The sequence below is a fragment of the Callithrix jacchus genome, chromosome 9, assembly GCF_049354715.1.
Source record: "Callithrix jacchus isolate 240 chromosome 9, calJac240_pri, whole genome shotgun sequence".
Taxonomy (NCBI): domain Eukaryota; kingdom Metazoa; phylum Chordata; class Mammalia; order Primates; family Cebidae; genus Callithrix; species Callithrix jacchus.
In genome coordinates this window covers 46,360,029-46,504,207 of record NC_133510.1, presented here as the reverse complement: position 1 = coordinate 46,504,207, position 144,179 = coordinate 46,360,029, and the positions used below count along the sequence as shown (strand labels likewise).

General features: G+C 39.8%; 1 protein-coding gene, 2 long non-coding RNA genes and 1 pseudogene across 7 annotated transcripts; 1 reads left to right on the top strand and 3 right to left on the bottom strand.

Moving 5' to 3' along the window:
- Positions 1-30,732: 30,732 nt before the first annotated feature.
- Positions 30,733-142,284, bottom strand: BCAT1 (branched chain amino acid transaminase 1). Of its 4 annotated transcripts, none has more exons than XM_035256067.3 (11): positions 142,162-142,284; positions 98,886-98,957; positions 90,993-91,193; positions 83,198-83,308; positions 79,955-80,074; positions 68,271-68,434; positions 60,898-61,040; positions 55,717-55,802; positions 52,110-52,250; positions 48,947-49,021; positions 30,733-37,350 (listed from the first exon to the last, which is right to left on the bottom strand). In XM_035256067.3, the coding sequence occupies exons 1-11, from the start codon at positions 142,165-142,167 to the stop codon at positions 37,309-37,311; spliced, it is 1,161 nt and encodes a 386-aa protein (XP_035111958.3). In that variant the 5' UTR covers positions 142,168-142,284; the 3' UTR covers positions 30,733-37,308. The 4 variants fall into 4 exon arrangements, with proteins under 4 accessions (XP_035111958.3, XP_035111957.3, XP_035111959.3 ...); XM_035256066.3 differs by lacking the exon at positions 142,162-142,284 and adding an exon at positions 100,028-100,302; XM_035256068.3 differs by lacking the exon at positions 142,162-142,284 and adding an exon at positions 99,033-99,388.
- Positions 39,730-57,321, top strand: LOC118144184 (uncharacterized). Of its 2 annotated transcripts, none has more exons than XR_013522740.1 (4): positions 39,730-39,805; positions 41,536-41,883; positions 54,981-55,073; positions 55,683-57,321. It is a non-coding gene; the product is annotated as an uncharacterized LOC118144184 (long non-coding RNA). The 2 variants fall into 2 exon arrangements; XR_004728740.3 differs by lacking the exon at positions 54,981-55,073 and adding an exon at positions 45,089-45,274.
- LOC144577891 (uncharacterized) lies at positions 43,564-45,291 on the bottom strand. Its single transcript, XR_013522741.1, has 2 exons — positions 45,167-45,291; positions 43,564-45,118 (listed from the first exon to the last, which is right to left on the bottom strand). It is a non-coding gene; the product is annotated as an uncharacterized LOC144577891 (long non-coding RNA).
- Positions 108,250-113,116, bottom strand: LOC118144183 (dolichyl-diphosphooligosaccharide--protein glycosyltransferase subunit DAD1 pseudogene; annotated as a pseudogene).
- Positions 142,285-144,179: the final 1,895 nt, after the last annotated feature.

Sequence of the window (144,179 nt, the reverse complement as noted above, 5' to 3'; positions counted from 1 at the left end):
CAGAAGGCACCAACTTTTCCTCTTAGTACAATGGGTGTGTTTGAGTATCAAAATGCTACATGATACAACATGAGTAATCACACTGAAGATATTAATCACTCGTTTTCTTAAATTAGAGTAAGAGAATGTGGTAAAGAACAGCAGTGAAAAATAACATTACCGCTGGGCATGGTGGCTCACACCTGTAATCCCAGAGCTTTGGGAGGCTGAGGCAGGAGAATCTCTTGGGGCCAGGTGTTCAACACAGGCCTGGGCAACTTAGTGAAACCCTGTCTCTACAAAAAAAAAAAAAATTAAATTAAATTAGCCTGGTGTGGTGGTGCATACATCAGCTACTCAGGAGGGTGAGGCTGGAAAATGGCTGGACCCCAGGAATTTGGGGTTACAGTGATCTATGATCGATTGCACCACTGTACTCCAGCCTGGGTGACAGAGGTAGACCCTATCTCTAAATAATCATAACAATAATACCACAGCACAGATCTTGCTTTTAAGAGTTATAACAGCCAAATAGAAAAAATCTACATATACTTTATACTATAAACAGATATAACCCTGTACACTAGGAACTAAATGTAAATAATGTTGCATTTGTTGAAAGTCAATATTAAAGAAAACATATAGTGAATAATTTGCAATAAAGAAAGAATGTCATCTTTTGCTGCTTAAGTGTCGCACCACACCACAGATGAAAAACAAAAGCAGCATTACTTCTACTGCAGACATTTTCCCTGTAGTTTCTAATCTCCAATTCACTTTCATATTCTGTGCTGCTTCAGGGTATTCAGTGTTTTGAAAGAGTGTTGTGGTTTACATTTTAATATTTTTAAGAGAGGTAAGCAATTCAATATAGCAAACAGACAATAGGTTTTATTGTTCTTTGGGTTTTAAATAAGTAGTTACTGTTAAATTATAGCAACCAAATCTCCAACTTCTTGTCATTCATCACTGTTCTGAGGCAGTTTTTCAGAATCTGTAACAATGTGATTTATAGACTCATGAATAAACGTTTCAACTGTTGTCATATGGTCTTAATTATGTTAAATTAGAGGATCTGGCTGACAACACTAGAAACATGGATGCCTAGCACCATCTATTGTTCAAGAACAAAACAACTGTATAGTAAATAAAGGGGAAAGTCCTTCCCCAGGTAGGACTTTCAGAGAGGGTTTGCATTAGTTTTCTACTGCTGCTGTAACAAAGTATCACAAACTTAAACAATGCACATTTATTATCTTTGGGTTCTAATATTGCTTATAGGTTAGAAGTCAGCAATGGGTCTCACTGTGCTAAAATTAAGGTGTCAGGTGGGCACTTATGGGACAATCTGTTTCCTTGACACAGCATGTGGAGGGCCACCAATATTTCTTGGCTTATAGCCATCTTCCTTCATCTTCAAAGCCAGCCATATTGCATCTCTGGAACCATTCTTTCATAGTCACATTGCCCTCTGATTCCGATCTCAGCTGGGAAAGGTTCTCTGCTTTTAAGGACTCATGTGATTAGGTTGAGTTCATCCATACAACCTATCCAGGTTAATCTCCCCATCTCAGGTTAATCCCCTTAACCTTAATGATATCTGCAAAGTCCCTTTGTCCACATAATGTGACATATTCACAGGTTCCAGAGATTAAGACACAGACATGCTTTGGGGGGTCATTATTCTGCCTAACAAAGAATATGAGAGAGCACTAATTTAAAACCTTATCTAAATATTGAAAATTTAATCTCTTGACTTTTGGTGGAGTCAGTATGTTGGCTGTGATATATTATCATTTATGTTGGAGACAGAGAAGATTTGCCATTTTAGTACTCGTGAACTTAGGCTACAATTTGTTAATTTTCTCTTACTAATAAATATTAAGTGAGTATTCGTAAAATGACCATTTCTTCAGAATCTCCCTACTAAATTCAATATTCCTTAGGTGATGAATCAGTCCTTATTTCTTCCAACACTCAACCTCTGCCCCTCACCCTGCCCCCACCCTTCAACCTGGTCAGCAATGTGCATGTTCTCACACACACACACACACACCCCTCCCCCAACACACATCTATACATATTCATACATTCAATAAATGTTATTATTTTCTAATGTTTAATTTGTTTTACTGAGGGGTTCAGCTTTGAATGCCCTTTGGAACATATAGATAACTTTATCATCTTCCTTTCAACACTGAAATACTCTTTGTGATTACTCTTGTCTCTTTTTTACAGTAATGTCATTTGTATGTTAGTGATAGACAACTTTGATGATCAGTCCTGGTCTCAGTGTCCAGTTTTATTGCATTTGTAACAGTGGCACAGATACATGAGCTGCTGGACTTTCAGGATGCTATTGCCATTTCCTGACTAATCTAGAAGAAAAAAATGATAGTTGCTAAAGAGATGCCCAACAGACTTGCTCCATGTTAAATCTTTTGCTCTTCCCACCAGGAGATGCTTATGGTAACTAAAATTAGAGGCAGCTTTCGGTTGACAACATTGATCATAGTCTTCAAGGATCTGTAACATATGCCCATCACCTTAAATTTTCTGGAGGAGAAGAAATCCCCAGAGAATAGTTTGTCCTGTCCGCATTCACTTTGGCATGTGTTTGATGTTTCTCACTGAGGAACGAGAAGACAGAACATTTTGAAAAATAAAAGCCTCTTTTATAATTTTTTAAATTTGGCAACAAAATAATTTTTTAAATTTGGCAACAAAATAAAAAAAGAGTTTTTGAAAGGACTTAAAAATGAACATCAGCTCTTCCAGGTCTATTCAAATAATAACAACACAACAACAGTGTATCAGATATAATGTATAAGTCACGTTCACAGCCATGTAACTTGATAATAGCACCAACCCTGTGGGATAGACATCATTTTGCAGTTGAAGAAACTAGTATTCATATTTAATTGACTAGGATTCTGCAAGAACATGCTTGTTGATAAGGATATGTGGAACTAGTCACTATTACATAATGTTGGTGGCAGAAAATAATTAATCCAAGTTTTCAGAAGAGTATTATAGCAGCATAAAAATGCTAAAATATGTCTTAAAGTAAGTCTTGGATCCAAATTTTTCACTTTAAATAAGTTAAAGTTTAATAATGTGAACAAAGATGGTAATAAAGTGGTGTTCCACGGAATACTACACAGCCATAAAAAGAAATGAGTTCATGTCCTTTGCAGGGACTATGGATGAAGCTGGAAGCCATCATCCTCAGCAAACTAACCCAGGAACAGAAACACTGCATGTTTTCACTCATAAGTGGGAGTTGAACAATGAGAACATGTGGATACAGGAAGGAGAATAACACACACCAAAGCCTGTTGGGGGTTGGGGAGGAAGCAGAGGAATCTTAGAGGACAGGTCGATAGGTACAGCAAACCACCATGGCACACATATACCTATGTAACAAGACTGCATGTTCTGCATATGTATCCTGGAACGTAAATAAATAAATAAATAAAGTGATGTTCCTCTCAGCGTTGTTTATAATATCAAAAAATAACCTATGGCAGAAACTGCTGGTGTTCAGCAAAGTCTGTTTCCCCTGCCTCCTTGACACACTAATGGGCTACATTTCCCAGCCTCTTCTGTTAGAGATGATCGTGCAGCTGTATTCTGGGTGATGGGACGTGGGCACAAGTGATAGAACTTCAAGTACTAGTCCATAAATACCTCCTGAGTGATCCTCCATGCTCTCTTGACTTTAGTTTGCTGAAATTGAGAGAATACAGTAAAGAAACCAAAATCTCTAGATAATGACAAAACTAGATCAAAGGACCCTAGGGGTCCTTCCCTGGAATGACCACATGGAAGATAATCCTTGACCAGGAACATGCACATTATGCTTTATGTGAACAAGAGGTAAACTTTTACTGGTTTAAAACACTGAGATTTTAGTCTTTACCCAGTACAGCAAATAAAGAAAACCCAGTACAAAATTTAAATGTTCAATGATAGAGAAATTAGCCAAATAAACTTAAGTGAATTTCTTGCAACATAAACTTCCTTTGAATGAGTATGGATCACAATCTGGGCAACAGCCAAACTACCATAGAGATAAAAGCATGTATTTCCATTCAGTTTTATTACCATCAATTTTACTTCCAGGCTATTAAATGAATGCAGTACTACTTAGTCACTGCAACATTTGAGTGGTTGAGTTGGAAGTCATTCTGCTTCATATCTCTGTTTTTCACACTATAAGAGGTAGAAAAAACAAAGAGAAAAAAAATTTACCTGTAATTAAATCCTTTAAAGATAAAATGACCATTCTGATTGGTGATTTACTATGGGATAAAGAATCCGGAGAGTTAAGATGAATGAAGGATTGGTTAATTCAGCTAACCCAAATGGCTTGAAATCTAGCCACACCATTCAATTAAAGAGTCATCCATTCTTTCCTTGAGCACCTTCAATTATGTATACTTGATAAATAGAATGAAAAGCAGCTTAGGGTTTTATTGTTGTTGTTGTTGTTGTTTGTCTCTCTGTTTGTTTGTTTTGCTTGCAGAGCTAATAACAAAGATGAAAAGAGGAAAGCAGGCCAGCAGACAAGCTAACATTTACCAAATGCCAATTGACTAGGACCTATCTATAGCATGTCTATGCATATTATTTCATTTAACTTTTGCAACAATGCGATAGGGTTGATGTGCCTATTTTTCAGAAGGTCTGAAGCTTAGAGAGTTGAAATAGCTCACATGTCTGCCAAGTTGTCATATCTTCTAAAGTGATAGAGGCAGTGTTTACAAGAGGATGGCAGTTCCTAAACATTGAAAGAAGGCAATAGGAAAAGACAGAGAGGATTAAAAGCATTTCACTAATGATTGGTGAGCTGACATTTGCAGTTCATTTCACTGGAGAACTGGAGAAAATCGCATTATTGTAGGACTTGGCTTCTAAAATTAAACTGCTGAGGTTTATATCCCAATGCCCCTATTCCCTAACATATAGCCTTTGAAAGTTTCCTAACATTTCTAGACCTTGGCTTCCTTATCTGTCCATGGGATAATAAATGACAGCTATTTTATACAGTCATATAAAAGATGGTTTGAGATGATGTGCATGAAGTACTTTGCACAGGGTTTTGCGGGGAGAGGGTGAAAGCCGTAAGGTTTTGTGCAGAGAAGTGTGGCAATGGTTGCCCCTAGTTGAGAAGTTAAAACACTTCAGGTTACATGTAATTTTCTCAGATACATATTAACAGATATGAAAGTGATATAAAGATACAATAAAATATAGTTTTTAAATAGTATGTGTTTTATTTCGTGTTCATATCACTTTCAGCAGGCAAAAATTCTGAAACTTTGCTTTACATGTGAACCTAATGCTATGGATACACTCTGGATTATACCTCTAGGCATCATCAGAAATTTGTGCTCAATATTGTCCACTCACATTCCCTAAACAACACTCCATACTAAGTTCTCTAGACTAACAACATGAAGTTTAGGGGTAGAGTCTATAATCATTGCAACACAGGAAAAAATACCTGATATTCCATTAAGTGGAAGAAACCATTATTCTAGCATAGTGATTGCAGCTTCCAAATACACCTCACTCAGATTCTGAATATTAGGGTAAGCAAATTAAGTGCTCCTTTTTTCCAAACAGTGTTAATATATAAATGACATACACAAAAAGGGTCATATAACTATATAAAAGTCTGTTCAATGAAAAACTAAGTTTTTTTAAATACAAAAGTTAGCTGGGTGTGATGGTGGTGGGTGCCTGTAGTCTCAGCAACTCGAGAGGCTGAGGCAGGAGGATCACTTGAGCTCAGGAGGCAGAGCTTGTGGTGAACCCTGATTGTACCACTGCACTCCAGCTTGGGCGACAGAACCAGACCTTGTCCAAAAAAAAAAAAAAGAAGAAGAAAGAAGGAAAGAAAGAAAGAGAGAGAGAGAAAGAAAGAAAGAAAGACACTAAGTTTTTTTTCGCTGTTTCCATTTTGTAATTATATACATGCAATGACTTCAGTGCTGAGAAAAAAAATTAAAAGATGGTAGATATTAGGGGCATTTCTAGCTCAGTTCCAGTCGTCTCTGACAATCAAGAAAAGATGGGTTGCAAACATTATTTTCACAATGGAAAGAAGTATCCTGGGGGACTGGGAAATATCCTAGGGGACTGGGAAAGAAAAGCATTTGGAATTTTTGATGCTGCTGAGGTATTAGACGAGAACACACGTAGAGTTGATCTCTAAATATTTCTCTAATCTTTCAGATTAGAGAATGGCAGTGGTTAAAAAAGATCAATGGAACACTTTTATCAAATAGCATCTAGTGGAACCCCAATGTATAAATAAGCTGAAAGTGGAGATATTCTGCTTGAGGTAGGGAATGTAGGATCTCCTCTAATAACCCTCCCTTCTGCTAACATCTGAGCCTCTTCAGAACACAGTTTGGAGATCAGTGCCTACTTGAATACATAATAACCAACTGGAGATGTGTGATAAAAACGCAGACGCCTGGGTCCCAACCCCAAAGATTTCAGTTCAGTAGCTCTGATGTGGGACATGGAGATGTTTATGACCGAAATGCCCTCCAAGAGATTGGGATGTACAGTGAGGTTTGGGAAGTGCTCAGAAGGCAACCCAGTACAATCTGTTAAGCTAAGGCACTTGAATAAATCCTATGGATAATGTGCCTCTCCAGGTATTTAACAAGGCACAGCCATGTTATAGGTTAATGTGGCTAACAAAAAAACATGGATTTATTGCTCTAGCCTTAACAGAGTAATGGAGGCAGTGGAAAAGGTTAAAGTTATACAATTTAAAAATGACCAAAGCTTGGCCTGAGGATTTGGCAAAATAAATAAATAAATAATAGATAATAATGATAAAAGTGTACCCAAAGACAGCAGGCTAGCATTACCTCTCCACTGCATAGCTGTCACTATAGAAAATGCCAGAAAGAGCATGGGCTCCCAAGGTAGAGTCCTAGGCTTGAGTTCATGCTCTTCTATGCAGCTGTTTGACCTTGGCTAAGTTATTTAATCATTTGGTGTACTTTCCTCCTCTATAAAAGGAGGTAAATCATAGGACTTGCCTTGTTAGGTTGTTTTGAGTTAAATTGTTACTAGGTATGTAAATAGCTCTCAACAAACTCTCAACTGACTATTCCTACATGGTCAGAGTCAGAATGTCTGAATTCGAATCTCAGTAACTCTACTTATAGGCTGTAAAAGCTGTGAATAAGTTGACATGTTTCAGTATTTCAGTTTCTTCATCTGTAAAATAAGGATACATAATAAACTATAAAAGTACCCTCAAAAGTGCCTACACACAATCTGCCCTCAGTAAATGTCTGACATCTACTCTGCTTATTTTTGCAGAATAATAAATTGGGGGAAACTAAAGATGATTCTCAGCATCTTGCTTAACAATAGATGAGGAGTAGTATCATGACTCTAGAAGATGAGCTTTGTGTTTATTGTGTTAAACTTGAGTAGCTCTTGGTGTTTTCCATTAAAAAGAACACGGGTCATGATAAGATGACAGAGAATGTTCTAGTTGAAAATTTTGTCATTTCAGTTCCAAGTTGCTGCAGATGCTAAGTGAGCAAGGGCTCTCACCCCAAATCTTTAAGGTTCTGTAATAAACTAAAACAAAGTATGAGAATAAAGAAAGAAAAACTGCTGCATATTAAAGTCTTAAAATGCTTTTGAGAACCATGGCAGCTGTGAAGATGCACTGCTTCGATCTCCATTCAAGAATTTGCCATTCAGCTACAAAGAGCACATTTGGCTGACCGCCTTCAGCTGCAGCACCTTCAGGATTGCATTCAGCTTTTGAGTCCAAGCCATTCTCTTCTTGGACAACCCCCAAGAAAAGACTGAGCACAGCTGGGGTACTAGGGCTTGACCATTTCTGCCCAATGCTAAGCTCTTCTCATGGGAGATCTTAGTGCCAGAATACCCGGTTGGGCTGGCTGGGACTCTGTGAGACTTCATACTGCTCTGAAGCTCTGCTAGTCCAATTTCAATCCCTCCTCTTTTCATAGGCACTATACTCCGTAAACTACTCATATTCCTAAATCCATCACAGCATCTGTTTCCTGGAAGACCCATGTACATTATTTTGCAGTCTTCTTTATTGACAGACAGAAATTAGGACCGAAGCTACTGGTCAAATTGGGTACTTATAAGTGAAATGAACCAATTCAATGTGATCATTTACCTTCCTCAACATTTGAATGTAAGTGATTGCCTTACAGATCATTTCTTTCTTCTCAGATACTACAATTGGCACCTAAATCAGTGCTCTGAAATCTGTTATAAATTCAGGGTAGAAGATGCCCAGTTTGTGTCTGTAGATACAAAGTAAAATTTATGGCAGCAAGGTCCATCTCTCCATTTCAACCGTGGATTTGGTCATGAATATCAGCAGCTTCCTTGAACCTACACAAATAACCGCATGATGGTAGAAGTAATACATTATGTAGATACAAAAGCAGGTCTATCAATTGAGGTAAGTCAGGATTTAGTTAAGAAAATAGAAGCCCCTCCCTGTTGTTCCAGACAGAAAGGTATCTGATACAGTCCATTAGAGGCTTATAAAAACCCCTGGAAAGGGCCAGGAACAGTGGCTCACATCTGTAATTCCAGCACTTTGGGAGGCCAAGGCAAGTGGATCATCCGAGGTAGGGAGTTTGAGACCAAGCTGGCCAACATGGCGAAACCCCGTCTCTACTAAAAATACAAAAATTAGGCCGGGTGCAGTGGCTAACACCTGTAATCCCAACACTTTGGGAGGCCAAGGTGGGTGGATCATGAGATCAAGAGATCAAGACCACCCTGGCCAACGTGGTGAAACTCTGTCTCTACTAACAGTACAAAAATTAGCTGGGTGTAGAGGCTCACACCTGTAATCCCAGCCACTGGGAGGCTGAGGCAGGGGAGTTGCTTGAAGCTGGGAAGTGGAGGTTGTAGTGAGCTGAGATTGCACACTGTACTTCAGCCTAAGCAATAGAGCGAGACCCTGTCTCAAAAAAAAAAAAAAAAAACACCCTGGAAAGGCCAAGAAGTAAACATCAGGACTTCAGTTTTCAGGACACGAGGAAGGGCAAAGATTACTGGAAAGCATGCTCCAGTAATCATCAACTGCCTGTGGCACCACAGTGGGCAATTCCCAGGAGGACTCCACAAGCCAAAGGAATGGCCACTGGAGAGTAATGGCTCTTCCATTCTTCACCGGGCGTCACTCAAAGATCTGTCACTTGACAGGCTCTAACCCAGAAACATATTGGAAAGAGATTTTGAGAATTGTATTTCCAGAGTTTTCCCCCGCAAGAGGTAAATGTAGCAGGGGCAGCAGTGACACTGGGCTGCTAATAGGCAATACAGGGTACCAGTATCTGTTGCCCACATCTTCTGACTCTTCTCCCTCACTCGCCATATTCTCTCCTGCTGCTGGTTCTTGCCAGGCTATTCAGAATCCAACATTTTGCCACAGCCAAATGTTTACACTTTGCCTACCACAAATATGAATACCACAAAAGTCTGGCAAGAATACAACTGGAAAGCAGGAAATATCATATCAAGTTTCATAAAGGCTTACTATCTGATTTGTGTGATAGTACCCTGATTTCTCTCAGGGCTCATAGGGAAATAGTAATTTCCTGAGCTAATGTACACTACATTATTTTACTCTTCTCAGGTAAAGAGAAGTCCATTTGAGAAAATGTTGTAGCAACATTGCCTTGGGCCTCTCAGAATATGAGTTGATGGTTCCTTGACCATGTGTAATTCCTACTAACGTAACTCATTCTATTCCCTACCCATCCTTCCCATCATTGCACAAATATGCACCAACACAGTCATTTTTGGAAATGAGAGGGATATTATTATTCCATGGGTGTTTGTTTGTTTGTTTGTTTGTTTTAGGGACAGGGTCTTGCTATGTTGCCCAGACTGAATGAAGTGCGGTGGCTATTCATAGCAGCTGTTGTACCACACTACAGCCTGGAACTCTTGGCCTTAAGCGATCCTCCTATCTCAGCCTCCAGAGTAGCTGGGACTATAAACAGGTGCCACCACGTCCAGCTACTTCAAGGTGTTTAAAGCGAGTCTAGATCCTTATCCGTCCTTGGCTTCATTTTCTAAAACAAAATGAGTTAAGATCAAATTGATACACCATGTCCTTCTGGAAGAAAACTTCTGTACTCACTGATACATAGTACTATGTTCATTTTGGATATATATCCAGGACCTCACATAGTATGGGCCTTAGAAGATGCCAAGATAAATTGCTATTTAGGTGGGCACTTGGCCAAAAAATCCTCTTTGGAAATGCCAGATTTCCTGCAGATATTTTACAGTGTAGACATAAATAATGAAACCATAAAAGAGAGTAAACCATTTCCATGTTAAAGTAAACCATTTTAGCATTTAAAACAATTTCAAATATACTTATGAACCTAAATGCACAGAGTCTATATAAGAAAATTTCCAAGATGTATTACTTTCTAAACTTTTTCCCCTAAATACTTCAAAAATAGGAGGCACTTCTAGAAACATGTACACATGAAGCATGGACACTAAAACCACCACCAAAAACTGCACTGTTCTATGAGATGGTTCCAATTACATCTAATTTAAAAGATTTAATAACTTTTTGTTTCTTTGAGATGAAGTTTCGCTCATGTTGTCCAGGCTGGATTGCAATGGCGCAATCTCAGATCACTGCAACCTCTGCCTCACAGGTTCAAGCGATTCTCCTGCCTCAGTCTCCTGAGTAGCTGGAATTACAGGCATCTGCCACCATGCCCAGCTAATTTTTGTATTTTTTAGTAGAGACGGGGTTTCACCAATGTTGGTCAGGCTGGTCTTGAACTTATGACCTGAGGTGATCCGCCTGCCTCGGCCTCCCGAAGTGCTGGGATGACAGGCGTGAGCCACTGCACCTGCCGAATAACAAATTTAAAATGTCTTACATGCTGCATGACTAAACAATAGAAGAGAATATACCTATCTGGTAAACCAGCTACAGTGAGGGGCAAAGAATGTAATTCTTATCTATTGAGTAAAAGAGAGTGTCTGTTCATTTTTTAATATTTAGCTTTTTTTTTTTTTTTTTTTGAGACGGAGTTTTGCTCGTTACCCAGGCTGAAGTGCAATGGCGCGATCTCGGCTCACCGCAACCTCCGCCTCCTGGGTTCAGGCAATTCTCCTGCCTCAGCCTCCTGAGTAGCTGGGATTACAGGCACGGGCCATCATGCCCAGCTAATTTTTTGTATTTTTAGTAGAGACGAGGTTTCACCATGTTGACCAGGATGGTCTCGATCTCTTGACCTCATGATCCACCCGCTTTGGCCTCCCAAAGTGCTGGGATTACAGGCTTGAGCCACCATGCCTGGCCATATTTAGCTTCTTACAGTAAGAAGCATTGCAGCATCATTCCACCAAACATAAAAAATGCTGCTTCTCTTCATTTCATCACTGTTTGCTTCACAGGAGATTGGCAATAACATTTTCTTTGGTCGAGTTGTCCTTGTTTCCATCCTAAAAGGTTAAGCACCATTCAGTCAGTTGAGAGGTGTCGTCAGACACTTATAATTTGCTTTCTTCCCCCTTCTTTTTCTACAAGTGAAGTGATGTCTTAGAAGTTGGTATCTGTATCATTCAGTTCAAAACTAATTAAATCATTAAAATAATACACATTTTGAAAAAATTTTCAAAAATTATTGAAAATTCAGTTCAAAAACAATCAAATATTGACTCATAAGTAAAATCACTTCCATGACACAGCAGTTCAATTCTAAGCAAATCGCCATTTGTTTACATTAATTGGAGCAATAGCTATTATATGACAATAAAAAAAAGAGCACGTCCAGCTGTAACCAGAGAAGAATCCCTGATTTTTCCTTAACAAAAATCAAATGGGTCTTATTTAACTGTCTCTAGGAATTAATCAATGCTGCTGGGTTTTAGATGAAATATTTGTAAAACTCTTTCATGATCTAATGACTCATTCTTAAAAATTAAGCAAAAATAAGTTTGTTGAAGGACAGAGATCAAGTATTTCTGAGCCATGATCTTGTTCAATACGTGGTATGCAAGGGCTACTTCAATGTGAATTAATAGTATGGGCCTTAGAAGATGCAGAGAGAGAAGAATGCAAAAAAGAGAATACTTTAATTTCTCTAAGTAGACTCCCATATCTCAAACACTCTCTTAGAGCTAGAGAAAATACTTTCTTTTTGAAGTATTTCTACAAAACTTGGTAAAACTTTTGGCCACAGGCATTAGCTAAACATTCCGTGCAAGGACTTACTCTCTCGTTTTGCACAGAAGTAAATAGTAATTAGGTTAACACCTAAACATAGCTGGAACTAAGAAGAAATAAAAGTCTCTTCTCTTCAAAATCCATCAACCCCTCTTTTGGACTGTTCCTTCACATCCTTGACCCACCTCTTCATTGCCCAGGCTTTCATTTCTCCTCTGCCCACACCAGCACCCATTTCCTTCACATCATCTATGTGGGTTGCCTGTGGCAGCTTCCTGTGCTCCTTGGTTTACTGTTGAGAATGATGTTCCATTCCTTTCTGTCTTACTCGACTCTCATTCAGATATCCAGAATGAATGGAATTAATTTCAACTAACATGAACTTTCATAATCACATGAATGAAACTAGAGGACCTTCTGAATGAAACTAGAGGAACTTCTGAATGAAACTAGAGGAACTTCTCGGCATTTCCCAAATGCATCACATCCACCACCACCTCAATCTTATTAGGGTTGTAAAGTGAGTATTGATAAATATAGAAAATATACTCTACAAGTCTTCTAGTGTTACTGAGGAAGACAGAAATCTCTGGGAAGTTACTCCTAAACTACGGCTGTAAATCCATAGAATTTAGGGAGCGTTTCCAAATTAATCCTATTTATAACAACGACAGCAATATTTGACTTTTTCCTACCCTTCTTTCCTGCACAAAATTATAACTTCCTTGAGGAAAGAACACCATTTTCTGTTTAGTAGACTGGAAGGATTCTTAGGGACTTGCTGTTAAGTGCTAGAACTGTAAAGACAGAAAAAGGACATTGAGGGAGGTCACCCACCAGAGGCATGAAAACACAGCAGGAACAACACTCCTTTATACTGAGTGGAAAGGAGTCAGATGCAAAGCTAATTTAAGATAGGAAGAAAAGGCCTCATGGCTTTTTGAAGGTAAAAAGTAATTGTGTCTGCCTCAAAAAACAAAACTCAAGCAAAGTCTGATGCAAAAAATAGCCTGGATTGATTCTGGCAGCCAAAACCAACAAGGACGTCTCTAATTACTGAAGACAAGACAAGTTTTAGATGTTTAGTATAAATGAGTAAGGGTTGGAAGACGCATGTTATCTGGGAATGAATATCCCACTACTCAACTCAAGCAATGAAAATTCGATTATTTTAGAAAAGCTAAAATAAGGACAAGAGCAAAGTGAAAATAACAGGAGTTGCTTGGAAAGGCTGCAGCATAAAACATGAATTTAAACTCTTCTGGAGGAAGGTACAAAGATTATACTCCAGAAAAGTGTTCATCAGATATTAAGGAGGCAGTTCTCCGCTAAAGATGGATTTTGTCTGAGGACACATTTTGCTATTTGAAGAGAACAAAATAACCCTTTCACCTTTAAAAGCTCTAAAATGCTGAGTTGTGAGATAAACTACAGTTGTACTAAAATGGACTTAGCTTTTAGGTGCTTACATCCAAAATCAAACTTAACTAATCTAGCACGGGTGACACTTAGTGGGTGACAGGGGGACTTACCTAATAACCCTCATGTATGACTGTCATATGGCTATAACAGTCTAGCTAAATGAGACCAAGCAGTTCAATTAAAGCCACAAAGGCGTCAGTATTAAACACAGAGAGACAAACTGTTCCACATGTTAAAAACTACAAACGGCACTCTACTAGGTTCCATCTATCTATCTAGAAATACATTTTAATCCAGGTATTTAGTTTCAAGTTAATACTCAGGAAGGTGCCTGTGTGTGTGTGTGTGTGTAGAGGAGGCACTCAAATTGAATACCCTAAATAACAGAAAGTTATAGAGTTATCCTCCTTACTTTCAACTTTCATCGATAGGAGATCTACTTTAAAGAGCTATATTTTTCTTGGCATAACTAATGCTGGTGCAATTGTTTGAAAATTTACCAAAAAGACTTGACTTAATGTACTTATATGCCCTCCTTTTTCATCTCTCGGAGTAACACTTCATGTCTGTTTACTCATAGATAAAATGATAATTTTATTTATCTGAAAATAACTGCCTTCAGGTTTCGGGGGGGTTTCAAGCAAGCTAATATTTATCAAAACAGCTTTAATTTTGTGCCAGGGAAAATTTAAATCTGGGGAAAGCTAAACCAAATGGGACATTTCAAGTTGAGAAGAGTTGTTGGAGAGATAGAAATTATCATATAAAAACAGGTGTTAGATGTTTAGATGCATTAGTCCCGTGGGTGTTCTTCTGAACTGACAATGGGTTGATCCACAGAATATGGAATCTGAAGGAGACTCAGAGATTACTTGTTAATAAAACCTCCTTACCTTTGCCTTTTTCTTTCACAGTTGGGGAAATTGTGATGGTTAAATTATCAGCTAAACAAACATCTCCCCATTCTCAGGCAAAACAAACAAACAAAACCCTTTGATTTATAAGACAGCATTTTCATTGAGAACGAATGAGAAGTAACCCAGAATATATGAATAAAGTTATTGGAAGAAAAACCGCTAAGCAAGAAAAAAAACACTAAACTCAACAGCCTTGACTACTTGTGTGTGACTTTAACTATTGAAAATACTCCACAGAAGTTCAGCGCCACTACTGTGGGGAGCTGTGGATAATATGTCATGAATATCTGATCTGTGAAGTACACATTTTTAGACAAATTTTATCATTTTAAGAATAGGACTAAAATAACATATATTTATACTCAGTGAAAATTCCCCGCAGGAGCTTATTCTCATAATATTTGAATTCAAAATACCTTTAAAAATGTGGTTTAACAGAACAGTTCCAGGAATACCACAAGCATGTTCATGCTGGTAAGATTTCTGTCAGAAATGATCAAGGAGAGAGAAGCTGGGTTGACAAAAGCTCTTGAGAGAAAAGAAAAAAAAATGCATATGTTATAACAATTCTTTGAAGCTGAGATAAAGCAGTTCTTACATAAAACTTCTAAGCAATCTGAATATCTTCATAGGTGAAAAGGCATTACCTGCAAACGTTCCCACTAAGAAGTGCACTCATCATTTGTAAGAACTAGAAAGTGGACAATAAGGAAATTCCCAAGATACAGCTGTTTATGTGAACAAAGTGTGTAATGAACCGGGACACTGAACGCCTCTGTCAAAGGAAATGGAAAAGAAGCATCTTACAGGCCGTCGCTGGGCTGAGTGGTAATCACTCTTTCCTTTTTCTTGCTGAAATTACATCTGCAGCATTCAAATTCAAGGAAACCAAATCCTCAGTAGAGCCTGTTGCTCCATTTGACATCTGTGTAGTTCATTCTGGGAGAAACACTGCACATTATGTATGATTAATTAATTCCTTGTTGACGATGTGTCCCATGGTGCTGGTGACCTCTTATAGAGAGATATTTTTGTTTGTTTGTTTGCTGTGTCTAAAGGCTTAGGTCTTGGGCAAAATAATGGCCTGCTTTGGGTTATTGAGCCTCTCTTCTAGAAATTTTGAGTGGATGTTGAGAGTCTGGGGGTGGTTGTAAATCTAAAGTGATGAGTTGTGTAAGGAGAGTTTCTAATAATCAGCTTGTCATGGGGTTGCTGGGAGAGTTGAGGAGGTAAATTCATTTTCCCCTTTTATGACCATAACACCTGATTCACTCCCAATAAAAATGGGGAAGAAAGTTCCCCTGAGAACTTTCCTATCAATCCCAATTCTATATTCAGTTTTCTACAACTTTTCCCAAAGGCTGTCACAGCTCACTCTGATTCCTAGCCAGGACTGATGGATGATCCCACATGACTGTTGCTCGTCACTAACATTCTTGTAAATCTTAAGCAATTCCTCCAACACCTTACCCACATGACCACTTTAATGGTTTTTAATTGAAATGTTTATTGAGATAATATAGATTCACATGCAATTGGAAGAAATAATACAGAGAAGCCTGGACAACATAGTTAGACCTTATCTCTATGAAAAGAAAAGTTTAAAAGTGAGGAGGGTGTGGTGGCACATGCCTGTAGTCCCAGCTACTTGGGAGGCTGAGGCAGGAGGATCACTTAAACCCAGTTCAAGGCAGCAGTGAGCTACAATTGCACTATTGCTCTCCAGCCTAAGCAACAGAGTGAGACCCTGTCTCTGAAAAAAAAAAGAAAGAAAGAATACAGAGATCCTACATGTACTTAGTTTCTCCCAGTGTTAACATTTTTGCATACTATCAGAACTAGGACACTGATCATTGCTACAACCAACCCATCATATACAGATTTTTCTAGTTTCACTTTCACTTGTGTATGCATGTGTGTGTGTGTACGCATGTGTGTGTATGCATGTGTGTATGTATGCATGTGTGTGTATGCATGTGTGTGTATGCATGTGTGTGTATGCATGTGTGTGTGTATGCATGTGTGTGTGTGTTTAGTTCTATATCTATAAATTCATTTTGAATAATAACAATTACAGCTAAAATGTATTGAGTACCTGCTCTCTGCCTGGCATTGTTCGAAGTCCTTTATATGTAGTATCTTATTTAATATCTCATGTATTAAGTAATATACCAATGATTATTTTACAGATGAGAGAAGCTAAATGACTGGGGGTTAGCAGAGCATTCTTGCTGCAGAGCCAATTGCTGGAACTGCCACCACCATGCCACACATTTCTCATTATTTCAGAGCACCTGATGGTACATGAAACAGTCTTGTGGAGCTAGACTGTGTCCTCAGGGGAATGAGACTAATAACACATTTCTAAAATAGCTACAAAATTCAATGTCTTTTACAGGGTATTTTCAGTGTGGTGAAATTACTCTGCATGATACTGTAATGAAGGATTTAGGACGTTATGCATGTCTCAAAACCCATACAATCATACAGCACAAAAAGTGAACCCTCATGTAAACTAACTCACTAGTGGATTTTCATTAATAATGATGTACCAATATTACTTATCAGTGGTAACAAATTACTATGCCATTATGATACATTAATAATAAAGAACTCTGGTAAGAAGATTGGGGTGAGAGGAGAATAGATGGGGACTCTATGTACCTTCTGCTCAATTTTTTTATAAATGTAAAAGAGCTCTAAAAAAGAAAGTCTACTAATTAAAAAAAAATTTAAGTCAATAGCTCTTTCAGATAGACCCAACTAACAAAGATGAAATTAGCAAGGTGAAAATATCTTTATCTTGGAAATCTCCAAACTTTGGTCACTGAGCATTTGTATTTTGCCAGCTGCCTTGCGTTATTTGAAGTGGCAGAAAAATAGTGACAAAAAACTCAGGCACTTAGAGGGTGCCCTGGGGATGTGTGTGGCTTTTTCTCCTTCCACATCTTTCCCTGCAGTGACCTCAGCAGCAGAGCAGAACCAGGACAGACAGAGTAAAGTGTCTGTAATTCTCATCCATTCCGGGCCCTGTGGAATTTGAACTTATGCTTGCTGCATTGTCACTTGAACATTAAATCTTAAATGTCAAAGTATTCTTCAAAGCAGAGAAAGAATTTCAACATGGTATCCCCAAATCTCTTTTCCATACTCTTCTTGGAAGCTCCATAAAAATAAAAAAATTGCTACTGCCTGGAAAAAATTATTTTCATGTTCCCATGGAAATTCACAAAGAGAATATTGTATTTACTTTCTACCAAGAGCAGAAATAATTGTTTCTGATGGAAATAATATTAGACATGAATATCGTGAAAAATATTGTCTAAACTTCTATTTTGGGTAAAAAAAATTCATCCTGCACCTCAAGAGTATCATACATCCAGAGCAATCAGGAAAATTGCCAACGACTACCCACTGTGGAACTTGCTGCTTCGACAAACATGCTATGCTTCCAGGCAAACTGGAGCACCAACATCCTCATAAAACCAGGGAGACAAATTAATCTTAGTAACTATTTGGAGAAAGATATCTGAATATGCCTCGCCCTGGTCTGCCCCAAATCACAATCCAATATTAACTCATAATCTTTTTCATTGGCTTTGGTAATTGTACCCTTTGAAGACAATCTATGAATATGCATATGGCCTTTAGGCACTTTAATTGCCATTTCATTCAATTAACAGATAATTAAAAATGCTGCCTACGAGTACCTTTTCTCTCTTCTTTTTATCACCAAAGATAGAACAGTGCTTTATGGATGAAGCGCAAGATACAAACCACATCAATGGCAGGTCTCAGGAGTATCAAAAACAAACACAGCCAACCTCCTTCCATTTCACTGAGTCTCAATCACTTTGTAATTTGACCCTCTAGGTTGGGTTTTAATAATCTGCCATTCTCCTTTAACTAGTTAAAGAGTTGTTACTGGGCTAGTCATGTGTCCAAAGTTTCAATGTGTTACTAGAGTCATTTGCACATGGATTGTCATGAGTGAATTACTTTTAAGCACAAAGAGTAAATCCTACTTATGACTAAATTGGCAGAGAGATCCATTTATAGATACTGGGACTTTTCCATATTCAGTAAGGGGAAGAAATGGACATACCTAGTCTCAAGAATTAGAAACTGATTTGATAGAACAGTCAAATAAATATATTTTAAGGGATTTCTTTTTGATACCAATAAAGATAAGCCATTTTAACGTCTGTAATAACAAACAACCCTCAAACTTTGATGATTCCAGCCAGGTTTTTTTTTTCTCTCATTTATGCGACGTGTCTAACATAGATCAGCAGGGATCTCTGCCTAATTTAGTCACTCACAGACCCAAGATGACAGATGTTTCATGAAGCTCGTGATTCTGTGACCACTGAAGTAGGGAACAGGAAATTTGCAGTTGAGCACCAGCAATCAAATGCTTCCACTTAGAAAGGGCACATGTCACCTCTCCTTATATTTTATTGGTCAGAACAAGTCACTGGCCAAGCCTAACTTCAAGGGGCCAGGAAATCACAATCTTAACATGGACCCAGAAGAAGGAGAATGAGAATATTTGTAAATGACTCAATAATTGCCTATTTCCTGTGATAGTAGTTTAATAATATAATGCCATTCAGTGACGTTTGAGAACTTAGCGGTGAGTGTTTCATAGGGCCCGGAAGAGCTGTAATAAGGTCAATGTCGTGTTGGAGGTAGAGACGTAGCATTGTGGGTCTCTACTTGTCACATTCACTGCAACTCAAGGAAAGTATTTTTGTTAAAAACATACTTAGTTGTCTTTATAAAAATGTTTTATTGTTTTAGGAAGTAAGAAAGTCTTTGTCTCCCTGAAGAGTTGGCATTTTTCCACATCTAAATTAATCATAATCCATTGACTTTGCAGAGAACCAAGTTATAAACTTTGAATTAGCCCCAAGTGTTAACATATTTTTTTACCTTTTCATCTGGATTCCTCCTTTGTAATTAATTTTAAAATTAATTATATTAATTTTATGCATTATATTTGTCCTTTTTATAAATGACTTCAAACTGTTTAGTGAAAGAGGTGGAGAGCGATAAAAAATTGGAATTGAAAAAAAAACCTGTCCCTTTATTAAAGGCATTGGTTTTCCTGGTTGTGACATGCTATAGTAATGCAAGACAGTACCACTGGGGGAAACTGAGGGAAGGATACATAGAATCCTTATGAATTATTTCTTACAATGCATGTGAATCTAATTCACTCAAGATAAAAAGATATGTATGTGTGTTTTAATCTACAATAACCCTCCAAAGAAGGTTGACTGCTACTATAGGAGCTAGCAGTCTCTTCAAAAGACTTGAAAAATTCCAAGATTTGCTTCAAGCCAATTACCTAATGAAGAAAATTTTAATTTACCAGGCAACAGAAATCATTGGAGAAAAAGTGTTTGGAAACATAGTCAATAGATATATTTATGGATTAGATTTTTTAAAAGGCAAAAGATTAATCCATAAAGAAAGCTAGGTCGGCGGGGTGGTGGCTCATGCCTATAATCTCAGCATTTTGGGAGGCCAAGGCTGGTGGATCACTTCAGCTCAGGAGCTCAAGACTAGCGTGGGCAACATGGCCAAACCCCATCTCTAAATAAATTTAAATTTTAAAAAAGTTCCAGGCGCGGTAGCTCACGCTTGCAACCTCAGCACTTTGGAAGGCCGAGGTAGGCGGATCACGAAGTCAGAAGTTTGAGACCAGCCTGACCAACGTGGTGTAACCTCGTCTCTACTAAAAATACAAAAATTAGCTGGGTGTGGTGGTGCATATCTGTAATCCAGGTACTGGGAAGCTGAGGCAGGAGAATTGCTTGAACCCGGGAGGCGGCAGTTGCAGTTAGCTGAGGTTGCGCCACTGCACTACAGCCTGGACGACAGATGAAGCGAGACTCCATCTCAAAAAAAAAAAAAAAAAAGAAAGAGGCCAGGCTCAGTGGTTCATGCCTGTAATCCCAGCACTTTGGGAGGCCAAGGAGGGTGGATCACAAGGTCAAGAGATCAATCCTGGCCAACATGGTGAAACCCGTTTTTACTAAAAACACAAAAATTAGCGGGACATGGTGGCGCACGCCGGTGGTCCCAGCTACCCGGGAGGCTGAGGAAGAAGAATCACTTGAACCTGGGAGGTGGAGGTTGCAGTGAGCCAAGATTATGCCACTGCACCACAGCCTGGTGGCAGAGCCAGACTCCATCTCAAAAAAAAAAAAAGTAGGTAACTATCCTGGAGAGAGGTTATCTCCTAAGAATAGAGGCGGGGGTTGCAATAGATGAGAGGATACCCAGAGAATTAAACTTTAATAGTAACATTTATTCAAATTGTTAGTTGGGTCTGTGTGGATGATGAAGGTATTGATCTTTATAGTGTTTTAGATTTTGTATATATTTATAATAGTTTCTTTTTAAAAAGTAGATTACTCACTTCAGATTCTTTCTAGGAGCAACTGTTAAGCAAGTCACCTCTTAGAACCGGGAAATCATGGGGGAAGGGAGGGATGGAGAAGACCATCTGAGTCCATTAATGACAGATTCCTAGATATGAGAAGGCTTAGAATTGGAAGGGACTTCAAACGTCACTACTTGAAATCTTTCTTTTTACAGCAGTCAATCTGTTTAAAACCATGCAGCCAGTGAGTAGAGTTGGCAGGAACAGAGAGGGGGACAGTCTCAAATCCTGACTCCAGTCTGTTGCTCAGCATTATAAGACAACTTCCTTCAGTTTCCTTTTCATTTAGTCACTGGTAAGACCGAATTATACTTTTGTGACTAAGGGAGCACCTGGGAGTTTGAAGTAGACCACAAGTAGCCTGGATAATACAGTGAGACCCTGTCTCTACAAAAATCTTTTAGAAAATTAGCTGGGATTGGTGGCACACTCCTGTAGTCCCAGATACTTAGGAGGCTGAAGAGGGAGGTTCATTGAGCTTGTGAGGTTAAAGCTGCAGTGAGCCATGGTACACCATTGCTCTCTAGCCTGGACAATAGAACAACATCCTATTTTTTAAAAAAAGTTAAAAAAAACAAGAAGTGGACTTCAAAATGATATTTATTGGCAAATTGGAGAAAGTATCTTAAGCTAATGAGAGGCCCTAGAGACAACCATCACGGCTGAAAAGAAAAGGACACTGAAGAAATCACTGAAATGGACTATCCAGGAGGAGTAAAGCAAGTGAGCGGAATGAGCATCATACCCGGAAGTACCACATCAGTACCAGTTGAAAGGACTGTGGACCCTCTACCGACCAGGATGCTACCAAAGTGCATTGTCCAGGTCCACAGACTGAAGGATGAGAGAAGCTCAGAGCCTGAGAGGCTTCAGATAGGTACAAAGGTTGACAAGAAAAAACGTGGCACAGAGGAAACCTTGCAATTTCACCTAGAGAAGCAAAATTATGGACCACAAAATAACAATATTTTAATGTCCAGAAATTAGATTTTTCTTCAATCTATAGGTGGAGGTCTAAAGAGAGAATATAATTTTTTTTTTGGAAACAGGATCTTGCTCTATCACCCAGGCTGGAGTGCAATGGTGCAATCATAGTTCACTGTAGCCTTGAAATCCTATGCTCAAATGAACCTCCCACCTCAGCCTCCCAAATAGCTGGGATTGCAAGCATGTGCCACCAAGCATATTAATTTTTTGTAGAGACGGTGTCTCATCCTGTTACCCAGTCTAGTCTCAAACTGCTGGCCTCAAGCCTTTCAAAGTACTGGTATTATAGGCATGAGCCTCAGTATCTGGTCTGAAAATATTTTTCCTTAATAGCAAAAAGGATTTAGACTTGAGAGAAAAGATCTCCTGAAAGGGCTAGTTACATTTCCTCCTCCAGGGATAGTTAAAACTATAAATTCCTCATATCTGTGCTGGTTTAGATACAGTCCAGCCTGATGTATAAATTACTTATGGTCTACAATAGAACAAGGAACTATGATTCTGGTAGGCACTAAAACCAGCTGACTTCACTCTCAACACCCTAATTTCGGGTTCTGGGAAACCTACTGATAACAGCAGGAGACAAATTCCTAAGCAGACAGGGACGGGTTCCTCATGAAACCCAACCTTCAAACTAAAGACAGTTTATAGCCTGAAAACTGAGCTGCTGGTTCCAGATAGAATCTATAACCAGAGTGAGAACTTCTATGATGCCTTTTAACCAATCAAATGGTGCTTTTTCCAGGACTACCTATGGACAAATCAGCACACACTCCCCCATTCTGAACCCGTAAAAATCCCAGACTCAGACAGCTATCCACTTTTGGGCCCCCTCTCACACAGAGGGCTACCCACTTCGGGTTCCCCTCTTGTTGTCAAGAGCTTTTCTGTGGCTCAATAAAATTTTCCTCTCCCTTGCTCACTCTCTGGTGTCTGTATCACTCGTTCTTCTTTGATGTAGAACAAGAACCAGGAACTGAGAACCCTCCAAACAGTGAAAGCAAAAAGGCCTGTAACATGCTTTGCTAAGCTACAAGCATGGAGACTGAATGAGTTGTGACATGCCCCCCCATTCACTGGGCTGCAAATGACAGGAACAAGAGAGAGCCGTAGTGCCTCTTGGGGGCCGAAACCTTGGGACTCCCTAAGCAGAAGCTGTGATGCCCTATTGGGGCTCCACAGTTGCTAGCATCTATTAGTTTTTGGTCTCCACTGCATCCCCCTTTTCAGAATGCTGGCACCCGTCTGTGGGAGCTGCTTTCAGCACACCTGGTCTCTCCTTGGGCTGAGGATGCAGCAGTGGTGGTCATGGGATCTGGCCTAGGGAGCGAGCCAAGTGCATCCTGCCAGGCCAATAGACCCAAGCAAAGCCTGGGCAGAGGTACTGTTCGCCGCAGAGGTTTCTGGCTGGCGAAGCAGCACCAAAAGAATCCTGTGTCACTATTACACTCGCAACTGGGGAAGGATAACTCATTGGGATCACTTGGGCCGAGGACTGCACCTGTGATACTTCATTAATGGGCTCACATCCTCAGATTATCAGCCAAACAACTGTCATTGGCAAAGAACATAGGTTAACATAAAAGGAAGCACTGATCTAGGTTAGTGTTCCAAGAAACTTAAGAACAGCTACAACTTGGCTGAGACTCTCATCTTTTTAATTATGCATATATGCCCGGGGGCTCTACAGTAGCTCTAAATATGTAAAGAATAAATAGTGTGCAAGAATTCAGTAATTAACTGTCTCCTGTTATTTCCTGTGTGGTAATTTTCATAGACCACCATGATAATTTACTTACACGAAATTCAGACAGAAAGGAAGTTCCAGGAGAAAGCTCAAGAAGGCATTTGCAGGTTAGGAACATTTTGTAATCAAACCTGCAAATGTTGGGTTCTGAGCAAACAAGGCTACATTGAGTATGGTGATGTAACATCACTTCAACTTGAGAACAAATTCTTTTATTTATAAAATTAATTCTGCTTTCCAAATGAATCTTATTTCTTTTTTTTTTTTTTTTGAGATGGAGTCTTGCTCTGTCACCCAGGCTGGACTGCAGAGGTGTAATCTTGGCTCACTGCAACCTCCACCTCCCAGGTTCAAGTGATTCTCCTGATTCAGCCTCCTGAGTAGCTGGAATTACAGGCGCACACCACCACACCTGGCTAATTTTTGTTTTAGTAGAAACAGGGTTTCACCGTGTTGATCAGGCTGGTTTCGAACTCCTGACCTCATGATCCACAAATCTCGGTCTCCCAAAGTTCTGGGATTATAGGCTTGAGTCACCACACCTGGCCAAATGAATCTTATTTCTGACTTTACAATAGTTTCTTCTTAGCCCCTCTTTTTGATGTTATGCTGGGAGATTTTTAGATAGGTACTTTCAAATTTGAATGTGCTTACCTATAGTCACAGCTACTCGGGAGGCTGAGGCAGGAGGATCACTTATTGCCAGGAGCTTCAGGGTGTTGTATGCTGTTTTAGTCCATTTTTATACTGCTTTGAGGAAATACCTGAGACTTGGTAATTTATAAAGAAAAAGAGGTTTAATGGACTCACAGTTCCACATGACTAGGGAGGCCTCACGATCATGGCAGAGGGTGAAGGAGGAACAAAGCCATGTCTTAAGAGAGTGTGTGTACAGAAACTGCCCTTTATAAAGCGATCACATCTCATGAGACTTATTCATGAGAACAGCAGAAGAAAAACTTGCCCCTGTGATTCAATTACCTCCCACTAGGTCCCTCCCATGACATGTGGGGATTATGGGAGCTAAGATTCAAGATGAGATTTGGGTGAGGACACAGCCAAACCATATCACATGCTATGATGACACCTGTTAATAGCCACTGCACTCCATCCTGGGCAACGTAGTAAGACTCAAAAGAAAAGTGAATGTGCAGATGAATCATCTTGTTAAAATGCAGATTCTGATTCAGTAGTTTGGGGGAGGACCTGAGAGTCTGCATTTCTAAAAAGCACCCAGCCCAGCAGTTGCTGATGCTGCTGGTCTAGTAACAATGCTTTGAGTGCAGAGCATTCAAAATTCATCCAGTAGCTGCAATGTTTCATTTTAAAAGACATTACTCTCTAAAGAAAAAAAAAACTTAATTAAATGAGAGAAAACCCAGACAACAGGAAGCTAAGGTGAATTTTCAAGCTAAATAGTTGTCTCTTTGGACCAAGAGGAGTTCTTGTAAGTTGAGACCTACAGAGCAAGCTGGCAGACAAAGCTGTACCAACTAGAGCCAGGCAAGCTGGAGGAGGTAGGGATTAGTTCAAATTACCATATCCAAGGGGTTATGGCAAACTCAGGTCTAATGGAAGCCATTCTTGGTATTTGAGTCAGAGACTGGTTGATGGAGTTTAGCAATAACCATAAATGAGCAAGGGGTCATGCTTATGTTTCAAAGATATCCATCTAGATGGAAACTGGACCCTTCTATATCTGGATGAGAAGAGACAAAATCCAGGCCTGAGAAGGTGGTTGGGCCCTGGTCAAGCAGGCTGATTCTGAGCACGCTGCCTATTACAGAGAACTATACCAGGGCAGAAATCCAGTCAGTCAGACTAGATAGACATGCATCTTGTGGGTTAGGGAGAAAGCTCTAGCTTGGTGAAACCCACAGATTCATCCAAGGGACACCAGATGCCGGGATTAGGGCAGCAAAGCTAAGCTTATGCCCCTGAACCTCAGCTGTTAATACACTGTCATTAACTCATGTATTAGGTGAGACTGAGCCTGTAAACCAGAAGCCTTCAATCCTTGGAGCTAAATGGTGCTCAGAGAAAAAAAGTATAGGTCTGCCAAATATTTTGTGATTACAAGATGTCAGACACTAGGCTGGATGCTCAATGCATACTACTCACATATGATTAAAGAACTTTGTTCTGAGGATAAAAGAAAATGTGTTAGATGTAATCTCTTAAAGAATTAGTAGTCTGGTCGGGGTGGCAGACATTGACATAAATAATTACAAGATCTAATAGTCACCTAGCTGGCTATGGTGAAATTGAATGAATATGAATACAAGGGAAATAGAAAAACAAAATTATCTACTGGACTTTATACACTGTGAAATCTAGCCATTCAAATCGATGATTAGCAAGGAGAATAGTTTTTGAATAGTATCAGAGGAGGAGAATTACTGTTAAGGAAGGTTTGCATTGAACTGGGGGGGAAATGCTCTTGCAGAAAATGCAAACATTAACCTCAAGACTATGCACCAAGCAAGTCCAAAAAAAATTATCTTCCTTTCCCTCACGCAAAATATGAGATCATCTCCTTCTGTGAGAACCAAACTGGTGAGGAGCTGCTGTGGATGGTCCCTGCCTCCATCACTTAACCCCGTTCGGCTTCTTACTGCCTTTTAAATTGCCTTGTTAAATCTCGCTGCAGATGCAGATCAATTCATTCTCTTTATTCAGGAGTTTACAGAAACTGACTTGCCAAAGGTAACTTTAATACATGTGGAACATAGAGATATAAAACTCAAAATGACTACAAAGATGTTTCCTAACTTGAACCTGGTAGTGGGAGCACCAGTGAGTATGGGGTTGAAGCTGGTTGTCGTTGTCATACTATGTAGACAGAAGGTCTGGGTGAAACACATGTGGCCAGTATAGGCACACATTTTAATAAAAGTATGAAGCTGTCTTTTATCATTAGGATGGCTCTTACATGACAAACTCATCCACTCCCTCAATTATACCAAAAAAGCTTTTTCTATCTACTTCTGGCCATGTTGCATTCTCAGAGCATAGATTCAGGCCCCAAACACAATAAGAATAACAATAATTTCAGGCATTTCCGGGCCCAACACTCATAACTATTTCTCTCATTGATGCCTGAAAATACGCTTTTGATGTTTGCCCTCATTTAGTTAGTTTGGGTTGTGCGACGTTGCCAGTCCTGGAACTCTTATTTTTTCTTGGATATTATGTTTGTGATTAGAGTCCACTATCATTAGTGCCTTATGTGATGAACAGTTTCCTGAACGAATAGGCTTACCTGAGTCAAAAGAGAACAATACAGTACATAATTTTTTTACTTAGAAGAGGAAACTGCAAGTAAAATGCTGTTTGTTGTATTCGTCAGGATTCTAAAAAGAACAAATAGGAACTATACCTCTGTATCTATCTATCTGCATATATACTTGAAGGGAGAGAGATTAATTTTTTTCCTAAGGAATTCGATTGTCTTATAACATTGTGGAGGCTGACGAGTCCACATTCTGTACAGCAAGCCAACTGGTTGGAAATTCAGGTAAGAGTTGACGATGTAGTCGTAAGTCTGAAATCTGCAGGGCAGGCAAGCAGGCTGGAAATTCAGACAGTTTGCATGTTGTAGCTTTAAGGCCAAATTCCCTCTTCTTTGGAAAACCTGTGTTTGCTCTTAAGGCCTTCAATGGATTGGATGAGGCCCACTCACATTATGGAGGGTGATCTGCTTTTCTCAGTCTTCTTCTCGGGCGATCTGATTTAAATGTTAATCACATCTAAAAGACAACTTCACAGCAAGTCTAGGCTAGTGTTTTACCAGTCAAGCAGGCACCGCAGCCTAGTTCAGTCGATGCATGAAATTAACCATCACTGTTGTATTCATGGGGAATATGGAACTCCTATTTCTAAAAACTAAAAACGTCTATTTTTAAATAATTGACCATCATTGCTTAATCCAGCCCTGGTTTTTACCCCCAAACTTGAGTAAATCACCTATGTTTAACTCACTCTAAGCAGTCTGGGAATGCTAGATTATGCCCGAGTCCCAGGTAGCTGTGCTCTGAACCTAGGAACATTTACCACCTCTACCAAGTGGAGAGGAAGGGGCTGATCACCAGTTTTTTCACATAGAACTTTCATGAGCTATTAGCCCCTGTCTGTCTTTGGGTTCATTCACTTATTTTTGATAAAATTCCACCAATTTACATTTTATACATAAACTGTTGTATTTTATTCTCACTAATCCTTATAATTAATGAGATTGGTACTATTATGATCTGCATTTTCTCCCCCCCAATTTAAGAAACTTATTCAAGATCACAGGATCAGCCAATGGCCCTTAAACATCCTGTTAATTTCAGGCTACTTGTATGTTAAGAAAGCTGTTTTGTGGCATCCTACAATGGCTTGGAAGAAGCCAGAGATTATGGTGTGCCCCTGTAATCCCAGCTACTCGGAAGGTTGAGGCAGGAGAATCACTTGAACCTGGGAGGCAGAGGTTGCAGTGAGCCAAAATTGCGCCACTGCACTCCTGCCTGGGCAGCAGTGTGAGACTCTGTCTCAAAAAAAAAGTTGCATATATATATATATATGCAACACCTTTGCTTATCATTACCATGAATAAATTTTTGTGGGAAATGTTTACTAGATTATGTAACTATCTTTTTCATATTTTTAATTTCCATAGGCACATAGTAAGTGTATATATTTGTGGGATACATAAGATGTTTTGACACAGGCATGAAATGGGTAATAAGCACATTGTGAAGAATAGTGTGTCCATCCCCTCATGAGTTTATTCTTTGAGTTACAAACAATCCAATTATCTTTTAAGTTATTTTAAAATGTACAATTAAGTTATTATTGACTATAATAACCCTGTTGTGATATCAAATAGGAGCTTTTATTCATTCTTTCTATTTTTTCATAATCATTAGCCATCCCACCTCCTCTGTCCTCCCTACCACCACTACCCTTCCCAGCCTCTGGTAACCATCCTTCTACTCTCTATCTCCATGAGTTCAGTTGTTTTTAGATCTGACAAATAAGTGAGAACATGCAAAGCTTGTCTTTCTGTTCCTGGCTTATGTCACTTAACATAACGATCTCCACTTCCATTCAGTTGTTGCAAATGACAGGACCCCATTCTCTTTTTTCTGACTGAATAGTACTCCATTGTGTATGTGTACCACATTTTCTTCATCCATTCATCGATTGATGGACGCTCAGGTTGCTTCCAAATTATAGCTATTGTAAACAGTGCTGTAACAAAAATAGAATTGCAGATAACTCTTTGATGTACTGAATTCCTTTACTTTGCATATATACCTAGCTGGGATTGCCAGATCATATCCTAGCTCAATGTTTAGTTTTTTGAGGAACCTCCAAACTGTTCTCCATAGTGGTTGTAAGAATTTACATTCCCACCAACAGTGTAAGAGGGTCCTCTTTTCTCTGCACCCTAACCAGCATTTGTTATTACCTGTCTCCTGAATATAAGCCATTTTAACTGGGGTGAAATGACATCTCATTGTAGGTTTGATTGCACATATGTCATGATCAATGATGTTGATGACCTTTTGATCATGTAACTATCTTTAAAACAAATGCAGTTTAATCTCTTTTTAATATAATCAGTTCAGCTTCAAAAACTGGTATATTGCATTTGGGATACAATCAACATGAATCTTCCAACTCAATTAATTTTTTTCAACTCATGAACTTTTCAAAATCCCTAGTGGCTTAGTGACAAAGACCTTTGGAGAGAATAATCATGGGTTTCGATCAACGCTGTCCCTGTTGCATGCAAACATAGCTAGAGAACAAGGCCACTGATTATTCTACAGACATAAGAAGCATCTACATCTTGGCTGTGGGCTGTCTGGTTACAGAAACATGGCCCTGCATGTTGTCACCACTGTACACAGTCAGGCTATAATAGCGTATTTCACTTAAAAATAAGTTATCACAATGTAAGGCACATATGACCCGTCATGTATGTGGAATTAGATTCATGATTTGAAAAAAATGCTTAAATCACACTAAATCAGCTAAGGAGAAAAATAATTATAAAATTTGAGATTTTTCCCTTTTTTCTTTTGGCTTTGTAAATCGATGTAGAAGACACTTTCTACCCTGAAGGAGACTGCTGTCTTATCTGATAAATTATATAAGCTCCAGTAGATGTATGTCATCACTCTCAGGAATGACAGGTCTCTCCTTCTCACGCTTGTGGGAGTTGAGTGTTGACACTGTAAGAGAACTTGACTAATAACCTTTGCATAGACTTTCCAAACTCTGCACGTAACTTCTTGAGAGAGCTGAATAAAGGCCAGTATTTTCACACGTTGACGATCTGGAGAAGAGGGTCACTGAGCACTCTGACATTTTTAAGTTCAGTTTACAGGAACTCTTTGCAAAACTTTAGGTTTTGCTGTACTTCAAATCATTTGACCAAATTATAAAAAATGAATACAAAATATGTGACCCTCGGATAATTCTGCACTTGGCTTTATTCTCCTTTGGTGCTTTTGAGGACAATTTCTACCAGGCCTGGTTTAGCTAAAAGGGACACATCAATGAAGATCTCTAGCCCTTTCACTTTATGTTATTTTATTCTGAGGCTAGTTAACCACATATAGATGTGTGGTGTTTATCAGTGAGGTAGATCCATTATGACAATGAATGGGAAGAGGTCATCTATTCCGCCCATTCTGTGCAAATCTCAAACGGCAATGCTAAATTTTACTAAAGATAAATCCATAACCAGGGGAAAGAACAATGTTTAAATGTCCATTGTATTTCTTGTCCAAATGTTTGAAAAAGAAGTATATTTAAACTCTATCCAGTGGTGTTCTTTCTGGTGTGCTCAATTCTCTCTATGTTATTTTGGTGTAAAAACACTATCCTACATTTCCCCTGACCAGAAACCTTGGGACATCATAAAAATGTTAATTAAGCATTGTTACTGCATGCATTCAACAATGCTGATTTCATGAAACCACACAAATAGGATTCTTTTGTTTTATTGATAACAGAAACTGTACATAATTACAGATTTGATGAGGAACCTGCAAATAATAAAGAATGTGTCTATTGCCAGCAAAATACAATTATTCCATGCCCTTTCAACTTACAAATATAGAGTTTTTCACACCAGATGGCTCTGGTGTAACAAAGCCATTTTAGAATGTTTAATTGTGCTTCTACAAAACCTTCAGAGAATGAGGTAGTTCCCTTTACCTACAATATTTTCCACATTTCCATTATTACATTTTAAGCGGCTAAAGTCCTTTTAACATAGCTTGTAAATGATCTTTCGTAAAAGCCAAGCCTCATTTAGAAAGTGTTTATTTCTTTCTACTGGATTGTTCTTAAAAAGAATTTCAAGAATCACTACACAGCTAAGATATTTGAGACTTGCAATGGCTGGATTCTGTCATTACAATAGTAATTGCAATCAGATTCAGATACAAGAGAACAGGTTCTAACAATTTCATAATTAAGTTGATATTCTATCTACAAGCTCTAATTTAAAAACTCAAGCTACTTATTTTTCCTCAGCCACAAGTAAGCGCAGATTCTTAAAAACAGTGGGTTGAGCTCCAGCTCCATGTATTAGGTAGCTAGGTATATTGCGGAATCATTCATTGTTATTAAGTCACCCCGGGAAACATCTGCAGAACTTAGCAATGCACCCAGATTTGTGAGCTTATTTTTAACACATGACTCAAATCTGTACTCTTCAAAAACTTATCAGTGAAGTGCAAATTGAGAAAGATATTTACATTCCTTTCTCAACCCTGAGAATGAGTTTAATGATCACAGGAAATGAGTTGGAGGAAACTGCAATGTATTGTTTCACATTTGAGTTAAAAACCAATATTCAACCAATTTCCAATTCAGTAAACCTTCCACCTATCAGGATAGGGGGATAGTGGTAAACAGTATCTCTAAGGAAAAAAAGTCACAGTCTGCTCCTTGTCACTTATTCTTTTATTTGGCCTCAAGAAGCTTCATGGATCTCAGAATAAAATGGTTAAAGAAATGGCACAATAGATATTACTGACTGCAGTTATAAAACAAAGTCTAGTCCAAATTGATAGTAATCTAAAGTGGTTTCTATGTAGCACAACCGTCAGACTATAACCTCAACAGTGTGGCCTAATTCTAATATCTGATGAAGTGTTCGCTGTATTTGGTCACTACCTAGCAGCAGCATTACTTGTATTTAGCAAGTACATTGAAAGTTGAAGATTTCAGTGCTTGAAAGAATAAGGAAAAACTCCTGTGGATAACACAGAAATAGGTTTTTTTTTTCCCCCTCTATGATTCCTTTCTTCTCTACCTCCACTTGTTCTTCCTCTGATATAATCTTTTGCTAAATTTTTCTCCATAATCCGAGTGAGCAACAGCAAACCTAGCCATTCTGATGGTGGATATGTAGAGAAAAGCCAGTGAAACTATATTTTAATTCATTCCTATACCACAGGCTACATCAATTCTTACCATCCCAACAGTAGATTACATAAACTGAACATTATGCAGCTAAAGTTATAGGCCTTGTTAAATGAGTCTACTGTAGAATGAAAAGTACACTTTCAGACAGAATAAGATAACTTAAAACTTCAAAATTTGTATCCAGCAGATTTTAAAGAGCACTTCAACTTTTTTTCTTCTTTTTCTCCCCCATCACTCCCATTTCAACTTTTAAGACTGATTTCAGGCATTTATCATTTACTAAAGCAAATATGTTTATATATGTCTGACGTCAGGGAATTCTTTACACACAACACTACTATAACTACTATACTCTGTGATATGTTTCGTTATCAACCTCTCCAAATTAAACATCTGAGAAGTCTTTTTATCATGGTATGTATGCTGAAGAGGAAAATATCACTTTCTTCCACCTTTGAATCTTTAAAAGGGTTCTTTGGTAATAATAAAAATTTATCTCTTTCAATACATTTAAAACCTCATACTGTGCAAAAGCATGGTTACATTAAAGTTATTTTCTGAATAGCTGGATCCATCACCTTAAAGCTAATACTTTAAACAGCATGGTTCATAATAGATATTTTCTAGAAAAATTCGCTCTAGGATCATTTTCTTTGTTTATTTCCATATAATCTGGCTTTGAGCTTAAGAAAATCAGCAAGAATGCTGTAATGGGTGGTGTTAATTTATGAAATGGACAAACATAACTCAACATTGTTTCAAAAAAATGCAGTCAACACACGTACTAGGTTGGTAGTAAACAGCAAAGAAAGAGGAGGTGATTCACACATCAGGAGTGGTGTAAGCACTAACCTAAACACCATCCTTATTAAGTAGTTTTGTACTACAGGAAAGGAAGGAATTAAAGAAGGATAAAGTTGCCTTAAAAATAAAATGAGATAAACTATTCATTGATTTCTTGGTAAGAGATGTGCCCTGGCCTTCCTCTCTTACTATCTAACTATTCAGCTATCTAACTATTGCTTTTATAGCTACAATCAGTTCAAGTAGTAGAATATAAACTCCATGAGGGTAATGTCTATATGCCATTTATTTCCTAAAACTAACTTCCTAATCTCTATTTTTGGTTGAGCCAATATGAATCAAATTAACTATTAATAGAGTCTATATGATCTTTGTCAAGCAATAGATAATGCTTATTGAAATGCTGGTAGCCTTTGCCTACTTTCGTGAGTATCTGGAAAATAGATAGCTGAACAGACTCTACATGTGGCAAAACGAAGTGACAGTTGTTATAAAACATCCACTAAAATTACCTGCTAGCATTACTACTTATAACTGAAGTTTTTGCATAGCCACATAAGAAGAAATCCACATTACAAGAAAAAGTACCTTGATCATTTCAGAATCAAAATATGAAATAAGGGGTTTCTCTAACCCATAAGTCTTCCGCCTCACTTGGTACCTCTGATGAATATTTATCGCTCTAAATGTTTTAGAAACTATCACTCTTTGAAAGTGAACAAATGCTGTTTTCTGCTGAAAATTCATCTTTCCCAATCATAAGGGGAAACCAAACATGCAACTTGAAAAAAGAGGAAACAGAATATAGTGACTGAGCACTGAGTGGGACTAGAGAAAATAAATGAGCTTATTTAGGCAGCTGCTTTCACAGCACAATTCCCCAAAAGCAGAACTGAAACTGCAGCTTTAATAAAATCTCCTACAATTCTTTTGACTATGATATACTCATTAATTGCCTTTAAATGTTCAAGAGTGCCTGGATTTGAGGCAAGTAAGAACACTTGCTTAGGTACAATTTTATGAAGCAGGAAAACTAATATGGTGAAGAATTTTAACCCAGGGCATATAACATAGGTTTCCCATGTCTTCAAGAGAGCTGACATTGCATGCCACCATCTAGCTGATGTTATGCTCTGCTTCTTGCTGCTGCCTGCTTCTGCCTCTGGTCTTTTTTTTTCTTATAGCAATCTTTTGAGAAAAGAATAAAGGATGTTTACTAGGTAGGAAAAAAACATGATTCCCTAACAAGACTTCTCAGTCACTTATTTCTCTTTCCCTTTTCCTTTGCGCTTTTGAAAATGAAGGCTAAAGCAGGTGTTATAAATGTATTCGTTCCTGTACTAGAGAGCATGGAACATGTCTCTGAAGTCGACTCTTTTTTTGGTGTATCATGAGTTGAATCCTTAATAAATGACTGCCACAAAGAAAATTTCTAACAGCAAATCTTTTTAGGAACTGCTCAGGTTTTGCCTTTGTCTTGATACTTCATTTTAAAATCCTGGTTTCTACTGATGTGTTTTCAAAAAAGCTGACAAGCTCGGTCTGAAAATAAAAAAACTGAAAAAAGTGAAAGGAAGAGAACATGCAAAATAAGTTAATCATTATCATTTTAAGTGCCACCAGTTCTGTTTATATTAATGCACATGTGAATTGCTGAATCTCATTTGATCAACCCAATTAAACATTAAATAATTGCAGCCAATTATGCAAATAGCAACAATATTAATTTGTTGATCTTTTTGAGCAGATTAGCTTCACATGTTCCTAATGCTAGACTATCTTATGCCTTAAATGATCAATTAGTGTGACAATAACTAAGTCTTGAAGAATGGATAATTGCCTAGTTATAATGTGGCACTCTTGCTGTATTAATCCACTGCAATTAAACAAATAGTGCACAAGGAAAAAAGATGTGCAGATGTTCCTGTTAAATCTATTTAACAAGAAAGCGTCAAGGTCAATTTCCTGTCTTATTACTTGAATAACAATGGTGGATTGTATTCTCTGTATCAGGAGACCTCCAGTTTTTAAAAACATCTATCCTTAGTTTTCACTGGGTCTGACGGAAATGGCTTAAAAATGCTCTTAAGGTTTTATGAAAGAAATGACACAAACATAATGTTCTCTAGCTTCACAATGGGCATGTCCTACCATAGAAAAATCTGGAGATGAAAGTATAAAATGTATTCATGGCAAACAATTCTCATTTCTCATAGGAATAGAAATCTAGTTACTATGTACCACTTGACAGCTGAAATTACCTGCAAGTCTTTCCTAGACTACTATATTAAGAATGAGGTCAAAGGAGTTCGCCAAGGCAAAAGCACACCCTTAGAATGCTGCTTGGGATACACAGTGTGTAGGAGACAGTCAAGAGCACCTCAGGCCTGAAAAGAACAGGCTCTCCCAAGACTTCAGATCACCAATTAAAAGCCCCCTAAAAGAGATTTTTACCATTCCTTTTCATCTTATATTTCTCAATTTTCATTTTACTATTCCTGTCTGTAAAAGACCCTATGGCTAAAAGTTTTGGAAAAGAATCAAAGCCCATTTGCTGTGCGTTGCTAAATGCCTCAAGGACATTTTTCCAATGCATCAAACTTTTAGAATGTTTCTTTTTCCTTTTCTGAAAAGAGAATAAAATATGTTCAGCAAGAAGAAAGTTATGAGGACTGAGGAAAACCAAAATGCAATGTCTGGGAGTTGACTTTCCAAGGAAAAATGGTTTCTGTCGAGATTTGGCTCTCCCCTAGACAAACAAGAAAGAATGTAACCCTAACTCACAGCTCCTAGACGAGGAAAACGTCACCCATAATAGCTCTCCCCATATCCTAACCACTTGCTCATCAAATCTCCATTTAAAGAAAAGAGCACCTGCAAAAGCAGAGTATAAAAATCAGAGTATGCCTCTCTGTTTTCTATCCCCCCCAACAAAAAAAAAGATTTATTTCTGCAATTAACATTTAACATAAACATTTGCCATTCCCATTTGGTTGGGATGATATCATGACCTCTCTCTAGAGCAGTAGTCCCCAACCTTTTTGGCACCAGGGACCAGTTTTGTCGAAGATAATTTTTCCACAGACTACAGGGTGGAAGAGGTTTCAGGATGAAAGTCTTCCCCCTCAGATCGTCAGGCATTAGATTCTCATAAGGAGCACATAGCCTAGATCCCTTGCATGCATAGTTCACAATAGGTTATGCTCCTAAGAGAATCTAATGCTGCCATTGACCTGACAAGTGGTGGAGCTCAGGTGGTAATGCCAGTGATGGGAAGTAGCTGTTAATACAGATGAAGCTTCTCGCTGGCCCACCACTCACCTCCTCCTGCTGTGTGGCCTGTGGCCTGGGGGTTGGGGGTCCCTGCTCTAGAAATATATCTTCAATTTCAAGACAATTCCAAAACAGTCAGTATGAAATGATTCCCCAGACTATGCTTTGGAGTATCTCTAATGACTTAGTAGCTCATGAAAAATAAAGACCATATAAGGTAAATCTATACAATGTCAGAATCAATCACAAATTCTAACAAAGAGGTTTCATAATATAGAAATACACTTCTATAGAAGCAAAATGTCCATTCACTCATTATATAAACCGTTTACTCAGTACCTACTATGTGTCAGCCATTGGGGATACAAAGATCTATAAGGCACAAGACCCTTAGTCTTGCAGTCGTCTGACAGACAGACAGCTACAATATCACGTGAAAAGGACAATGGCAGGAAATGCACTCAGGTCTTCCTAATGCACAGGGTATGCTCAGAGTGTGACATCAGAAAGGAGAGAGATATTTACCTTAAGATGGACTTGGAGGGTGTGCAGAAAACTGTGATAGGAGGAAATGCAGTTTTAAAAGCCTTGATTTTAAAAAAAGGAAAACACTTTGTGAAGATAAAGATAGGCAGCAGGAAATGTAACCTATGAAATTTACTCAGATTAGCTTTCAAACACAAAAAACTGCATTTGGTTGAGGAGCAGAATATAACTTATATTAAAGAAAAAACAACTATTTTAGTATCTGAGTGAAGTACAAAGGGAGGCACTAAAATCATTGAGGAAAAATCCCATGTTATATGGCTTACGTTAATATTTTTCTAGGTAAGGTTAAGGTAAGGTAAGCTACTACCACTAACTTACAAAACACCATTTGATGATTGCAATTCATGTTCTCTGGCATGAAGAAACAATCACTCTTGTAACACACTGATACTACAAACTACGTGGTGACAACTACTAACAGGTAGCCAAAGAAATCTACCACATTTCAAATGCAACAGTCTGTCCCAATAGCACACAGTTGGTATCCTCCATTTTCCGTTCAGGATAGTACAATTGTCCAGTCGCTCTCTTCTCTTCCATACTGCAACAAAAGCAAGAAAACGTGTTCAGTACAAAAACTATCAGGGCAGAAATAGCTTACAAACAAACAATACCACCAACGTTATACAGAAAGTTCACTTCTGCTTTGAACAACAAAAGAAAACATTTTCATATTAAAAACTGCGAGGTCAAGAGATCGAGACCATCCTGGTCAACATGGTGAAACCCCATCTCTACTAAAAATACAAAAAATTAGCTGGGCATGGTGGCCTGTGCCTGTAATCCCAGCTACTCGGGAGGCTGAGGCAGGGGAATTGCCTGAACCCAGGAGGTGAAGGTTGCGGTGAGCCGAGATCGTGCCTTGCACTCCAGCCTGGGTAACAAGTGCAAAACTCTGTCTCAAAAAAAAAAAAAAACTGGATTAGAGAGAAAGAGAGGAAAAGAGGACATCATGTAAACAAAATAAGATAAAGCATACATAGTGAGATTTTTAAACAACCAAATACTGGAAAAGAATCACAAATTTCACAATTATTGCTGAACACAAATTCATAGCTCTATAGGTCCTTTATCTATTAGATGCATGCCTTCTCTTTATCATTTCTCATTAAGTTAAATTGTTTTACAACTGTGACTTTTACTGTGGAAAAAGTGATGCTCAAAGTGTATTCCCAGACCACTAGCATCAGCATCACCTGGCAACAAGTTAAAAACGCAAATTCTCCGACCTCATCTCAGACTGAATCAGAAACTCTGGGGATGGGTCCCAGCAACCTGCGATTCAGGAAGCATCAAGTGATTCTGATGTACACGAGAGTGTTTTTTTTTTTTTTGAGACGGAGTTTCGCTCTTGTTACCCAGGCTGGAGTGCAATGGCGCGATCTCGGCTCACCGCAACTTCCGCCTCCTGGGTTCAGGCAATTCTCCTGCCTCAGCCTTCTCGGCTCACCGCAACTTCCGCCTCCTGGGTTCAGGCAATTCTCCTGCCTCAGCCTCCTGAGTAGCTGGGATTACAGGCACGCGCCACCATGCCCAGCTAATTTTTTTGTATTTCTAGTAGAGGCGGGGTTTCACCATGTTGACCATGATGGTCTTGATCTCTTGACCTCGTGATCCACCCGCCTCGGCCTCCCAAAGTGCTGGGATTACAGGCGTGACACGAGAGTGTTTTATGTTCATAAACAAAAATATGAAATTGACAAGTCCCGTGGATCTTAACAAAGACTCTGTTCTCTAAATCAGTTGTTCATGCTATTAGCATCTTTCTTATTCCTTCAGTAGTTATGTCACTGTATCATAGTCAGAATTTGATTCTTTGCATCAGAAAATACTTTGCTTTAAAAGTAAGCCTGAATTTTAATATTTAAAATGAAATTAAATGAAACAGAGATATTTCATACATCATAAATAGGAAGCTAGTTCTATATTAATTCATTCAGTCGGTCAGTCATTCAACAAAAACGGCTGTGTTTATAATAAGCTCTCACTCTCTGACCAATTATTGTATGCCAGTGTCATCATGCCAAGAGTTTTACAGGCTTATTACCTCATTTAATACTCATAGAAACTGTACACAGAAGGTACCATTATCAGTCCATTTTATGGATGAGAAAACTGAATATTAAGGAGATTGAATAACGTGCTCAAGTTTGCAGTTCACAAATGGAAGCGCCCAGACCCTAACTAAAGTCTCTCTCACGGCAGATCCCACGTTCTTGACCACCACCAAGACTGCTCTCCACGTGTTCAGACAACCATGTATACTTGGAACAGATCTTTCCAACTCAGTGTATCAGGCCACTAAATCTGTCACTGTGAGTTTGCCTAAATCACTCAGACTATGTCTAGTTTCACATGAAATGGCTCTTCGAGTCCTAACATAACTTTAGTTTAAATTAATATAAAACATCAGAATTCTGAACTAGAAACAACATTAATGACCATCTAAAACCTAGGAGATGACTCAAATAAGTGGGGCTCTGGATTTTACTTCTTTACTTCAGAACATTCCTACTTCTTATCCATTTTGTATATTGGAATTCCAGAATAATCTCTTTTGAAGAAAGTTCTGCTGCATAAAAATCAAGTGTAAAGAGCAATGAATTTTAATCCTAGCTTCTCGGCATATAAGGACACTAAGGCTCTAGGTCACCCTTAATTTTGACAAGCCCAGTTCTCTGCTTCTGTCTGATGTTATTTATCCTGTATCCCACTGTACATATGCTGTGTTTCTCTTAAAGACCTCAGAGAGCAGAATCTATCCAAGTGGTAAAAATACTGGCAGCCAAGAATAGGTCTACCTACCACCTTGTAGTTTACATAAAAAGGAGAAGAAAGGAAGCCAAATGACTGTAAGTTTCTTGCATAATCCACACCAGAAAGCATTGCCTACAGACTGTCACCACCCACTATTGACTCTGTTGCTTCATGATGAATGCTGGACGAAACATCTTCAAATTCCACCTGATTTATGTACGGTGTCAACATGACTTAAGGTAAGGGCAAAATATGTGTTTTATTTCCCTTCTTTGGATTCCCATTAATATATTGAACACTTTTGCCATTAATAACAATTGAGTGTCAGTGTTTTGACATTTTAGCAGATCTACAGAACTGTGATTCATGACGACTGTCACTTCATCTTGCATTTCATCAGTTAAAGTAAATTTGCTTTCAATTAGTTGTTTTAGTTTTATAAATGATCAAAAATCAATTTTGATTACAATGACAGTTGTAGGCAACATATCACTCTAGGAAGCCACATAATATGCACTGTTTTACTCCTCTCATTTTGTAATTTATGCTTTTATGTAAAATCATAACATTCTGAGAAGTGCCCAAGAAATGTGATATTATAGGTAATTCATAATGTGTAGAACTAGACATTTAGTAATCAAATTTTTCATTTGGCTGATGGATAATGCAATTTAATTTTTCAAGGGAAAATAATTTTAAGTAGAGATGGCAGATTTAAGCAGAAATAGAAATTATATTATTTCCTTAAGAGTAAGTGTACAGAGAGGGAGGGAAAAGAGAAAGCATGTCTTCACGGACTAGGATGTCATTATACTTTTGTCACTGTCATTACAAAACAACAGGGCAGGCTCACACCTTCAATGTCTGGTAGGCCGGCTGTGAGTCGGTTACTTAGTTTTGTTCACTGGAATCAGAGACGGTGTCAAAGCAACATGGCAAGGCAGGTCGAGCCTGTGGGATGGTATTTGGAGTCCATGTGGAAGACTGGATGAAATGTGCGGAATTTTAATCTTTTGTAAGTTCCAGCTAGAACACTAAACTAAAACATGACTAATGGCAAGTTCATTACCTCACATTCGGGGTACATAAGGCAGATAATTTCATATGGCCTTTGCTAAATGCCTTTTACATTCAACAGAAAGTTCCTGGCAAAACAAAGCACACCCTGCATGTCATGCAGTCACTCTATGCAACACCGACAAAAATATAGTCAGTGCTGCCTACTGGGTAGCAATTTGTCATTCTTGTTCTAAACCCTATTGAAAGGCTGTGCAAAGCTTTGTAATCCTGTAACACATGGAAGAGGGTGTGCTAGAAACAAAAGGGGCTGGGAAGGTGGTCCAGGAACTAAGTCACACCAGGGCAATCTAGAGACGAAGTTTGTATGCACAGAGGACAGCTTAGGACATCAGCAGGGAAAGGGGTGGGGCTTTTAACTTCTTATGTAACTAAGTCATGGAGCTGCTCCATTGAAAACAAGACAAATACAATAACCACCAATAGTCATTTGTGCCTACAAAACTGTAGCCACTAGTGAGAACAAAGATTTTTTAATTCTATCTGGTGACCTGCAATCAATACAGATCCTGCTCCTGTCCCATTAAAGCTGCCCCTTTGCTATGCTCCAGATGTCCATCTCTGGATCTTTGCAATCACTGCTTCCCACTTTATGGAGCCTCTGCAACAGCAATGCTCGTTATTCACACGTGCTTCCCCCGATACTTTAAACCCAGATTCTACCTTTTATTTGATTAGAACAGCAGTGTCAACATGTATCTCATTTTGAAAAAAAATCTAAATCAGGTTCTGTAAGAAATAATTTGGCATTATTCAAGAGCTTCCTCTATCTCTTCTCAGAGCGTGTTAATACACAAGAGCAATACATTTTTTACTGTTTAGCATTTGTTTGGGGGTTCACTTGCCCTTTCATTCCTTCAAGAAACATTACTGCATATGCATTATACCCCAGGCCCTGTGCTGAGCACCGGAGGTATAAAAAGAGAGTGAACAATCCAAACAACCCTAGAGCAGAGACAAGTGTGTGACTCATTACAATGTAGTCTAAAGACCTTATGGGATCACCCACGGCGCTGTGAAACTGGAGGAAGAAGCAGCATTCAAGTGAATGAACGTGTATTTGGACTGAGGGAAGGAAATACTCTTCAAGAGAGATTTAAAAGGTTCCTACAGGGATGGTCATAAAGGATAGCCAAGGCCTTATCCAGGTGAGAAATTTCTAGAGGCACAGCAAAACCTGGAGGCATCAGAGAGCAGAGCACAGGTGCAGAACACAGGACCCCACGTGGCTGAAGCAAAGGTGAGTATGATGGTGAGTAACTGGAACAGTCAGGAGTTTAACGGTAGAGAAAAGAAACATGCCTACAACGTGGAACGTGTTCTCCAAGTTCAAGTTTGGTTAAATATAAACACAGACATGTTTTTCTTTGTTGCTTTAAAAAAAAAAAGAAAAAAGAAACTTTTATTTGAAAAATTCATCTTTTAGGAGGTATTTATAGAGCAATCTAAGACCCAGGGAGTTATGTGGACAAGTAGCTAAACGGGATGAATACTTAACCTCAGAGATTATTACTCATATACGGAAGAACAGAAGTTGAAAAGTCAAATCTGTGGTTATGAGGGAATTTTCCCCTGGGCCAAACTGGCAAGAATCTTGAAGGCTTTTTTCGTGGCTGTTGTTGGCCTCTTCTTCAATTTATCAGAGCACTTTGTAGAAAACATCCATGCAATGCCAAAAGAAATCAGATGTAGAAAATGAGGCAATTCTATGCTTTTTCCTTAATAATTACTGAAATTTATTTTTCTTAGAGAAACAGACAAGCTAGTAGCTTGGCTGACAGTCTCCATTTGCCATCTTGTAAGAGAGTAATTTTGAGACCTTAGGTTCCATGGACACAGGCATGAAATAGCTGAGACGTGTTCTTCGATTTTGAAGGGATGGTCCTTTGTTACTTAACAATTTGTACCACATTTGGTTTGTTTTTAGTTCAGAACCACCGTTTCCACCTGTCCTGTGATTGCATGCCTTTGTTTCTTTGTTCAGTATGAGGTTCTGAACATATAATTTAGCTTTTTGTGTTAACTACCATTATACTTTACTTCCAAGGGTGAAAAAAAAATTATTCATTTCTTATTGGCCATAAGCACTAATTTATAGAGTATATAAAGTTAGAAAGAAAAGTTTTTTTCCCTCTCCCATATTCTGTGGAAAATATATCGTTTACTTTTAAACTGTTTTACATAGTCTCATATTTACACTGAGTATTTCTTCTGTCCTTTTATATCAATGTGCTTCACCCATTTTTTTCAGATGGGGTCTCACTCTGTTGCCCAGGCTGGACTGCAGTGGGGCCATCATGGCTGACTGCAGCCTCAGCCTCCCTAGGCTCAAGGTGTCCTCCCACCTCAGCCTGTAGCTGGGACTACAAATGAGTGATACTATGCCCGACTAACTTTTTTGGGTTTTTTTGCATTTTTTTGTAGAGACGGGGATTCACCATATTGCCAGGGTGATCTTGAACTCCTAGGCTTAAGCAATTTTCACATCTCAGCCTCCCAAAGTGTTGGGGTTACAGGCGTAAGCCACCAATGCCTGGCCACCGTCTTCATTTTTTTGCCCCTTTTCCTTGACTAAACCACCAGCACCTAGAACAGATTCTGCATATGGCTTGCACTCAATACATACATTAAAGAGTTAATCAAAAACATTTTCTTTAGTCACTAACATTCTGATATGGTTTAAATTTGTGTCTATACCCAAATCTCATGTGGAATTATAATCCCCCATATCGGAGGAAGGGTCCTGGTGGCAGGTAACTGGATCATGGGAGTAACCCTTCCCCTTGCTGTTCTCATGATAGCGAGTGAGTTCTCAGGAGATCTGCTTATTCTAAAAAGTGAGTGGCACCTCCCACCCTCACTGTCTTCCTCCTCTTTCCCTCCCTCTCTTCTTTCCTTCCTCCCTCCCTCCCTTCCTTCCTTCCTTCCTTCCTGGAGTGGAGGGCTGTGGCACAATCGTAGCTCACTGCAGCCTCACACTTCTGGCCTAGAGTGATCCTCCTGCCTCAGCCTCCAGAGTAGCTGGAACTATGTGTATGTGCCACCATGCTTAATAATTTTTTTCATTGTTTTGTGAAGACTGGGTCTTACTGCGTTGCCCAGACTGGTCTTGAAGTATGAGCCTCAAGTGATGCTCCTGCATCAGCCCCCCAGAGTTCTGCTATTACAGGAATAAGCCATCATGCCCACCTAAATTCTTTATTTTATACAATCTCCAAGAGATAACCTTGAAATCTCACTTGGTATATTAACTGCTATAGAATGTACAATTTGTTTAAGAAAATACTATAAAATTTGTTCAAGAAAATTTTCCAAAATAGTCTTTCTTTCTTATCACTATGGGCACACTTCTCTGAAACATTTCTAAACTCCTAATTTTTAAAAATTTTAATTAAGATAAAATACACACATATAATTTACTATCTTTACCATTTTTAAGTGTTCAGTTTAATGGTAGTAAATACATTTATATTCTCATTCTTTTCCTTCATCCTCTCCTTCTCACTCCCCTTCTCAGCCTCTGGTAACCTCTAATCTACTCTCTGTCTTCATGGGATCCACTTTTTTAGCACCTGCATGAGAATATATGATATTTACCTTTCAGTCCCTGGCTTATTTCACTTAACAAAATGGTCTCCAGTTCCATATATGTTGCTGCAAATGACAGGATTTCATTCTTTTTATGGTCGAATAGTACTCCATTGTGTGTGTGTGTGTGTGTGTGTGTGTGTGTGTGTGTGTGTGTGTATGCCACATTCTCTTTACCCATTCATCTGTTAATTCCCTATCTTGGCTATTGTAATACTATTTGCAATAAACATGGGAGTGCAGATGTTCTTTATATTGATGTTTTCGCTTTTGGATCTATACCCAGTGGTGGAATTGCTGGGTCACATTGAAGATCTAGTTCTACTTTTAGTTTTTTGAGTAACCTCCATACTGTTCTTCATTAGTGGCTGTACCATATATATGTCAACGAACAATATATGATGGTTCTTTTTCTCCACATCTTCCCAGCATTTGTTATTGCCTGTTTTTTTAATACAAGGCATTTTAACTAGGGTGGGTGGATTTTACATTGTGATTTTGCTTTGCATTTCTCTTATGATTAGTGATGTTAGCATTTTTTCACGTACCTGCTGGCCACTTGTATGTCTTCTTTGGAGAAATGTCCATTCAGCTATTTTATCAATTTTTACTCAGATTTTTTCCTACTGAATTGTTTATTCAGGTCTCATGCCCATTTTAAAACCATATTATTCAAGTTTTACTATAGAGTTGTTTGAGTTCCTTATATATTCTGTTTATTAATCCCTTGTCAGATAGAGAATTAGCAAATATTTTCACCCATTCTTTGGGTAGTCTATCCCCTTTGTTGATTGTTTCCTTTGCTGTGCAGCTTTTCAGCTTGACATAATCCTAACTGCCTATTTTTGCTTTGATAGCCTGTGTTTTTCAGGTCTTACATAAGAAACCTTTGCTGGCCAGAGACGATGGCTCATGCTAGTAATCTCATAAGAAACCTTTGCTGGCCAGAGACGATGGCTCATGCTAGTAATCTCAGCACTTTGGGAGGCTAAGACAGGAGGATCACTTGAGTTCAGGAGCTCGAGACCAGCCTGGGCAAGATGGTGAGACTCCATCTCTACAAGAAATTTTAAAATTAGTGGGGTGTGGTGGCAAGCACCTGTGGTTCTAGCTACAAGAGAAGCCAAGGTGGGAGAATTTTGCACTTCAGCCTGAGTGACAGAATGAGATCTTTGCTCAGATCAATGTCCTGAAACATTTCCTCAGTGTTTTCTTCTTGTAATTTCATAGTTTCAGGTCTAAGATTCAAGTCGTTAATATACATTCATTTGATTTCTGTGTATGGTGAGAGAAAGGAATCTAGTTTCATTCTTCTGCATATAATTATTCCATTTTTCCCAAAACCATTTATTGAAAAGACTGTCTTCCCTGTTATAATTTTGGTAACTTTTTCAAAGATGAGTTGGTTGTAAACACATGGACTTAGGTATCTGGATGCTCTGTTTTGTCCCATTGGTCTACTATGTCTGTTTTTATGTCACTACTATGCTGTTTTGGTTATTATAGTTTTAAAATAAATTTTGAAGTAAGGTAGTGTGATGATTCTAACTTTGTTCTTTTTGCTCAGGACTGCTTTGGCTATTTGGGGTCTTTTGTAGTTCTATATATGTTTTAGGATTTTTTTTCTACTTCTGTAAAGAAAGTCATCAGTATTTTAATAGAGATTGCACTGAATCTGTCAATTGCTTTGGGTAGTATTGTCATTTTAACAATATTAATTCTTCCAATCCATAAACATGGAATATCTTTCCATTTTTGTGTGTTTTCTTCTATTTTTTTAAGTCAGAGTCTCATAGTTTTCCTTGTATAGAGCTCTCATATCTTTGGTTAGATTGATTCCTAGGTATTTTAGACTTTTTGTAGCTATTATAAATGGGATTGCTTTCTTGATTTCTTTTTCAGATTGCTCACTGTTAGCATACATAATTCTATTGATTTTTGTACGTTGATTTTATATCCTGCAAGTTTACTGAATTCATTTTATCAGTTCTACAAGTTTTTTGGGGAGTTTTCAGGTTTTCTAGGTGTAAGATAAAGTCACCTGCTAAGAAAGCTAATTTAACTTCTTCTTTTCCAATTTGGATGCCCTTTATTTCTTTTTCTTGCCTATTTGCCCTGGCCTCTAAACTCCTATTCTGGAAAACGGCTTTCATGTAATCTAGCCAATTACATATTTTTTTTTCTACTTATGTTCTTAATTTGAGCAAAACTGTAATAATTTATTATTTTCAGATTTACTCAATCCTAAAAATATTAAAATGCCTAAGCCATCCATGCAGAAATTTTAATCAACTACTCTTCAAATTACTTTTAATTGTTGCTATGTACAAAGGTAGAAAACAGCTCTGACTAAATTTTATTTCTTCGAATATTAAGATATTCTTTACTTAGTTCAGAGAAAATTGTCATAGAAAACCTTTACTAGAGAGAAGTATGGCAGCTCATTGATTCCAAAACCACAATCAAGGCCAGGTGCAGTAGCTTATACCTGTAATCTCAGCACTTTGGGAGGCCAAGGTGCGCAAATCACTGGAGGCCAGGAGTTTGAGACCAGCCTAGCCATCACGGCAGAACCTCGACTCTATTAAAAATACAAAAATTAGCCAGGCATGGTGGTACACACCTGTAATCCCAGTTACACGGGAGGCTGAGGCACGAGAATCACTTGAACCCAGGAGGCAAGGGTTGCAGCGAGTTGAGATTGTGCCGCCGCAGCCTGCCTGGGTAACAAAGTAAAATTTTGTCCAAAAAAAACAAACAGAAACAAAAACAAACAATCATTCTTTCTTTTTAATACTATAAATTTGGCAGAAAACTTGCTGAGTAAGTCTCTTTTAAAACTGTCTTTTATACTCTCTTTTAAATTTTTATTTTTAATTTATTTACATTTTTTTAGAAGCAGGTTCTCACTGTGTTGCCTAGGCTGGTCTTGAACACCTGGCCTCAAGCGATCCTCCTGCCTCAGCCTCCCAAAGTGTTGGGATGACAGGTGTGAGCCCCTGCACCCAGCCAGGAATGCCATTTTTATCCCTATGCAAGTACTTCCATTGCTCTTTTGAAGCTTGTTGCATTCTCAACCAACTTTAAATTTTGCTTAGTTTCATGACTCAGTACTGTCTGACATCACTCAAATGATCGAATTTTATTTTACTTTTCAATATGTCTCAGACCCTCTTAGATAGTTTTACTAACTGACAAGCATGGTAACTGGGTTCCACAAAATCCTCCAACTTGTGAAATGCTTGCAAATTACAGAACAATCTCTTTTCCAAGTAGCCCAGCGTTGTCTGGTATTTGGTATGCCTACTTAAACTGCCTGATGAGACGTTACTGTAGGTTGTTGCTCAGAAAAAAAATAGGCAAAACCAAGTTAGCAGCATAAAAAAATAGATGTGTGTACCATTTGATCCCAGAGATTTATCCTTAGGAAATAATCAAGGATGTACTGTTCATAATAGTGAAAAATAATTGCCAACAACATAAATGTTCAATAATACAATTTCTTTAAAAAATTATGGTACATCAATATAATGGAATTCAATTAAACTTTATAAATGCCATTCGAGAAAACTATTGCTATAAAACAGCAAAGCGTTTATTAAGTGAAAAAACATGTAACAAAATTAAATACAATATAATACCATTTGTTAGAAAAAAATAACTAAAAGTATACTGGCTGGGCATGGTGGCTCACAGCTGTAATCCCAGAACTTTGGGAAGCCAAGATGGGTGGATCACCACTGAGGTCAGGAGTTCGAGACCAGCCTGGCCAATATGGCAAAACCCCATATATATTAAAAATACAAAAATTAGCTGAGAATGGTGGCAAGAGACCTGTAATCCCAGTTACTCGGGAGGCTGAGACAGGAGAATTGCTTGAACCCGGGAGTCAGAGGTTGCAGTGAGCTGAGATCACACCACTGCACACCAGCCTGGGTGACAGAGTAAGACTCTGTCTCAAAAATAAATGAATAAACAAATAAAATGCTTACAAAATAATGAAGTTTAAGACATCAAAAATTGGCCAGGTGTGGTGGCTTGTGCGTGTAATACCAGCACTTTGCGAGGCTGAGGTGGGTGGATCACCTGAGGTCAGGAGTTCGAGACCATCCTGGCCAACATGGTGAAACCATGTCTCTACTAAAAATACAAAAATTAGTGGGATGTTGTGGCCCATGCCTATAATCCCAGCTACTAGTGAGGCTGAGGCAGGAGAATTGCTTGAACCTGAGAGGCAGATGTTGCAGTGAGCCAATATCGTGCCATTGCACTCCAGCCTGGGCAACAAGAGTGAAACGCCATCTCAAAAAAAAAAAATCAAAAATTAAGAGTGATTATATCTCAGTGTTTGAATCATATGCACTGTAATTTTCTTCCTTTAGTTTCTTCTACTTTCAAGTTTTTTCTTCCTTTATTTTTAAAAACAGATATATGTTATACTTCTTGAGATTTTTAGATGTTATCAAAATTTACTTATATTTTTTAATGTTAAGTAATGTAGTCCTGAACAATATTTTCTTTCTTTTTTAAAAACATATATCCTCTTTCCCATTTCTGTTTTGCTCATGCCCACATACAGTGTTGGGAATATCTTCCTTAAATTTAACTTATTGATCTCAACTTATAATATTTACTCTTTTTCATTGCAACACAATTTAGTTGTAAGCTCTGACAGAAATAAGGTGAAAGAAAAGAATAGAAAAGAAAACCTTTACCTGGATATCAGTTAATTTGCTCAAGATACGGCTTGCCAGCTTAGGACCGTTCTCCATAGTTGGAATGTGTATTGTCTACAGAATAAAGGGAAACAAGATAACTTGAGGGTATTCATGTATACAGTAATAACAGGTAAGACACTCAGTGATTCTTCTGCGCTAAGGCAATTCCACTGAAGTTAAGGAATAGCACTAAAACCTACTGACTGCATGCTAGCTCCTCATGCCAAAGGCTTTTGTATTCTAAATTTGAACAAAAACTAGCCTATGATAGGTTGTACATTGCCTATCAATTAATTTTAGGGCATAAATGGTTTGTATACCAATCTTCAGGATCATTTGAAGAACCAAGGGGAAGCTACAGGTACTGAAAATAGCAGCTACACTTAAAGAACCCTACCTCTTCCAAGATTCTGAGAATCTATAAGGATGAATGACTGTCTTCTACATGTTAACCCTTTGGCAGGAATGGGAAATCAAAGATATTTTGCCACAATCTAATGCAAGTGATTCTGGGAGCATAAATTAAAGCAAGTCTAGGCCTTCATACCTGCCTCTGGCCCAAGCTAAACTTCCAGGGGCCACTACCTCCATAATACTGGACAGCATGATTAAATGCATGGCTGAAAGAGATTTCATGCTTCTAACTTGTATCTGAGTCATGTCTACTCATGCCTTGCTGGCTTGCAGGTTTTGATAGTTTGATTTTAGGAGACAGTCTGTGCTCTCGAATACTTTTCATATTATGCCCTTTAGTATAATAGGATAATTAGATATATTTTTGGCTGTAAACACTCCCTAAACCAGGACCATTAAAATTATGCTAAACTTTATAAATTTCTTATTTCTAGAAGTGAAATAATAATTAAACTTAAAAAAGAACTGGCCTAATGACACCTTCATTAATGGATTGATCACATTACCTCAATGCTACCATAGTAAGATACTAAACGGTAGCATTATTATCAATGTAAGTACTCATATAAAACAGAATAATTCTTCTACCATGAAACCGTCAATATGTAGATGGAATTATGTCAGGAGCAATCCCCTAAAAGCAAGTTCTTCAACAAATGAGGCAGCCACCAAGTTATAAAGCCACCTTTAGGTCAGAGGAGTTGAGGAAAACTCCGATTAGCTGAGGGAAAATAACTATAAAGTAAAATTTGAAAACCAGTAGAATTTGTGTTTACGGTTGACATTTGAACAACATGGGTCTGAACTACACAAGTTCACTTAGACATGGACTTTCTTCTGCCTCTACCATTCCTAAGACAGCAAGACCAATCCCTCCTCCTCCTCCTCAGCCTACCCAATAAGATGGACAAAGATGGTGAAGACCTTTATGATAATCCACTTCCTCTTAATAAATAGTAAATATATTTTTTTCTTCCCCACGATTTTCTTAACTTACTTTATTGTAAGAATACATATATAACATATACAACATACAAAATATGTGCCAATCGACTGTTTTTGTTATTGATAAGGCTTCTGATCAACAGTAGGCTACTAGCAGTTAAGTTTTTGGAGAGTCAAAAGTTATATGCCGGCCAGGTGTGGTGGCTCATGCCTGTAATCCCAGCACTTTGGGAGGCCAAGGCAGGTGGATCACTGGAACTTAACACCTTGAAACCCTATCTCTACAAAGAGTACTACAATTAGCAGGTCATGGTGGTGCACACCAGCTACTTTGTTGGCTGAGGTGGAAGGATTGCTTGAGCTTGGGAGGCGGAGATTGCAGTGAGCCAAGATTGTGCCCCTGCACTCCAGCATGGTTGACAAAGACCCTGTCTAAAAAAAAAAAAAAATTAATATGTGGATTTTTCAACTGCATAGGGGTTGACACCCCTAACCCCTGTGTTATTCAAGGATCCACTGTAACATGAGTAACTTAAGCCAGTTCACATTATAAAGGCAATGCTTGCATGCCTTTAAGTTACAAAGTTAGATGCCAATGTTAATCCTAAGTATTGGAGCTTTTTTATAAAGAGGAAAGCACAACAATTGACAAGAAAACAAAAGTATGACACATATCAAATCAGACTAATTTACTAAGAGGAAAACATTTCTTCCTACCAAATCCTTGAATTCCTTTTGTAAGATTTTAGTAAATGCACCAGGTTTGCCAATGAATAATTCTTGTACAGTGGTCTATTCATTATTAACAATAACAGCATTAATAGTAATAAATCGAGGAATTGACCATTCAAATGCATTTTCCATAATTATTTGCCATTCCTAATCCAATAGTTTGGAAGTACTTTCGGTAACCAGAAACTGAAATGTAACTAGCTATCGAGCCTCCCTTAGTGTGCTGGTAGGAGGAAGAGAGAAGAAAAGAAGACTAGCGGCATAACTCCAATCCCTACATTTAGGTAAGACAGATCTTACACCTGTCCAAGGACAAAACTCACTTCCTGCCATGTTTGAGCTTACATGAAATCACTGGAAACATAGTAGAAATATGCTAATTCAGTCTCATCGGGATACAGTGTCCCAGTTATTTTTTTTAATGCCAAGTTTAGAAAAAAAAAATCTAGCAGGGTGCAATGGTGCACTCCTATAGTCCCAGCAACTCAGGAGGCTGAAGCACAAGGATTGCTTGACCCCAGGAGTTTGAGGCTGCAGTGAGCTATGATCACACCTGTCGATAGCCACTGCACTCCATTCTGGGCAACATAGCAAGACCCCATCTCTAGCTGGAAACCACCATGCTCAGCAAACTGACACAAGAACAGAAAACCAAGCACCACATGTTCTCACTCATAAGTGGTTATTCAACAATGAGAACACATGGACAGGACACAGGAAGGGGAACTTCATCCAATGGGGCCTGCTGGGCTGTAGCGGGGTAGGGGACTAGGAGAGTGATAGTGGAGGAATAGCATTAGGAGAAATACCTAATGTAGATGACGGGGTGATTAATACAGCAAACCACCATGGCACATGTATACCTATGTAACAAACCTGCACATTCTGCACATGTATAACAGAATTTAAAGTATATTAATACTAATAATAAAAAGAAAAAAAATAAAATAAAGAAAAACAAGAATGACAAAACTTTTGCATCTTAGGTCTGGGTCCAAATACAATTTTATCCACACACTTAAATTAATGTAATTGGAAATGATAGGTAGGGAGGAAATACTTGTCGTACCTCGCCTTTGTACAGTATGTCAGAAACTGGGCAAACAACACAGGCTGTACCAGAGCCAAACATCTCCCTCACTCTGTTCCCCTCCAGGGCGGTTGTCAAATCATCCATGGTGAGATATCTCTCTGACACTTTAAAGTCACCCTGCATGGAATATAAAAAATAACACGCATATTTTAAAGGACAAGGCATGCCAAACAATTGCAATACTTATTGTTCTGCTTAACATTCTGATTGCAGTTAGCTAAGGTCATAATCATCCTTCACTGGAAAGCTGGAAGGGGTACACCATCTTACTGGTGAACACACAGAGGTGTTAGGCACCTGCTTCAAGGTCACAGATTTACATATGAGATTATCATAATATAAAATAGAAGACTGTCACCATAAGACACATGGTATACTTTAACATACGCCTTCTTTTTTGCCTTCTTATTTGTTAACTTGTTAAGTCTCACAAAACTGATACATCTCGAGTGTTGCCTGATGCGTGCTCCATGTTAACAGTGTCTTAGGCTGGGCATGGTGGCTCATGCCTGTAATCCCAGTGTTTTGGGAGGCTGGGGCAGGTGGATTACTTGAGGTCAGGAGTTTGAGATCTGCGTGGCCAATGTGGTGAAACCCGGTCTCTACTAAAAATACAAAAATTAGCCAGGCATGGTGGCCGGTGCCTGTAATCCCAGACACTCCGGAGGCTGAGGCAGGAGAATCATTTGAACCTAGGAGGCAGAGTTTGCAGTGAACCGAGATTATGCCACTGAACTCCAGCCTGGGTGACAGAGTAAGACTTCATCTCAAAAAAACAAAACCCCAAAACACAGTGTCTTAAACCCGACTTTACCATAAAGGAGAACAATATATTATATAATATTAATAATTACAGCTACCATTTATCAAGTACCCATTATTATGCCAAGTTCTGTAATTCTAAGGGTAAGTACTATCGTCCCCATTTTACAGATGAGGAAACTAAGGTTCAAGAAGGTTGATGGGCATCTCCAAAGCCACAAACGAAATAAATGACAGAAACTCAATTTGAACCCAGGTCTGATCTGATTGGCTCCAAATTTGGTACTCTTTCTACCTTTGTCTTTTTTGGGGAGGACAAGGTCTTGCCCTGTCACCCAGGCTGGAATGCAGTGGCATAATCTTGGCTCACTGAAGCCTCGACCTCCCAAGTCCAAGTGATCCTCCTGTCTCAGCCTCATGAGCAGCTGGGACCACAGGTGTGTGCCACCATGCCCAACTAGGTTTTATTTTTTATTTTTTATTTGGTAGAGGTGGGGGTCTCCCTGTGTTGCCCAGTTTGGGCTCATGGAATCTTCCCACCTCAGCATCCTGAAGTGCTGAGATTACAGTTGTGAGTGACCATGCATGGCTTACCTATGTCTTTTATGGAATAAAGAACAGACTGAGTTCAAATACCTGAAATACTCACTATTTTTAAACATTGAATGTATATTTGGACTTGGTTTGAGCAATTGTATTGTATGCAGTGTTTTTCCTAATATTACTACAGTTGACTTTACAGTGACGATTCTCTTCCCTCTCTTTCAGTATCACATTCAGTTGATTTTCATCGTGTTATTAGTGGTATAACCTCATTGACTTCTGCCAAAGTGCTTGAATGTTTCTTTGCTCAAAAATAGGAAATGGGGGAAAAATCCTGATCTTTTTAAGCTATCTGTTTAATAGTCATTCTTTAATCTGTTTAATTCTCATTCTTTTATCTCAGTGGTTCAAGTTCAAAGTTTGTCAACATGTTATTTGAATAAAGGGCAACAAAAAAGATGGGTTTTAAAAATTAAGATGAGTATTTTTTAAAATCTATAAACCCACAAGAGATAAAAATGGAAATCAAATATCTTGGCAATTTTCAAAGTATTTTGAAAATATTCAAAATATTTGAATATTTAAAAGAAGAACTCATCATGCTGTAAGTAGATTTGGAAGGGCAGGAAAATATGTCTGCAATAGAGATACAGCTCTTTGAAAGTTTCGATTTCCCTCAGACTGCAATTGCAATGCTGTTCAAAGGTAAATAAACTGCAGAAAATCAGCCAACTTAATTGAAAACAAGCTGAGTTCTGTGTCCTGAAAAAGAAAAGAAAACTCTTTTGTAAATAAGCAGAATTGTTTTTACTCTGCTCACTCTTACTTATCTTTGGACAACTTCCCTCTTTCTGGCAAGTAGTGGTGACCCCCCGCATGCCTCTTGGCATTTCATGTCTCATGTTTTAAAATAGCTTCTAAAACAAATTACAGCTATGAAGTCAAGAAAAAATTTCCTCCATAATAAGCTATTTTTCATGCTAGCAAATCATTAGTGTGGGAAAGTATTTCCACTTGCAACTTGTCATCAAATCTTCTGTACTTGGTTGATATTTTTCTTTAATAAAACAAAAATTACTGAGCTTCGAAAATATCTTTCCAATTGCAAACATATTTAGGACAGGGCAAGCTGTTTGAAATTATACCAACAGTTTGCAAATGTCATGCCCAATGTGTCAGCCAGCATGTAGCAGTTGGGTCTTGTCTACTTCAGGGTTTTGTAGAATTATTTATAGCACATTTCATCTATTTTCAAAGTCTTTTCCAGAGAAACCATGCTAGTATGCGCCTAGATAACGCGTATGTTTCTAAACATTTGTCTTCTTAGCACTAGTACTCTTTGACCACAGTAAGCTCAAAGCCTTGTCGTGTTCTTTGGAGACCATTTTAACACTTGAGTCAACAGTTCCATCAAGAACCTCTACCAGACACCCAATTCATTCAATAATTTGTCTTGAATACATTATGTCATTTCTAAATGACATATGGACATTATGTCATGTCCAGCTAATTTTTTTGATTTTTTTTTGTTTTTTTTTTTAGAATCAAGGTCTCATTATGTTGCCCAGGCTGGTCTCGAATTCCTGGGCTCAAGTGATCCTCCTGCCTTGGCCTCCCAAACTGCTGGAATTACAGGTGTGAACCACTGCACCACATCCACTCCACCAAGTAGTTTCATATACTTGCCTGTGTCACAATTTGAAAGTCTACTTAAAACAACCTTACATTTGCTTGCATGTTCTGATTTTAAAATAGTCATGTATATGAATTTTGGAGGGATGGGGGTAGGACAGAGAGAAAAAGAAGGCAGCCAAACCAATAATATAATGTTAGTAAACATTTATATCTCAGTGAAATTATTTCATTTCTCTGACAAGCACGGTTACACTAGTATAAATAAAGAAAAGGAAGAAGTATCATTGCCATTTGGAAGCAACACGAACTTGAGAAGTGAAGGACTGGCTGGATGGAAGCACAACAAGTATGAACCAGACAAAAGTTGGTAGGAGATACCTGGTAGATTGAGACCTCTACTAGAATACTTCTCCATTACCACATCTTGCTAAACTGGTTTCCCTCTGCCCTCCCTATCAACAATACTTATTTAAATAGTCTTGCCAAGAAAGCCCTTCTAGAATACTTTTCATTCACATTACAATTGAAAGATTAGATAACATTGGTTGGAACCACAGGATATGATTTCAACACTGGGCTGGGCTTATTTTAGTTGTTTTTTTGTTTCAGGCTTATAAAAGTTGTTCATATCAAAGGCACCCACCCACTGATGTGCCAGGTCCAGAATGCACTGCCGTGTCACTCCTGGAAGAATGATGCCATCTAGCGGAGGAGTTGCCAGTTCTTCTTCTGTCAATCAGAAATTGGGATATTTTCAAACTTTCACTATATTAGGCATGCTTTATTATCAACAGCCATTCTTTGAAAACCATTATAATTTTGCTAGTAACAAACATAAAGAAAATGTTACTGTTCTGCATGGTCAAAGTTCCCAAATCTCCCAAATCACATTTCAGGTAGACTCATCAAAAAAAGAAAGAAAGAAAGAAAGAAAGCCACTTAGCTAATCATCTTCAGTTTACCCTTAACCAGTAAAATAATGAGACGGTTTCCCACCAACAAACAGTAAGAGTTATTGCATGGTCTTAAGAGGACCAATCTGAAGTGAAATTTTACCTTAGCAGATGAAAGGTGGTTAGTAATTAGAATAATGTAGATAGGATCTTATTCAAAAAAACTGGTCATTACCAAACCTTCTAAGAATGCTATGGAGGAGGCTGTTGCCATGAAGTGTACATGCCTACTCAGTCTGGTCACTGCTTCCATGCTCCCCTTTGAGAGTCCACTTTTTTTTTTTTTTTAAGATGGAGTTTCATTCTTGTTGTCCAGGCTGGGGCGCAGTGGCCCGATCTCAGCTCACAGCAACCTCTGCCTCCCAGGTTCAAGCAATTCTCCTGCCTCAGACTCCCAAGTAACTGGGATTACAGGCATGCACCACCACGCCCAGCTAATTTTTGTATTTTTAGTAGAGACAGGGTTTCACTATGTTGGCCAGGCTGTTCTCAAACTCCGGACCTCAGATGATCCACCCACCTCAGCCTCCCAAAGTGCTGGGATTACAGGCATGAGCCACTGTGCCCAGCCTGAGAGTCTGCCTTCGGTGGTTTTCAAAGCATCAGCATCAAGTATATGGAGATGCTGCCTTCCCACTCTGAGATTCAAATGTAATGGGCTCAGAGTGAGCTCAAGCATGCATACAGCTAAGAAAGAAGACATTTAAAACCAAAACTCCAAGGCTGAGCTACTGGTCTACTGTGAGATGACTGCAGGCATCCCTAACTACTGCGAGGTCTAGTGGGACAACTGTTCACAGGCATCATGTGTGGTCTATCAGCTGCACAACTCTCTTTACAGTACCCTGTGGCACTCAGCATCTCCCTCTCCTCTCCACCTCTGACACCCAGGAGTCTGAATCTAGTGAATCTTGACACTGAAGCCACCACCCTCTTTCTCAATACACAGTGGCTCTAGGCTCACCTGCTCCACTGGGGTTACATCTGACATGCCCAACGATCAAGCTCTATCTGAAATACCAAACTCATCTTCATCCTTCTATCCCCAGAACTGGGCATTGTGCCTGGCCCAGAGTATATATAATAAATGCTTTTGAATAAAAAATAAATGAATAAGTTATCTTTGTTAAGATACAGCAGTATGGCTTTTTTGAATTTTGTTTCTGAAAATCATCTGCTGAAAATTGCTTTCTGGAAAGGAGAAAATTTGTTCTTGGCAATGTTCTTAGGGCTACTCTTTGTCGTGTTTAGAAGTGTTGATGATCTCAAAATAAACATGTGTTTTGCAATAGCTAGCTAACTAGACACATAAATGTACGGATCTATTTGTGTGCGCACACACACACATTTCCAGTGCCCCCAAACTGGACCTTTCCTAAAGCTTGCTGAGTTCTGAGATGACATCACGTTAAATGAAAACAGCAGCCCCGCATGGGCAAGTGCTGTTTTGTGAAATATATTTAACACCCATATCTGTAACCACTAGCCTGAGGTCAAGGAACAGAACATCTGCTTCTCTGGTTGCCAGACAGAGATGATGACATGACAACATTTGGGTGAGAAATATTCATTTTCCTCTGCAACCACAAACATACTTACAAGAGCCAGAACTCACTCCAGATTGCCCAACATGAGGAAAACACAACCTACAAATGCAGCTTGTTTTTGACAAAGAAATCATTTTTAGGAGATGGGGAATTTAGAAGCAATAACAGCAGGATTCATCTGTGACTTCCCAAAGTCAAACACTAATGGAAACCAGGAAAGCAGGTCTGTGTAAGTGCCCTAAATACCATCAGCACAATTAGCCATTTATTCTACAAATACATATTGAGTGCTGTTTACTGTTTTAAGCTCTATGAATAGAGCAGTGAACAAAAATGACATAACTCCCTGCTTACTTTCTAATAGGCACACGTAAACATTTATTGTGTTGACAGTATGTTAGACTATGGAAGGAGAAAAAAAAAAAGGAAGGAAAAGCAATGGAGAGTGCTGGGGAGTAACAGGAAAGGGAGTTTATGATTTTGATTAACGGCTCAAGGAAAGCCAGATGGATAATGGGATTTGTAAGCAAGGATATGGAGTATATGAAAAAGCAAGCGGTGTAGACATCTGAGGAAGAATGCTCCAAGTCGAGTCAGTATAAACACCTGACGTGTCTGAGAAGACTCAAGATGTGACCTGAGCAAAACCGATACTCACTGCCGTGGTCGTTATCCCAAAGTGACTGTGAACTCAACTGCAAGGACTGGGTCTTATTTTTCAGGGTATCTCCAGGGTCCAGGATATGATACAATGCTTTGTTCAAACAGTGAATAGCAAGTGTATGGGTTAAATTACTCATCAACAGAGTGATAGTGTATGATCTTACCACCATGGGTGCTGTTACTGAAATCAAAACTCCCTTGAGTTACAAGCTGAGTGCCACACACAGTGACTGTGCACAGCACTATGCTTTGAACGCACACTATCCACCACCCCGTCCACCTTCCTACACCAGCCATCTCAACCAACAGGGGCAGTGTGTGTGTGGGCACTCATGACAAGACGGCAGGCTATTACTGAAAGAACTCTGCTTATACCTCCCATCAGTAAAGTTTGTGAAAATCAATATTTTGCTGATTTATTCATTGTTCATTGTATTTTCCTAAAGCCAAAACCAAAACTACTACAGAATTGCTTCAATGTCTTTTTTTAGCCCAAAGCTTTTTCTTAGCATTCTATTTACTTCAAATATTTATTCTATTTCCTTTCTTTCTCCTTATTCTGAATATTATTTGTTCTGTTAGATGAACATCCCCAAAGTGAAGGAACATGTTAGAACTAAAGTTATCTCAGGAAACCATAATCTGCATAGTAACACTCTTAAGGTCTTGTATATTTTGCAAGAGGCAGAAGACAAATTCACTTATTTCTATTCTGACCTTTAAAAGCCACGGTGGAAATGTTTCATGATTGTTGTTTGGATAAAGGACAATTTTCCACCAGGATGGTTTCTGGTTAAATCATGTATCTCTGATTCAGACTGTACTTAAATTCTGACATCTCCCATCCATAAAAATAATGATGGTACCACCTCTGAATGATGTAACTGTTTTTGTTTCAAATTGTGTGGGTTTTTTGGTGGAGTCTGGAGTAGGGGTAAGAGTGGGAAGATAGGAAGAAGAGTTTAATCGGCCTATTATCTTCTAAGTGCAGAGGTCAACACTCACTGGCTACAATCTTCCAAGCATAGCTTTTGTTATAGGTCATGTATAGTAACTCAAATTTATAAATCATAAAAATTCCAATATAAATTTTATTTTCAAATACTGCCAAGTATAAACAGCAGGAATGGAAGAATGAGAATGATCCGTATCTGGTTTTTCATACTCCAAGGATTACCAATGGCCAAGCCCAGGACAAAATGTACTCACCACACCTTCTGTTTATTCTACCTCTGACTGCAATATAAGACTCATCTTGTTAGTCTCTGCAACTAATACTAAAATTAGTACCTAGCTCTGAATTCAGCCACATCTAAATTGCTATTTTCCTCTTTTTGTAGCCAGATAATTTTAGAGCAAGAGAGGCTACTGTAGCTACTTTCAAATATAAATTGCATTTTAAAAAATTTAATTGAAACTAATACTGAGACTTCATAAGTATTTTGGAAACATCATTTATATATCTAGTCTCTATAATTACTACTGTGAAATGAACAACCTAAGAATGCAAACAAGTCTAAAAATATGTTTCTAAATTTGGTATGATTATCAAAATTCTAACAGAAATAAAATGCCTATCTGCTTTTCCCCCACCATTGGTCATTTAATTTAATATCATACACATTGCCAACACTTCATTGAACCCCTATACTCTCTGCCAACTAATAAAAAGAACAGCAAAGAAAAGTAATAATTAGTCAGAATATAAAAGATAATAGAGAAATATAGATTTCTATAGTGGATATGTAAAATTATCTTCAATGAAACAGAATCTAGATACAATTCCAAGATACATTGATTTGTCTTTTAAAATGGTGTTTTTAAATCAAATTGAGTTCTAGAGCAAATTTGGAGAGATTGTGATACATTTTCAAAATTTGTAGAAAGGGCAACAATTGTTAAAAGAATTACAGCCAGAGTACACAAAATCCTTCCAGTAGAATCAGTACACTGCATTTATCACCATAGTATTTTATACACAGTATATGGTGAATGACCATTGACCTGATCTGAAACCTATCTCCCAATGCAAGGTGTTCACATAGGAAAATCGTAGGGGAACTGCAGAAGGGATAAGGAAGCAAATCTTCCAATCATGGTAACTTAAATCCCTTAATGTGACATCTCAATATCTCAATAATCAGTACATCTAGAGCCAAAAATCAAAAAATGAAAGAAAAAAAACCTGTAGAATGTCTTTAAATCAAAACTCGGCCAGGTGCAGTGGACCACACCTGTAATCCCAGCACTTTGGGAGGCCAAGGAGGGTGGATCACCTGAGGTCAGGAGTTCAGACCCGCTTGGGCAGCATGGTGAAACCCTGTCTCTACCAAACAAAAAAAATGAGCTGGGTGTGGTGGTGGGAGCCTGTAATCCCAGCTACTCAGGAGGCTGAGGCGGGAGAAACCCCGGAGGCAGTGGTCGCAGTGAGTCGAGGTGGTGCCACTGCACTCCAGCCTGGGCAACTCCATCTCCAAAAAAAAAAAAAAAAAAAATTGAAAGTCATGTCTACTTGGGCAGCAAAAGCACAGTAGTTCCTTCTTAGTCTTTGGAACTAGTCTTAGTGCTATTTACTCCCTTGTACTAAGTTTCTAGCTCTTGTTTTTCTGGTCCTGTTGAAAATGACTGAGAAGTGTGCAGGGTGAAATCTGAGTGGATTACCTCCATTTTCATTTATCCAGTAAAGAAAAAGATTCATAGTTCCCACTTCAGTGATCTGATTGTCCTCTCCATAGAGCCACAGGACCTGCTGACACCCATTATCCACTGCTTCACACTGAGCAAAAAGAGATGAGCCGTAATTCCTTGAAGAAAGAGAAAACACACAAGTTATAAACATACTTCATCCCCATTCCCTCACCTTCTACACTCAGCCTCAAGTCCTTAATTCACATGTGGAGGTAGTGAAGGTATTATGTTCTTAATATATATTACACTCTCTAGCCAACTGCATAACATTAAAGAAAAACCCATTAGAGAATCTAAGTGATTTAGCTGCATTCATTGGAGAGAAAACAAGGTGGAACCTTGAAATCTTAACTTGAAATATAACGATAGAAGAACACAGGTAAATAGCCAAGTTAACGAGAACAGTTAAAAGTTACTGAGTATGCTTCCATACACCAAGCAATTTTACATAAATTATTTCTTTAAATTCGTCACGCCAATACTATGAGGTAGACATTATCATTAGTTCCATTGTTTAGATAAGAAACCAAGGTTTAGAGAAGTAACTGCTGTCAAGTTTCAGTAGAAGAACAGCGAGTGTGCATACTCTTTTTTTTTTTTTTTGAGACGGAGTTTCGCTGTTGTTACCCAGGCTGGAGTGCAATGGCACGATCCCGGCTCACCGCAACCTCCGCCTCCTGGCTTCAAGCAATTCTCCTGCCTCAGCTTCCCAAGTAGCTGGGATTACAGGCGCGCGCCACCATGCCCAGCTAATTTTGGTATTTTTAGTAGAGACGGAGTTTCACCTTGTTGACCAGGATGGTCTCCATCTCTTGACCTCGTGATCCACCCGCCTCCGCCTCCCAAAGTGCTGGGATTATAGGCGTGAGCCACCGCACCCAGCTGCATACTCTTATTTAAGACCTTTTAATGTATCCAAGGAACACATAATGCCCAATGTCTAAATTTCCCTAAAAGATAGGACAAATGTTCAAAGTCTAGAAGCTGACCAAAACGTATTTCAAAGCTTGTTTTCTCAGCCTGCACCATTCATCCCAGATTATTTAAAATGAAAGGAACACGGCATATTCCCCTAGAATGACGATTTAGTTTTATAATACTTTTAATGCATCATCTTTTATTTAAACTTACATGGGAAAATTATGGAGTATATTATAAAATGCAGATGAATATTTTAGACAAAACATCAGAGTCCTCAAATAAATGTCACGGCTACTTGCCTCCCTACACCCCTGGCTGTGTAACTCACGACGTCTGAGAAGTACTGCCATAAGATAGTCAAGGGCTGGGAATAAACCCTAGACCCCCGTCATACTGTGAAATCCCCAGAAACACACAGAAACAAACAATGAAAAACAACTAAAACGACTACAAATGTACGAATGCAAAACTCCTACATTACATTACATTACATTAACATAATCTACCACAAAATACCTATTTAGGTCTCTTGGACTATCTCTTTTACATCCGGGTAAGATTACAATTTGTACCGTTGTCTATATAAAAGTGGAGCAGGAGGCCAGGAGTGGTGGCTCATGTCTGTAATCCCAGCACTTTGGGGGCCCAAGGTGGGTAGATCACTTGAAGTCGGGTGTTTGAGACCAGCCCCACTGACATGGTAAAATCCTGTCTCTATTGAAAATACAAGGATTAGCTGGGCGTCGTGGCAGATGCCTGTAATCCCAGCTACTAGGGAGGCTGAGGCAGGAGAATCATTTGAACCCGTGAGGTAAAAGTTACAGTGAGCCGAGATTGTGGCACTGCAATCCAGCCTGGGTTACAGAGTGAGACTCTGTCTCAAAGAAAAAAAAAAAATTTAAACATTAGAGCCACATGTTAGTGTATATCTACTGTTATCATCTGTACAGCCTCCCTTTCCACTATATTCCATACTTTTATAAAAACAGGGTTTTTACATGGAGTTAGGTCATTCTGCTTAGATTGACAATATAGCATCTTGCCCTACCACAGCTGAATTAAAGGGTGGGCATATAACCTAAGAAAGTCACGTGATTTCTTCTTTGGGTGCATTCATTCATTTTAATGTATATAACTTCAAATACAGGCATTTTCTCCCTTCTTGGGTTGTTTACTTGGTATGATGTAAACCAGGCATCTGCTGTGTCCATGATTACCACATAGACAAAAGTACCTGAAGTGGGGGAGCCCTAGGTCAACATGGAGCCAAAGATAGAGAAAGAAAGGAAGAAAAACGGGGATGTGCAAAGGACACAAGAAACTTGGAAATAATTGCTTGAGCCCCTAGCGAGTCCACTGCTAGCATCCTAGTTTCATAAGCCAATCGATCCCTGTCTGCTTAAGATCATTTTGAGTCGGTTTTCTGACTTGCAACTGAAAGAACATTGACTAATACCTGAAATACTCCAGTAAGCTGTGGAAAATAGATAACATACTATGGTGATTGCAGTTGGAGCATGATGAGGTCGATGTGTACCAAGGTAATGTTAAGAGCCATTGAAAGGGTTGGGTGCGATGCTATAATCCCAGCACTTTGGGAGGCCGAGGTGGGAGGATCATTTGAGGTCAGGAGTTCAAGACCAACCTGGCCAACATGGTGAAACCCCATTTCTACCAAAAATATAAAAAATTAGCCAGGTATGGTGGAGCATGCCTGTAATCCCACCTACTCGGGAGGCTGAGGCAGGAGAACCACTTGAACCAGGGAGGCAGAGGTTGCAGTGAGCTGGGATCATGCCACTGCACTCCAGTCTGGGAGACAGAGCAAGACTCCATCCCCTGCACCCACCCCACCCAAAAAAAGTCATTAAAAGGCCCTTAAAACATACACTTCTAAATACAGATGACAAAATGTAAATTCTTAGTCATTGTGGAGATGAAACAAGTCTGATATACAAATAGGAAAACATTGTTTAAAGACCCCAAAATGTCAAATAATCTTTATTCATAATTGATAGTAAATAGATGATAACTGAGTTAAATTATAAATGCTTTTTAATAATGAGTATAAACCAGATTGCAGGGAACATCCAGTAGAAAGACCATGGGCTTGGGGTTAATAGTCCTGGGTACAGCTCTTGCACTTCTACTATTTGGTATATGTGAACTTAAACAAGTTAGTCCTTATTTTTGCCTCATTTAATTCATCTGGCAAATAAAAATATCTGCTTTGGGTTGTTTTGAAAAAATAAATAATAAAAATAAAAACAAAAAAATTGAGTTACATGAGACTGTTATATCCTAATGAAATTAAGTTTTTAAAAAATAACCATTTGGTAGTGTGTGATGGCTCATGCCTGTAATCCCAGTGATGGGAGACCGAGGCAGGAGGATCACTTGAGGCCAGAAGTTCCAGACCAGCCTGGGCAACACAGCAAGACTGCATCTCAAAAAAAAAAAAGCTATTTTACTCAAAATTTTTCTCATTCATAGACACAACTGTGAAGTTCTACCATACCTGAAAATAAATCATTTTTCATATACAAAATGCCTTTAGACCGTATTAAAAAACACATAGAGAATTCTTACAGGATGAATACTTAGCCTTTCAAAGAAGCTTCTAAATACAAATGCATACACACTTTTGAAAGTGTAGCTGAATTAAAACCATGGCTCCTCAGCTTCATAAAGCACTGGGCAGGGAAAGAGAATTAAAGACAGTGACTTTCAATGCACTGAAGGGGAAAGGGCTTTTTATGTTTAGTGTTTAGCTGCTTGATTGATGTATTACTATATTATATAGATGGTCTTTATTCACCCCCAAAATTATAATTGTCTGAAAGTTCTCTCACAGGTATAAGCTATATTATTAATGTCCACAGGATAACTGATACCATGGTAATATAGTTGGGTTCCCACCCATGTACTGCCAATATTCATAAGAGAAACATGTTCTTGGAGGAAACAGAAAAATGGAAAAGGGAAAAAGCTGTTGACATAGAAACATTTCAATATAGTTTTAAATAGAATAGATATCTGGGAGAAGTGACATATTAAAAACATCCCCCAAAAAGAGTAAATTCTATTACCTAAAATTTAACTGATTGCTTCTAAGATAAAGAGAGTCCAGGAGATGAAATGAGGAAGTGAGAACACCTCACAGTATCAGTGACTGTGAGAGGCTACTACAGGTTGAGGATTCCTAATTCAAAACTTTGAAACACTCCAAAATCTGAAACTTGTTAAGGGCCGACATGATGCTCAATGTGGATTTTGAATTTTCAGATTAGGGAAGCCTAAAGAGAAGTATGCCAAAATTCAAAATCCAAAACACATCTGGTCCCAAGCATTTCAGATAAGAGATATGCAACCCAGACCTGCCAGACAGGGTACTAAGTACTTAACCACATTATTTCATTGAGTCATCTAAAAGCAACCCTAAACTTTATTGTTCTTTTGAAGACTTGGAGAAAGAGAAGATTCAGTTGCAGAAGATCTCACAGATAGTTAAGTGCGTAACTCCCAGATACCTGACTCTTAAAACCAAGCTTTTAACCATTAGGTTATCATACTGCATTTGCTGAGAGCTTTCTATATGTCGAGTACTGTCCTAGGCACTTTCTATTATTTCAATCTGCGTGAAGAATTTTATAAATGAGGAAACTGATACATAGAGCAAGGCAATTCGGTTGGTTTGTTTTTAAAGACTTCAGGTTTTTTCAGAGCAGTTTTAGGTTCCCAGCAAAACTGAGAAGAAAGTACAAAGATTTCCCATATCCCCTTCTCCCCATCCAAAGGAATAGTCTCCACCAATGCCTCACGAGAGTGCTACATTTGTTGCAATCGAGGAACCACATTGACAGACCATTATCACCTGAAGTCCAGAGTTTTCATCAATGTTCATTCCTGGTGTACTTTCTGTGGGTTTGGACAAATCTATAATGACATTTACGCACCATTATGATAGTTAGGTTTTTAAGCCAGGTCTTCAAAGCTTGTACTCTTAAATGCAGAATCAGAATGCAAAGAAAAAAGAAAATATTAAGAGAGAGAGGTAGTGTGTGTGTGTGTGTGTGTGTGTGTGTGTGTGCAAGGCGGGCGGGGAGAGAAGGTCTTATTCATTCCAAATTAACTAAGGAGTCACCTGGGACTAAATATGTTTCTACAGTGCAAGACCTTTCTCTAGGTCAGTGCTTCTCAAGCTTGGCTGCATGCTAAAGAATCCTGATGCACAGTCTCTGCCCCAGACCAAATAAACAAGACTCTCTGAAGGAAGGAACCAGGCATCAGTATTTGGTAACACTCCCAGGTGATCTAAATTTGTAACCAAGGTGAGACCCATTATACTGGGACTCTCCTTTAGTGTGCAACTGTATGACTTTCCTCACTTGTGTATATTTAGAAATAGAAGGATCATGCTACCTCTAAACTTTCAAAATAGTAGCATAATCTCAGAATTTTTAAAAAAAAATGCTTCTCTCTTTTCCTCAGATGCACTTACATAGAAGCAGAAAGTTCTTGAGCTTATGAGACTCGATAGGTATTTAATAATACCAATTAATTACGGAGGGGGGTCATAAAAAATGCTCAAGGGTAATTGTTGACTTAATTAGGTTTATAGATGTAAAAATACACAAAACTAAAGTTGACTCCAAATGTCTTTGCCAACTCAACAGGATAATACTAAATGCAGAATCTTGTGTTCCTCTTGTACTTCTCCAGGTCAGAAGCATAGGATGAGACAGCCCTAGAACTTCTTGGAAGTGATAGGCATTTAGGTTAAATGCCCATCCTTTTGGTTACCACCTTTCTTCTTGCCATTTTCAATCTATGAGTTTCAATACTTTCTTCTCTGGTCTCTTCCTTTCCTAAAATATTTCAAGTCAATTTCCATTTATCGTGATCCACCTGAGCCTAATCAATCAGAGTGTTTTTAGAATAGACTTTATTTTTTAGAGCACTTTAAAATTCACAGAGAAATTGAGCAAAAAGTAACAGAATTTCCCTATTATACCCCTCCTGACTTCCCTCTCAGTTTCTCCCATTATTATCATCTTGCACTAGTGTGGACTGCAAGTCCATAGTTTACATTAGGGTTCACTCTGTGATGTACTGAAAGCATTAATTTTTAACTTGCCTACAGTGATCATGTATTCTATGACAGTGCATTAAATCATCGTTTACAAAATAAATTACAACCTGCCCAAATACCGGTTAATGAAGATTACCTTGCAATTTCTGTGCCCCTATGTTATCTTTTTCCTTGACAGGCAGGGGGAGCTAGAAAGCAATATTTTAAAAAGTGAAACTTTTTCCTTATTACTTCTCATCAAGATTGTTTATTTACTCTAATGTGGACCCTAAGAGAAGTTTTAACAAAGTAGTATATATATGGTATGCAGTGGTACGTACGCACATGCTCTGCAAAGTCTGAACCAGTAAAAAAAGAAATCAAGAGTCAATAAAAGGAGTTTTTAACCTGGCTAGCCTAGGACACAGGAAGGCATGCTCTCAGCCAGAAAAAGGATAGAATTCCCAGTTTTAATGCACTGCATTTGGATTTCTCTACCCATTGACGGAATGTAGTTGCTGAATTTGCCAATGGGGATGACTTTTATAACTATCCATTTTTTATTTGAGAGAAAAGAAAAAGGAAATACAGCAAGACTACAGAAGGGTCAAAGCCAGTGGTCATTGCCTCTAATACCCCAGCACACGTCATGTCCTACTAGGGCCCACAAGACTGCCATGGAGTCACCTCCTAGGACAGCTGCTGCCCTGGGTATGGAAACACCACCACTTGATATATGCAAACAAGAGCCCAGGCTGCTTACTCCGGCTATTTTCGTTCAGCCATGGGGCATTCCCAGCTCACGGCCAAGTCCATCCCCAAATCGTCCAACACTTTTCAAATGCTCTTTTATTACCTGCCAGCTACATATGGCCTATGAGACTGGCCTGACAGAGCCAAAGCAGGGCTGTCCCTCAGCCAGTTGGCAGCAGGTGTGGCCACAATCTGTGGCAATGAAGACAGCACTTCAGTGAAGCGGGCACCTTCTGCAGACAGCACTCCCTGGAGTCAAATGAGAGCGTGGGTCCCAGGACCAGATGCTCTTTAATGCCAGCCGGCAACCTGCGGCCAGAGACCAGCGCCCAGGGGCAGTTCGTCCAAAGCACTGATGTGATGGTTGTTTTAGTTTCTTACTTTAGTTCTTGCCTAAGTATCATATCCAATGATTCCCCCTTATGAAGGTCCAAGGGCTATCCTTTAAACTAGGACATTTTAAACCCAGAAAATTAGCTATGAAACACAATGAGTATTAACATTTGAAAATTACTGTATGTGTTCAGAGTGAAGTGAAGTGGCAATAACTAAACGGTCATGAAGGGCTCTTTCCGTTAGACAGAGACACAAATTTACTTACCCTCCCATCTTGCAGTCCCCAGTTCCACCTTCCCAGGCTCTTACATACTTGGGATTGGCCCACAGGGACACTGGATTAAAGGTTCCACTTGAAAAATAAGGTCCCACTGGGCTCAAGATTACAAAGAGCAGGGCTTTGGTAGGTTTTTTGACTCCAAGAGAAGGCTGCAACAAAGCAGAAGTACACACAACTGTAACTTACAATGCAGACACCAGTCTTAAAGTCTAAAATAGATTTATGTCTGTCTCCCAGAAGAAGCATCGAATGACAGGAACTATTGTCATACTTCTAAAGTTGAGTTACACAAAGCCTAATGCTTTTTTTTTTTCCAGATGGAGTCTTGCTCTGTAGCCCAGGCTGGAGTGCAGTGGCACGATCTCGACTGACTGCAACCTCCGCCTCCCAGGTTCGAATAATTCTCCTGCCTCAGCCTCCTGAGTAGCTGGGATTACAGGCACATGCCACTATGCCCAGCTAATTTTTGTATTTTTAGTAGAGATGGGATTTCACCATGTTGGCCAGGCTGGTCTTGAACTCCTGACCTTGTGATCTGCCTGCCTCGGCCTCCCAAAGTGCTGGGATTACAGGCATGAGCCCAACTGCCTAATGCTTCTTAAGAAGGAAATCCTGAGAATGGAGTATGTAAATTTCATTTTGCTTTGCTTTCTGAGTTAGGATTTTAGCAGAACAGCTAGATATATCCATTTTTGAACATTAGTAGGGTTTTGGAGGAGAGACACATTTCTAACAGCTATCTCTATCACACCTTTCAAGGTTGCATTGATTGGGAATTGAGAAAGGGGAGAACCCAGACATGGTTTTAGTCTTTGGGAGGTAAAATGTAATATTTACTTCTCTAACTCATCTTACTGTTTCACAGCCTAAGTGACTGCTTCAGGACATGGCAGGGGCTTCAGCAGGTGGTAGGTGCAGGGGAATGTGCCATTAGCACACCTGCCCACATCGAGTAGCAGGTAGCAAGAGTATAGCTTCAACACAGGGATAAGTACTGTTAAATCAAGTTTAGCCTACAGCTGCCTCATTACATATTTTAAGCTTGGCCTAAACGTTTCTCTTAACATCATGAACTATAACCTAAATGGACATTATAAACAGACTGTAACCTAATCTTGTGCCAATCACTGAGTTTTGGCCAATCGAATGTGGCCAAACGATTCAAACTGTGTTCAGATAAGGCAAATGCTGAGCTAAAACCAGTCCAGCTGTTTCTGTGCCTCATTTCTGTTTTCTGTATGTCACTTTCCTTTCTCTGTCCATAAATCCTCTTCTACCAGCAGGCTGCGCTGAAGTCTCAGAGCCTACTCTGGCTGGGAAGGCTGCCTGAATTGCGAATGGTTCTTTCCTCAATTAAACCCTTTTAAATTTAATTCGGCTAAAGTTTTCCTTTTAACAGTATCATTAAAATATCAGGGAATGGATGCCTTGTAAATAACAATGAGAGAAGGCCATCTTTCCCACAAACACTGAAAAGTCAGAACCATGATGCAAAATCATGCCAATTCCTCCAGCACTAGAGCAGTTTATGTCATTAGGATTCACCGTTTATTAAGGAAGAAAACAGAGACCCAGCGTTTTGAAGGCTACATATTATAAAGGTAGAAACGATCACTGGGCTATCCTCAGCAATTCAAGAACACGTGAAGTGAAAAAACAAGGCAGGACTATCAGGTTAATAGTTTTGGGATATAAACCACTCATGTCGGATCTTCACTAGAGCCTGGTCTACCTGGATAGGAATGGGGATCTGTCAGGGAAAGAAAAAAGAATCTTTAGAATAGAAGAGACTCAATTTCAGCTGATTTCGTGGCTTTGTAATGTTTCTTGAAACTGGCTAAAAGTGAACTTTGGGATATTTTTATCTGAACTTCAATTAAATCAAACTTCCTCTTACTACCCATTGCCCTACAGTCCCTCACCCACTACTGAACACTCGGATCACCAAAATCAGGCAGGTAAAATATTCATGAGCATAAAAAAATATGTTTGTGCAAGTGCAAACCAATGCCATCTGAAAGGTATGCCACCTTCGGAAACAGGAAACTAATTTCAGTAGCATTCCATCAGAACATGACGACCAAAGGGCCTGGGTGGCCACAGAACAAACCGATGATGGATGATGAGAGACTAGGTTAGAGAAATCCGTCTGCAAGCTACAACAGATTCTGATTGTTAGCTTGTGTTTGTTGTTTAATGGAGGCTGAAGATTGAAGGAGGACCACCCTACCAATAAAGGATAAAGAGCCTCAAAGCTCCATTTGCCTTTTTTGGTTTCACTGTTGGGAAAGAAAAACCTAAGCACAATATACACACCTGCTTTTCTTCCCAGCTATGATAAAACTTAACCATCTTATCTCTGCATTTTTATTTAACCTGTCAGTTAGAAATGGTACATTCATTTCATGGGTGCCTTGAGGCATAATATGTTTGATTTTTTAATGAATTCTATGCTATGGTTTGGATTTGTGTTCCAGCCCAAATCTCACGACAAATTGGAGGAGGGGCCAGTGTGAGGTGACAGGATCCTGGAGGTAGATTTCCTCCTTGCTATTCTCTGATAGTGAATGAGTTCTCATGAGATCTGATGGCTTAAACGTGTGTGGCACTTCCCCTTTGCAGGCGACCTCGCCCTCTCGCGCCCTCTCGCGCCCTCTCGCGCGTCTCGCTCTCCCCTGTCGCCCTCCGTCCCTTGCCCCCTGGTCCCCTCGTCCTCTCGCCCCACCGTGTGAAGAAGGTCCTTGCGTCCCCTTCACCTTCTACTAGGAACATAGGCCTCCCTGTCATGCTTCCTGGTAAGCCTGCAGAACTGTGAGTCAATTAAACCTCTTTTCTTCCTAAATTACCTAGTGTCAGGTAGTTCTTTATAGCAGTGTAAAAATGGACTAATCTGCCCTAGTGATAAGGAATAAAGAGAAGCTTCTCAACATAATTTAGAGATATAATATGCTGGCATAGTCTCAATAATTTGCCTGGTTTCTAAGTTTCTGAATAGAACAGCTTATTTGTGGACAAGCTAATAGCATTTTAATAGCACAAAAATGGCTGGGACTTTTCTCACTCTGAACTCATGTATTTTATGCAAACTACATTATAATAAAAGAATTATATGAAAATTTTTTCCTGAAATAAATTTCACCTAGTTCATTTCCTTCTCCTGATTTTGACAGGTAAACTTGCATTTTATTCCACTAGGTGGTAGTATACAGAGCACAGATAGAAAATGGAATAATTCTGTACATTAAATTCGTGTGTCTAGAAAAGGTCTTGATAAACCTCTAAGTAATATTTTTATTCTTAGCGAGCAGGTAAATTATAGACTAGAATTTTTCAATGCTGAGAGAAAATGTGTTTATGTATACTAATGCTTTATTCTGTGAAATTTAACCAAGGTCAATTCGTGTTTTACAAGTACTCCAAGTACTGGTGTTGATCACAGCCTAGTCACCTTCATCCTTAAATGATTACTTACACCAATTCATTGTCTTTTCATGAAAAGAACTCTGTGATTTCACTGCAAATGATCACAGTGCTTTAAGACAGAATGAATAAGATCTAACTCTAGGCAGAAAGAAAGGAAGAGAGCTTTGTGATTGGGTCTGTTACTATGCTTACGAGTCACTATTTGTCTCTATTCATAATTATCCCTTCTAGCCTGAAAAGCAATTTAAATTCTGTGCTGTTGTTAAGAGTATTTTATTATGAATTGTTGTACAAGAAAGATATCTGCACTTATGTTTATCACATCCCTGTCCACAATAGCAAAGACATGGAATCAACCCAGGTGCCCATCAATGGTGGATTGAATAAAGAAAATGTGATACATATATGCCATGAAATACTATGCAGCCGTAAAAAAGAATAAACTCATGTCATCTGTAGCAATATAGCTGCAGCTGGAGTCTATTATCCTAAATGAATTAACACAGAAACAGAAAACCAAATATCACATGTCCTCACTTATAAGTGGGAGCTAAACACTGGGTACATATGGACACAAAGATGGGAACAATAAACCCTGGGGATTCCAGTTTAGAAAAACTACCTATAGTGTACTATGTTCACTGCCTGGGCAATGAGATCCTTAGAAGCTACAACCTCCATATCACAATATATACACATTTAACAAACTTGCACATGGAACTCCTGAATCTAACATAAATTTATGAAAAATTTAAAAATAGAAAGTCAATTAATTTATTTGTTTCACACAAAAGAGTATTTTATTATATAATATTAAACAACTATAAGCAAAATTCCAAATGATAAGTTCAGGCATCTGATTAAATAAAGCAAAAGCCACATAAATAATGAGAACATGTGACAATAGCTGAGGAATGGTGTAAGTCAGTTTCAATAAGTCATATTTCCTTATGAACACTTTAGCACTCTGGCTTTTCACTCTACTAGCTTCCTGGAATATTCAAATATATAAGGAATTGAAAGGGGCTTTAAAAAAACATGAAAAATGAGAAATATAACATTTCAAATGCAGTGTGTTTAACTTTTCAAGAGACGACACCGACTGAAGCTGAAATGCTGATGTGTTAAAAAATAAAAAGACTTTTTTTTACTTCATAGGTTATACCTCACGAATAAATGGCAAATACATATGTAAGGGTATCAAATACATGTATATTTTGCACGGAAGGACAAGACACTTGGGTATGATGGAAAATAAAAAGACATGTCACAGGGAAAATTATCACTTCCCTCTGGGTCAACCAGAAATTACTTTATTGAAAGGCAGGATTTCAGAGGTGATTTGGATGATGGCAGGAAAGAGTTCAGTGAGCTGAGAAAAGTACTACTAGCCTATGTTTTGACCTAGAAGGCAGAGAAGCACAGTAACATGTGCAGACTAGAGAATAATTCTGCCTAGGCAAGGCAAAGGAGAGACAGAAGAAATAAGGTAATTGGAAAAGACAGAAGAACATCTTTCCTAAAGCAACATAATATTTTATTTTATGACAGAGTCTCGCTCTGTGGCCAGGCTGGAGTGCAGTGGCGTGATCTTAGCTCACTGCAACTTCCGCCTCCCGGATTCAAGCGATTCTCCTGCCCCAGCCTCCTGAGTAGCTGGGACTACAGGCTCATGCCACCACGCCCAGCTGATTTTTGTATTTTCAGTAGAGACAGGATTTTACCTTGTTAGCCAGAATGGTCTCGATCTATGCACCTCGTGATTTGCTCGCTTTGGCCTGCCAAAGTGCTGGGATTACAAGCATGAGCCACCGTGTCCGGCCCACAATTTTTTTTTTATTCAAAGAGTAGCCTGTTTTCTTTTTTAAAGAAAATACTGGCCGGGCACGGTGGCTCAAGCCTGTAATCCCAGCACTTTGGGAGGCCGAGGCAGGTGGATCACGAGGTCAAGAGATCAAGACCATTCTGGTCAACATGGTGAAACCCCATTTCTACTAAAAATACAAAAAATTAGCTGGGCATGGTGGCGCGTGCCTGTAATCCCAGCTACTCGGGAGGCTGAGGCAGGAGAATTGCCTGAACCCAGGAGGCGGAGGTTGCGGTGAGCCGAGATTGCACCATTGCACTCCAGCCTGGGTAACAAGAGCGAAACCCCATCTCAAAATAAATAAATAAATAAAGGAGTGAACCATTTGAGACTGATAAATTTCATCTCTAGCCTTTCTTCTGCCCGCTCACAAAATGGCAGCAGGATTTTAAAATGGGAGTTCTAATAAACATTTCATAATGAAAGATTTCCCAGGAAGTTGTAAATGGGGAAACTGCTTATGTGAGATGATTAAAATGTTGTTCTATAGTGTTAAAATTGTATTGTGTGCATCCAAGGCTGGCATTAACTAAAGGCAGACAGCTTCTCTCTAATTGAGCTCAACTCCAGAAATGTACCTATGGGCAATCTTAGTGTAGGAATATAATTTTACTGAATATGAGGAATTAACTTCTGCATTAGCCAAAGTCAGCTTGTCTTTGAGTACACTTGAAGAAGTCAAATCTGTGAGTAGTTTGCAAATCTGTGGTGGACAGCCTGGGATCTGGTCACAGGTGCTGGGTGGGCTACCTCCTGACAGGGCTATCTCTAGTATCAGATTCGACCCTTTTCAAAGACATTTACTCTCAGCTCTGATATAATTTAGTATTGTCTCCCTCTACCACTTCCCAAATGGGGAGAGTGGGATTAACTGGGACTGAGATATGCCTAAAAAGTGGAAGGCTAAGAGCAACGATCAAATGGAATTTCAGAACTTGTGGTTGGGAATATTTCTGCTATTGACTATGGTCAAGGCACCTCTGCACTTACCAGAATCCAAAGGAAATAAAGGTCTGGGTCTGTGTGTCCACATGTGCTCATATCACTGTACCTGCATGGAGTTACTAAATAGGGTGAGGTTAAAATCAGCAAAATTTGGCTTCTTTGGATGTAGTGTTGTTAGGTATCCAATATTGAACATGACAGTCAAATAATTTTAATTTCTTGTCTAGTAAAGTAAAAATTTAGAAATCGTTCATGTAAATGTTCTTTATTTAAATATTATGATCTAGATTTTCTCTTAATTACCAATTGATACATAATCAGCAGTAGTTTAGAGCACTCCAGCTTGTAGTTTCTCTTAGGTTTTTAACAACCCATAAATAAATACTTTAGGAGACACTGATTACAATACTACTATAATCCTTTTATAAAATATGAGAAATCTTTTGGTAATGTTAATGATTTTATTCTCTAAACTTTTTTTTACAATAAATTTATATAAAACAACATCCAATAAAGTACATGGATTTAAATATTTGTGTACCACATTGATGTTATACATTCATGTCAATTACCATCCTGTATTATATATTTATGTACTACAGAATATCCCTTATCCAAAAAGCTTGAACTATCCCTTATCCAAAAAGCTTCTAACCAAAATTGTTTTTGATTTAGAATTATTTTTTGGAATTTTGGATTAATCTGCATTACACTTGCCAATTCAACATCCCTAATCTGAAAATAGGAAATCTGAAATGCTCCAATGAACATTTTTGTTGAGCATCATGTCAGCGCTCAAAAAGTTTCAGATTTTGAAGTATTTTGAATTTCGGGTTGTTTTTTCCTTCAAATTTCCATGCACTGGTAGCCTAGTATTTTTAATTGGCAATCCCTACTCACTGGTTATATATGAACAGTTAATTAAATGTGTTCCAATAATATACATGTCTGTTTATCATCATTGTAAATCTATAAGGATTTTCATCATAGACTTAATTATTTATCATGAAGAACTGCACAAAAACATTGGTATAACTAGTATGTATCTATGAAGATTATTAAAAATGAAGGATCAGTTAATTATTAAACATGTAAAGAGGCAGAGCTTGGCAAACATAATGAAATTCTTTAAGTCAGTAGCAGAGCTGCTCCCCAATTACATGGCAGCTACTGAATCTTATTTAGTGTGAAAGGCAATAATTAATATCAGACTGTCATACCATGGCCTAGGAAGTGAACTCAACGCTGCCATTAGGATGAAGTTTAGCTTTCAGTGATATAAATATTTCCACTTTGGTGCCATTGAAAGTTCAGCTTTCAATGATTTAAAGCACTAAAATTACTGGCAGACATATATTTGATTCCTTAACAAGGTTTGGGATGGTGATTCTTTTAAAAGTGGTTATGAAATCTCTGAAAAGTTCGTTAAATGCAGAGTCTCTGATCCTGGCTCTACAAATTTAGATTTGGGTCTGGGCTGGGGCCCAATACAAATGTGTCCATTGTAGAATCCTCAGTGTTCTATACACACAGTGACTACCACACCAGGGAATAGAGATAAGCTACAAGTGATCAAGTAGGTGTTTATAAAACTTAATATATTACCCTAACATAGATTTATTCATTGAAAGAAATCAAAATATCTTTTGGACACAAGACCCAGTTAATCTAACCATGAAAGGAAAACATAAAAGTCAGCCAAAAGCAAGACAGGACCAAAAAAACTTTTTAAAAAATCACATAACTGACAGAGTTGAGCTTGGAGTTATTCTATGAAGACAATGACAGGACAGACCCATCATAAAAACAAGTAACATAAAAAGACAAGCAAAAGCTAACCATTTCTGATGGAAGAATCCCAGTGAACCTGAAGCTACTGACACCCATCTTCCAGCCAGTACTTCACATATCAAATGTCACCGCCATGAAAATCTAACGCATGATTATTACCAGCATGAATTGTGTAATATCTGTGGGGGGCAGAAATATTTAAATGCATGTACTTTATTGGATGTTATTTGTATCATGATCCTTTCTGAATCACTAGTGATGGCTTCTTCTGCCTACCCTGTTAATTAGAAAATGATAGCTGATCTAAATATACCAACCTAATATAAATAATGTTGACTCCCCAAATGGTATTCATTATTTTCTTCAATTCTTACCTTACAACTTAGGAAGCAGATTTTAAAAAATTATTAATTTTGAGGTCTAAAGTATGATCAAGTATATAAGTTAATAGAGTGTATAGTGAAAGAGAAACTTGGCAGGGCTTTTGCGCTAAGGTTCTTGAATGTGGGCAGGCATCAGAATCACTCTCCAGATCTACTCAGAATCTCTGGGGATTGGATTCCACATGCATATTTTAAATAACACCTCAGAAATTCCAAGACAAAAAGTTAAGAACTCTCTAATAGTGAGAATGATCATGACTACAAGATAGACCTGATTTAAGATCTTGCCTAACTCTAGATTATAGGATTTTGGTAATCTAAAGAATTTACTAAATCATGGAGTTAGATACATAGATGCTCCTCGACTTATGATGGGGTTCCACCTCAATAAACTCACCATAAGTTGAAAATATCCTTAAGGTAAAAATGCATTTAATACACCTAACCTACCAAACGTCCATCATAGTTCTGCCTATCCTATCTTAAATGTGCTCAGAACAGTTACATTAACGTATCGTTGGGCAGAATCATGTAAAACTGTATTATTTTATAATAAAGTATTGAATATCTCATCTAATTTATTGAAGACTTGGAGTAAATCAAAACAGGATAGTATGTGTACTCAAAGGACAGTTTCTACTGAATTCATATTGCTTTCATACCATCACACAGTCAAAAAATCCTAGTAGGACCATCGTAAGTTGGGGCCCAGCTGTATTAGAAAACTAGATCAAGAGGAAGAGGAGAGAGATGTTAAAAAAAAGAAACCACTTTGGGAGCCTGAGGCGGGTGGATCACGAGGTCAAGAGATCGAGACTATCCTGGTGAACATGGTGAAACCCCGTCTCTACTAAAAAAATACAAAAAATTAGCTGGTCATGGCGGCGTGTGCCTGTAATCCCAGCTACTTGGGAGGCTGAGGCAGGAGAATTGCCTGAGCCCAGGAGGTAGAGGTTGTGGTGAGCCGAGATCGCGCCATTGCACTCCAGCCTGGGTAACAAGAGGGAAACTCCGTCTCAAAAAAAAAAAAAAGAAAAGAAAGAAAGAAAAAAGAAAACTAGATCAATCTTTCATGAACATTGACACAAAAATTCTTAAAATATTAGCAAACTGAATTCAGCAAGATAAAAAATGAATTATTCACAATGATCAAGTAGGATTTAGCTTAGGAAAGTAAGGTTGATTTAATATCCAAAAATAAATTGATATAATTCATTCATTAATAATGTAATAAAGTACAAAGCCACATAATGTGTCAAGAGATTCAAAAAAGTTGACAAAATCCAACATCCATTCATGACAAAAACTCTCAACAAACTAGGAATAGGAGTATCAGATCTTAGCCTGAAAAAGTATCTCAGAATAACTGGAAGACAGTGCTTTGAGATCAGTAACAATGTTTCAACCAACTTTTAAAAAGTACTTCTTCCTATGATAAAGTTAAAAAAAATTAAAGGAAAATCAAACAGTGCATGTTCTCACTTATAAGTGGGAGCTAAACAATAAGAACACATGGACACATGCGGGGGAGCAGCACACACTAGGGCCTGTTGGGAGGGGTGGGAGGAGGGTGAGCATCAGGAAGAATAGCTAATGGATGCTGGGCTTAAATACCTAGGTGATGGGTTGCTCTGTGCAGCAAACCACCCTGGCACACATTTACCTATGTAACAAACCTGCACATGTACCCTGGAACTTAAAAGTTGGAAAAAAAAAATTCAATTATCTTAAAATGTCAAAAAACTTACGGAAGTAGATGACTTTTTAAAATTGTACCAATTCTTTAAAACTTGTCAGAAAGACTGAAATTCATTATCTACATCCTTAAAAGATTTTCTGTAGGCATCAAGTATACCAAAGAAAACACCTCGGTATTTATTCCAGAGCCCTATGTATCTCCCTACTTTTCTCATTCATACAGCCTAGTAGAAAACCTGGTAACCTCACAACACTTAGTAGAGAACAGAATGGCTAGACTATAGCAAAAGCACTCTCACTCTCTTATTCCAAATATCTTCGTATGTTCCCACTCTCTTTACCTGCCAGCTACATTCCATCTCCTTCTGTCAATTATCCTTCAATATCACCCACTCTCAAAGGTCACAGCTGCCTACCAGATACCGGAGACAAGTGACAGGGTCTTCATATAAAATACTTGTCCACTCAAAAGGGCTTGGCCCCTCCAGGCATGCCTAATACATGCTTTTGTTCACAAGGGAACCCAACAAAGATACTGTGACCCACCAGGAAATCATAAGGTCATGTTATTTAAACCTACCATCCCAGCTCTTCAATTTCCTTCCCTAACTCCCACTGTGAACTTTATTTTCATGATTTTTCTATGTGGGAAGAGGACCCTCCATTTCCACTTCATACCAAGTAATCCCAAGACTTCAGGAAAATGAAAAGTAGCAACTCTCCCTCCCCCAAATTTTAAAACCATTTCTACCCAAGAGAAATGCTACCAAAATGGGAGACACTGCACTTGTAAACTGAGAAAATAATTACTAATCCTAAGCAGGCAAGGCAAGCAGCACTGCGGTTACTCATTTATGTGCTGTTTATGGCTGCTTTAGTACTAAAATGGCAGAATTTAAGAATCCTTTCCAGTCAGGTGACATGGCTCACCCCTGTAATTCCAGCACTTTTGGAGGCTGTACTAGGAAGATTGCTAGAGGCCAGGAGTTTGAGACGAGTCTGGACAATACCATGAGACCTCATCTCTACAAAAAAATTTAAAAATTAGCTAAGCATGGTAGCACATGCCTGTAGTCCTAGCTACGCGGGAAGCTGAGGCAGGAGGATCACCTGAGTCCAGGAGGTCAACGCTGCAGTCAGCTGTGATCACATCACTGCACCCCAGCCTAAACAACAGAGCGAGACCTTGTCTCAAAAAAAAAAAAAAAAAAAAAAAAAGTCATTTCCTACCTAAGGCCACAGAGATATTTTGTATTTCTTAATAAATGTTGTAGTATTTTGTCACATTTAAGTATATAATCCAATTATAATTGACTTTGGGGTATGGTAAGAGGTAGGTATCTAATTTCTTAATAGAGACTATATGGCCACAAAGCCGAAAAATATTTACTGTCTGTCTCTTTACAGAAAATGTTTGCTATACCTAATCTTGACAATGAGAAGGAAAAAGTGATTAATGATACAACCAGAGGGCTACTGCAAACTATACGCTGTAAGTTTCAAACAACAATAAACAATAACTTGCCCACCACACTACCCCAAAATAAGGAATCAGTTTGCACCTCAGTTCCAATGAATGTAGGACGAATATACAGACTAGCAGATGTTGAATAAGGGACCCATTCCTGATCCAGTTTCACAAGTTGTTGAATACACTCTAAGAGCTCTTCTTTGTCAAATACCTGAAAGAAGGAAAAACATAATAAATGACAGAATTTTCTCCCAATGTGGCAATAATAAATGATCCTCACTGAAGCATTTAGACTTCAACTTTTTTTGTTAAAAAAGTAGTAATAATCCCAACACCAGGAAATAAGAAATGTTTGAGGTGATGGATATCCTAATTATCCTAATTTTTATGTATTTCTTTCTTATTTATCCTAATCATTACACATTCTATGCATGCATTAAAACATCACATGTACTTCATAAATATGGACAATTTTTTGTTACCAATTAAAAAATCTTTTAAGTAATAATAAAACCAAACAATTTTTTTCTGTGATTTTCCCTCCAAAAACTGTGACAGAATGAAGAACTATCCATATGAGATAAGAAATTAGATCCCTACCTCATACCATACCCCCAAATCAATTCTAATTGGATGATATACTTAAATGTGACAAAATATTAAGACTTCTATTAAAAAGTACAAAATATCTCTGTGACCTTAAGGTAGAAAAGCATTCTTAAGTAGGAGATGTAAAAGACAAATCATAAAGGAAAAAAATGAATAAAATATGACTCTTTGAAACTTAAAGACTTCTATTCTTCAAAAGATATGAAAGCAACAAGCTGAGTGAAGTTATTGGGAGCATGATCAACAAAGGATTTTAACTCGTGTATATATTTGGATATCCCCAAAGTCAGTGAAGAGATAGATAACCTAATAGGAAAATGGGCAAAAGCAAAGAGCACTTTATTTCTGAAGGGGAAAAAAAATTGCATCTACTAGATGGGTGATACTTTGTAAAATAATTTAAATAGTCTCTCCTCACTTGCGAGGCAAAGAAACATACTTTCAGAGATGTGATGGATTACCTAAGGTAGAAATTAGTAATAAGCATCTGAGTAAAGCTCATGATGTTGGAATTTGTCTATTTAAATATTAACCTGTAGGGTGTGGTGGCTCACGCCTGTAATCACTTTAAGAGGCTAAGGGAGGCAGATCATGAGGTCAGGAGATCGAGACCATCCTGGCTAACATGGTGAAACCCCATCTCTACTAAAAAATACAAAAAATTAGTCAGGTGTGGTAGCAGGCTATAGCCTGTAGTGGCAGAATAGCTTGTAGTGTCAGCTATTCTGGAGGCTGAAGCAGGAGAATCGCTAGAACCTGGGAGATGGAGGTTGCAGTGAGCCAAGATTGTGTCATTGCTCTTAAGCCTGGGTGACAGCAAGATTCCATCTCGAAATTAAAAAAAAAAAAAATTTACCTGTAGCAAATCATAGTGTAGTCTTGTAGAAATTTAGACTACCAATCATATAGGTGAACCTTGTATCACCTGCCTTAGCCCCTGGTATTGCTGTCTAGAGACAGAATTCAGTGAGAATTCCTTGACCAGGAATTTAAAAAACCCTGGCTCTAATTTCTTGCCCTGTTCTTTTGCTCTGCGTAACTTCAGACAAGTCATTTAATTTCTCTGGACTCAAGTTTTCGTCTCTGTACAAAGCCACTAATAAACTGTACAACCGATAACCTTCTTAGCAATGCCTTACTGCCGTAACTACACAGGTAAGGAATGTGAAACCACATAACACGGCAGCAAGATTGATGTCTAACAAATATTACTCCCCTTTTCTTCTGGCCTCAGTGTAAAGATTTTTCCCAGTGATCTGGCAGTAATGAGTAGAAGAGAGAACTATGACCTAGTCCAAAGAATTTAACTTAATTTCCCCTCTGCTTCTATATTATGGCCTCCAAAGGAGGTGGGTGAAATGTAGGTTACAAAAATAGGCAAAGGAATGAAGAGCACCTGAATTTAGCTGTCCTCCAGCTTCCTGAATGCACAGCTTGGGCTAAATCCCCTGAAGCTGGGCGTGGTAGCTCACATTTGTAATCTCAGCACTTTGGGAGGCTGTGGCAGGCAGAACACTTGAGTCTAGGATTGGAGACCAACCTGGCCAACATGGTAAAATCGTGTCTCTACCAAATATTAAAAAAAAAAAAAAAAAATTAGCTGGGTGTGGTGGTGTGCACCTGTAATCCCAGCTACTTAGGAAGCTGAGGCACAAGAATCACTTGAACCCGGGAGGCTGTAGTGAGCTGAGATTGCACCACTGCACTACAGCCTGGGTGACAGAGAAAGACTCTGTCTCAAAAAAAAAAAAAACAAAAAAACAACTAACTCATCTTACAATGATTTCTGCTCCATAACAAATGTTGTGACAGCCATGATTCAATAGCCAGGAGAACCCATTTTGAAATCTTTTTATCTCAAAACATTACTTAAGATAAAATATCAAAATAATTAAGTTACTGTATCTTACTAGCATCTAAAGCAATTACGAAAAATATCCCCAAAACACCTGTGCTGCACACCATGCTTTCCATTTTCTTTATTAATTTCATGTGGTCTTTAACTTTCAGTTTGAGATACATTTTTCTTCCTTATTTTTCATCTCATGATATGAATCCCCTACAGATACTGATTAAAAAAAACTGTGGAATTGTCAAATGATATTATTTTCTTGGGTTTTGGGTTTCTGTTTTTGTTTTTTTAAGACGGGGTTTCACCATGTTGGTCAGGCTGGTCTTGAACTCCCGACCTCAGGTAATCTGCCCGCCTGGGCCTCCAAAGTGCTTGGATTACAGGCGTGAGCCATTGCGCCTGGCCTTTCTTTTTTTTTTTTTTGGCAGAGTCTTGCTTTGTCGCCCAGGCTACAGTCCAGTGATGTGATGATCTCGGCTTACTGCAGCCTGCGCCTCCCAGGTTCAAGCAATTCTCATGCCTTAGCCACCCATGTAGCTGAAGCCACACATGTGTACCATCAAACCCAGCTAATTTTTGTATTTTTTGCAGAGGTGGGGTTTTACCATGTTGGCCAGGCTGGTCTCAAATTCCCGGCTTCAAGTGATCTGCCACCTCAGCCTCCCAAAGTGCTGGTATTACAGAGTGAACCATTGCACCCTGCCATTTTCTTTTTCTTTTTTTACCTAGCTGAAGTAGATCAGAAATAACGTTAATGTGCATATGGTTTGTACTGAATATTTATCTCACTATTCAAAAATGATCTGTTTGGTGGTCAACACTGTGACCCATTACATTAAAAGAAACACAAAACAGACTCCTACATGTACATACCGGCAGGGTTGCCCTCACAGCAGATCGACACATTCTATCCATGTTGAGGTTTGGCCGAAACAGTCGAATTTTATTATCTACTCCTCGAAATGCCTTCAATCCTTCAAATAACTGGAGATAAAAGAGAAAAAATCTTAGAGGATAACTAAAAGAAAATAACCCCTGTGTTCAAGAGACTGACTTTCCTATGGCCGCTCATCTTATTCATCTCGTGAAGTTGTCGATATTGACCTTAACTTGAGATCGGTTAAATCCAGGAAAGCTAACAGCTGACAGGACTAGTAAAAACAACGTGGGGGTGGCGGGGGGAGTTATTTTATCATCAGAATTTGGTAGGAATTCCAAATTCTTCATGGCTTAGCAGGAGTCACACGGCTGAATGACACATTTAGGTGTTATTTAAGGGAACAGGAAGAAAACACCTAAAATCACACAACACAGGTTAATTCCCTAGGCAGTGGAGATTGAAACCAAAGGCCTTGTGGCACCCTGGCCCCCAAAAAGTACCCCCATATTCTTTCATTTAATCTGGTTCATTTGAACACTGGATATGAGATAATCCAGATGTGACCAGAGCTGGTGCAGTCCCTATATCACAGAAATCAGGCAGCTCAAGACCATTCTGTTAGGCCATGTCACCTTCCTCAAACACAGTGCTGTCCTGAACAAACCACTGAGCAGGGATTTGAATAGACTTCAGTAGATACGTACTGATAAATACAAGGAAAAGAGAAAAATCAATAATTTTAGTGGGAAAATTTAACACAGGTTTTCTATGTAATTTATAGAACAAACAGGCTATAGCTTAGTAATCTGTATCTTCATAGGTAAGACACGAACAGGAACAACACACCTCCCTAACTGACACAGAGAACTCCCACACAGTCGAGCTGTAGAGTTCATGTTTTCCAACTGCAAGATAAGCCAGAAATCAATACCAAAAATATGACTGGACACTATCCACATTTTGGAAACTCAGTCTACCACTAAATAAACCATAGGTCACAGAAGAAAAATGGAAGTTAGAAAATATGTTAAACTGAATGATAACAAAAAGTAAGGCCTTTAAAGATGTATACCCTAAAAACTTACGTAAGAAAAAAAGAAATACAAATCATGTATAATTAATAAGCACAAGATTAGATGTTACATTTAAGTGCAAATATATTATTAGTTTATTAAATACAACAGGACTAAAGCTTCAGTTAAAAGATAAAATTGTTAGATTGGACTGAGCTGACAATATCTGAAACAAAAAGATACAAAAAAAGATCATGCAAATATTTTTTTTTTTGAGACAGGGTTTTTCTCTGTCACCCAGGCTGAATGAAGCGCAGTGGCAAGATCTTGGCTCACTGAAAACTCCACCCCCCGGGTTCAGGCAATCCTCCCAACTCAGCCTCCAGAGTAGCTGGAACTACAGGTGCACATCACCACACCCAATTAATTTTTTGTATGTTTTGTAGAGACGAGGTTTTGCCATGTTGCCCAGGCTGGTCTCAAACTCCGGGGCTCATGTGATCTGCCTGCCTCAGCCTCCCAAATTGCTGTGATCACAGGCATGAGCCACTGCACCTGGCTTGCAAATACTTTCTGAAATAAAACTGGCAAGGTTTTATTACTATTTATTTCACTAACTATTGATTTCAACCTGAAAATGCAGTGCCTGTTATCAAAAATTCATATCCTTTTATCCACGTTCCCTACTCACAGTTCGCGTCTCTCCTCCACTATTTGAAACCTTCACGTATTTATCTTAAAAATTACTTTCAGATATTAACAGAAACCACCTGTAGTTGCACCTCTCAAAATGGATTCTAGAATCAATAGGTCTGATGAGTGGAGGAGAAACATGTTCAAAGATATTACTCCTATTTAATTTTGCATTGAAAAATGCAACTATTACTGAACTTAAAAGGTTGATAATCATGTGATGTCCTACATTTATCAGTCTACGAGGAACATTAATATCTATTGAAAAAAACCTGAAATATAAATGAATAGATGTTTTTCCATAGTATTTGGGAAGAAAGTCTTTGAAGTAAAATCCCTGCCTAATTTTCCATGTAGGGGTTTAAAAAAAGATAGAAAGAAAACAGGCCTTTCTAATGAAGAGCAGCCTGTAAAATCGAACTGCAGGCATAGATACCCTAAGTTGTGTCAATCATGTTCAAGATGGTGGCTCCATCTTCCCTTCTCTTTGTCAGCCACGTGTACAGTAAGGAGCAGACAAGATGGTGGCAATCAACTGGAAAGCCTATTTGCATAATAAGATTAGGGTGGGGCAGCCAGACTTCCTGGTGAACTAAGTAAACGTCATACCTGATGAAACCAATCTGGGAGCCCTAAGTAAATCAGACACTTCCTCCTCGAACCTGACTATAAAATCCAGCTTATCCACTGTTAGATGGTGTTTTCCACTCGGAGACCCCCTCTCTCTACAGAGAGAGTAGAGCTGTTTATCCTTCTCTTCTGCCTATTAAACCTCTTCTCCTAAACTCGTGTGATTCCTTGTCCTAAATTTTTCTGGCGCTTAACGACGACCCCAGACAACACAGTCACTTCAGTAATACCTGGCCTGTGAAATCCTAGAACCCAATCTGGCACTCAGAGAAAACCAATGCACCCACCATATCTCCCCATTTATCACTGACGTATATCACAGACCATACTTTCCATGAAATGGCCATGCAATATTTCTAGTCCACCATGCTCTTCCAGAACTCTGACATTCCTCATAAAGTAGAGTGCTTTTTCCTTTCTTTTGAACTTGGGGAGGCCTTTGCAACCACCATGACTGATAAGAGTAAGGCAGAAATAATGCTGCATGGTTGCGGTATATAGAATTGTTTTTATCTAGAGTTCCTGGCTGGTAACTCCTATAGCCCTTGTTACAGTCTTTTGTTATAATGCTGGGTGTGTTAGGCCTCAGGGGTAGAAACCAGAATCTCTCTGACTTTCTCCTGCCCTCCTTTCTGATTGTGAGCCTTAAGAGCTTCTCCAAAGGCACTGGGTGGCTCATGCCTGTAGTCCTAGCACTTTGGGAGGCAGAAGTGGGAGGCTCACTTGGGCCCAGGAATTCAATATGTTGCTTCCTAGGCAACATAGCAAGACCCCATCTTATATTTTTTAAATAATGAAAATAAAAGACCCTCTCCAGTGAGGGTCCTGCCTCATACCCCAAGGGAAGGAATATTGACGGGAAGCTTCCATCAAAACCCAAAAGAAGGAGTTTAGTGAGCTTCCAGATAGCAGAACATATGGAGGTTCTTTGAGGGTGGCACACCCAGGGAGGGCATGGAAGCCCTGCACTTCATCCCCTGATGCCTCACCCTACACATCGCTTCATCTGTATACTTTGCAATATCCTTTATAAAAAACCACTAAACCTAAGTGATTCCGAGTTTTGTGAGCCTCTCCAGTAAATTAATTAAACCAGAAGAGGGGCTCGTGGGAACTCTAACTTGATGCCAGTTAATCAGACATTTCAGAGGTGAGGACTTGTGACTGACGTCTGGGCAAGGTGGGGTTGGTGGGGGTCTTGAGGAATTAGGCCTCAACCCAATGGGATCTGACACTATTTCCAGGTGGATGATGTCAGAGGCGTGTGAACCAGAGCGACTCCATCCTGAATAGGGGCTGGGTAAAATAAGCCTGGGACCTACTGGGCTGCATTCCCAGGAAGTTAGTATTCTGGGTCACAGAATGAGATAGGAGATTCGCACAAGATGCAGGTCACAAAGACCCCACTGATAAAACAGGATGTGGTAAAGAAGCCAGCCAAAACCCACCAAATCCCATATGGCAAATAAAGTGATCTCTGGTCGTCCTCATTGCTCATTATAAGCTAATTATAATGCATTCGCATGATAACAGACACTCCCATCTGACAATTTACAGAGGCCATGGCAATGATGGGAAGTTACCCTACATGGTCTAAAAAAGGGAGGAACCATCAGTTCCAGGAATTGCCCACCCCTTTCCTGGAACATTTATGAATAATCTTCCCCTTCTTTAGCATATGATCAAGAAATAACCATTAAAATAGCCATCCAGCAGCCCTCAGAGCTACTCTGTCTATGAAGTAGCCATTCTTTTGTTTCTTTACTTTCTTAATAAATTTACTTTATGGACTCACCCCAAATTCTTTCTTGTGCAAGATCCAAGAATCCTCTCTTAGGGTCTGGATTGGGACCCCTTTCCCGTAACAACAGTGTGGGAATTGAATTGGAGGACACCCAGCTGGGGTTCACTGCTTGGTCGTGGGAAGAAATCTCCACACCTTTGGTCACAGAAGTCTCCTATGTTGACTTTTGTGGTGGTGGTGTGAGAGTACACAAAAAACTCAGTTGGAGAATTTTTCCTGAAAGAGTAATTTTGAGGCTAGGAAGTAAACAGCAATAGAGCTTCCATCTGGGCCCAGTCAGCTGAGACACAGATTTGGGGCCCTAGGTCAGCACAAAAGAAGGCTGCCTACTCTGTGACCACCATGCTGAGGAGACCACAGAGAGAACAAATAATGCTGGAAGAGCCCTCAACTCCTTGAGTTTTGCAGCCAGATGGCAATGAAAGTGACTTCAGGTTGTCCTCACTGTTCGTTATACACAAATTATAAAGCATTAGCATGCTAAGAGACATTCCCACAGCATCATATGAGCTAAGAAGCCTGTGAGCTGACTCTAACTCCAGCCACTGACAGCAACCATGTGTCAGACCTCAAGCAAAAATCACCTAGCCATCCTAGTCAACCCTAGAAACATGAAAAATCATTTAAAAATGAGGCTTGTCATTTTAAGCTACTAATTTTGTTGCACAGTGATAATTATGCAATATACAATCCAGTTATAAATACAAAACATTTACTTGTATTGCAAGTAGAAGACTAATAATAGAAGATTTTGGTTTTTAACAAAGGATAACAGTAATTTGAAAGGTTTTTTTGGAACTACTCTAATAACAAAATATCCAAATTGGCAAAACTAATCAAACTAGCATTCCAATTCATTTAATAGATGTCCAAAGAGTTTTTTTGTTGTTGTTGTTTTTTAAACAGAGTGAGGGTCTCACCATGTTGCAGCCCAGTAGGTCTCAGCCTTATTACCCAGCCCCTATTCAGGATGGAGTCAGTCTGGTTTGAATGACTCTGACATTATGTAAGTGTGTGATATAGCTGGTCTAGAGTTAGAACCGGTACAATGCCATTTTATAAAGAGACAAAACTGTTTCCATTCTCCTCAATGACTGCTAACCTTGGCTTCTGTAAACTGCTGGATTATTTGCAAGATGCAAAGTGAGGTAAAGCTGCATACCTCCTCTTATCTGTAACTGCCAGAATTGCTGGCCTTTGTTTACCAGAGTAAGCACCCCCAGATAATTCCATCCTGGCGCCAAGTAAATAAAAATCTATGGATCCCACCCCTACCCAGACGAGGTGTAAACGAATGCTAATCTTAGCATCTGTGAACCCCTTGAATGACAATCAGAATGTCAAATAGTCCCCTGGCCCTTGAAATGTCCAGAACCCCCTCACCCTCATCCCTGCCCAGAAGGTGATTTGAATCCACTGGCCCTGGGAATATCTAAAGCCCCTCACCCCATCCTCTCCCCTCACCCCCAAGGTGATTTTACGGGTATAAAAAGTCTTGTCACCCTCTTTTACAGGGCCACGGTTGGAGAGACGTGAGTCCTCCGTGGTCGTGGGCAATAAACCCTGCAATTTGGCATACTTTTGTTCTGGTGTTGATTTTCTATGCTCGGTTCGATATAACAAGTAGAAATAGCATCATGGGTTGAGGGCTCATTTCCCAAGAACCCATCTCCCTCAAACTGCTAAAATTACAAGTGTGAACCACCCCACCCAGCCTTCAAAGAGTTTTCAAATACCCATGCCCACCAAGATCTTTTTTAACTTTCAAAAATGACATTAAATCCTTCCTCATTTACTTCCCATAGGCCAGCAATTCTCAAAATGTGGCCCCTGGCGCAGCAAAATTGACATGACCTGGAAATGTGTTAGAAATCAGAAACTCTGGAGGTGTAGCCAGGTGATTTTGATGCACATTAAGTTTGAGAACCAATGACTTGGGCTTGGCCATATTCTTTCTTTCAAATTTAAAAGCACATTGCCAGGCACAGTGGCTCACAACTATAATCCCAGCACTTTGAGAAGGCAAGGTAAGAGGATTACTTGAGTCCAGGAATTCAAGACCAGGCTGGGCGACATGGCAAAACCCTGTCTCAACAAAATATACAAAAATTAGCCAGAAATGGTGGTGTGTGCCTGTGGTCCCAGCTACTCAGGGGGCTGAGGTAGGAAGCTTGCTTGAGTCCAGGAGGTTGAGGCTGCGGTGAGCCATGATCGTGCCACTGCACTCCAGCCTGGGTGACAGACTGACACTGTCTGAAAAAAAAAAGCACTTCATTGCACATGTTCTTTATTGTACCTTATGACATGATGAGGGCTTGTGGCAAATAATGAAAGAACTCATTCAAATTGACATAAGAGGAAGAGCTGGAAAAAGAAACTTAGATTCCTAAATTCAACATTTGGTGGATACATATAGACAGTGAATATGCTTCCAAAATTATACAATTTTATAATTTTGAAGGAGTTAATTACAAAAGCTTCCTAGTAGTTTTGGTGTATACATTTAGGGGTTATATGTCAGAAGAGTCTCATTGGAACCTTAGCTCCACCCTTACTGCTGTGTAATCTTAAGCAAGAAACAAGTTTTCTGAGCCTGCTTTTATAATGGATGAGACCACTGCTTCAAGAGTTAATTATGATTCCTAACAACTGGGCTCTCACTATGCACCAGACATGACTCTATATACTTAGAAAAACTGATGAGAACAATGTAAGATAGATATTATAACTACCCCAATTTTATAGATAAAGAAATTAAAGCACAAATGACTAAATTCCCCAAGTCATAAAGGTTCCTATGGAGCAACTGAGACCAAATTTGAGCCCAGGAAGTCTGTCTTCAGAACCTGAATGCTTAATCACATGCCTTCTCACTTAAGGTAATTAAATGAGATGATTCATATATGGAACATAACACAGAATGTATTGCAGGAATTCAATAAACCAACGTCCTTATTTTATCATTGTATCTATTAATATTTTACTATTACCATATTTTAGGGCTTAATAGGAAGACTATTATTTCCAACACCTCTAATATTCTGGGAAAGATGCCCAGCAAATTCAAAAGTAAAAAACAATGAGAATCAAGACAATGGGAAGTTTATTGTGCATCTGGTTAATCATGTATCCTAAAAAGGACCAGGGAAAGAATTCTCTAAACATTTTATACTTATAATTAGTTCAACTCATGCCTGAAGGAGGACATTTAATTCCATGTTCCTTAATATGCATAACTAGACATTATTGCTGGTCATAAAACATGGAGTTAGCATTAAAATCTAATCATAGTATTGTACTCAATGACCCTTTCTCAATTATTAGAAGATCTAAGAAGAGAGGTGACTTATTAAAATATCAATAGTGCTGGCTTTTTAATTACCACGTTTCCCACCAGCTGTCCTTTCTACTTGCTCTAAATAATTTTTTATTGACATTGCAGAAAATGCAAGATTATCCGAAAAATTAGCTGCTAAGATTTATCCTCAATCCAACTGTCTACAGGAAAATTTTTAAAGACATTTTCAGCTTCCTCTGGTAAATATGATACAGCCCATACTGCCCAAGAGCTATTTACCAGGACAAGCTACTTAGTACCCACAGTGAAGTGCAAGCATGTCATATTCTCTTTAATTCCCATGTCCTTACTTCCACTGCATAGTGCAGAGCCGATGAGCCAGGATGCAATGACAGGTTCTGAAGAGGCTTGATTTGAGGTTTCTCCCATCCAGACTCTGAGGACCACTCCACCGCCAGCATGTGATCCGTGAACACAGTTCCAAAAACAAGATTATTGGGGTCTGGCTTTTCCTTTAAAATGGTAGCTGGTGTGACTATAAGGTCTTTAGCCTAAGGAAGAAAAATCATCACTATTTAAAGAAAAAGTTACTGGGCATTCACTGGCTAGATGATACAGAGGGCAAAAAGGGAAATCATTTGACTTTTAAATATTGGCAAGAAATTTAACACTTTGTGAGCTGAACAAATCATGCCTGCATTCAGAATTCAGCTAGTTATTCATAATCTCTGCAATGTACACTGCCTAACAGAATATCAGAACCAAATTTCAGTCATAAATACAAGAGGGACAAAATAGCAGATGGGGTAAAATGATGCAAAAAAATATACATCCCTTTTTCACTCTCAACACAGGACTCATGTTTTGTGTTTGGGAAAGAGGAGAGGGGTGTTTTCCAGAGCAAAAAAATGGCAACACTCACAATGATTTGTTAAACTAAAAAGAATGTCATTAAGTACCAAACTGCTACTTGGCAATGGTTACACTCCAACTGCCCCAAAGAATTGTTGGCATAAGCCTTCAAAATCCTCTGGGTGCACTGGAGAAGAAATGAACAAAGCGAAGCAAATGTTTTCCTCTTTGAAAACAGGGAAGTCGAGAATGAACACTAAGATATAAATCCTCTGTTCTGTGTGGAGGAAACAGTGAACAAAGGAACTCTTATTTAAACAAAGATAAATCAGAGTAATAGGAAACAACTCCCCACAAGCAGCATCTCACCAGCTCCCTACATAGCCAGTTTGCCCACTGCAAATGGCCAAACATTAAGCATACAAATTGCATGCGATACCACCACTAACTTTATAGCAGCTGTGGAATGCTGTCAAAAATACCAGGGAAGGAAATTTTTGATCAGTTAAAAAACCAGGGGCAAGTTCAACCTCTATCAGGTTGTTATGGGATGCCAAACTCCATCTCTTTGAATACACAAAGATAGTCATTTCCCTCCCAAATTAAATACGGGCATTCACTTTACATCATCAGCTCTTATCATTATTTCTTAAATGACTTAATTCTGCTTAATTCACTGCCTTGCAGCTACTTGAATCATTTGATATATAATGAATGACAGTAAATTATATTTTTAGAATAATATTCAGGCTGAAAAACATTTTCTAAAACAACCAGAAAGCTCATACTGCAATGAAGCAAAAGGCATTAAGGACAGAGTATTACTGTAATGTTCAGGCTAGTCTAGTAATGCTACTTTATAATATGCCAATAAAATGCTAAGTTTCAATAAAAAATTGACTCTGTTCTATTATTATTTTGTATATATTTTTAGAGACAGGGTCTCACTATATTGCCCAGGCTGGTCTCGTACTCCTGGGCTCAAGCAGTCTGCCTGCCTCAGCCTCCCAAAGTGTTTACGTTACAGGCTGAGCCACCATGCCCAGCCTGTTTTACCACTATTTAATTCAAGTAAAAATGTTAATGTAAGACTCTTTGCTAAGTACAATAAGTTAATTTAAAGAAATATATTCCAGCTAAAGTATGTTTATCTTTGAATCCCTTTTCTCTCCCGTTATCCTCTAGACTAGGTCAGGCAGATTTTACTTGCAGACCAAATGCAGCAATCTGGCGTGTTTTGGAATTAAAATGTTATTGGAACATAGTCACACCATTACTGTATCTTCAATGGTGGCATAGTCAACTAGTTGTGACAGAAACCTGATGGTCCTCAAGCCTAAAATATTTATCATCTAGGCCTTTAAAGTTTAGCAGGCCAGGAGTGGTGGCTCATGCCTGTAATCACAATCCTTCGGGAGGCTGAGGCGGGTGGATCACCTGAGGTAAGGAGTTCAAGACCAGCCTGGCCAACATGGTGAAACTCCTTCTCTACTGAAAATACAAAAATTAGCTGTGTGTGGTGGTGGGCAACTGTAATCCCAGCTACTCAGGAAGCTGAAGCAGGAAAATCACTTGAACCTGGGAGGAAGAGGTTGCAGTGAGTTGAGACATGCCAATGCCCTCCAGCCTGGGCAGTAAGAGTAAAATTCCATCTCAAATTAAAAAAAAAAAATGTTTAGCAACCCTTATTCTGGGGTTGCAAATAAGAACTTTGGCTATTCACAGTTGAATTCCAAAGCTAACACAGTGCCTAGCACACAGAATAGTAAAGTGTTTCTTAAATGTTGAAGATGTCTAGCTATTTTCAGATATACCCCATAATGAATGATAGACTCACTCACAGAAGAGGTCCAGGATTTAAAAGAATGAAATTCAAACACAAACTTTTTAGTACATGAATAGTTTCACAGTATTCTTGCACAGTGAACATCTGTGATTTGCTTTAATTAGCTTTCTTCAGTGAATGGGGAGGATCCTGGGCTAAGAAATATTTGGAGCCATATCAATACAGTAAGACAATGCAAATTTTCTTCTACTAAGACTACTTAGTAAAAAGGGGAGGGGGTAGTAAGACACAAACAAAACCAGAAAGATGAGAGTAGGTGACAAGAATGATTATGGTCCAGTATATATAATTTTTAGTTTTCTGAGACCGCTCCTTAAAATACCCCTAGGACCCACTATTCCAGAAAGATCAAATTAGTGGCAAAGCAGGGATACCATAAGATGATTTTTAACCTCAACTAAGTGTTTTTACAGTTAGAACTTCATCATACCAGTTAAATTTTTGATAAAGATAAATTATTACGTTACTAGGTACGAGTTTTATTTCAGTAAACCACTACATTCTTTCATAAGACACATGATTTCTTAATGATATGAATAGTAACCTCTAACTTTCTGATTTGTACCTAAGGACTGCCCTATATCCAATTTTTCTTTTCTTTTCTTTCTTTCTTTTTTTTTTTAATGGAGTCTCACTCTGTCACCCAGGCTGGAGTGCAATGGTACAGTCTGGGTTCACCACAACCTCTGCCTCCCAGGTTCAAGTGATTCTCCTGCTTCAGCCTCCTGAGTAGCTGGGACTACAGGCATGTGACACCATACCCAGCTAATTTTTATATTTTTGGTAGAGATGGGGTTTCGCCATGTTGGCCAGGTTGGTCTCAACTCCTGACCTCAGGTGATCCACCTGCCTCGGCCTCCCAAAGTGCTGGGATTACAGGCGTGAGCTACCAAGCCTGGTGTATATCCAGTTTTTCAAAGTAATATAAAATTAGGTGGCTTTATAATCTCATCATGAACTTTCCTCTATTTGAAAAAATTTCTGCAAGTCTGGAAACTAAAAATAAGAGCTTTTAACCTGAGCTCAAAGAGAAATTACCTAACAATACTAAATTATTAGGTGATACAATTAAATAAAGTTCAAGTGTAAATAAGCACTATTAGCTGAAGATGTGTGACTAGTTTGGGGCAGATATGAAATGTAGTTCTAAGAGAAAAATTCCTAAAGGAAGCAAATTTAATAAACAAATTATTTCAGTGTTCTTTAAAAACTGTTTTCTTTTTCTAAATTTCCTTTCCAAAGATGAATGAAAATATTTCACCAAATGATAGTTTCTTCTGCATAATTAATCTGTCTCTTTCCAATGTTCTATATTCCCTGATGACATTGAAGTCAGGAGGTTTCACACCATATGTCTGTGAAAGAATTTGGAATGCCATTAAAAACTGATTGTGAAATGGCAAGAAATATTGACAAAAACAGGGCATATTAAAAACAACTTCCTAATTCAAAGTTTGCTGTTGGGTGATCATTTGTTCTGAAAGAGGGAGGCTCGGGGCAGGGAAGTATAAATTTGTTGAAGGTACCTGAAGACTGTTTCAGCCAGTGTTCAGTCAACACTTTTTGTTTGTTTGTTTGTTTTGAGACAGAGTCTCCCTCTGTTGCCCAGGCTGGAGTGCAGTGGCATGATATTAGCTCACTGCAACCTCCACCTCCCGGGTTCAAGCGATTCTCGTGCCTTAGCCTCCCGAGTAGCTGGGATTACAGGCATATGCCACCACGCCCAGCTAATTTTTGTATTTTTAGTAGAGACTGGGTTTCACCATGTTGGCCAAGCTGGTGTCGAACTACTGACCTCAAATGATCCACCCACCTCGGCCTCCCAAAATGCTGGGATCATAGGCGTGAGCCACTGCACCTAGCCTGTCAGAACATTTTACTCATCATTGTATAGCACATTTGTTCTTCTCTTCTTTGATGGTACTTTTCAAAAATCAAGTCTACATTACAACTGTATTGGACATTTTTTTTTTTTTTCCGAGACGGAGTTTCACTCTTGTTACCCAGGCTGGAGTGCAATGGTGAGATCTCAGCTCATCGCAACCTCTGCCTCCTGGGTTCAGGCAATTCTCCTGCCTCAGCCTCCTGAGTAGCTGGGATTACAGGCACACGCCACCATACCCAGCGAATTTTTTGTATTTTTAGTAGAGACAGGGATTCACCATGTTGACCAGGATGGTCTCGATCTCTTGACCTCATGATCCACCTGCCTCAGCCTCCCAAAGTGCTGGGATTACAGGCTTGAGCCACCGCGCCCGGCCCTTGTATTGGACATTTAATAACTTTATTCTAGGTTCCTGTGCATTATTCTTACTCCAGTTGGAAAGCCTTAGGTGCTATGCTCATCATCTTTTAGATATACTCTTTTAAAATCTAATAAAGAGGATCATGAAGAGAACTGCAGATTTGCAGTGTTGCATTTTGTGGAGATATGTGAAGCCAGAAAAATTGGAAGAAGTAGATGGCTGACCTCTTTCAAAAGAAGAGGATCCTGGAGTCCACAGAAAGATTCACCAGGATGTGTAATGGCATATCTCATTGCTAGGCTCTGCTGCAAAACTGCATCCTCATTGTAATATGACTGCATCATAATTGGGGTGGGAGGAGCAATATGAAAACTACCCAAGAGAGACCCAAAAGGCAATATGAAATGTTATAAATATGTAGATTAACAAAAAGGTAGAAAAATATATCAAAAGCAACCACAGTTAGAATGACTATTAGAAAGACAAAAAATAACAGATGCTGATGAGGATGCAGAGAAAAGAGAACTCTAATACACTGTTGGTAAGAATGTAAATTAGTGTATCTACTATGAAAAATGGTATGAAGTTTTCCCAAAAAACTATAAGTAGAAGGACCATATGAACCAATCCTACCACTGGGTATTTTCCAAAGGAAAGGAAGTCAGTGTGTCAAAGGGATATCTGCACTCCCATGTGTATTGCAGCACTATTCACAATAGTCAAGATGTGGAATCAACCTAAGTGTTTGTCAATGAACAAATAAAGAAAATGTGGTGCAAATACACAATGGAATACTATCCAGCCGTTTAAAAAAGGGTAAAATTGTGCCATTTGCAGCAACATAGATAGAACTGGAAGTCATTATGATAAGTGAAATAAGCCAAACACAGGAAAAAAAAACACACATAAAAACAAATGTTCTCTCTTACATGGGGGAACTGAAAAATAATTTGATCTCATGGAGGAAGAGAGTATTAATAGAATGATAGACATCAGAAGATGGCAGGGGGTGGGGAGGGTAGAGGTGGAGGAAGGAGGTCAGTTATTGAGTACAAACATACAGTTAAATAGAAGCAATAAATTCTAGTACTCATAGCAGAGTAGGGTTGCTATAGTTAACAACAATGTAGGATATATATATTTGAGACAGAGCCTCACTCTATCACCCAGGCTGGAGTGCAGTGGCATGAGGAAGAGGATGCCAGTTCACTGCAACCTCTGCTTCCCAGGCTCAAGCGATTCTCCTGTCTCAGCCTCCTGAGGATTACAGGTGTGCACCACCATGCCCAGCTAATTTTGTAATTTTAGTAGAGATGGAGTTTCACCATGTTAAGCTGGTCTTAAACTCCTGACCTCAAGTGATCCACTCACCTTAGTCTTCCAAAGTGCTGGGATTACAGGCATGGGCCACTGTGCATGGGATTGTATATTTTTAAATAGCTGGAAGAGAGAACTTGAAATGTCCCCAAAACATAGAAATGCTAAATACTCAAGGTGATGGACACCACAAAGACTCTGACTTGATCATTACACAGTCTATGCTTCTAGCAAAATATCACATAAATAGGTACACATATTATGTATCAATTTAAAAAAGAGAAAAGTATGTCAAAAACCAAGATGGTCTATAAAATCTACCATTTTTCTTCCCTAAATTATCAGGGAAGAAACACATGCCTTATTACATGTGTGCTGTGAATACATCCATCATAACTCATGTTTTGATGTGTAAATACATGTCAATAGGCAATATCCCTAACTAAAACCTAATATACAGAAATCTAAATTAACAAATAAAAAGATTATTTATGGTCAGGCATGGTTGCTTATGCCTGTGACCCAGCATTTTGGGAGGCCAAGGTGGGAGGACTACATAAGCCCAGGAGTTGGCGACCAGTCTAGGCAACACAGGGAGATCTCATCTCCCTGTGACATAAATTAGTTGGGCCTAGTGGTATGCAAGTCTATAGCCCCAGCTACTTGAGAGGCTAAGAGGATTGCTTGGGCCTGGGAGATCAAGGCTGAAAGTGAGCCCTAATTGATGGTGCCACTGCACTCCAGTCTGGTAACAGAATAAGACTCTGTCTCAAAAAAAAAGAAAAGGAAAAGATTATTTATATTTGAATTGACATTATTCTTTACAGAGAATTCTTCAGGCTGGGCTTGGTGGCTCACACCTGTAATCTCAGCACTTTGGAAGGCTGAGGCAGGCAGATTGCTTGAGGCTAGGAGTGAGACCAGCCCGGCTACCATGGCAAAACCCCATCTCTACTAAAAATACAAAATTAGCTGGCATAATTGCATAAGCCTGTAATCCCAGCTACTCAGGAGGGTGAGGCAGGAGAATCACTTGAACTTTGAGGCAGAAATTGCAGTGAGCTGAGATCGTGCCACTGCACTCCAGCCTGGGTGACAGAGCAAGACCCGGTCTCAAAAAAAAAAAATTGCAATATTCTAATTTTGTTTTTTAAAAAATCCTTGCTAAGATGACAGCAAGAGAAGAAAAAAGAAAAATAAAAAATCCTTGCAAGTAGAGACCTAATCTTGAATTCACCTTTGGATTTCCAATGCATAGCATAGTCCCTAGCACACTGAGAGAGAGCTGAATGTGTAAGAAATTGATGAGTCAAGTTTCCTTCCCTTTCTGAACCACCAGGATGTGAGATCATGAGGACACTCTGTGCTATGGATGACAATTGACAGTGACTCAAACAGGCAGAAGAGCAGCACTAGGCGTAAAGAGAAAAAGCCAAAACCTCCATGGGGAGGGAGGGCAGGACATAATGATTCATAGAAAAAACAATATTCCATCTTAATTTGTATTTGTACAATTCCAACTTGCTTTGTTCCTCACTATTCCCTTGTGAAGTAGGAGCCATTTAATATAAACCCCATAATTCAGACAGAAAAGAAGGAAATGCAACACTTTCACTGTAGTGTGTTATGTGCTGCTGGAAGAGAAAAATCACAGTTTAAACTTGTTCTACAAGTAGAATGAAGGGTTGTACTTACTATGGAATCAGATAAACATCTAGGTTAATATTTACAAATTCACTATTTTTCAAGCAAAAATTTATGACTCAAAATCAGCAATTAGATGCTAGATGATTTTTGTGTGATGAATGTACTGTCGCTCTCTAAACGGCTTTTTTGCTCTAAGAGTGGAATTTTAAATGTCCGGCAACACAACCTGGGTACTGAGTAACGCACACAGTGAAAATTCCCCCAAATCTCAACAAGAAATGGATCTACTCGGTTGAATGTTGCTTCAGACATTTAACATCTAGCAAGCAACTTACCTTAAAAGTCCGCACCACCTCTTTTGATCCTCCTTCTGCGGTGTATTCCGCGGAGCATCCGTTACTGCAGTCCTTAAAGAAGCATTAAACCACCATTAAGTAAATGCAGGTGGGTGAGCGGGACCCGGGGTAACATACATGACTCACCATGATACCGTGCGCTCTTCTCCAGGACCCACGCAAACAGAAAAAGGAGGATCAGACAACCAAGCACCCAGGCACGAACCTCCAACAAGAGCGTCCTGGGAGTGCTGCCCTGCACTTCCCGCCCTGCACTTCCCACCCTGCCGGGGTCTCGGCGGTTTTTGTCCTCCTCGGCTGGCTCAAGGAAGACTGGTTAAATTCCAGGTCAGCCCCACAGAGCCAGGGTTCACCGGCAAAGAACAAAAAAACAATTGTCTCCCTTATACCCGAGCAAATAGTCTAGACTGGGGTGTTAAGCCATTTACAGAAAAATCTCCAGGGCGCGCTCAGCCTCGTGGTCTTGTCAATCACAAGCGCACAATGGCAAGCCTGCAAAGGGGACGGGGAAGAGGACGGGCGTGAACCATTTTCTCCACTAGCAGGGTCCTCAGATACAGCAGCATCCACCCAACACCTTAAACCTCATGGTATTAGGGGGCAATTTAAAAGATAAAGACAGGGAAGCAGACTAATTGGGGAAACCCTGCAGACATTTGTTTCAAAGCCTAATCTGCTAAATAACTACGGGAGGGAGGGGGGAAAAGAGAACCAAGGAGGCAGAAGGCTGCGGTCAAAATATTTTGGGGTGGCAAAGGCATGTAGGATGTGGCTGTGGGTTCTGGCAGTCCAGAGATTCCGCTCCCGCCTCCTCCCTCAGAGCGAGTCCATGGCTACCCTCACGTCCCCGTGGCGGTCCTCGCCGCGCTCCGGAGCAGGTCACCCATGGGGGTGTTAGACCTAGCCAGCCTGCACCTCGCCGAGGCGGAGATTGCAGGCTCGGCCTCTAGATTTCCGGCAGGGATGGGGGAAGAGGAGACGCCTCGCTGGAGGCGGAATGGAGGGCGAGGCGAAGGAGGATGGTACAGGAAACCGCGGCAAGGCGCCCGGCCAGGCCTGCGAGCTACCAGGACCCGAGTTCCAATCCTCCCCCCTTCCGCAAACGCCCGGGTTCGAGGTACCTGGCGGGCAAGGGCCGCAGCGAAGCGAAGCGGGCTGGCCATGGGGAGGCTGCGGCGCCGCGGGGCTGCAGAGAGCGGAGGTGGCACCGAGCGCGCGGCTGGTCGAGAAAGCAGGCGGCGTGGCCAAGCCCCGGCGCAAGGCCTGCAGGGCGCTGGGTACCACGACCCCGGGCCGCTCGCCAGGGCCAGGCGCGTGGTACGACGCAGCTTCTCCAGCATCCCTTACGGAGGAGCCTCCAACCGCCTGGTCCCAGTCTGTCTGCAGTCGCGAAAACAGAGGCGGCTGTCCCTGCCACCACCTGGGTCGTTTGCGGTGGCCGGAGATAGCGCGCCGCGAGCGAGCGCCTTTCCAAGCACAGGTACTTCGCGAACATCCTTGTTTATTAAACAACCTCTAGGTGACTGGCTGAGAAGCGCCCCTCGGTCAAGGCTAAGGAAACTACATTAGGGCAGTTTTTCCATCGACTCCAAATCCAACTGACAAAAGACATTTTCTGTCCTCGAGGGTTTGCAGGCAGGGATTGACATTTGTGTGTCTGCTCGTCTGCCACCGACCCCTATGTGCAAACTGAAAGGGGAGAACGTGAATCCAGTTTTTAGATTTCCTTGCGCCACCTACCCAAACCGAATTTGTAACTCTGGGTGTTATGGGACTGACTACCAGGCTCGCATCCCCTAAGGGCTGTTTCTGCCCGAAGATCTCCAAGCCTTTCGTCGTTTTCAGGCAAAGAAGACCATCAAGAGCTCCAATCGTACTGTTTACTGTTTTCAGTTTTCCAATGTAGGCTCGTGATTGCAATATTCAGAAAGAGAACTGGAAAAGTAATGTTAGAAATACTACACGGCCTAGAAAGGGAAAGGGGGATTGGAATAGCTATTGTCTTATCTACCTACAGTGTTCTCCTGGGGCAACGTCAGCCTAAATTATGAGTCTTCCTGGTTTTTAAATTAATAGGAAGTGGTGACTGGGGCTGACTTGATCTTGGAAAGAGGGGAGGGCAGTTTATTCTGGGTGAAAGCCTGGGGTTTTTTTTGCATGGTTTCATACAGCACTACTGACAATATACTGTAGCTCTAATCTTATCAACTCAAAAAACCTGCACATTTCCTCTCCTTTATAAAAGGCGCAGAAAGTCCTCTTATGCTGGGGTGGGGTCCCAAGCTCCAAAGACCACAGAGTCCAGGCAGATCACGTGCCACCATAGAGTGGCGAATGTTTCTGGTAAGTCCAGGGTAGCTTATAAAATAAGTGTTGTTTTGAGACGGAGTCTCACTCTGTCACCCAGGCTGGAGTGCAGTGGCAGCGTCTCGGCTCACTGCAATGTCCGCCTCCTGGGTTCAAGCGATTCTCCCACCTTAGCCTCCCCTGACACCTGGCTAATTTTTGTATAGACCAGGTTTTGCTATGTTACCCAGGCTGGTCTCAAAATCCTGGACTCAAGCAGCCCACCCATCTCAACCTCCCAAAGTGCTAAGATTACAGGCATGAGCCACGGGGCCTGGCCACCATCTGTATTAACTGCTTCTATTTCCTCCCCTTCAAGGGCTTCTGTCCCATTATTCCACCTAAATAAAGTCTCTAATAGCTTTCATTTTGTTCCTCCCAATGGTTTTGCTTCTCGAGCATTTTCATGGCTGTACCTATGTGCTGATGACTCCCAAATATATTTTTTTCAGTCCACCTGTCTCCTGAGCAGTAGGTACTTGCTACTCGAAAATCTGTCTAAAATATAAACAGTGTATCCACCATGTTGGAAGCACTGGGCTAGTTGCTGGGGAAGAGTTGAGAGCATACCACCATCCGGTTATCCTGCATTGCCCCCAGCCAGAGACAAAAGTGTTAATTGTGTTAGAAAGTGTTAAGGAATCCCACAGACAGATGTAAAATTGTAAGAAGAGCTGCCTGTGCTCTAAGAGCCTCTATTAATGGATTGTACTGACTCAGAAAGGCCTGGAAAGGCTTTCAGCAAGTGATCCTTGAGCAGAAATCTGAAAGATTAAAGAACTTTACTAAAGGAAGAAGGGATGGTGAGTACCTGGTATGAAAATGAGTTTCAGGACAAAAGAACATCTCTGAGGAGGGCTGAAACAAAGGAGCAAAAGAGAGCAGGGACTGGAGTAGACAGAAGAGGATGGAGCTCGGGCTAGTGAGCAGGCAAAGGGCCAGCCACGTAGTGCCTCATGGAGAGCTAAAGAATAATTTTAAAAAGCAAAAATAAAGTAAAAGCCTGTCATATAGGTATAAAATAAACTAAGTTATACAGTTTATTTAAATCATTTAATGAAGTTACCAGGCAGATATAAAAACTCTCAAAGAACAGGCACATTTATAGGTCAGAAATATTGAAATGAATATGCAAATGAAATTGGCTTCTTCCACAGTAGGGGAAAGAAGTTAATTGAACCCTGACCTTCAGAACTTACTTGCATAAGGACAAGCAAGAATTATTTTGCATTTCTATCCGTTATCTATAAAATAACTCAAAAACAATGAAACAATGTAAACCCCAATTAAAGGGCACATGGAATCAGAATCAGAAATTCTTAAAGGTTTGCTCTAAACAATTCAGTTTTCCATTGAAGTACAAATTTTTCCCTACAGTAGAGTAATATAACTTCTTCATTCGGGAGTGCTATTAATCAGCAACAGCTGGAGTAAACCAGGCATATTAGTCACTGCACTTACTAGTTACCTTAAGAAGCTCTAGCTTTAACAGTTTTAAATTCAGCTTAGCCCAGGGGCAAGAGAAACCACTGAAAGGTTAAGGATTAGGTGGCCTATGCAGAAGTGGTGACATAATTGAATGGTATTGGCTGCAGTTTGGAGATTGGAAGAGGGTCTGGGTGGAGAGGAATGGATTTTGAAGAAGCTGTTACAGAACCCACATATGAGATGATCCTTTTAATAAGTTGGACTTGGCTGGTGGTTGGTAATAGAAGTGGAGAGAAACAGCCAGATTTCAGCAAGAATGGAGATAAGGTGGCAGCCTAGGCAGCACGACAAAACCCCGTCTCTGCTAAAAATACAAAAATCAGCCGGGCGTGGTGGTGTGTCTGTATTTCTAGCTACTCACGGGGTTAAGGGGGAAGATTATCTGAACCTAGTGAGGTCAAGGCTGCAGTGGTAACACAGTAAGACACGAAGGAAGGAAGGAAGGAAGGGAGGGAGGGAGGGAGGGAGGGAGGGAAAGGAAGGAAGGAAGCAAGGAAGGAAGGGAGGGAGGGAAATGAAGGAAGGGAGGGAGGGAGGGAAAGGAAGGAAGGGAGGAAGAAGGAAGGAAGGTAGGGAAAGGAAGGAAGGAAGGGAGAGGAAGGAAGGAAGGAAGGGAGGGAGGGAGGGAGGGAGGGAGGGAGGGAAAGGAAGGAAGGAAGGAAGGGAGGGAGGGAGGGAGGAAGGAAGGAAGGAAGAAAGGAAGGGAGGGAGGGAGGGAAAGGAAGAAGGAAGGGAAGGAAGGAAGGGAAGGGAGGGAGGGGAAGGAAGAAAGGGAAGGGAGGGAGGGAAAGGAAGGAAGGAAAGGAAGGGGAAGGGGATAGGGAAGGGAGGAAGGAAGGGAGAGGAAGAGAGAGAGAGAAGAAAGGAAAGAGAGAGAGAAAGAAAGAAAGAGAAAAATGGATGATATAAGGTGAGACAAGGATAGGAGAAGAACCAAGGAGGCCTCCTTGGGTCTGACTTGCTCATCTATTTGGTGATATTCACTAAGAAAAAATGAACATTGAAAGAGAATGTGGTTTGAGGGGATAAGGAGGAGTCTGGTTTGGGTCATATGAGTTATAAAGTGTCGCTAATAGTGGCTTTGAGAGATCCACCTTTCTGAAGCTCAGGGGAGAGGTGTGGAATAGAGGTATTACTGAATCATTGGCATAGAGGTGGTAACTGAAACTATGGGTGCAAATGAGAATCTCTGTATGTCAGTTTTCTCCTCTGTAAAATGAGTTAATAGCAACACTTCATGTTTGTCAACTGGGATAGATGAGCGTAATATATGTAACCTATGTATATTACTTAGAACCATGCCTGATGTCAGCAATGGAGGATAGGTAAAATGGGCATGGCTCTGTTTCTATAAAACTGTATTTGAAAAACAGGGGGCCGAGCAAATGTGGTCTATGTGCTATAAGTTGCTTACTCCTGCTCTATGTTGTTGCTCTAGTAGAAACACAGGGGTTGTCCCTCAAACGCATCCAAGTGAAGATCACCAATGTCTATCCATTCTTGTTCCAAATACCCTGACAGTTGCCATTTCTCCAACCACTATATCACCATCCTAGTACAAAACAGCTTCCAAGTAGCTCCTCTGACTCCAGCCTTGCTTCTCTTTAAGCCATTCTTAACATGACAACCAGTGAAATTGTCTCAAGATGCAAATCTGAAGGCATCTCCTCTTGGCTGAAAAACCTTCGAGGTTTTACATCACCCATTTGACAAAATACTTGGCGGGCTCCCCACCCATCCCAAATTCTGCCTCCTGCTTCTGCCACCCCAGCGCACCTTTTGCTACGCTCTTCTCTCTCTCCCACCACACATTTAATTTATTTCAGTCCTTTCAGACATCAGGCCTTCTCACAGATGCCCAAATGACTGCGTCATTCCCCTGCCTTTGCCGGGCACTGCCATCCTTCCCTGCTCAGTTCCTGTGCCATGGCCTTGGCAGGAATAGCTCTGAACCCTGTCTAGGCTCCAGTGAATCCCTCTGTTTATTTACATAAAATGCTTCCCGTTTCAAGATAATGGTAATATTTCATTCTAATCATTTGATTAATGCTCTTCTAATTTCATAATGGGAAATTTATGTCTATTTTGTTCACCTAGCCATCCCGCCTCACCATGCCAGACATGCTGTAGAGAGTTCGGAATCCGTTGAACTGTCTAATGTTTTACAAAGTATGTATTTCATATACTTTGGAATTTTAACTGCCAAAGCTTAGAACATAATAGTTTAACATGTTCTCAGAGTCCACTCCACTCCCAGAAATGAGCTTCTTTCCTCTCTGTAACTGTTCTCTCTCACCCTAAATCTTTCTCCTTCCCTTTTTTCTATTTTGTGCCTTCCTCTGCTCGTTGTCTTTATTGTAGTCATAAGGAGTTTAAATGCATTGTGACTGTTAAAAGAGATTGGACCAGTGCTTCCCAGTAGAACTTTCCGTGCTGATGGAAATGTTCTGTATCTGCCCAGGTAGCCACTATGCCATACATAGCTATTGAGCACTTCAAATGTGGATAGCGTGATTGGGGAACTGAATTTTTAATCTTGTTTTATTTTAATGTACATTTCAATGTAAATAACTAGGCCAGGCACGGTGGCTCAGGCCTGTAATCCTCCCACTTTAGGAGGGTGAGGAGGGTGGACGGGTCACCTGAGCTCAGGAGTTGAAGACCAGCCTGGGCAACATGGTGAAACTCGCCTCTACCAAGAACACAACAACTTAGTTGGGCGTGGTGGCATACACCTGTGGTCCCAGCTACCTGGGAGGCTGAGATGAGAGGATCGCTTGAGCCCGGGAGGTGGAGGTTGCAGTGAGCCAAGACTACACCACTCTGCTTCAGCCTAGGTAACAGAGCAAGACCCTGTCTTAAAAAAATAAAAATTAAAAATGTTTAAAAATGTAAATAGCTACATGAGGATACAGTCTTGGCATAGGTTTCAGCATTGATGTCACTAGATTGAGGGTCTGTATCCTGGTTCTATCATTTATAAGCCCTATGACCTTTGGCAAAATACTAACCTCTTCTGAGTCTCACATTTAAACTCAGAGTGAGTCATGAGCAGTGATGACACTCAACATGAAGATGTCCATAAAGGACTTAGCAGTACTTAGCACTTAGTAACTGCTAAGTACTTGTTAGCTAGTGTTATATACCATGTTTTAATTTTTTTAAGGTTTGAATTTTTTATTTTTCAGTTATATGTAGTCCTTGAATTACATTATATTGATGATTAAGATATTATGTGAGAGACCTTAAAAATATACATCTAGTGTTTCTATGTTTTTGTTTGTTTAATGAAATTGTTTAAAAAAAAAAAAAAGAATAAGGCCCAGTTTGGTTCAGAAAACAAGCTGCACAGCTATTATTTACAAGCTTCCGGGTTGGTATTGGGAAGACAAACAAAGATGGATGAGTATAAGTCCTATCCGCCAAACTCTCCCACACTCCTGCCGTGTAATGTCTCTGGAAAAGTGAACCACAAAGAAATCTTGACAAAAGAAATCTCATTTGGAGTTATTCAATGCCAAGTCCCCTTCAACCAAGTAAAATGAGCAATTCTGCATACTGTATGTAGTTACTGTATCATTTTCCTAGGGCTGTAGTAACAAAGTACTACAAATTGGGTAGCTTAAAACCACAGAAATTGATTGTCTCATAGTTCCAGAGGAGAGGCGTGGACAGGCCCATGCTTCCTTTGGAACCTGTAGGGGAGAATCCTACCTTGCCTCTTCCAGCTTCTGGTAACCCAGGTGTTCCTTGGCTTGCAGCTGCCAACACTTCAATCTCTCCTACTATTGCATTGTGTTTTCCCTTCCTGTTTCTTTGTCTGCTTCCCTGTAACTGCTATGATTAATGGACTATGGAGAAATGTGGCAGTGATGCTGTTCTAAGTCTAAGCATACACACTAACTGGACAGGCAGACTCTGCTTTCTTCTTCTTGGAGGGCTCTTGGAACTCCCCCAACTACAACCCAGTCACCAAGCTATAAATAGCCCAAATCACCTGAAGAAGCCATGTGCAGGCTCACTAGTCAACAGTCCAACATTCAGCATCACTATCAGCCCTGTAAATCGCTGTCTTAAACATCCAGCCTAGTCAAGCCTTCAGATGATGCCAGCCCCAAGTGACTGACTGAAAACACAAGAGACCCCAAGTCTGATTGAGACTGCCCAGTTGGGTCCAAGCAATCTAGAGATCATGCAAGATAATAATAAGTTATTGTTGGCAGGGCACACTGGCTCACGCCTGTAATCCCAGTACTTTGGGAGGCCAAGACTGGTGAATCACCTGAGGTCAAGAGTTCGAGACCAACCTGGCTAATGTGGTAAAACCCCATCTCTACTAAAAATACAAAAAAAAAAAAAAAAAAAATTAGCTGAGCATGATGGCAGGTGCCTGTAATCCCAGCTAGGGAGGCTGAGGCAGGAGAATCACTTGAACCCAGGAGACAGAGGTGGCAGTGAGTCAAGATCACACCACTGCACTCCAGCCTGGGTGACGACAGAGTGAGACTGTCTCACACATAAAAAAAAAGAACTAAGAAAAATTAGTTGTCATGAAAAACATGACATATTCCTTGTTTTACATTACTAGTATTTTCATTATTCTGGCTTTATCCTTTAAAATTTTTATTTATTTTTGTTTTGAGGTTTTTTGCAGTAATTTCTTAAAGCCAATTGTCCCTTTTGCAAAGATTATCAGTTAACACTAGACGACATAATCTGTAACTCTCCTTAACCAGGCTCACCCAAACCACCACAAATCACAACCTTCTGGAAGAGAATGAATGCACAGGGCTGTATAGGCAACCCCCTGATCAGGAGCTATGCCCTCCTCTTCCCTCAGGACCTTGCTCAAAGTTTGTGACAGTGTACCAGGGTGACAGGCAGACTGAGCACATGCCAATCTATGTGAATTAAATGCAAATACAATTTAATTTTTACCCACATGTTAGAGGAAAAATAAATATAAGTTTTTCTGACATCCCAGTGGAGTCCGTTGCCTATCTCAATATACATACACTCCGCGATGAAACCCACTCTTCGAGCAGACAAAGTGCAAACTCTTGAGCTTAGTCTGTGGACTTCTGCCCTTTCTGAATCACCTGACTCCCCCTTCCCTCCCCACCCCTCATCTTCATTTGCAATTCCCATTTTCTTCTGCTCACAGGAAGAAACTCTAAGTGTGGCAAGCCTCTCGGTCATCTCCAGGTACCTTAAAAAGGCATAACAGATGGACGAGGAGAAAAACACCTGGAGATTCTGGATAAAAATATTAGGAATTTCATTTCCTGTTTGGAAAACAATTAAGCTTATAATTTTGCATTTTACAAAAATAGAATCACTTCTGAGAGGAGAAATTATCCTAATTAAATGAGGCTGGTTTTTAAAAATCTAGATATTATATACTGAATTGCTTTGGAGAACATTTTGCTTTATACCAGTACCTAAGTAGCTTTTAAGACTTCAGGTTAATCTATGCTGAGGAAATTAATAGCAAAAAGAAAAGGCCACAGTCAAAAAAGACAGAGAGAATTTAAGTTTTATTAATGATTATTAAGTGCATCATTTATAGTAGAATTCACAACATATGCCCATGAAAATAAACCAATTCTAGTAAATATATGGTAAATATAAAAATGAGAAGAGAAATGATTGATGACCAACAATGAGCAAAATATATACACCAAAAAGAGAAAATGGGGCTAGGCATAGATGCCTGTAATCAATCAGAACACTTTGGGAGGCTGAGGTGGAAGAATTGCTTGAGTCCAAGAGCTTGAGACATGCCTGGGCAACATAGCAAGACATCTCTTAAAAAAAAAAAAAGGAGAAAGTGGGTATTTGGGAATACAGTAATCTTTTGGAAAAAGTTAATAAAAAATGTTTTTCCTATGAGTGAGACATATGTTCAAGAAAATAGACTGACTTATCCGATACACCCCTTGTTGCAGCAAAGGGAAAACTTCCCCATCACCTTCTTCAGAAGGTTGCTCAGAATCATTGATAAGATGCAGATTAATGTGAGAAAAGTCATACAAATGTATTTGATCATAATTTTATGTGACACAAGAGCCTTCAGAACGAAGATCCAAAAATTCATGTGCCACAGAACCTAAAGCAGCTCCAAATGGACAGCAAGTAAAAAACACCAGTTTTCAGAAGTCTGTCATTATGTATTTCCACAAATTACATAATCCTGTATGTATTTACAATTACAGATTATCAAGTAGATAACACACAAAGTTGTAGTGTTAATAAGACAAAATAGGATAAAAACACCACAAGGAAGCCATTTGTCTATCAAGCAGGACCTAGCAGGGCTGATCCTGGCACGTGAAACTGGAACTGCCATTCCACAATGGCTCAGGGTTGCCAGCCAATAGGCTTTGGGCCTTTTACAACAAGAACCAGATGCAAACCCATAAGCTGGGATGACTCACTCTACTGCCCAACAGACAATGCCCAGGCCAAAACTCTGAGCCCCCTTAGGTTAGGTTAAACAAAGTATGGAGAGCCATGTAGAAATATGATTATACAAAAAAGGTATGATCTAATGCTAATAGACTGAGCAGGGAAATCCAGCACAGCCTGTCTGTCTGGACTATTGTTGCCTGAGTATGCATTTCTTCCTTCTGGGTGTGATGCCAGACCCTCTCTGGAATGAGGGTCTTATAACCTAGAGTCAAACAAGGTAAGTCAGATAATTTCTTTATGGCCAGTTTTTACACAGAAAGGCTAGGGGATGGAGTGGAGTTAGAGTACTATTTTTAGGTTTTTATGGTTGGCTTTGGGGAAAAAGGTTTGGTTTCCATGGCCCACCTTGGGGAAGAAGGACCGTAATTTCTATGACTAGCCTCAGGGGAGAATGAAGGGCCAGAGACAGGAAAGCAGGAGCCCAACATTGCCCAGTTGAGAAATTGTGTTGGTAGATAATCTGTTTTCTTTTGTTTTATTTATTCATTCATTCATTCATTCATTCATTTTTGAAATGTGGACTCACTGGGTTGTCCAGGCTAGAGGGCAGTGTCATAATCTCAGCTCACTGCAATCTCTGCCTCCTAGGCTCAGGCGATCCTCCAGCATCCACCTCCCGAGTAGCTGGGACCACAGGCACATGCTACTATGCCCAGCTAATTTTTCTTATTTTTGGTAGAGACAGGATTTCACCATATTTCTCTGGCTGGTCTCGAACTCCTGAGCTCAAGCAATTTGCCCACCTCAGTCTCCTGAAGAGCTGAGATTGCAGGTGTGCGCTACTGTGCCCGGCAGGTGGATTATTTTCTAAGCTACTGAACTAGTCTTGCAATCCTGAGAACAGGCCAGGCCAATTAAACAGTTAACAGTTGTATCACATTTCAGGCAGTGGTGTTGCAGATAGGCTTCCACCAAAGTCAGGTTTCTCTATGAATCAAGCAATCAGATATTTAATACAAGACATTTCTATAAAAACAAAAGAAAAACAAAGATTGACATCTGGAGTTGTCTATAGTTTTCCCAGAGTCTCTGAAGTAGCTTCAGATTGCAGTGGCCATCGTACAGGTATTTCTGGATTGTAGTTTGAATCTACAGTTTAGATGTTCAACTAAACTGTCTGAGTAATCCATACCTCAGCTGACATGAATGCTGCTCTCATTTATTAAGTTGCTATCATTATTTCTTCCAAAATTTGTATCAAGTTGTCTAGCTAAAACTTGCAGGGCTTGGTGATTCCAAGTCAGAAAAATGGCAGAAAACTTGAGAAATTTTAGTTTGGAGACTTATACCCAGGAAAGAATTCAGGATTCAGTCCATATTGTAGGCAAATAAAAACTCAAAAAAAAAAAAAAAAAGGTCAAGACTAGAATCTTATAACAGGTATGCTGTAATTTTCTTCTGAAATATAATTTCCTCTTCTGCAGTCACCCCAATTTTTGCCACAGAGATAATAATAACAAGACTAATTTATTTGCAAAGCAAGTTTAGTCTCTGGCATAATTATCTGCTTAAAGTGCAGTAAGAATGGTAATTTATTATAAAGGCTCTTTTTAAGTTGGCTTTGTTGAAACTTTTTAATAAGGAAGCTCAGATTAAAACTTTTAAAACCTCTCAATGGCCTGGTGCAGTGGCTCACATCCGTAATCTCAGCACTTTGGGAGGCCAAGGCAGGCGGATCACGTGAGGTTAGGAGTTCAACACTAGCCTGGGCAACATGGTGAAACTTTTTCTCTACAAAAAATATGAAAAATTAGCTGGGTGTGGTTGCACATGGCTGTAATCCCAGCTACTTGGAAGGCTGAAGTAGGAGAATCGCTTGACTCCAGGAGGCAGAGGATACAGTGAGCCAAGATCGCACCACCACACTCCAGCCTGGGTGTAAGAGTGAGATTCCATGTCAAAAAAACAAACTCTCAAGGCAATGAAGCCAAGCCAAGGATTCGCCATCAGACTGTGCCTGTGAAACCTGTATGAATTTGGTGAGTTTATCTCTTTTCAAGGTCTCCAAAATATCTTGAGTTTCCTGGGCCTGCCAGAAAGTGACATTCTTTACTTATTGAAAAGTTAGAAACTCTATAAAAGAATTGTGTGGGCAAGGTATGAGGCCTTTTTCCAAGCCGATTGGCTCTATAAAGTCAACCTCAATCCCTCAAAGCAGTCTGGTTGCATTCAGAAATGACATTCTAGTCAAAGCCTTGATAAAATAACCACTGTTTCCAATGTGTCCAGTTACAAAAGAAAATCGGTTTTTTTGTTGTTTTGTTTTGTTTTTTTGAGATGGAGTCTTACTCTGTTGCCCAGGCTGGAGTGCAGTGGCATGATCTTGGCTCACTGCAACCTCTACCACCTAGGTTCAATTGATTCTCCTGCCTCAGCCTCCTGAGTAGTTGGGATTACAGGCACCTGCCACGACACCTGGCTAATTTTTGTAGTTTTAGTAGAGACAAAGTTTCACCATCTTGGCCAGGCTGGTCTTAAACTCCTGACCTCGTGATCCCCCCTCCTCAGCCTCCCAAAGTGCTGGGATTACAGGTATGAGCCACTGCGCCTGGCCGAAAATAGGTTCTTACTAAACCTATGCAAATAACTATATTGCCAGAAAATAAGAACACTAATGAATAGTTTCCAAAGTCTGAAGAATTCAGGTAGAAAGAAAGGTAAATGTTTTCATTTTGCTCACAGAAGTATACTTTACCCATATGCTGTAAGCTATAAATAGCAGAAAAGAAAAAAAAATTCCTTGAGTCTGGAAAACAAAGCATAAAAAACATCAGTAATGTTTCAAACAAAAAGCCCTTTAGAAAAATAATTTCAGTCCTCTATCTACTCAGTCCCATGGAAATAATTCTCATTCTCCTCGATGGTTTGGCAATCTTCATGAATGCATCAGTTTTTTATTAGAACTCTGGATGTTTTTACCTAGTCCAAAGGTATGATCTCTAAAGTTATCAGAATTAAGAATACTTGTCTTGTCTTGGGTCTCAACAGACAGTAAGAAACAAAAACATTAAAAAAAAAAGAATACTTGTCAAGGTTCTTTTCACGAATTTCCTTGAAGACACAGCACTTTAGGATTTGCAGGAGGCTTTTAGGGAAAAAAACACATCAGAATAAAGCAATTTGCTGCATATATCGTGACATATCAGACTTTCATTTTTGGAGTACTGTGGAACCTTTTAATTTGGAAGGCAGAGATCAGATGTTCATTACAAATTTGTTCTGAAACGGAGAGAGGGAATTTCCTAGACTCTCCACCTGCACACCCAATCAGAGTTGGTTGTAAGTACAAATCTGAAGAAAGCCCATGTGTCAAACAGGCTGCCATCTCAAGAACTTTTATCCAGGAAAAGCAAAGTGAACATTGTTCCAGTCTCTTACTCTTCAATTAAGTAAATGGGAATGACTCAGCCAACAAAGCTCATGACGATAAGGTGCAAGAAAGTGCTAGCAAAGAGAAAGAAGCAAAGTCTCACTCCAAGGAGATGCCTTCGAAGTCCACTTTGTTCTCTGGGTTCACCTGTATTCTCAGGCAAACCGCTACCATGAAACTCCCCACACAAGATGTGAAACCCAAGAGGAAAGAGTTGAAGGGTAAGGTCCCCATGAGAAGACAGTAAGTGAACTACAGTGCCCTAGTCAACAGCATATACAGCAGGTACCTATCCACCAACTTCAGACACTGCAGAGTCAAGCTCAAGTATTCTTCTAGGAACCACGAGGTGACTGACACTACCGCCACTGACCTGAATGTATGCAAGGTACTCCAGCCAGCGCTCCCCAGTATCGTAGAGGACCCAACAACCACACTGGATGTCCATATCAGATTTGTAGGAATCTCATACAATTTTGGAACATATATTAATAACATATCCACACAAATATAACTCAAAGATAGTGTAACACCATTTCTTATTTAACAATGCTTCCTGTATGATTTTAACATACCAGATAAGCCTGATGTCTCTCTTGGACTTCCAGTGGTCCTATTTATTATTAATAATATATGTTAATGTATTATAATATGTTTATGTTAGGGGCAAAAATACTTAATTTTGGAATTTGAAGTTTGATTTTAGAAAGTATATCAAATATTGACATTTTAACACCCTTGCTATAAGAAAGATTTAAGACCTGTGTTCAAAATAGAATCACAAGTCACTGTGACCTGATCAAAAACCTGGGAATTGACTGGTTTCCTAACACCTTCCTGTCCTGTGTGCTACTCTGGAAAGTCTTCCTGTATCCCCAAGGGCACAAGTTCTGCATGGTAGGGATGCTAGTTTAACATTACATGTAATAGACTAGTTATGATGCTTGATTATTTCCCTGCTTGTTTATGTATCAGCCTCCACCTCTCTAGGCAGTGACTTCCTTCTCTTTGGGTTTCTAGTGCTTAGTACATAGTCAGGTAAATATGTGGGCCTTGATAAATATCTACTCAATCAATTGACTGAATATGTTAATCTTCCATATTTTTGCTTAAATTAAAAATCGATCGATAAGCTTAAATTAAAAATTTTTGCTTAAATTAAAAATCGATCGATATATTTTATAACACATGGATACACACATATGGAGAGATAGAGAGAGCGAGAGAGCAGAAAATAGATACCAGCATGAAGTCAATTGTGTTAGGCACAAAAGAACCAAAATGGATTTTAAATGTGGCCATTTATTCAGGCTGTGTGTCGTAGGTCTATTGAAATTACTTACTGAACTCCCTTTATCTATTTATGAGATACTTTGCCTTTTTTCCTAAATTCCTCACATATCTGGACAGTGAAATGTCCCCTGGACTTTTCCCAAATCTTATTAAGCCATGAGTTCTGAACTCATTAGAAGATTTTGTTTTAAGCTTTACCTCCATTGTCCAGCTGGTTTTAAATTCTAGCTTTATTATCTACTAGATTAGTATCTAGTAGATAAACCTTGGCTAAGTCACCTAATATCTCCAAACCCCACTTTAATGCCCCTGAACCTCAGCTTCCTCCCCTACAGAAGTCAAAAGGAAATGCAAACTACTCAACAGAATATGTCACATTATTTGTTCTAACATAAGGTTATCAAGCTTATAGCTGGACCCTATAACACACAGTAAATCACATGGACTCTAGAGTGACATTGGCAGATTCAGTTCCAGCAATACCACTTACTAGCTTTGCAGCTTTGTCTAATTACTTACTGATATGGGTTGGCTATGTCTCCACACAAATCTCATCTTGAATTGCAGCTCCCATAATTCCCAGATGTTGTGGGAGGGACCTGCTGGGAGATATTGAATCATGGGGCCAGTTTCCCCCCATATTGTTTTTGTGGTAGTGAATAAGTCTCACAAGATCTGATGGTTTTATAAGGGGGAACCCCTTTTGCTTGGTTCTCATTTTCTCTCTTGCTGCCACCACGTAAGAAGTGCCTTTTGCCTTTCACCATGATTATGAGGCTTCCCAGTCACATGGAACTGTGAGTCCATTAAACCTCTTTTTCTTTATAAATTACCCAGTCTTGGCTATGTCTTTATTAGCAGTGTGAAAATGGACTAATATACTAACCCTCTCTAATAGAGTTTTATGAGGACTAAATAAATCATGTAAAGCTTCTGTTAGCACCCAGGAAGATTTCAATCTATGTCAGTTATAATTATAAAGTTGAAGATTCCTATTGAGTCTTTAGGCCTTTTGATATAACACGACATCTTTGGAAGCTGAGTTATTTATAATTTTGGAGAGAAGAATGGATCCACAGGAACTCTACCTCTCTATAAACTACTCTGTGGTACGGCTTCATTAGAGGCCTGCGGCAGGGCTGAGAAGCAATGCTTGACCTTAGATGCTCCATAAATCCTCTTGGCAAACTGACCACTCCAGATTTTTATTTTTATTTTCATTTTTTATTTTTGGAAGTGCTCCTACCACAATACTAAGAGGGGCTGTTTTTAGAAAAACTCTCAAACCATTTTTCCTTGCTCTCACACAAAAACAATCAATACAGAAGACTTCTGATCCCCACAATATATGGAGATTTCTCCCCACCAGGAAGCAGATAATCAGTACTGCAGTGGACAGAAGATTGGTGTCCTCCAATGCAGCTCCAACACGATCTCCCCAGAGATAGCATCAGACCCCACAAGTTGAGGGCTCAGTCCCACAAGACCAACCCCTCCTTCTAACCAGCTGTAAGTCCAGGTCTCTGGACTGCTGACCAAAAGGCTTCAAATTGGAGGTGCCACCACCCCCTCTTCGGGTTCGATTAATTTGCTAACATAGTTCACAGAACTGTGGAAGGCACTTACGTTTACCAGTTTATCACTCAGGATATTTATATATATATATATATATATACATATATATATATATATATATATATATACATATATATACATATTTTTTTTTTTTGAGGCGGAGTTTCGCTCTTGTTACCCAGGCTGGAGTGCAATGGCGCGATCTCGGCTCACCGCAACCTCCGCCTCCTGGGTTCAGGCAATTCTCCTGCCTCAGCCTCCCGAGTAGCTGGGATTACAGGCATGCGCCACCGTGCCCAGCTAATTTTTTGTATTTATAGTAGAGATGGGGTCTCACCATATTGACCAGGATGGTCTCGATCTCTTGACCTCGTGATCCACCCGCCTCAGCCTCCCAAAGTGCTGGGATTACAGGCTTGAGCCACTGCACCTGGCCCCACTCAGGATATTTTTTAAAATACAAATAAAAGTCGATAAAGAGATACAAGCTCAAAAGTCTAGAAGGGTCCTGAGCACAGGCGCTTTTGTCCTTGTGGAGTTGGGATGTGCCATCCTCCCAGCATGTGAATGAGTTTTACCTTCCCATGAGCCTCAGCACAGGAGGCTCATGGGAAGTGAAAAACACTTCTTCGAAGCTCCCCAGTCCATTCCTTTTGGGTTTTTATGGAGGCTTCATTACATACATTCTCTTTGGGTTGCCAGTGCTTAGTGCACAGTCAGGTAAATATGTGAGCCTTGATAAATATCTACTCAATAAATTGATTGAATATGTTAATCTACCATGTTTTTGCTTAAATTAAAAATTAACCAATAAGCTGATATATTTTATAACACACATGACTGCTTAAACCACTGGCCATTGGTGATCCACTTGACCAGCCTCACCCTGAAGCTATCAGTCAAAAAGACAGCACTTTGGAAATTCCAAGGATTTCAGAAATTATATGCCAGGAAACAGGAATGAAGACCAAATAGACATAATTTCACAATATTACAGGGCTACTGGGCTTTTTTTAGGTCTTTCCTCAGATCACTAGAGCGGCATACAGGAAAACCAATTTTCCAGTAGGGTTCCTTAGTTCTTCAGACTTGCTGTGATCCTCTAGTGAGTTAAAACGTATCTCCTCCAAAAGTCTGATTTATTTATCTTTCTACTTAGAAAAAAATGGGTATGGAAACTCTTTTCACCAATGATGATGACGTACATTTTTCCCGATAATGTAAGCCCGATATATGACAGCTTCAATTTACAAGACAGATACATCATACCTAGAGAGATCTTTAAATTACTTAATAAGACATTCGGGAATATCACCTCCACCCAGGGCTGACAAAGGACAACAGTTATAGAAAAATAGTGTTAGAGGAAGTGAAAATTTAAGATGGGTTGGTACCTTTTGTTTTAATAGCTTCCATTAGTCACAACTTGACAAACTGTAGCATTCCTTTCTAATCAATCTGCTTCCTGCTCCTTCCTCACTTCTGTAATTTTCTGCAGTAGAATATTTAGTACATATTGGTTCTACAAATTGCCAGGTGCACATCAAAGAAAAGCATGAAAAAATAGTAAAGAAAAAAGTAAACTTCCAAAATGATTTCACTGTTAGATAAGAAAACTAGCAAACGTGTGCACACATACACACATATACACACACACATACACATTTTGATGAAAGAACTAGGGGTCCTGATAAGCTGGCACATGAACCTGTTGTTCCCATCAAATGAATCATCAAAGATTTGAGAGTTAATTTGAGTGAATGTGTAAGTATTATTCCAACAAAGACGTGAGAACACACACAAATACAAGATTTTTCTTTTTTTATAAGACAGGGTCTCATTATGTTGTCCGGGCTGGAGTGCAGTGGCTATTGATAGACGTGATCATAGCACACTACAGCCTTTAATTCCTGGGCTCAAGCAATCCACCTGCCTCAGCCTCCCCCTGCAAGCACCTGGGACTACAGGAATGTGCCACTTTGCCCAGCTACAAGATGTTTCTTAACCTGAAGAGTTAATATAATCCGTAATAATAACCACCCTCTGTAAGACTCATGCTACAGCAGGCTCTTAGTTTCACACATATTTCACCACATTTTTCCTACTTGAAACAACCCTATACAGTAGAGAACATTATTATTACAGCAACCCATTTTGCAGATGAGAAAATTGGAAGCAGTTTGGTGATTCTCTAAGGTGACTCACAGGACTCAATACTTTCAACTATATTATATTACAGGATAAAAATTATAAAAGACAAAATCAGTAAAAAGAAAAGTTGCATTAGACAAAGGAAACCAGACATGTGCCTCCCAGAGTCCTCTCCCAGTGGAGTCACACAGGATGCACTTAACTTCTCCAGCAAGGAGTTGTGACAATATGTGTCACATATTACTTACCAGGGAATCTTATTAGACACTCAAGGCCCAAGGTTTTTATTTGAGGCTGTCATGTAGACACCCCTACGTAGCACATCCTAAAATTCCAGACTCCCAGAAGAAAGCAGATGTTCAGCAAAAACTTCATTGTTTGTACAAATATTTAAGGCACCATAAGCCATTCTCTTCAGGGAATGGTGAGAACCCTCCAGAAATTCGAGTTCCCAGACACCAGACAAGGGCCAACCTTGCAAGCACTGCCTTTCTAAGACTAGCAGTCTCAAGCCTACTTTAATTCTTTTCTGCACAGGCGTAAACTGAGAAGCCTTGGACAACTGTGCAGAAGCAGAGGACGGGGCTGTCACTGAGCAAGGGACAAGAATCATTCAAGTGTACATATATTTATAAAATATATACAAAATGTATATATCTTAGACAGGGTCTCTCTCTGTCATCCAGGCTAGAGGGCAGTGGTACAATCTCAGCTCACTGCAACCTCCGCCTCCTGGGTTCAAGCGATTCTTCTGCCTCAGCTTCCTGAGTAGCTGGGACTACAGGCACACACCACCAAGCCTGGCTAATTTTTTGTTTGTTTTTTTTTTTTAAGAGATGGGATGTTTCCACATTGCCCAGGCTGGTCTCAAACTCCTGAGCCCAAGCGATCCTCCCACCTCTGCTTCCCAAAATGTTGGGATTATAAGCATAAGCCACCATGCCCAGCCTTCAAGTACACTTCTTATGTTCACATCAGAGAAAACCAAACTGAGCATCAAGATTGATTGCCTTGGCCAAAATAACATACCTGCAGAGGGAGAGCTGGTAGTAGACCCCAACAGGGCACTTAACGAATATCAGAGTAAAAAGCAGAATCTGCTCAGTCCATTCCCTTTTCTGCCATTAGTGAAGATACTGATCAATGAACTTAATTTTTATTCATACACTATGAGGATTTATTAAAGTCAAACGAAACAAAACAAATACAAGTTGATTTTTCACCTGTGGCTTTTTAATCTGCATGATGACATAATTACAGCACTAGACATTTTCAATCAATTATGTCGATAATATACGTTCTCATTTCCTCCCTTTTTTTTTCAGCTTTCTGATCTAGCCTTCCTTTTCCAGAGTGAGATGACCATAACTAATGGAAAAAAATACTGCCTTTGAGCAATTCTTAGTAACTTGTAAGAAAATAACAATAACAAATTACAATGAGAGGAGGGAAAGAGAACCCCTTCTTTACACAAGAATGCAACTCGATGCTAATAAAGAGATAATTATATCAGTAAATGCTAAAGTCATCAGAAGAAAAGTTGTCAGAGAATGGGACATTTACACAGTATCAAAGTCTCATCCCACAAATTACATATTAATTTCAAAGGAGAAAATGTCCCTTTACAAGGAAGAGAATTGGTGGCCACTACCTTCACCAAGTGATCAAACTTAACATGATTAATGGAGGTACCAATGCATATCGTGTGTCTCCTGATGCAAGGCAATTAGGAGTATACAACCTCACTTTGGTGGTATTCTTGCCAAGAGGCGTAGCCCAGATCTAATCATAAAGATAAAATTAGAGAAATTCAGGTGGCTGGGCATGGTGGCGCATGCCTGTAATCCCAGCTACTCGGGAGGCTGAGGCAGGAGAATTGCCTGAACCCAGGAGGCGGAGGTTGCGGTGAGCCAAGATCGCGCCATTGCACTCCAGCCTGGGTAACAAGAGCAAAACTCCGTCTCAAAAAAAAAAAAGAAAGAAAGAAAGAAAGTATTTTTTAAATGCGATTACCATTTAAATCAGCAGACCTCGAGTAAAGCAGATTTCCCTCAATGTGGGAGGGCCTCATCCAATTAGTTGAAGGTCTTAAGAGCAACAAAGACAAAGGTTTCCTGAAGAAGGAATTTGGCCTCAGGACTGCACTTACAATAGATACTGTGCCTGGCCTGCCCTGCAAATTTCAGACTCAGGCCTGCAGCATCAACTCTTACTAGAATTTCCAACTGACCAAGTTGCCCTGTGGATTTCAGACTTGCCAGATCCCACAATTACATAAACCAATTCCTTGAAACAAACCTCTCTCTCTAAATAGAGAGATAGATAGATAGATAGATATAGATATAGATATAGATATAGATATAGATATAGATATAGATAGATAGATATGCCCTATTGGTTCTGTTTCCATAGAGAACCCTGCCTAACACAATAGGTTTAGAAATTGCTAAATAAAATGTTGCAGATAAATTATTTAAAAATTCCTCGCTTGTCTGTAAAATGTAGGGAAGAATTATTTTTAAAAACATAATCTCCAAACACCACTTCAACTGTAAGTTATAATCTTTCCTCCTTGATTAAGATTTGTATTGGAAACAATAGTCATTTGCTTTGAGTTAAATTTCATCTCTTGGATGATGATGAAATGAGTAAAAATCTAATTATCAGACTCCTGTAATCCTGGTTACTTGGGAAGCTGAGACAAGAGAATCACTTGAACCCAGGAGATGGAGGCTGGAGTGAGATGAGATTGTGCCACTGCACTCCACCCTGGGTGACAAAGTAAGACTCCGCCTCAAAAAAACAAAAAATCAAGTTTAAGAGAAAGAGAAGAATTCAAGGTGATCTATATAGACAAGCTACATAGCAATACTGGAAAAACCGAGAATGTTATTTTTCCTTAAAAATCTATCAGTTACTCCAATTAAACATGGTAGACTGAACACATAAACCTTTCTCCATATCTCTTTAGATATTCACTTAAACAAATGACATTGTCGCTTAAAGTTTAATCCATAAGGGAAAAAGAATAGGAAACAAGATAGTAACAATGAGTGACATTAACACATTTTGGAAGGTAGAAAGCTGGTAGTAGAGAAGGAAATACTCTGTAGATTAGAAAGAACTGAAACTATATTACACAAAGAAGGAGATACTGATGAGAAGCCACCTTTCCCTCATCTCAGAAAGGCTCAGAATAGAGGATCCAGGTGCTTCCAAAGGTCAGGCTGAAAACAGGAACTTTTGATGCAAATCTATACACCATTCATTGAACAACATTGACTTGGGAGAGTACAACCTGGAATAGTTTTATTTTTCTCTCATTACTGCCCTTCACACCCACTTTCAAAAATCTACCATCCCCATCTGGAGATGATCACACTGATACTATTGTGTTTCCAGTCACTTTTAAGTATTAGGAAAATCTTGTTGCAAGTATTTAAAAGACCAATATGATTTCAAATAAAACTTTGACCTCACACTGCATTCAATGCTTTACTGAGAAGCTACCACCACCAATCCCCAACAAGCTCAGGTTCATAACATCTGTAAAAGAAAACAAAACTTTGAAACCCTCTAAAATTATTTATTATGCCAAGAGAGAAGTTAAGTTTTGGCAGCTGAGTCACATAGGATGTTTGAAATTCTGCTTCTTGGGTTATAGATTCACTCTCCTCTCATTGTTCTAGTTCTGTAAATGACTAGGAAAGACCAGAGACCAGACATTCCCCCTTTATTGATCTTTGTTATGGATGAATGGATTAACTGTTTCCTTTATTGTCCTGCACCTAACTCACACCAGATGGCACAAAAGACCCCATGGGATGAGTGCAGTAGCTCATGCCTGTAATCCCAGCACTTTGGGAGGCTGAGGCAGGAGAATTGTTTTGAGTTCAGGAGTTTGAGACCAGCTTGGGCAAAAGGGAGATAGTCTCTATAAAAAATAAATAAATAAATTAGCCGGGCATAGTGGCATATGCCTGTGGTCCCAGCTAGGCAGGAGACTGAGGTGGTAGGATTGCTTGAGTCCACAAGATCGAAGCTGCAGTGAGCTGTGATTGTGCCATGCCAGCCTGCAATACAGAGCAAGACAGTCTCAAAAACAAAAAACAACAACAACAACAACAAAACTGTGACTATTACACTTTCAGTGGGAAATGTTTTTTGTTTTGTTTGTTTGTTTTAGAGATGGAGTTTCACTCTAGTTGCCCAGGCTGGAGTGCAACGGTGCGATCTTGGCTCACCACAACCTCCGCCTCCTAGGTTCATGTTCTCCTGCCTTAGCTTCCTTAGTAGCTGGGACCACAGGCATGCACCATCATGCCTGGCTATTTTGTGTGTGTGTGTGTGTGTGTGTATTTTTAGTAGAGACAGGGTTTCACCATATTGGCTAGGTTGGTCTCAAACTCCTGACCTCAGGTGATCCACCCACCTTGGCCTCCCAAAGTGCTGGGATTACAGGCATAAGCCACCACTCCCGGCCCGTGATATGTTACATATACCTTTCCCTAATGAAAAAGACCACCTCGACTAATCTGACCATTGTAACTATGCATTAAGCCTTACACAGAAAGATGTTGAAATTCTGTTAAGCTTCTCTAAACTTTTTCTATATAAACAATCCCAAACTTCTACAGTTCAGAATACTAACTTCCATTCTTTGGAATCCATGTTTCCCTAGCACCTGCCCTTATATTATGCCCTTGAATAAACTATCTTTAAACTAGATTCTGATCCTTTTGATTAAGTTGACACATCCAACAGGAATAGGGTTTCTGTTTTTTTCAGCATTGGAGCTCAGGATGCACCATCCCAAAATAAGACCAGAATATGCCACATCAGGATATACGTATTTGACGTATTTCCACTTAGTTATTCTGAGACACTGTAGACACAGGAGTAGCTCTGAAAAGCTGTCTTTCTGTAAACAGAATTTATATCTAAAAAAAAGAACTTGATAAGGAACTCATCAACCTTCGAAGATTTTATCACCAGGGAGAAGACTAGACACCTTGCCCAGGTTCACCTTGTCACAGGCTATTAACCTATTCTTCTGATGAGGCCTCTGAGACAACTTTTATCACCTGAGAAACGTTTCACATGCATAACAAGACAACCTTTGTTCACCATATGCTTCCTCTCCTCACCCTCCTACAGCCAGTCTAACTCAGGGATACTATATAACTTCAATCATCTGGACTTTCTTTGAATCTCATATTTTATGGGACTCCCATGTGTATGTACAAAATAAATTTACATCTTTTCTCCTCTTCGTCTTTCTACTGTCAGTTTACTTCATAAACTCAGTTATCAAAAGGGTACAGAGAAAGTCTTCTCACTCCCATCCCACATCACTCTCCTCTCTACTCCCCAGTGCTGTTTCCAGGACCCCCAGGATTCCATGTGGACCATGAATTAGAGGAAATGGTAAAATCTTATTTGTCTGTGACCATTATAATCTGGCACTGAGGATCCTCTCCTATGGCAAATGCCCAAATTCTGGCTTGCTTTCTTTTTTTTTTGAGACGGAGTTTCGCTCTTGTTACCCAGGATGGAGTGCAATGGCGCGATCTCAGCTCACCGCAACCTCCGCCTCCTGGGTTCAGGCAATTCTCCTGCCTCAGCCTCCTGAGAAGCTGGGATTACAGGCACGCACCACCATGCGCAGCTAATTTTTTTGTATTTTTAGTAGAGACGGGGTTTCACCATGTTGACCAGGATGGTCTCGATCTCTTGACCTCGTGATCCATCCGCCTCGGCCTCCCAAAGTGCTGGGATTACAGACTTGAGCCACCGCGCCCGGCCTAATTCTGGCTTTCTATTACATCATGGTCACTTATGGACTCTTCACTATCTCCCCTCCCCCAATCCCCTCCTCTAATTGAGACCACTGCCTTGCAGAGAGAGCCCCACTACGATGATGCACATTCTGTCTCACCTCTTAGGATTCTCCTTCAACCCCAGCTCTGGTATTATACACAGCCTCTGACCCCTGGGGTCTCCTTGCCCCAGCAAGTAGGCTTCTTAGATGGTGTCCTTTAGAGGTGTTTCTGTAACACCTTTCTTCAGAGTTGACATAGTTAATGACATCTTTGCCCTACTAAACTCTGGAACTGCAGACTGCAGCCACCGAATACCCCTCTGTTGACTCTAACCACAGGCAGCACGAGTCAGCCTTGGACTGTCCCAGGGGAGAGCTGACACCATTATGTCTCATACACCAGTGGCACAAATCAGGGGTTCACAAGCTCAGATTCTCTAGGCAAAGCACTTCTCACTTTTAGTGAATGCTGTGTTGGGGGAATGGGAGAATCACTTTTTTACCTCCTCCAGGGTAAAAAGAAGTTTCCAGAAATGCCAGGTTCTCCTTGCTTGGCTGACAATTTTTTATTTCCAAATAATCTTATTTCCTTTCTGTTCAATCTCCAGCCTTCTCTTAAATACAAATTGGAGATAAGATATAGGCTAAACCTTGCAGAATTAATTTAGTCATCCTTTAGAAAGTTGTTTAGCTGTATCAAACGTGTTTGGAATTTGGAGGTAGTATCTCTCTGTGCTCAGCAAGCACTGGAGCCTCAGTGAAACAGAATGCTATTTTTTTTTTTTTTTTTTTTTTTTGAGATGGAGTCGTGCTCTGTCAACCAGGCTGGAGTGCAATGGCACAACCTCAGCTCACTATAACCTCTGCCTCCCAGGTTCTGGCAGTTCTCCTGCCTCAGTCTCCCAAGTAGCTGGGACTATAGAAGCCCGCACACCTGGCTAATTTTTCGTATTTTTAGTAGAGACGAGGTTTCCCCATGTTGGCCAGACTGGTCTTGAACTGCTGACCTCAGGTGATCCGCCCACCTCAGCTTCCCAAAGTGCCGGGATTACAGGCATGAGCTGCTGCACCCAACCCAAGATGCTATTTTTTAAAGAAGTAATCAGAAGAAATATGAAGAATAAAATTTTTAAATTCAAGGGAAAGGTTGGAAGATAACATTGATGAAGTCTTTCTTCCATCTCTAAAATTGGACACTAGGAGAGAAAATTTTTTTTAAATTACAGGATCAATTAAGGAGGTCTAACATCAAACAAATAGAATTTTAAACACAAGATAAGAGAGAAAGCAGAAGAGAAACCATCAAAGATATAGGAAAAGAAAATTTTCTAGGATGAATGACTAAGGACTCATGTTATGATAAAGTTCCCCAAATTAGCAATAAAAAGAGACCCTGGATACCTCAAGGAACAAAAAAAAGGTTACATGTAAAAAGGACCTGAAATACGAGTGCTTTTACGCTTCTCATTGTAACACAGGAAACTAGAAAACAGTAAAGCAATTTATTTAAAATTCTGATGAAAACTCATTTCTAACCTAGGATGTTATTCAAAATCAAATATTAACCTAGAGTGAAAGTAGAACAAAAAGTCAGGAATGCAAAGCATCAAAACATCTACCTCTCATGCACTCTTTATCTAAAAACAACTGGACCATATGTGTAACACAAATGAGGAAGTAAAGTAAAAAGGAGAATGCTACCAGATTCAGAAAACTGGGAACTTAACACAGAGAAACAGTAAAAGACGCCAAAAAGAAGTCTTAGGCAGGCAGCCGTGTGGCTGGCTCAGAAACAAACCAGCACAAATTAGAGCAAGAATGAGAATGGTAGCAGAAAGAGTACAGAGAACAAAAGAAAATGAACTGACAGATACATTTAGCCTAAGCAAAATTATATTGAGAGGCTATCGGGAAGTTGGGAATTAGAAAGAATTCATAATAAATATACAATAAGGTAAGCAAATAAAAGGGAATAATGCAGTAATTAACTGCAGTAAAAGGAAAATAAGGTATAAGGGGAAAAAATGTAACCATAATACACTACTTGACTCCACCAGTGACTTTTAAAAATGCAATTCCATCTGCTGCTCAAAACTTCTCAGGGGCATTTCTCTACATTTAGAATAAAATCCACACTCTTAACAGGACTATTTTAATGATGTGTGGTTCCACTCTTGACTTCCCCCATCTCGGACTATAGTCTGGAAAGTCTCATTTGCTGTTCCATATGCATGGGACACTCTTACCTCCAGATCATGGTACTCAGGTGTCAAATGAAAATTCACCTTTTCTGTGAAGCTCTCTCTGAGAGAGAGAGAGTCAGTATAAATTAGTACCATCTTTCTCTCAGCTCTGTCACTACTGCATTATTTAATTTTATTTTTTTCATATTGCATCACTGATTGAAAATGTTTGATATGTTACTCTATGAGGATAAATTGTAATAATATTAGTTAATACTTACAGTACTTACATAGTCCTTATTTCAGACCAGACTCTGCTATAAGTGCTTCATATTTGTTTTTGGTTATTTGTTGGAAACAGAGTCTGGTTCTGTCACACAGGCTGAAGTGCAGTGGCACAATCTCAGCTCACTGCAACCTCCACCTCCTGAAGTGATTCTCATGCCTCAGCCTACTGAGTAGCTGGGATTACAGTGTGTGCCACCATGCCTGATAAATTTTTTTTTTTTTTTTTGTATTTTTAGTAGAGATGGGTTTTTGCCATGTTGGCTGGGCTGGTCTCAACCTCCTGACCTCAAGAGATGCTTGGGCCTCAGCCTCCCAGCATGCTAGGATTACAGGTGTGAAACACCATGCCCAGCAAAATTTGTTATTTTATTTAATCCTCACATCATCCATGAGAGGTGTTTTATACTATTACCACCATTTCATAAATTTAAAAACTAAGGCACAATTTAATAACTTGCTGGGAAGGTCGGGCGCAGTGGCTCAAGCCTGTAATCCCAGCACTTTGGGAGGCCGAGGCAGGTGGATCACGAGGTCAAGAGATCAAGATCATCCTGGTCAACATGGTGAAACCCCATCTCTACTAAAAATACAAAAAATTAGCTGGGCATGGTGGCCTCTGCCTATAATCCCAGCTACTCGGGAGGCTGAGGCAGAATTGCCTGAACCCAGGAGGCAGAGGTTGCGGTGAGCCAAGATCGCACCATTGCACTCCAGCCTAAGTAACAAGAGCGAAACTCTGTCTCAAAATAATTATAATAATAATTTGCTGGGCAATCACTCAGTAGCAAGGGCTAGGGCTCACATACCTGCAGTCCAGTCTGTTTGTGCTCATAACCATGTGTTATATGACCTTTCCCTGAAGGTTCAGGAGAGCAGCAACTTTACCTACTCTTCACCCTCTGATATGGTTTGGCTCTGCATCCCTATCCAAACCTCACATGGAATTTTAATCCCCTCATGTCAGGGGAGGAACCTGGTCAAAGGTGATTGAATCAAGAGGTGAATAGTGAGTGAGTTCTCACTGAAGTGGCTATGTTTTGGGGGTATATTTCCTGGGGTTCATCATCTCATGCCAGGAAAATTTAGGACACAGACACACACAAGGAGTGTAGGAACACAGGTTTAATAGGCAGAAGAAAGAGAAAGGAAAACAGCTCTCTCTCTAGTGAGAGAAAGGGATTTCTGAGAGGAAAGACCGACTGGTGGTAGCCGCACTGGATTTGTGAGTTGGGCTTGAGGAGGTGGTGTCTGATTTACAGAGGGCTCATAGACTGGTTCAATCAGGTATGATGTTTATAGAGCACACTGGGAAGGCTGGTCACCCCACCCTAATCTTATTATGCACATAAATTCTCCTCTTGGCCGGTACCATCTTGTCTGCCCCTTACTGTACATTTGACTGGCAGAGAAGGGATGATGGGGCCACCATCTTGAACATGTCTAGTTCCTCGTTCCTGCTGGCATTCACCCATGCAAGGTCCCAGCTTGTTTGTCTATGTCTGCAGCTTGACTTTACAGGCTGCTCTTCGTTAGAAAATAATTTAGGGCTGCTTTTCATTAAAAATAAAAGCCTTACCAAGGATTCCCATACCCTCACTATCTGCCTAAGTGATTTCTTCTTAACTCCTACATCATCGTAAGATCTGATGGTTTAAAAGTGTAGCACTTCCCCCTTCTCTGCCTCCTGCGACCACGTAGGATGTGCCTTGCTTCCCCTTCACCTTCCGCCATGATTGCCGCCATGATTGTAAGTTTCCTGAGGCCTTTCCAGCCGTGTTGGACGTGATTCATTAAACGTCTTTTCTTATAAATCACCCAGTTTCGGGTAGTTCTTCATAGCAGTGTGAAAATGGACTACTACACCCTCATAGCCTCAAGATCTTGAGCAGTGTCTGAGGCTTCCATAATGGATACTCTTCAAAAGTTTATTTAATTAATGTATGACAAGAATCTCAGTTATCCGGAGGCAAGAGGAAAGAAGGGGGTACAAGTTTTTTCTTGTTTTTTGTTTTTTTGAGACAGAGTTTCACTCTTCTTGCCCAGGCTGGAGTGCAGTGGCATGATCTGTTGGCTTACTGCAACCTCTGCCTCCCGTGTTCAAGCGATTCTCCTACCTCAGCTTCCTGAGTAGCTGGGATTACAGGCATACACTACCACACCTAGCTAATTTTTGTATTTTTAGTAGAGATGGGGTTTCATCATGTTGGCCAAGCTAGTCTCAAACTCCTGACCTCAGGTGATCCACCCACCTTGGCCTCCCAAAATTTTGGGATTACAGGGGCGTAAAAATTTTTCCTCATGGGCTATCAGTTGTGCCACTTGCCACATCTCAGGATTTTCTACCTTTTGACACCAGCTTCTCTGGTTTTTCCAGTTTTAGGATCTCTTGATCAAGATATTTTGGTTTCCTCTATAGTCATCAGGCTCCATAACATTCTCCTTCTCTCTCTCTCTCTCTAATTAGGCTATGGCTGTATTAGCACTTGTATGCTACCCAATGACTGAAGGACATGACTGCCCCACCCTCTGGTCTGTGTTCAAGGTGAAGTGGATGTGGCAGTGATTCTTCCATGGAAGAATCAAGTGGATCCATGGAAGTGAATCTTACAGTTCTGGAAGTGAGTTGCCTATAGGACATCCAGGAGACTCACTGATGGAGTGTTGTGGGAAATAGCAGAAAGCTAGAAACCACCCCTCATTGGATCTTTAGTCCATAGAGAAAGCCAGCAGGCAAAAATGCGGAAAAAGATGATTTGTCCTTAAGTGGACATGAAGGCAGGGCATTCTGGAGAGTCAGGGAGATGGTCAGAGAGCTTAGGTGGCTGGGAAAGAGAGCTCTCCATGTGTTTCCACTCATGGAATCAAGGCTCCAAATACAAAGTCCCAACAGAATCACTTCATTCCTCTGTATTTTCCCATACCCCACTAGGCACCTAGTCCAAGTCATCATCGTCTCTTCCCCGAATCCCTGCCACAGCCCCTAACCCACGCCACAGGAACTCACCCCTGGCCTCCTCTCCAGAGCACACTTTCCTGACAGTGACTCTTCTAATTTTCGCATTGTTTATAAACTGAGTAGCCTGAGAATTTCCCAAGTCATCATGTTTTTGTTTCTTTTTCTCAACAGTCCTTACCTCATTTATCCCTTTTTCTTTGGCATTTTACTATAAAACAGCAAGAGGAAATCTTGCTACACCTTCAATACATTACTTGGAAAGCTCAGACAAACATCCAAGTTCAAACAAATTCTGCTTTCCATATAACTGTAAGACACAATACCACAGTTTTATTCCACTGTATAACAAGGATCCTTTTTCCTCTGGTTTCCCTAAACATGTTCCTCATTCCTTTCTCAGCCCTCAACAACAGCATATTATGAAAACCTATACTTCTACCAAGCTTCTACAATGACTTTGATATTCTCTAAAATGAAACACATTTTCTCTACCACACTCCTCACTTCCAAATCCTCACCAGAGCATCTTTAACATCCCTACTTATACTAACAGTCTTTCTAAGGTAAGGTAGGCTTTTCCTATCATGCTCATCAAATTTCTTCCATACACTGCCCAATATCCAATTCCAAAGCCACTTCCACATTGTTTAGGTATTTGTTACAGCAGCACACCGTTTCCAGGTACCAAAATCTGTATTTGTGTCCTACTGCTGTTGTAACACATGACTGTAGACTCTGTGGCCTGAAACTGCACATAATTATTATTATTATTATTATTACTATTAGAGACAAAGTCTCACTCTGTTGCCCAGGCTGGAGTGCAGTGGCACAATCTCAGCTCACTGCAATCTTCCCCTTCCGGGTTCAAGTGATTTTCCTGCTTAACCTCCCAAGTATCTGGGGCTTCAGGCGTGCATCACAACACCTGGCTGATTTTTGTATATTCAATACAGACAGGGTCTCTCCATATTGGCCAGAATAGTCTCAAACTCCTGACCTCAAGTGATCCTCCCGCCTCGGCCTACCAAAGTGCTGGGATTACAGACATGAGCCACCAGGCCCAGCCTTGAAACTACACAAAATTATTATCTTATGGTTCTGGAAGTTCTAAATCAAGGCGTCAGCAGAGCTGCATTCCTTATAGAGGCTATAGAGTGAGAATCTGTTTTCTTGGCTTTTCCAGCTTCTACAAACCACCTGCATTCTTTGGCTCATCCTCATGCTCAGAGCAAGTAATGGAGCTCTTTAAATCTCAATCTCTCAATCTCCCTCTCTCTCTCTCTCTCTCTCTCTCTCAGGCACACACACACACACACACACACACACACACCCCTTTGCTTCCACTGTGGCTTCTCCTTCTCTGATTCTGACCCTCTGCTTCCTTCTTATAAAGACTCTACTGATTATACTGGACCCATTTAGATAATCAAGGATAATCTCTCCATCTCAAGAACCATAACTTAATTACAATCTGCAAAATCCCTTTTACCATTAAGGCTTCTGTGGATTAGGCTATGGGCATTCTTAGGGGCTATGATTCAGCCTACCACACTCACCAACCCCCTATTATGGGTCAAGTATTGGACGACATATGGTTGCAGAGTGATAAAAAAAACTGCATATGCACTGCTCTGTTCTCCAGGAATGTATGTTCTAATGGAAGAGTCAGATATGAATCCGAAAATCACACGGATAATCAGCCCAATACAATCATTGTAAGTTGAGATGAAGGCACTGAAGGCTTGGGAAACATGGCAGTACCAAGTGTCTCTCTGAGGAAGCAGCATTCAATCTGAGGCTGGGAGGGTGATAAGGCACAGCTGGATGGGGAATTGGAAGAAGACCTTCTAGGCAGAGGCATCAGCAAGTGCAAAGGCTCTGAAGAAAAAGACTTTTGGGGGATGAGGGAGGTGGAAACAGCAACGAGATGAGGCTGTAAAGATGAGAAGGACCAGATCCCTTGGGAACTTCTGGAGCATGGTGGGGACTTTAGGTTTTATTCAGAACATGACAGGAAGAGGTTGAAGAGTTGTTTTGCTTGTAATTTTTTTTTTTTTTTTTTTTTGAGACTGGGTCTCACTCTGTAGCCCAGGCTGGAGTGCAGTGACATGATCACAGATCACTGCAGCTCCTCCTGGGCTCAAGTGATCCTCCCACCTCAGCCTCCCAAAGTGTTGGAATTACAGTGCTGGGGCTGAGTCCATGCCCCACTGGGTTGAGGAATTTTTAAAGCAGGTGAGTGATGTGATCATCACTCTGCTATGGAGAACAAATTGAGTCTGAGAGACAAATGGGGATGAGAAGAAATAGAAACACACATATTCAGTAAAGAGAAGACAGTGGCCTAAACTGGGCATGTGGTAGTTAAAATAGATAGGACTGCATAGATGTAAGATAGGTCTTGGACCAAAAATAACTCATAAGACTTGAGGAGATTTGGTGTGTGAGCCAAAGGTCTGGGATATGGCTATAGGTGTAGCTGGCATATGAGGAATGTTGCAAATTAATGGAAATGAGATATTGAAGGGACTGAGATGCCAGGAAAAGGAATGGGGCATCCACATGCACCTTAAAATAATATAGGAAAACAGCACATGGGAGGGAAGAGAGGAGGTAAGTGCTAAAATCTACAGTGGATAATGGGGCCAGAGGGTCTGGGATGTCTTCCAATGATGGTTAGGGGAAGAGAGAGCACAGACTGCTGGTCTGAGTAGCAGAGAGCATATGCAATGCAAGGAGTCTCACATGAAAACAGCAATGGGCAGGGTGAAAGGCAACAGCTCACCTCCAGACCTTGATGAGGGGCAGAGAAAATGAGCAGCCTCCACTTTAAAGGTTGGCAAAGAACTTATCTAAGACAAGGAGGAGCAGGAAACATTTGGGGAAGATAAGATGGAGTGTACTAATCTTGGTCGCAAATGGTATTATGGGCAGATTTTAGTGGGAGGGTCTATTGTGGGTTGAGTTTAGAGAGAAAATGCAGAGTATCGAGAGAGTGAAGGTGATGGGGACGATGTGGAAACAGTGGCATGAGGAATTTAACTGGGTGCTGGGTTGCTAATGCTTTAAGTCCCAATAGTGCGTTCCCTGGGGGATGCTGGGTGCTTAGGCCTCTCTGTATTTACCAGTGGGCTGGAAGGGAAGCCCAGCATGCTTTTCCTCAAGGTCTTCTATGATAAGAGAATAAGCAAGTGAGTCTGGGTCCAGGAGTATGGGGTTGTGTAAATGTGCTCTTACCTTCTTGTTCATCTGGTCTTCTTTAGTGGTTCTGCTTAAATGTCACCTCCCAATAAAGTCTTTCCTAATCTCTCTGACTCGTCTTTTCCACATATACAGAACTTTGTGCAGACTTCTACTGTAGCACCTACTATATGCACTTTATTGTCTTTTTATTTATTTATTTTATTTCCTTTTCTTTTTTTTTTTTTTTGAGATAGTCTTGCTCTGTCAAAGACTTGCTCCACCCAGGCTGGAGTGCAGAGGTGTGATCTCAGCTTACTGCAGCCTCCGCCTCAGATTCAAGTAATTCTCTGCCTCAGCCTCCCAATTAGCTGGGACTGCAGGTGTGTGCCACCATACCTGGCTAACTTTTTGTATTTTTAGTAGAGACAGAGTTTCGCCATGTTGGCCAGGCTATTCTCAAACTCCTGGTCTCAAGTGATCCACCCTCCTTGGCCTTCCAAAGTGCTGGGATTACAGGCATGAGTCATCCTACCTGGCCACCCTTGCTTTTTATATATCTCTCCCTGAATAGAATTTTTTCTCAAGAGTGAGAATAATGCTTGGATTATTTCTATTTTCCTATAACTGGGTACAAAGTCTGGTAGCCTTAGTAGGAGCTATGTAATGCTTAATTAAGTAAAACTTAGCCATTGTTTGCTGGTCATTATTTTTCTACATAAATGGTAGATTTGAAGAAAAGTTTAGATATCCTTAATATAATTATTACTGGGAATCATTACAATGTGTATGCTGTGAAGTATACACATTATATTTAACTTGTTTTCTTAATAGATAATTTTCAGTTAATTATATTCAATAGGCCGGGCGCGGTGCCTCAAGCCTGTAATCCCAGCACTTTGGGAGGCCGAGGCAGGTGGATCACAAGGTCAACAGATCAAGACCATCCTGGTCAACATGGTGAAACCACGTCTCTACTAAAAATACAAAAAATTAGCTGGGCATGGTGGCGCGTGCCTGTAATCCCAGCTACTCAGGAGGCTGAGGCAGGAGAATTGCCTGAACCCAGGAGGCGGAGGTTGCAATGAGCTGAGATCGCGCCATTGCACTCCAGCCTGGGTAACAAAAGTGAAACTCCGTCTCAAAAAAAAAAAAAAAAAAAAATTATATTCAATAAACCATTTTGAAAATATTGTCAAGAAATATGTTGCTGATCTTAACTAAAATTTGCTTAGATGGCCGGGTATGGTGGCTCACGCCTGTAATCCCAGTACTCTGGGAGGCTGAGGCAGGTGAACCACCTGAGGTCAGGAGTTCAAGATCGGCCTGGCCAACATGGCAAAACCCCATCACTACTAAAAATACAAAAATTAGCCAGGCATGGTAGCAGACACCGGTAATCCCAGCTACTCAGGAGTCTGAGGGAAGAGAATCAGCTGAACCTGGGAGGCTGGAGATTGCACTGAGCCAGTATTACACCACAGCACTCCAGCCTGGGCAACAGAGTGAGACTCCATCTCAAAAAAACAAAAATAAAAGTAATAAAATAAAATTTGCTTAGGTACCAGTATTTTATATTTTCTTGATAATGGCTTGGTGTCGAGCTAATTTTATTATAAGACTTCAATTTTTAAAATTCAATTTTGTTATAATAAACTTACATGTGTCAAAAATCAAATATATAAATGTATGCAGTGAAAGTCTCATGGTGACTTTCCTTCTGTACCTGAGAGCTTACTGGTTCTTTCCTCAATTGTTTTCTTTTAATTTCATTATATTTTACACCTAATGACTATGTAAATGACTTCCGATCATTGTAATCACAAACAATGCTGCCACAAATAACCTTGTTCATAAGTGTGTTCACGTGTGTGCAAGTCAATATAAGTCACTTTTAATTAAATATTAACAATGATGTTGAATCATTAAATTTATTGCAAACTATGCAGTTACGTTAATATGGTTAAAACAATTCCTCATTTCAAGCTTCGAAGTGTTGTCCTTGAATATCAAGTGGTAGACTGACGTATTACTGTACATAATGTTCTAAGAACATTGATCAAGGGGAGAGAAGGTGCCAGTAACCCAGCAAATACAACATTAATACACTCAGTTATTAAGGGGCATAAACTTTATTGACATCCTACATCTATATACTCATGGAACTACTGACATTATTAATAAAATATTTGCTCTAATGCTACTGAATTTTTAAAAGCCAGTTTAGTTAATACCATGCTTTATAAACAAGTAATGGTTATATGTTATATGATTAATGTTATACAATTTCTTTTAAATAAGCATAAAGACTCATGGAAAACTATCATCAGAGTCAACCATTAATGGCTGATATGTTACAAACAAAAGAAAAGGGAAATAAGTTATCAGGAGACTTTCGAAAGTGAATATAGTAGGTGGCAGAACTGTCCACAGGAGATTTGAGAAGTCCAATTTCTCGAGGCATTTAAATGGAATAGAACTGACAGCTAGAAAAACAAACTCAAAAGAACAATCCTTCTTCAGCAGAAGTAAAAGGCCAAAATGACCTAATAGATTTTTTCTTTCAAAATTCTAGGACTCAAAGAACACTGCCTCTAAGTGCCTCTTTTGTTGGATTTGTTTGTCAGGGTATGCATTCATCAGTTTGCTTAAAAACTGCATTGTTTGTGACAAAGAAAAACATGTTAAACAGTATCAGAGTTGGTTAAGATTCCCAGACACATGACTTTGTTCTATACTCTAAGACCCTTCCAAGGATGTTTCCATTGACATACTGACTTAATCTGAAAACTAGTGATTGAACAGGCTGGCATTGCAGAGTTTGTTGATTACGAGTTTTGTGGTGTTCAGTTTATATTCCTATATAGCACCTTTTTGTATAAATTTTCCTACAATCAATTTAAAATCAACCAGCTATGTGAGTTTGCCAGTAGACATATATAGCAGCTATATGAGCATAGCAATAGGCAGTAAGCTACATGAGTTTGGCAATAGGCATTAAGACCGTGTAAATACTTTACTGCTCTCCGTGTTTGTATAACCCTTTATCTTTTGGAAGTCAATTAAAGCTTTAACTCCAAAGAAATCCATGTGTGGAAAGATGTATGTACCATTCAAAAACAGAGAAGTATAAAACAGAATCAATTAATCTGAATCTTGAAAGTCCAGAAATAGGTGCTTGATTTAACACAACTAATATCTGTAAAGCAACTCACAGTGGTGCAAGGTTCATGCCAGAGCAGAAGAAAAGGAAGCACAGAGGAGGTGCAGCATATGATCAGTATCTTATTGGTGCAAGGTTTACGCTAGAACAAAGGTAAAGATAATAAGCACAGAGGAATTAAAGCACTGATCAGTATCTTATTTCCTGACTTCAAAATGTAAATCTAGGCATACCTTCCCACCTTTCACCCATGTTCATTCCACTGCAAAAACATGATCACTGTTCTCACAAGGTGTCTGGGGAGTGGGCTGCATGGTGAGCAACATGGTGCAAATTATAGACGGGATACAGGGAGTTGAAAACCAGTAAATGCAAACATAAGAACTCGTTTTGAGGTGGAGCAAATCCTCTATTATGATCACAGAGATGCATACACATAGAAGAGGTGTAGGTAGGTTTTAAAAGGTCTCACGCACTAAGCTAAACTCAGGAGACAATGGGGAAGCCATAGATTTTGAGTGGTGGAATGACATCAGAACATCATGTAATGAAAATTAAGCTTTAGGCCAGTTGGGAGATTTTGGAATAATTCAAGTGAGAAGTAATGAGAGCATAAACCAGTATGCTGGGCAACTGGAAAGAGAGAACCTATAGATTCAGAGAAGACAGAGTCCACAGGACATGGTACCTGATTGACTATGTGGAATAAGAGAATAAGAAAGAAATAAAAGATGGCTGGCCTGGGAATGGTGGCTCATACCTGTAATCCCAGCACTTTGGGAGGCCAAGGTGGGCGGATCACATGAGGTCAAGAGTTCAAGACCAGCCTGGCCAACATGGTGAAACCTGGTCTCTACTAAAAATACAAAAATTAGCTGGGCGTGGTGGCAGGTGCCTGTAATCCCAGCTACTTGGGAGGCTGAAGCAGGAGAATCTCTTGAACCTGGGAGGTAGAAGTTGCAGTGAGCAGAAATCACACCACTGTACTTCAGACTGGGCCAAAGAGCAAGACTCAGCTTCAAAAAAGAAAGAAAGAAAGATGGCTGGACTTCATTCTACCCTTGCTACAATCCAGTGTGGCTAAGGAGGGGTCACCTGCTAAGAACATGGCCATCTTTGCCTGCTTCTTTGACAGGTACTACAGGTAGGGGAAATTATCTAAGTAGGAAGTCTAGGCACCCCAAGCTCCACCAAGAAATTATATATTAACCTTGGCTAAGAAAACACTACATACACTTCCATACTAGTTGAAGATCAAAGAAATTAGGATGCAGATTGTATTCTATTCCAGTTCTATTCTGTAACTATACACCTTAGATCTTGATGAGATGAACCATAAAAAAGAAAGTGATAACTTATGTGCTGCGAACAAACCGTTGGTTGTTTATGTCAAGGCAAGTGAACTAAAAGGCAAGTGATTCAATATTCAAATGACAGTGTGAAGCTTCTGCTTATATAGTCAATAGCTCTCCACTCCTCTGAAAAACTAGAGGAGACCATTTCAGTCTTTTCTACCTGTCTTCCATGTTAATATGTACTCTATTGTCCTGGCTTTAATAACCAATAATTTAGATATAAAATTTTGTGTCTATATGTTTGCACATTTTGCAAAAGATTGTCCATAGTTTTCATAAGATTTACACACTGGCCAGGTGCAGTGGCGGACACCTATAATCCCAGCACTTTGGGATGGGTGGATCACTTGAGCCCAGGAGTTCAAGACCAGCCTGCGCAACATGGAGAAATCCTATCTCTACAAAAAATACAAAAATTCACCAGGCGTGGTGGCGCGTGCCTGTGGTCCCATCTACTCAGGAGGCTGAGGCAGGAAGATCACTTGAGACCAGGAGTTTGAAGCTGAAGTGAGTCATGATTGGACCACTGCACTCCATCTTGGATGACTGAATGAGAACTTTCCGGAGGAAAAGAAATTTACAGTGGCGTCAGACCCAAGAAAGCCTAGAACCCGGAGAGATGAATAGCACAATAGACTAGGTGCCTGTCTACTTTCTCATTTTGCTCTTTTATTTGTATGATTTATCTATTTTTGAGCAATTCTAGTTAAGTTTTCTGATGCTTTCCTTAGAAGAATGTTTTGAGGTAAAGTAGTTTGCATGGCCTTTAGAAAATGGAAAATGTCCTTCAGAGGACAAAGTATAAGCACAGGTGAAATTGGTGCAAAAGCAGCAAGGAAGTCCTGCCTCAGGTCTGCATGTGTTTTTTCTGTAAACACGAGCACTATTCTTGTAAGTATACAGAGGACTCGCCAACACTGAAAACCATGGAATCTTAAGTCATGTATTATGCTTCCCCATGTAGACTTCAGCTGTCTTTTAACCCTACCTTTTATCTTCAGATTTCAAGGAAACATTATGATTTCAAATTCCTAAACTCACATCTAGTCCTAAAGTCAAAACAACACAACTTGGTATCTAAATCAGCTGAAATGAAATGAAATGCACTTGGCAAAATCACCCTTTTATGTAGTGGTGTAATAATAACAACTGCCCTGTGACCATCCTATGCACATCCACCCTTGGCCGCATCCCAGGATATACCCGAACTTCGTCTCAGCTGTATCTCTTTGTCAGTCACGTTAAGAGACAGCTGTGGAATGTTTGGTCTAGAATATCCCAACAGGTGCTCCTTCCATCTAGATTTCTGTGGAGTCAGATAGAATTTGATATCTAATCCTATGTCCGAGGCTTCCTAAAGCAGATATCCATCTACAGTAAAAACAGCAAAAACAGTTCTCACACTGACGGATAAACTGTAAATGCAGTTGATCAAACATTCAAATCTACACATTGAAATAAAGAACTGACAAATGAATTGGTTCTTTTTACATTAAATTTAAGACTATTTTTAATGGAACTAGCTGAGTTCTACAAGTATTTCACAACTTTCAATCAGAAAGAGCCATATGTTTTTCAGTATGACTTCTTATTACTTGTAATGTAATTTCTTCTTTTCTTCTTTGTTGGTCTTCCCTGTTTCCGTTCTTCCATTTTCCTGTATTTTGGGGGCATAACCATCTCTTTCCTTTAAATTTTCCTTTTCCCATTAATTACCGAACACAAGAAAAATATTTGCAAAACAGTCTTTCCCACCAAAAAGGTATAATATGAAAGTAGAAAAATGTTTACATGAGATGCTATGCTGTATTAATATGGTAATCTAATTTCTAAGCTATTTTAAAGATATGAGTACTCATTTTTTAGGGTAAAGACAATTTAGCTTTGTGGACTTCAGAGGACAAATTATAAGCACAGGTGAAATTGGTACCTGAACCCTGGTGTTCCAGAAGAGATGGATTCTGCTTTGCCGTTGCCTTTACCATTAACATTGTGAGTCACTGACAAGGTCCATGATGAAACTGTTTACCAATATTTGCAAAGTTGTATTTATGAATAAAAGCATCCAAATGCTTAATTTTGAAACATTTAAAAAATATGAGTTGCACCTCACATTTATGTCTCGGCTGAATTGCATGCAATCCTATTGCAGTGGCCTTAGTTGAATGGACAGAGGCTCAGGAAAGGCCATCAGTAGGAACATGTTAGGTGAAATGTTTAGACCATTGGGACAGCTGTTAAGGGGATAGTGTTACGATACAAAGGCTGCCTACATTTTTGACCAAAAAATGGGCAGATCAGCCACAGTTTCCTCCTGTGCTGAAAAAGAATGATAGCACATGCCTGTAATCCCAGCACTTTGGAGGCCGAGATGGGTGGATCGCTTGAGGCCAGGAGCTCCACACCAGCCTGACAACGTGGCAAAACTCCATCTTTCCAAAAAATACAAAAATTAGCTGGGCGCAGTGGTCACCAGGCTGACGCACAAGAATCGCTTGAACCGGGGAGGCAGAGGTCGCAGTGAGCAGAGACCACTCAGCTGCACTCCACCCTGGGTGACACAGTGAAATTCTGTCTCAAAAAAACAAAAGAATGATAGCATCATATAGAAAGGTAGAAGATACCTGGGACAGCTATGTTTATCATGGAAGGTCCCAGATTCTCACTCTCCAATACAGCAACCAAACCTTCCTGAGCATAACGCTGATCATGCCACTGGGCTTCCCTGGGGTGGGCATCTGTTATTTAAGAAACTGTGGTTACCAACACTAAAGGGAAATAGAGAAAGTTCTTTCTTTTCCAACTTCCTATACCAATTGAGAAGAGGCCATTTAAAGAAGCCACAACCCAAAACCCCAAAATATGTAACTAAGGTCAACGCTCAAAATGGCCATAATTTAGAAACAATATTTCATTTATGCACAGAAATAATTTACTCATAAGCCCAGCCCTCTCAGATTAATAACACCACTATCAGCTTTACAGCTGTTTACTTCCCTTGCTTTATTTCTAGACATGAGAAATAAGGAACAAAATTATGAAAACAATTGGAATGGCAGCCTACAGACAAAACAGACAAAAGGTATCAACAGTGGGGCCAGATGTGAGCACTGTAACCAAGGGAACACCAAATCAAGTTGCCCTGACTATATACAACAGTTACAAATGGGTTTTTAAAAGAAAAAAAGAAGCAGTTTCTAAGTTGTTTGCAAAGAACTTATATCAAAATAACATAAATTATTGATAGGCTAAACATCTTTTTTGTATCACAAATTCCAGGAACACATCGAGTAAGGCAGTTAGGAACAAATGTCTTTAAATAATTGCTCCTGCTCAGGGGTCCGGGGGGCGTGGCTGAAGTCGCACCCTCCTGTCTCTGGGCCTGATACATTGTGCAGCCCTTACAAAGCTCAGATTGCTCTGAGCTATTTTTCTTTTTTCAGGGAGTTGCACAGCTACTGACAGAAGGCACATCTTGGTTTTAGTTCATAGTACAAACCTCAGTTACGATCAAATGTTTTCAACTTCCTTTCATAATAAGGTTTTAAACTCAATTTCAAGTAATTAGACCTTCTCTGGTTCTAATGAGCTGAAAAGCAAGAGAAATTCTTGCGTACAAATGGAAAAATCTGTTTTCCCGACTTTCTCTCTGTAGTTCTGAAATCAAATGAAATTACTCATCATGGAAACTTATCATATGAAAATATTGGCCAGCATTAAATTCTTGTCCTCCCCAACCCCCACCTCCTTTTTTCCTATTTTCTAACCACCATCGTTTTGTTAGGCCAGCTTAGCTAGCTTTACATCTGTGAGCCTAGCCTGAGGGACTGCTTCCTGTGTCTGGAATGTAAAACCCCTCTCCCCACTAGGCTTCCGGTCCTCCCTCCACACACACACACACACGCACAGACACACACGGACTCCCCTTGCTCCATCCCATTCACATGTATGTCATTTTTAAGTCTCCATCTACATGTTTTTAAGTTATAATACGCATTTACCATTTTTGTACATGTGCTACTCAGTGTACCGGCTGTGTTTCCTATCCAGTTGCCCATTCTGTATGTGTCTATCTTAAAATACAAGCTCATGCATGACTTAAGCCTGGAGAATTTGCTGAAGACAAAGGCAATCAAGATGCCATGTGCAAATGCTTTTTTTAATTAAGCTTGTGATAGCAGTACATATTTAAGAGATAAGCGGAAAGATTTTTGAAAAATTATAATAAAACTAACTTAATGAAACCTCCCATACTCCTTTGATCACTCCCAGAATACAATCATTACTTTCTTAATCTTAGGAAATATCAGGAAACAGCAATGAGACTACTTGTGGGTAACTTATCTAGTTTCCCATGCTATAAAAGTACCTTATAAAAGGGACAGGGTTTTTGGATCTACAAAAATGTGTAATCAACCACAACTCCACATGGATAGGAAAAAGCTGGAAAAGCACTATTGTTCATTCTCATAGTTTTCTTCTTTTACTTACTAAAGCTATACTCAACTAAAGTGCGTTTTTCGTCTAAAATGAAACGAGCATGAGGAAGCCAGAAACAGAACCTCTAACTATAGTAGAAAGGTTGTGTGATCTCTGTTGAATACAAAATGCATAGTTTCCACTCGGTTACTGCTTAATTGTAGTGAAAGTTTTTGTTTGGCGACAAAGGCGCCATTTGTATATTATTTTTTCCAAGTGAAACTCTGGTCTGGGATTGGTTGCAGATAAGGGCAGTGGAGAACTACGCTTCATCTCCCTCCTTCGAAACTCTGAAACGTGGCTTTCTTTCTACGAAAAATTCAGATTGCATTATGGTCAATTCCAAAATGTTAGATGGAAGGAATATCTGCCCATCCTTCACTTTCCTTGGAAAAAGTTGCTCTTCGGGTTTTAAATGCGATTACAGTTTTCCAGTGTGTGAAACCAGGAAAACAAAACACTCAACGGTGTACATCCCTACACCTAAATCGTCAGAAATAATAGGCAGCTAGGTTAATTATCCTTGATTAGCAGGATCAGAGCCATTAGGGTGCTCACTGGTTTAACAAATGAATGCCCTTAAGCGTCTATCATTTGTAACTCCTAGAAGCTTTAATTTCTACAAGAAACAGAGTAAGATGAGCCCTCTTGCTTTTAACAGCGCAAAGATTCTACCTCTCCTCTTCCAGCCGGGTAACCTCTCCAGCCGCTCCCTCCAGCATCACACACATCCTGCAGGAAAGCCCATTTACAGTCAGGCACATCCCCAGACGTCCTCTCCAAAACCCCCCACCTCCTGTGCACCGGAGAAAAGGAGAGAAGCCCCCACTTCCTTTCCAAACTTCACTAGCAGGAGAGGGAGCTGAGAGCAGCCTTTTACCTCCGTTCCCAAAAGCGAATGTGAAAACGTCCGAGAAGGTACATCCTGCGAGTGTAGGTTAAACCGAAATCTGAATATAATGCACGATCCCAGATAACTGCGATTGATAAAGACGATGTTACCGACGATATTATTAGGGACGGAAGCCACGGTTGTCTCTCCTTCCTCCCCTCCCTGCCAACTGTGTTTCTTGGAGAAATCGCAGGTTCGGTTCATGCACACACTTTTGTTAAACACAGACAAAACCATGAGTTACCTTCATTGTTCTGTCGCCCGCGAGGGAAGCTCGAGCGGAGCGGAGGGCAGATCCCAAGGGTCGCAGCCCCTGCCCGCGTGGACCGGGTCTGCCGCTGCAGAGCGCAAGACCTGGGGCAGTGCCCCGGGCGGCGGCGAGTACACGTGGCGGGCGGGATTGCAGACCCGCCCTCTCGCGGCGGAGACTCGCGCTTTAGCAGATTGCATCAGCAGGAAGACTCCTAAGGCTGCTCCCCCAGGCGGCCCCCAGATGGTGGATTCTCTACCAGCGAGAAGATTCGGAGCCAGCGCCCAGCCCCCAGAGTCACTCACTGCTCACTCCGGGGGTACAGGGGGGAGGTGCCAGTGTTGCAAGCAGGTGACACGGTTACCCCCGAATCAGTGCCCGTGGGTGAGTAGCTGAGTGTGGGATGCCCGTGTAACATTTATATGGGGACGTCAGGGAGAAGGAGGAAAGAAACAGATCAGAGGTCAAATATGATTGCCATCCCCTAATCATTGTCTCCTGCCCACATCCTTACTGTCACCAAAGTAACTTTCCTGCATGCCAATAGGACCATGGCACAACCCCGCCCAAAAGTATACGTGGATCCCCCGCGGCTACTTTAGATGTACTTTTGCAATAGTAAAGAACGTGTGCCTGGTTTGCCAGTCTCTTTCCTCGAGTCCCTTAGTCCACCCTCAAAATAACCATTTTTGCCAATGTATTAGGTACATGGGGGAAATCTTTTAATCCTTTAATTTGAGCATATAAAATTCTTTCTAGGGCCGGGCGCAGTGGCTCAAGCCTGTAATCACAGCACTTTGGGAGGCCGAGGCAGGTGAATCACGAGGTCAAGAGATCGAGACCATCCTGGTCAACATGGTGAAACCCCGTCTCTACTAAAAATACAAAAAATTAGCTGGGCATGGTGGCACGCGCCTGTAATCCCAGCTACTCGGGAGTCTGAGGCAGGAGAATTGCCCGAACCTAGGAGGCGGAGGTTGCGGTGAGCCGAGATCGTGCTATTGCACTCCAGCCTGGGTAACAAGAGCGAAACTCCATCTCAAAAAAAAAAAAAAAAAATTCTTTCTAATGTGAAATTGCCGGTAGCCCAGTTGGTCCCCTCTAAGTTCTTTCCCCACATCTATATAAAAGCTCCAGGATTGCTACTTTTCCATGTCCAGCTCCTAGGTCAGGCTCCATGACTGCCTAAGTGTGCTGCCGATTGGCCCCAGCTCCCTCTCTGTCAATCTGGCAAACTCCCATTTCTGTAAATTTCAACCCAAGCCTTTGCTGTGGAAGTTGCCGCCAATGCCCTCAAACAGAATTGGGACCTTGGTCTATATGCTGCACTTTGTCCATATCCTTTATCAAAAACAATTTTTTATTGTATTTTTTTTTAATACAGACAGGTTCTCACTAAATTGGCCAGGCTGGTCTTGAACTCCTGTCCTCAGCAATCCCCTCATCTCAGCCTCCCAAATTGCTGGGATTACAGATGTGAGCCACTGTGCCCAGCCTCTTAATTTTATTTTAATTATTTATTTGCACAGTTGTCACTTCACTGGATTATGAGATTCTTAAGGGCAGATCTTTGTCATATTTATCTCCCATACCGAGTGGCCTGCCTTGGAAGAGAGGGAGTGTTGAATACAAATCCGTTGGTGCTTAACAACTGTTGGTCAGGTGAATGAATGGTTAGATTATTTGTTCAACAAATGTACTGAGTGATTTCTACATGCTAGGCTGATATATAATAATAGTTTATAATCCGAAATGTCTCAAAATTGTTGGATACAATGAGTGCTAAATTTCTCTTCAAAGAGTATTCAGCATGTTCAGTTATCTTATTCTTTAATTCTCTATTTTAAAGTTTAACTTCCTTGTAATTCCTTCTCCACCAGTTCTAAATCAATGGTTCATATCTCCTCCTCCTCCCCTCACTGCATCCTGACTCATCCCAGTCACCTGATCACCCCAGGCTACTGCTCTGACATGCCCTAACAGTCCTTCCCGCCAAAACACCCACCCTGCCA

Bases quoted from the DNA above. Each gene is read 5' to 3' on its own strand.
- BCAT1 (XM_035256066.3), bottom strand. From the start codon at position 100,246: ATGCTGGAGAAGCTGCGTCGTACCACGCGCCTGGCCCTGGCGAGCGGC. The intron at 91,194-98,885 runs GTAAGTTGCTTG...TTTCTTCCTTAG, and splicing joins AGGTGGTGCGGACTTTTAAG to GCTAAAGACCTTATAGTCAC. The intron at 83,309-90,992 runs GTAAGGACATGG...TTTTATCTCCAG, and splicing joins CTCTGCACTATGCAGTGGAA to TTATTTGAAGGATTGAAGGC.